This window comes from Uloborus diversus, chromosome 4 (genome assembly GCF_026930045.1).
Source record: "Uloborus diversus isolate 005 chromosome 4, Udiv.v.3.1, whole genome shotgun sequence".
Classification (NCBI taxonomy): Eukaryota; Metazoa; Arthropoda; class Arachnida; order Araneae; family Uloboridae; genus Uloborus; species Uloborus diversus.
In genome coordinates this window covers 87,716,773-87,858,251 of record NC_072734.1, presented here as the reverse complement: position 1 = coordinate 87,858,251, position 141,479 = coordinate 87,716,773, and the positions used below count along the sequence as shown (strand labels likewise).

At 33.7% G+C, this 141,479-nt stretch overlaps 2 protein-coding genes across 4 annotated transcripts; one reads left to right on the top strand and one right to left on the bottom strand.

Annotated features, from left to right (window-relative positions):
- Window positions 1-23,601: 23,601 nt before the first annotated feature.
- Window positions 23,602-51,694, bottom strand: LOC129221112 (inactive peptidyl-prolyl cis-trans isomerase FKBP6-like). Its single transcript, XM_054855559.1, has 4 exons — window positions 51,548-51,694; window positions 30,805-31,015; window positions 28,371-28,502; window positions 23,602-24,609 (listed from the first exon to the last, which is right to left on the bottom strand). The coding sequence occupies exons 2-4, from the start codon at window positions 30,822-30,824 to the stop codon at window positions 23,673-23,675; spliced, it is 1,089 nt and encodes a 362-aa protein (XP_054711534.1). The 5' UTR covers window positions 30,825-31,015; window positions 51,548-51,694; the 3' UTR covers window positions 23,602-23,672.
- A 212-nt stretch (window positions 51,695-51,906) lies between these two features.
- LOC129220077 (DNA repair protein complementing XP-C cells homolog) lies at window positions 51,907-83,520 on the top strand. Of its 3 annotated transcripts, XM_054854414.1 has the most exons (8): window positions 51,907-52,010; window positions 52,463-52,582; window positions 55,375-57,169; window positions 60,294-60,519; window positions 65,818-65,986; window positions 73,157-73,250; window positions 73,388-73,481; window positions 83,337-83,520. In XM_054854414.1, exons 2-8 carry the CDS (start codon window positions 52,504-52,506, stop codon window positions 83,427-83,429), a joined length of 2,550 nt encoding a protein of 849 aa, XP_054710389.1. In that variant the 5' UTR covers window positions 51,907-52,010; window positions 52,463-52,503; the 3' UTR covers window positions 83,430-83,520. The 3 variants fall into 3 exon arrangements, with proteins under 3 accessions (XP_054710389.1, XP_054710390.1, XP_054710391.1); XM_054854415.1 differs by lacking the exon at window positions 52,463-52,582 and having other exon boundaries at window positions 51,921-52,010; XM_054854416.1 differs by lacking the exons at window positions 51,907-52,010; window positions 52,463-52,582 and adding an exon at window positions 52,967-53,120.
- The last annotated feature ends 57,959 nt before the right edge of the window (window positions 83,521-141,479 follow it).

Here is a 141,479-nt window from a genome sequence, read left to right as displayed (position 1 = left end):
GATATTTAATGGGATTTCCAATCCAGCGAAGATTTTTCATGTAAATGCTTCCCAATTTTTGCTGTCCATAAAACGAATATTTTTATAACTATCATCTGAAGCTTAATCACCTTCCTGTATACCTGCAAGAAAAACTTAATATCTCATATGATGAACGGTTTATTTACCATTCAAGAAAACAATAGAGTATTTTTGAGAATGAATTGATATTCTCATTTAAGGTTTCAGTTTTCATACATTCAGCAATTGAAAAAATGCATAAAAATTATAAGCCTTTTTGATAACCATCTCTAAATATTGAAACCCAAACAATTGGGTTTTAGAAGAAATTAGGAAAGTATCACAGAGTGCAAAATCCGCTAGAGTGGCTTGAATGCAATGTCCAAACGCTTCTCCAAACTTAAGGAATAGGCTCAAAACCTTTTACTTACTACTAAAAGAGCACTATATTTTTTCTGAAGAAGAAAGCAATGAAAAACCTGATACTATTATTTTTTTTATACTCTCTATATACAAGCTCTAACATGACCCCCATAAGGAAAAAAAAATCTATTTTAGAAGGTCATCACGCATTTTTTACAAGCCCATTATTTTTTGCGCAAATTTTTTTCCCATCCCATATAAGCAAAACTTTGTTCAAACGCATTTGACTTTTTTGAAGTACACTTTTGTGTTCCAAACAATGGTCGCTAATTGAGCTGTGACAATTGGTGTACGGACTTTGAGATAATGACTAATTCATGTAACCAAAGCAGTCCTTCCTAAAAAGGACAACCTTTTCTATTTGACAAAAAAATATAACTTTTAGAAGATGAACATCGAATTGGCTCCTTAAAATCCTGAAATCCCGCAGGACTGAGATTGGGGCAGGATTGGAAGCCCTAGAATAAGTATTTGTTGCAGACAACAGTTGAATTTATGAGAATATGTTTTTAATTTGATACTTTTTCTTGTGAGAATTATTTAAAATTTACACCACCTCTTACTACATTTAAGAAATCCTGGTGTAGTCTGAAAAAGAAAGGAAGGAAAGAAAGTCTTTTTGTCTTATTTGACTAAGAGGATTCTACTACATCAAGAGAAAAAAATTATATTGGGTAAAGTTTGTCCACAAATGTCATGGTTTGAAGGGAGAAGGGTTTGTGAAGTTGTGACAAGGTGGAGGGAGGGCTAATGAAAAGTGTGAGATCACACAATCTGTTTGAGAAAAAAACATTTTTTTCAACAACATGTTAATGTAATATGAGTGACATATGAGAAAGAGATTGGGGGGGGGGGCAGAGGGAGGTAGGAGGGGGTCATGTTTATTGAAAAAAAGAGTGATATTATTTGTGAAAAGCCCCTTAAGTGAAAGTTAACCAAATTTATTGTAAAACTGTTTTCATACATATACTGTTCGACATTGAAACTGCAAGTTCAGAAATTTATCCAAAATTTTAGAGTAGACTTACATCACTGAGTTATGTAAATGATGTGAAATATGCGGCTCTCCAATGCACGTGAAGTAAAATATAAGGGAAGGAACTTGCAGAATGGGCAATATTTGTGTCGTTATTTCTGACTGGAGAATTATCGAAGAAATTTTGTTTTTGTCTTGGAGGATACGTGTAACATGAGAGAATGCCAGGCGACGTCAACGAAGGCACTTCCAGCAGATAGACGATTTTACGAGGGGTATGGTGATCGGACTGAGAAGGGGAGGTTGGTCCATACGTCAAATCGCAGCTGATACCCACATGGATGCAAGCACGGTGCATTGGCTGTGCCGAAGATGGTTGGAACAACGAAATGTGGCAAGATTGAGGGGTGCAGGAGCAGCCATCCACCGACAAGCTGTAGTAGACCCACAAGTCACTTGGTCCTCGATTCTGGAGCAGGTGCAAGATACCCTGAATGTTCCCGTGTCAACTAGAACCATTACCCGTCGTTTGGTCACATGTGGTCTGCAATCAAGGCGTTCTCAGATGAATCCCGCTACTGCTTATCCAGGAATAGTTGCTGTATACGTGTGTGGCGTCGACGTACAGACAGATCTAATCCGGCAGTAACTGTGGAACGTCCCACCACACGACAACGTGACATAATGGTTTGGGGCACAATTGCGTACAATTCCATATCACCTCTAGTTTGTATTCAGGGCACTATGACGGGTCCGAACGATACTTGGATAATGTGCTACGGCCGGTGGCAATCCATTACCTTCAAGGGCTACCTAATGCAATTTTTCAGCAGGATAACGTCCGACCACACAGTGCTCGCATATGCCAACATGCTCTCCAAGGCACACAGATGCTTCCCTGGCCACCATACTCCCCTAACCTGTCACCAATCGAACATGTGTGGGATGTGATTGGGCGCCATTTGCAGACTCCGTGCCTGCCTCGTTCAGAAGACAAACTGTGGCAAATGGTTGAAAGGGAATGGAGAGCCATCCCTCTGGACACCATCCGCACCCTTATTGACTCTATGCCTGCACGTGTTTCTTCGTGTATCGCTGTCCGCTGCTCCCTACATCCTACTGAGCCGACGCCGTTCTCGCTCTGTATTCTGTCAATCATTTTTAAATTAAGATCATTTATTATTCCTTGCTGTGTCTGTCTTTTTTCTAAATTTCATCACTTTCTGACCACTCCTTCTTGGTGTTGCATTTTCAATGTCGAGCAGTGTATATGTCACATGTCATGTGGTTTTTTACGTATGCATTCCTGAAAACCAATACTTTTCGGGGAAAAAAAGAATTATCTCGTCTTATTGTCTTAGAGTGTCTGTACCAAGCAGGCGCTCAAGGGATCTTGTGCAGCTATCATGTAACAAGGACCCTGACAGTTTTCTGTGTGTTGAAAATCCACTGGCTGAACACTTGAACTTCAGATTCAAACCTGATACTAAAGAAATAATGAGCTTATGCCCAATCACCGCAACACCCAGCTGACAAGCAATCAAAAACTATGAAGTTCTAGCATGTACTCAATTTCGTTATTCTTTTTGAACTGAATATGTGACGCTATATAGCATGATAATGAAAATTTTAATAATAGAAATGAGGTAAATGTAGCTGGCTGGCAGCACCTTTTTGTAATTTTAGTTTTTATTACATTATTACTAATCATATTTTCAAAGTGTTTATATGGAATATGGACTGATAGTAATTAGAAAATGAAAATATCATCTTTAAGGTGACATCTTGGTTTTATTCTTAGGCAGAAGGGTCATGTCAACAGCAGTGGAAAAGTTGTTCTTAGAAAATGGTAATGTACTCATGTCATCGTCATCCCCTTCGTCCTGGATAAATATTTTGATTCCATTTTTGAAACTACTTTTGCAATGCAAGCTTGCGACGGATTAATTTAACAATGATTTTCTACAACTGACCTTCCGGTCACTTGTAGGAAAAAAATTGGTCAAAATCATCTTCAACATTCCGTCAGGAGCAACATCCGATTCCGAAAGTTTTGGCACAAGTTGGTTATTCCTCCTTTCCTAAACCCCCAATTCGATGTTTTACCATTAAGTTCCCAGCTACATGTGTACCTGGTGGTACGGCACAGTTAGATGGTTGCAGCTACGTTGATACATGATCTGTAACGGAACTCCTTGAGGGACTTTTCTGTAGCTAAGAGCACTATACCATAAGAGTTTATATGACCCCAGCAGCCTAATGGATTTAGGGAAAGAAGAACTGTTGATATATACCTTAGATACATGCTGTATGATTTTAGATTTCTGGTACATTTTGACAGCAGAATGTGGTGATCAATTAGGAATTTGGCTATTAAGAGAAAAACCAGGAAGACTTTCTCTCAAATGATAGCTACTGAAGAATTTTGCCATCAGATAGTAGCTGCCTTCGCCATATCAACGTCAACATCACCTAAAGCTCGGAGCGTATTTGTCTCATTTTTCAACAGCTTCATCATTAGCGGATTTGTCAGCTGACTGTTATGAAACTTGGACAGAAACCTTCTTGTTTGACCGTTGTTTCAATTTTCTAACTGACATTGATGTCCATATGGTTTATATAGTCTTCTCCTTTTGCTTAACAGTTTTGTAGACTAGATATCCTCACAAACAACAAATTCAAATTAAATTAAATCAATGTCGTTATCAATTTCCTTTAACAGTATGTATAGTGCAGACTTTCTGCACATCCTCAGTCCGCAGATTGGGGGTGATTAGTTTACTTACTAATCACCCCAAACAATATTCTGAAGTCAAAATATCGCATATTCCATGCACGCTACACTGTATTTATTAGTGATGGGCATAATCGAGATCTTTTGATAATCGAGATCTCGAGAATCGAGTACTTCTGATAATCGAGTGATTGATAATTGAGATCTTTTTAAGTCAATCACTCAAGTGATTGATAATCGAGATCTTTTGAAATCAAGAACTCGAGCGATTGACTTCTCGAGATCTTTTGAATTGAGTACTCGAGCGATTGACTTCTAGAGAGCTTTTGAATCGAGTACTCGAGTAGTTCATTTTCTGAGCTTTTCCAAAATTGAGTTGACTGCTACGGGGGTTCCCACTAAAAGGGGGTGGGGCATAGCGCAGCCTGTACAACTAAAATTTTTAGAGCCGGTTTTTTGAGAGGTTTTTTTTAATCTCATTTTCGGAAGGGGGGAGGGGGTCCATGGCGCAGCCTGCAAAACCGAAAATTTTAGAAGCGGTTTTTTGAGAGTTTTTTTTAAATCTCATTTTGGGAGAGGGGGGGGGGAGAGCTCTTTCTAGACGGATGCTCCGTAACATTTGAGAGGGTGCGCCATCGCCCTGCAAAAAGGGGGAGGTGGACTCCCTTGACTTCAGTTGAATTCCCGAGTTGTTTTGGCAGGGGTGCGCTCGAGATAGGGATGTGACATTTAGCCTACCATTTAGGGGTATAATAAGGGGTGAACCCACCTGGCTTTTAGAAGTTTTAGGTTAAGTTGGGGGGGTTTTGACACCCCCTTTTAGAATGGGGATCAATACCACTCCCCCCAAATTCCATAAAAAATTCTAGTTTTTACATTTAAGTGGGTCTAGTTTTTTGTTGTTTTCCGATAAAATGAGCAGATACACCTTTTGTCCCCTTACCCTCCGATAAAGTTCGAAATGCAAGCTTGTTTTAGGGGGTCGATTTGATAGATTTTAGTCTTCATTTTGGGGTCGCAATCCTTGTGGGTTCGACTAGATTCCCTGTTAGCTTGTCAGAAACTAGGAGCTCGGCATTTGGGCGACTGAGTGACTTATTCGAACGGTTATGCATTTAAACTAATGATTTTCAGTTATCACGTGATTATTTCGAACGGTTTCGGGCTCTCAAACACGAAGTTAATAATGTAAACAACTAGGGGAATAGTTGCTCTGCGCAATAGTTCTCATTCTTTCCTAGTTTATAGCTTTGCTTTTTTTTTGATGTTCTTTTTGAGAGTAGTTAAATATATTTATCTGACTAATACATGAGGAGGGAGGGTAAAATATTTCTGATTGCGTTTTCCAGAGGATTGGGATTCCCAGCGCATTGAAAAGTGTACAAGTGTTGCTTGAAGTGCATTGAAGTTCATGATTATTTTTTTTTCTTTCTTGATCCACTCTTTTTTATTTTTATTTTTCATTCGTCGACTTTAGGAATATGCAATAACAGTGAAAGTGTTGGGAGTGAAGTAGAAATGTTTCTGAGTGCATTAAAAAGAAATATTGAAGTTTGTCGAGTGGGATTAATTTTAGCTTCCACTCTTCGGCCCAATTTTTAAATAAAAATTACATTTTATACAGATTTTTTTTTTTTTTGAAATTCCATATGCAAGATATTTGTGGCTTCTTGTGTGCGTAGCATTTATTTTCGCGTGGGTAGTTAAATTTAAGTATTTTGCTTGTTTTACTCGCTTCTATTTATGTCATATTCCTTATAGTTTCGTAAATGTTGATTAGTATTGTGGTGACCGTCATATAATTGAAGAGGCAATGTTACTGGATAGCACAAATATGATAGAAACACTTAATTTACTTTATTCGAATATACACGTGTTTACAGTATTAAACATGGCGCTGCTCTGCGTTCCGGAAGAACAACATAGAAGTTAGAGTACATAGAGAAGGCGCGACACTAGCGCCGCCGAATAGAGAAGAGGAGAGTCCTCACAAGTATATTATTTACTCAACTTAAAAATTTTCAGTCAATTAATGTGCTGATTTTATGTTTTTTTTTTGTAAAGTTGAGGCAAAACTGCTGAAAATGCTTAGGCTCGCAACGGTCCATTTCGGAACTTAAGGTTTCGTAGCTACGTTTCATTTTCCGTGCGCTGGTCTTCAAAAAGGTTAAAATTGATTGTCAAGTTTCTCTGAAAAGCAGATTACGTATTCGGTTTTGAAATCATCCTAGTTGCTCGATAACCGAGCATTCCACAACAAACAATATATTATACAAGAGAGAGTGCAGAGGAGGGGGGTAAATAGCGCAGACCGCGCCATTGAAGTTTTGAAGAGGAGAGGGTAACTTAAGCGGGCTTTAATTTATTTTAGGGGGTTCAACGTCGCATTTGAGGGATCAGTGTCATCGCCATGGGGGGGGGGGGCACCACTGCATTATAAACACCTTGCGTTTAAACATTTCATAAACGTTTTAACATGGCTGCCACAGCGTTAACAATCGCTTTAAAACGTTTACTTAACGAAGTGTGCTCTCTGAGTAACCTCATTCGAAAAAAAGCAGAAGCAATTATTTGATTCTAAAACCTTATAGAATGACAGGGGTGTCCGTCTGTCCCTGTGAGCAATGGCGCGCTTTTTATGACAATCCTCCCTCCCCCAGGAAACGATAATCCGAAAAAGGTCTAAGACTACATTAAATTTTCAATTACACGGTTTGTACCATACCGGTCAAGGGCGCCCATATGCAAAATTTTAAGGGGGAGGGCTCAGATATTTTCCCCATGGTTTAATAGGATATTTTCCCCATAGAAACCGATTTCAGTACAGATTAGAGTTATTAAAATTTGACATTTTTAATAACTTATTAATTGCTGGAGAAGAAATGATTTTACATTTTTGCCGAGAAGTAACATGAAATAACAAACGTTTTGTATCCCAAATATACAGAGTACTGCAGAAACGTGTTTTGGGAGTTTTAAGGTACCCTTTTTTCAACAAAATAGTAAGCTTTTACATATAAGGGACCATTCCTTTGTTACGTATGGATGATTTTGGCCATTTTTGACCCCTTCCCCCCATGTAAGGGTACGTAAGGTTTTTCAACCCCCCCCCCTATTCTTACGTAAGATTCCATTTCGTTTTTCGAAATATTGAAATAACTAATCTAATATCACTGGAATCGAAATTTAATTCACTATTATCAAATTAAACCTTTTTGTGTGAAGAAATATTTACTAAAAAGTTGGAATCTAGACTGAATGTGTTTTCGACATTTTTTTGTATGTCGAAAAAAGTATGTAGACATTTTTCCCTGTGATAGTAGTTAAAAATAAAACATGCCATACATAGTGCAATTCTTTTATTATGTTTTACATAATTAATTCTTCGTAAAACAAATAAAAAACAGTCATCCTAATACGTTTTTATTTTCCAGACACAAATGAAACATCGGCTTGGAAAATACTGCCAAAGAATGCATTTGAACCCCTCTCCCCCCCCAAAGTATGTAGACATTTTTCCAACCCCACCTCCTCGTGACCCTTACGTAATTAATGAGTGGTCCGTAAAGACATCCAGTAATGTCCTTACATCCACAATCTCACTATTTTGCGTTGAAAAAAGGGTTTCTTGAAACCCCGAAACATGCCTCTGCAGTGATCTGTATATTTGGGTTCTAAAACATTTGTTATTGCCTATTAAACTTGTATCATTACCCAATCGTATAGTCGAAGTCGAACGTAAGGGGGAAGACGTCCCCTCAGGTTTTCAACTTAATAATTAACCCTTTTTACCTGAACTATAATTTTAATGCCTCTCAAGTTAGACCCTTATAAGCGCCTCCAACCTTTACTTCCACCACCGGGACATACAACACATGTCTCCCACAGACCCGTCCATGTGTTCATTTATTAACACCTTTCGCTCAAAACATATCATTAGACTACCAAGCATCCCCAAAGAATCATTTGATAATCAAGCATTCAACAGTATACATCCAATTTTAACACTATTCGAATGAAACATTCGAAAGGCAATTATTTGATTGTAATACCATTTAGATCGCAAGGGTATCTATTCCTCAAGTGTGCTGGCACACTTTTTAAAATTAGGGATCCTCTCTCCCCCTCAAAAAGGACACTCCCTAAAAAAGTCTAACGTCCATTAGGAATTTCAATGGCGCAGTCTGCACAATGACCCACCTCCCCTGTGGGCTCCTCAGCGCAGCCCGTCTTTCTGGGGGAAGGGTTAAAAGGTTTCAATGCAATTTTTTTTGGAAGCCAGAAGAAAACCATGCTCATTCATAAGTAAAATCATTAACTTTTCAAAGCCAGCCCTTTGACCGCCTAAATGACGGATCCGCCCCTGCAACTAAAACACTTCAGAAGCAAGGGTACCCACCCACCCTAAGTTCAAGCCCTCACCACCCTCAATATCGCAGAGACCCCCCCCCCCAACAAATGAGAAAAATATCCCTTAAAACACCCCCCCCTAAAAATGTCAATAGCACAGTCTGCGCCATGACCCCCCACCCCCCTCCATAGGTGGGCACCCTTGTCTGAAGTCAACTATATTGAGAGGTTCATTCGATTATCAAATCGATCGAAGAATACACTGCTCTAGTGATTGACATCTCGAGAACTCAAGATCTCGAGAAGTTCAAAGCCAGAACTCGAGCAGTTGATCGCTCGAGCACTCGGAAAATGACAATCGAGAACTCGAGCAGTTGATCGCTCGAGTTCTCAGAAAGTGATAATCGAGAACTCGAGAAGTTCATCACTCGAGAACTCGAAAAGTGATAATCGAGTACTCGAGAAGTGATAATCGAGAACTCGAGATACGATAATCGAGAACTCGTGGTAATCGAGTTCTCGAATGATCTTAAATAATCGAGTGATTCGATTATGAGAACTCGATTATGCCCATCACTAGCATTTATTAACTGAACTACTCCCACCTGTACACAATATATGTTACCTAATGGAAATATTCTTTATTTTTTTAAAATTAGAACTGGATGATACTACTTATAATCGTCTTTGGACAATGAGGGGTTTTGGTCAAGCTTATCATTTTTGGAAAGAATCTAGGCGTGCAAGTTCTCCTGCTCTGCATGCCTATCTCACATATGTAACACTGCCTTGGCATTCCATTATTTCAGGTAACGTTTGCTACCATCTGTTTATTCAGAAATAGGTGCTAGAACCAATAATTTTGTTAATTTCATAAAGTGCTACAAATTTTAAAATATTTTCACTTTTGTTTTTGTTTTCTTACAGACATAAAATATTAACTGTACATCTTTATACTATTGGACATTAATAAATGCTATCTTATGACAATTCAGTATTAAAAATGTTTAAGTATTAAACTTTTTGCATTCAATATGTATTCTTAATTAATTGTGATTATTGCTTTTTTATATAGATGTTCTAGATTCAAGACAGCAACCAGTATTGACTTTCTAATATTGACTCACTGTTAGAACTTTGTTTTGGAAATTTTTTAAATTTTCACAATTTTTTATGCAATAAATAAATGTTTGTATATATTTTTGTTGATATATATTTCTAGTCAAATGGTTGTAACATCTTGTCAAAATATTTTTTAGAAGTATGTATTAAAAATTTAAATGACAAATAATTCTTATTTTTATATGTTGTACTATAACTTTATAATTTTTTGAAAAAGTGTAATCTCGCTCTAAATTAGGCTTGGAATTAATTACTTAAAGTTTCAAAGTAATTTCCATACATTAGTGTTGATTATGGAAAAAAGCAAAATGCTACATTTTTATTTAAGCACAATTACATGGGAAGGGGGGGGGGGAGAGGGGTGTAATGGCACAGATCGCATCATTGAAATTTTTCTATTGGAGGGTTTTTTGAGTATCTGGGGGCGCACCAATACTATTTAGGTGAATGCCCACTTGATTATTATATTGAAGATCGTTCAGAGTATAGATTTCTATATCAAAAAAAAAAAAAAAAAAAAAGGTGGTGTAAGATATTTTAACACTTAACTTAGAAAATTCTGAGCTGGTGATTTTAACCAGTTATTACTGTCATGTGAAAACTTTTGGACGTGGTTTTTTGGTATAATTTTCAAAAACTTAAATTTCTGTTGGAAACCTGTTTGAAATTAATATTGATAACAACATTATACGCCCCCCCCCCCACTTGATTATTATATTGAAGATCGTTCAGAGTATAGAGTTACATATCTGTCCTCGGAGGGATACAACACTATATCCATTAATTGATAACTGGTTTTGAACATAGTGCCCTATGCCTCTAGGAAATATCAGAAAAGTTGATTTTAACTCCGTAATGTCATTTTGGGAAAAAATGGACATAGAGTATTGTATCCCTCCGCGGTTCATATATATATATATATATATATATATATATATATATATATATATATAAATGGTGGTGTGATGTTTTAAGATATTTCATTTCAACACATAACTTAGAAAATTCTGAACTGGTGATTTTATCCATGTTTATGTTTATCTCGTGTCATAGCTTTTGGCCATGATTTTTGACATAATAGTCAAAAATTTAAATTTCTGTTCAAAACCTGTCTAAAATTAATATTGATTACAACACTATATTAACAACTGTTTACTATACTAACAAAGTTTTTATAATTTTTGATTTCAGACACTAGAGTAAACTTTTGGTGTGTTAAATTTTTTAAATAAAATGCTGTAAAAAATCCCAAACATAAATTTGATTCCAGAAGCTGATAAGTAAGGGGGGAGGAAGATAAATGCAAGAGCTACTATAATAAAACAAAATGTTATCACAAATAGCAGTATATTTAAAAATAAGCTTAATGAGTATGAACCTTAACTCCAAACCTAGGTAATAAGCGTTTTTTATTTGTTAGTAACTTTTCAATTTAGAGCTGATTGTAGGGTTTAAAATTACATTTTTGCATTAGCTGTTTATAGAAACTTTTAAAACAGCCACATTTCCAAGTTTGATTATTATTATTATTTTTTTTTGTGTTTTTGAAACTATATGAGAATTTTTTAAAAAAGAAAAAATTAAATGAACATTTCTCACAGTTATCCCTTCTTAGAGATTAATTCCATTTAATTTAATTGGAAAAAGTATTTGATTTTTTAAACATGGACTGTAATTAATCCAAGCCTACTTAGAGTTTGTTTGACAATGTGATTGTATGTGACAGTGTATAGTTTTATTGTATTAAACTACTTAATTTATTATGTGCCAATAATTTTTATATATTTTTTAGGATGCACACTTTATTTATACGGTTGTATTATATTTAAAGACAGACGTCTTTCCCAATTATATTTATTATGTTGTAAAATCTCAAAAAAAAAAAAAGTAAAAAGGTTCTGGAAAAATGAATCAGCACATTAACTGGTAAACAGCAAATGCTCAAATAACTTTTTGAGGTTTTACTGCCTTTCACAATTTTCAGGTTTATTCCACTATTTCATTTAATGAAGTCTGGGTGCTAAATTACTTTTGTCTGAACTCTATTTTATACACTTAGGAATACTATCAGTATGATATTGTCGAAAACCATCTATTATTTTTGTGATAACTACATATTCAAAAATTAAATACCATGTTGATATTTTAAAGTAGATTAAATGTAAAAAAAGCACGATTTACAAGTTGTTTTATCTCCAGTTTTCAGATGGAAATATTTTTTCTTCAAATAACTAGACAGTAGAGTCTTGAAAATCCGAGTCTTGAAAGTTCGTATTCCGCTTAATTTAAGGTGTTTACTTTCTATATTCAGTGAAAAGTTTTAGTTCCAAAAAAGGTGTTTTCATTAAAACATGAAAGGAGAAATCTTCGTGACTGTCTATTTCATTTTATTACATACAGTAAATAATTTTTAAAAAAATGAATTGAGAGGTTATTTTCAACAATACCCCTTAAGTGACACAAAATATTCATGGACTACTAAGTATTTATTAAGAGATGACCTGGAAATAATAACTTGGTACGTAAAATTGACATTGATTAGCCAAAAAGAACTTGTAAACTTGCCTTTTGGAATCCCGATTGACTAAAAACAGAAGATTCACAAATTGATGCCGCACGAGTCATACATAGGAAATTTTAAACCTTTTACAACTAACCGTTTCTGTATTATGCGACATACATACAAGCTCCCTCAAGATAAAGATGTAATGACAAAACTCATCAAAATGAATTCGGGCACTGCCAAAATGTTTGCCTGGTTGCTTACAAATGTGTGCACATAAATACAAACGCCTACATCGTAAAAAAAAAGAAAAAAATTAAAAATCAAAATTTGTTTATAGGTAATAAAAAGCGAAATTTATGCTGAAATTTCAGTGATATTTTTTTTTTGTAAAGACAATACTTCTTGTTATTTGTGCAAAGAAGTAAAAGGTGCTCATTGAAAAGAGTAAAATTTTTTATCTGTAAAGTTTTTCCGGATAATCCGAGTTTTCAGAAATGTGATGTGGCGAGCCCCAATTGCCTCGGATTTTCGAGACTCTACTGTAATTCTTAGTAATTTTTAAAATGACATATTCATGCCAGTGAGTGAAAATGCAAAAATAGTTTTTGGTTTGAAAATTTTAAGTCAAAGTAACTACAAATTACAAAATTTACTTTTTACATGATGGATCTATTATTATTTAGTTATTCATTTTGAATGTAGTCTACAAAATTGTTGACTTATTAAGAAATATTTACATATTTTATCTTGTTTTGATGAGGGAGGGTAACTTTCACTATTTGGCACTAAAATCTGGAGAAATATAATGGAGAACTGCTAAAGGTTGGACATTTTTTTACCTTGCTAATGGAAAACTGCTAAAGGTTGCACGTTTTTTTTCATGCTATCTTGTACAGTAAACTCCCGATTATTCACAGAATAGGGTGGTACGGTAACCTTGAATAACCTTAGTAAAAATGATGCTAGTGCATACAACAGCTTAGAAATATCAATAATACTTCCTTTTAATTGTAGCTAAAAATTAGAGTGTATGTAAAAGCTGAAATAGGATTGCTAATTATTGCAAATGGATTACACATAAGTGAGCAAATTGTGCAACTAGATTACCTTCAATAGAAAAACTGTTACACTAAAAGCGCACACAAGAGGGGGGTGAATTTTTTCGTGACTGGTCTAGTCACTGGTTTATGCATGTAAGTACCGTGGATTTAAAATTCAGTTAGTGGGGAACATCTAAAAAGTCAGTAAGTAGTGTAGATCAAAAATCAGGTTTCAACTGGTCAGATTCAGTGACCTTGGCAGGTTTGATGACATTGAAAGGGAGGGGGAAGAAAGAAATAGGAATATCAAAGAATAGATTTTGCACTTTGTTGAAATGTGTGAGTTTATCTGCAAGCAATTAATCATCACCAAAAAAAAAAAAAAAGAAATTGAAAGTGTGAAAGGTTGCAGAAAATCGAGAGTTTACTATATAATAATCAGGAACCAGGTTTTAAAAGCGACCATATTAAAATAAAAAGTTATAAGTACGTTTTCAGGTTTGACTTTGAAAATATGAACCTTTTAAAATAGAAATAAATTAATTCCTTGAAACATTTTTACATGCTATTTTGTTCTTCTATTTGGAACCTAATTGAAATGTTCTTGTTTTCAGCAAAAATTGATACCATCTCATTCAAACTGTTTATCAATTGTCTGTAATGTGTGGACAAATATGATTTTTCATCTAAACTTAGCAACATTCCTTCTGTTACACTTAAAAATTGAATTGTAAACGTTATAATGTTTTTGAACGTATAGCATGTATTTGTTTACAGCAACCCCTCACCTCGTTACATTGCACTTTTTTGTTTTCTCCCCAAAATTAAAAGTAAAACTATTGCTTTAACCCTTTCTGCCTCGCAGGGACATCTAAGTCCCACAGATATTTCCAAAACACCTTATGAGATAGATACGCTCGAAATTTAGTGCAGTGCATGTCCCACAGGTTTTCTGGGATTACACTGATACTTTACAGGGTTCGTACGGGTCATGTAAATCCTGGAAAGTCATGGAAAAAAAATAAGCAAATTTCAGACCTGGAAAAGTCATGGGAAATTGAAATTTTTAGTCTAAGTCATGGAAATTTATTTTCAGTCATGGAAAATTTTCTGGGAAAAAGTCACAGTAGCTAAAAAGAGTATTAGAAATCTTGAGTGATTTAGTATTGCACCATGAAAGCTATTTAAACTGGAAAATTGAACGATCTCAAAAAACATTGCATCCAAGTTCGTTTCCATCACTCCTAAATCTATATTTTAAAATTTATCAGACGTTATCTCAATTTGTTGAAGGTTTTGGACAACCTTTAGTCAGGCGATAGAATACAGAAATAGGGGAATTCTAATGCTAAAAAACAGTAGTGCCCAATATACGGCCCGCAAAACTAATCCATGCGACCCACTGGTACGTTCAGTGTCATTATTCAAACATGTTCTGTAATTTCTGAACCTATTAATTTATATGCATTTGAAAATGTACAAATAAGTAAACAAGTACATTTAAATCAAAAGATTTATTTATTATGAAATGGTTTTATTTATATTTTTTTTTAAATAAATATCTGGTTCAGAAACATGAATTTGCTAAAGAATGTGGCTTTATTTTCAAGAAACAAAAAATTGTGAAGTTGACACTAAAAGGCAACTTTTGAAGCAAATTTATTGAAACTTAGTAATGATTTATTCAACCTTTTCCCCAATCATTATCATTCTGCCGATTTATAAAAAAATAGTCGAAATTTAAGCATCATTCACTGTAGTTTTACTTAACTTAAACTTATATGATGATAACAGGTAAGAATTCTTCAGTTTTTTAGGTGTACACTTCAATCAAGTAGTGGCATTCACATAGAAGTTTTGCTAATGCTCATTTCCAAAAAAAAAAAAAAAAAAAAATTAGCAAGTTTGATATTAAATAGTACTATTCTCTTCATGTAACAAGATCATGAAAATTTTCATGAAGTCATGAAAAAGTCCTGGAAAAGTCATGGAATTTTTTCATCCAAATAGAGTATGAACCCTGACTTTAGTGTAACTTTTTACCGATTTTACCTACTTTATTTAACCTGATAGAACACTAATTTAACTGTTTTTTAAAAAAGGAAAAGCTGAAAAGGGTTAAATTTGAGACCACTGAAGTAAAAACATTACATTTCTCAGGAAAAGTAGATTCTTCTTTTTTAAATAAATGAATGAAAAAGCACGCTTTTTTGTTGCCCCTAACAAGCGAGGTGTAATGAGGGGTTACAGTACATCTCATAAAGTGTTAAAAATTTGATTTTAAATTTTCGGATACAGAAGATCAAAAATCAGAAAATTATGTTAATCATGCAATTTAATTTGCTATTCCCAATGTGTAGCAAAAACACCCTGTTTTCTAACATTTCTTACTTTATGGCTGTAGTAAAATCACTTTTTTGATTAGTATATAGCTAAACTTTTTATTTTATTTTTGTAAGCATGCACTACATATAAGTTAAAGGAAATATATATATTTTTTAATTTATGGAAATTGAAGTCACTATCAACCTGCATTTTATTTCAAGTATTTTAACCTTCTATTCATGCAGTTAGTTAACAAATTTCAGTGTATATGGGGTCAAAGGTTCTCTGTTAATTGCTGAAGAATTGTGGTTTACAAAAAGTAATTATTATATATGTGGTAAAATGAGTTAAATGTTTAAGAGTTGCATAAAAAAGAGTTAGCTAAAACGTTCTATCAAGACTGTGAATTACTGTGGAGTAAGTGAAAATTCTGTTACACATAAAAATAAATTAAAATAATAAAAGAAATAAATACATTATCAAAAATTCTTTGATGCTCTTAAACATCCATGTAAAAGAAAAGTAAATGTGCTTGTGAATTTCTATGGTGCTTCACAGTATGATGTATTTGACAAGCTTCATGCTAAAAGTTCATCTGCGATACTTTCTGGTGTGTCGAAGTTGCTTCATAATTTTCTGGTGTGTGATTTCAGTATAGCTTGACCATGAAAAGAAGGCGAATTACCTTGAAGCAAAAACATCATTTGTGATAGGTTTTTTGGTATTTTGGAATAGATAGGATTAGCGAGACCATGCCTCCTACTATTTGGTACTTTCTGGCAAATTCTACCTATTACAAATGAGGTAGTGAGAAACAAAGGGATGCAAGTGGCAAAATTTAAAAAATGGAGATAACCAGTACAAATGGTAGGTGAACCCCTTCTCTGTCTTGGGGCAAGATATAGTACTAGTAGCCCTGGTAGGTGCTGCTGTACAGCATGATTTAGAAAAAAATTCAATGAAAGCCTACCTAGTACGTAATCTTTATACGCGTTTTACTCAAAACTTGAAAATGTCCACTAGCATCCCTTTGCTTCTCACTGCCTCTAATGCTTCGCTTCTAGGTCATCCGCCATCTATCTGTGGTCAAGCTTTAACAGTTGTGTGTGGATTTTTTTTTAGTTTGCAATATTTTTATTTTTTACTGCTATTGGTTTATTTTAGTTTAAAATGTAATTTTTCAATGTGATACAAATTCTTGTTCTTTAATGTTCCTTCCACCTTTTTTTCTAGTTTCTACTGTGAAAACTTTTGTAACAACGAATTATGTTAAGAAAACTTTAATATTAATATGTAATACTTTCTTTAATGTCCTTTCTGGAAGAATATATTGTGGGAGGAAAAACATAATAAAATTTTCTTACAGTAGTTACTGTCTGACCACAAATTTTATGGAAAAACCTTCCCTTCGGTTTACAGGCGGAAATGGACGCATCAATTTGTTTTTAGGGGTGTCAGTATTTGCAGATGTATGATAGTCTCTGAATTAAGCAGTCTCATTCAAATGAGCACATCAAAGTTTTACTTTGCCCCTCATTTGGATAGACTCATCTTAACTGGATGTTTGCCAATTTCATACAATCCGTGTTTGGACAGTATCACATAAATTTTCAGTCACAGAAACTAATTTTACCATTTCATAATACTGTGAATAATTTACCAAATGTGTATTTGAATGTTACCCAGATGGCAGAGTGAATCATTCTTTTAAAAGCCATTTAAAAAAGGTGTTTATATTAATATTTTTAGGTTGAAGCAAAATATATGAATAAATATTGATTAATTAGAAAACCATTAAATTATATTTTTACTAAAAAATGCTGAAAATTGGCTGTAACTGTAATATGAAATAGGATATTTTTTTTTGCAGAAAATCCTGAATTAGAAAAGCGTTCATCATTTGTAAACTTTGTATTATTAATTTAAAAATGGACAGCATTACATATTCTTTTTAAAAATTGCCATCTTTTGTTTACACTTCATCCACTTCTTTTTCTGTCTCTCCCTCAGTTATATGTTGATTTATCTGAAAAAATTCATGAGTCATTCATTATTTCAGCTAGTATACCATTGTTTTTTTTTCTTCTTACAATGTTATAAGTTTCCAATGCAATGCCTTGATCAAAGTTGCAATCAACCGGACAATGAAAATTGAAATTAAACGAAAATAAGTTAAAATACTTCACAAATCAAACAGTTATTTATCAAAAACGGATGTTTTAGTATCATCTAAAATTACTTTTATTACAGTTATGTTATTTCATTTTGTGCAGTAAGTTTTATAAGAATTATTTCTAAAAAAAAGTTGCTTTTGATATATCAGATGAAAGAAAAAGATCTGGATTTTTTACATAACTCCTAAAATTTTATAAATAACTGCAGCATACTGGGTCTTTATCAACTACTTACATTTCTGCTGTTGGAGTCAATTTTGAAATGTTTTTGTATATCAATGTATATAAATAAATGCAATTTTTCTACCAACTTAGAAAATTATGATTTCACACGTTTTATAGCTACACAATATTTTATATTAAAACAAATTCAACTTCCATGTCATTTTCAAACTCGTAAATTTGCAATTCTAAAAATTCAAAGATCATGTTTTGCATTTAGATGACTGTGGCACACACAGCAAAATCTTGAACTGTATATATAGTCAAACCCTGTTGTAGCAAACCTTGAACGTTCTGACTTGAATGATTGCTATACCCAAGGGTTCACTCAGGGGCAGCATTTCATTTGGGGGGTCGAGTTTCTTAAATATGAATTATACCTCAGTATGGAACAAACAGGGTTCGCCGATATATATCCGATATTTATTTTAAAAATATCATGATATTTTCGATATTTATTTTTTTTACTACGGTATTTTCAATGTAAAAATAATATTAATCATAGTAAATCTGTTTATTTGTTATTAAAATAAGCAAAAAGTTATATATTATATTTTCGTGATGCATTAATTCATCACTAATATAACAAAATATAATATTCCTTTTCATTTCATATTCACAAAATTATTAGTAACATAATTTTATTTCATTTATTGAAAGTGTCTAATTAAATATCAAACATTGGTCAGAAAAAAAGAAAATGTCTAGTGACTGTGCATCGAATAATACATTTTAAACTGTAAAAGTAGCTAACATAAGAAAAATGAGTAAAGCAGCTAATGCTAAATTAACTCTTATTAAAGTTGATAAAAATGTAAAATGAAATATTAGATATAAATAATGAAAGAAACCTTAATTTTAAGTCTGCATTATTGTAATAATAATAGTACAGTGAAACATGCACAAGTTGACCACTTGTGGTGCACTACTTTAGTGGTCAACTTAAAGAGGTGGACAACTTCATTTTACTGTATAAAACTAGTATGTTGTGGCCATCACGAAACTTTCTTCTATATTTTTCCTTTTTCTGATACCTCCCCATGCTTGACGAGGAAGCAATATTCCTAACAAAAACAAAATTACACATGCAAAAACTTGACGACCATCCCAATGTCTGAATTATTGCAAAAGCAAAGCAAAGAGCGAAAATTGAAAGTTATTTTAAAAGCCTTGCTTGAATTAATTACAAATATTTTATTTGTTAACAAACATAAGATGGCAACAGTTAAAAATTTTAAATCATTGAGATAATATTTCCTATCATTTCCATACAATTAAAATCACGAGAAATACGCAGACGACAATCTATTACGATTTATCTTTCTTATTGTTGCATTAATAATAATATTTATTCGCAAAAAAAAAAAAAAATCAACACCTCTTGGAGCGATAGGCGTCAAAATTAAAACAGAGCCTGTTTACATATGGATTCACATATATTCCAAATTTCAACCAGAACGTAGCATTATTTCTTGAGATAGGGCACTCAAAATGGAAAAAAAGAACGGGTGATTGCGCTACCCCCTTTTTAGCTGTTGACACAAAAATAAAATCAGTTCTTATACCCACTAAGGGCTACTTGCCGATAAATTTTTCTTTCATTCCGTTCATTATTTCTTGAGATACAGCAGTCACAATTGACGACAAAAAACGTTCTATAGCTCAACCCCCATTTGAGTTATTGACACCAAAATTGAATCAGCACCTGTTCCTGTTAATACCAACATATGGACCAAATTTTGTTTGATTCCGCCAGTTACTTCCCGAGGAATAGCAAGCACGCGTAACTCGAAAAACGTCCCATTGCTCCACCCCCCTTGGAGGAATTCGCGCCAAAAACTAATGGGCACAAGTTCACATAGGGGCACATATGTGTACAAAATTTCGTTCGATTTCATGCGGTAGTTTTTGTTGTAGAGCGGCCACAAAAAACTGGTCACACACAGACGTGACACACAAACACACACAGACAGACAGACATTTTCCAAAAATGGTCGAAATGGACTCAGCGCACCTCAAAACGTACGAATCCGTCAAAATTCGAAAATTTGCACGAATCCAATACTTTCTTCTATATATTAGATATAGAAGAAAGTAAAAATAAAGAGTGATTTAAGAAGGCATTCACTAGTTTGACGTTTTTTTGTTCAGGCTGCTTGAAAATATCAGATATATATCAAAATATCCGATATATATTAAAATATCCTGATATTTTCGAACCCTGGGAACAAAACACATATTGGTTAAAGGCAAGTAATCATGACAAGGAGAAGATTGTATAGTTAAAGAGCCCCAGAAAAGATATTTATTGATGTGAGATATTTTTTTCAAAAATAGTACGTATTTTTAAATTGTATCTATGAAAGCATACAATGCATTGAGCAGTTGAAATGTGCTTCTAAACGAAGAAAGTGATGAACACTCATTAAATAGACGCACTTAAAATATGAGCATGACAATGAACGTAAAATACAGACATGTAACATAAACAGAATGAAAAATACTGAAACTACATGGCTTTGTGAACTAACACAACATTTTTAGCATAATTTACTACACCTGAAAGCTCCCCCATGTACAGCAGACTATTTTAATTAGATGCTTGAAATTAACTAAAATATGTTGAATTTAGCTTCCAATGCCCCTTCTTTTTTTTCTGTGCACAGTATTTTGCTCTCACAAAAAATACTGAATTCAGTAAAAATGCTGAAAAATCACATGTCTGAAAATACCAAGGCATTTTCCTGTGAAAATCATGCACCCACACCACTGCATGGGCCTCTCATATTAACCATCGTTACACAGAGCACACAAGAACTGAGATATTTACCATATATGAGGAAATTATGTCCTTAGTTAAAATTAACCATGATTCTTTATCTATTTTTTCTGATCTGAAAAAGCCGGTAAAGGCTTGATACATCTCTACATAGTATAAAATGAAGTCTCCAAAAAACGTCTGTGTGTTTGAACTCGCAAAACTCGAGAACTAACCCGGCTGATTTTGTTGAAATTTTCAGTTTGTTCCTTTAACCCATTTGGGATGAACGCAAAGACGAACTATGCGTCTTTGCGTCAGAGCTAGGTGGTTCTTCAGAGACGAAAAACGCATCCGTACCTTACGGTAAGTAGCATGCAGCCGGCCTAACAACGCTTTTCTGCGTTTTGGATTTGGAACGAAATGTTTACTATTAGATGGCGTTACTTATCCATATCCATGTTCCATTCAAATAATTGCTCTCCTGCATTAGTATTTCTCTGTCTGATGTCAGAATGGGGTCTGTCAAGTGTCTGTGATTTATTGGATTTTGTGAAAGAAAATATAAACATGTGCTCCCAAGTGAGAAGGGAAACGTATACTCATTTTGAAGTGGCTCTTTTTAGTTTCGGTTCCATTTATAATGGGATTGGAGGGGAGATATTCTAGCAAGGGGGTTTACTTTTATGTTCATTTGGTAGCCATGGTGAACACGTTATCTTTCCGAGGAGGAAATATCTTAATTTATGACTGATCCATCTATGGATCTTTTGGGTCACATTGAAACAACTATAAATTATTTTTATTGGAGTTCTTCATACAGTAGTTACTTTCGAAAATCATAAGCTGAAAAAGAAGGCAAAGAACTTAGGCGGGGATGTCTAATTTGCTCAAAGCAGAATAAAAGACTTAACACTACGTATGAGTGTAAAATGCTCAATGAGCATCTATCTGTGCTTTGAAAATTTTCATGCGGCTTTAAAATATTAATTGTTAAAAATCAATTATTTTCATCCAATTTTTTTGTTATGATTGAAATTTTGATATATTTTATCATATATTAAAAAATGGTTTCATTTCTGCTTCAAGTATACATTTTATCCATTATTATGTATGCGTACTTTCCGAAACTGCGTATTAGGCTTAGCGGGAGAAATTGCCCTGGCCTGTGTGCAGTCCGCGTGTAACAGCTGCCGTCCTGAGGGAGCGCTATCTTCTGCGGGCTGCCGTCCCGAACGGGTTAAGTCCTGAGAAGGTTTGCAGACCAGTTCGAAAACAATTCGATGAATAGTTCTTTTCTTATTCCAATTTAGGCCCAATTTTCACATAAATTTCTGAATATAGGGGTGAAAAATTACTCGTAAATAGTATTATTATATATCGTTGGAAAGGGAAGAATTTTCCGTTCTCTACGCAATTTGTTCCAATGCTCTAACTTAATTGCGGCGGGAGTTTTTTACGTATTTAGTTCGAATTTTTATAGGCTTAGCTGAAATTTAGGCACTACTTTCTTCGTTAAATCCATCAATAAGAAGTGAAGGAATTGTCCCACAGTTTTCTTTCTGACAGCATTGGAAAGAGCTGCTTTTTTTACTCCAGATCTAACTCGACCTAAGGTCGAAAATTTAACCCTCTATCTCCATTAGAAAAAAGTTACAAGCGAATTAAATGAAGTTCAAAAATCTGTTTTCTATTCCAGTTTTTAACCATTTTATTTTGCGTTTCCACGGTAACGCTTTTTGAATCCATTGTTTATTCCCATCTTTCTCATTTTCAATTCTTAAACTTATTTTATTTTGTGTTTCCATCTTTCTCATTTTATTTCAATTTCTGAGTATTTTAGTATCTGTTGTCATTGTTTGGCGAGAAAATTTTGCATGATGGTTTTTTTTTCTTTCATTTAACCCTGGTTATTGAATATACTTCACTTGAAGCAGTATTTTTTCCCCAAGGTAGACTGGGCAAGGCCAGGCAACTAGTATCTAATAATTTAAAAACTGAAAACAATTGCTCATGTCTGGAAATGTGTCGAGTTTCATCAACCATAACGAAGAACCAGCAATATTGTTTTTCTTGAACATTAGTGATTTATGTGAATTTGCTCATTTTTTATTATTCCGCTCAAAAAAAAATTGGGGGTGCAACAGCCTCCTCTCGACTCCCCTATTTCCCGCCCCTGGGTTCACTACGTCTTTTCAAAAAAAAAAAAAAAAAAAAAAAAAAAACCCCAAATTCCTTAAGATACTTTTGTTACCAACATCTTAATTACATATTTCCACTTGTGATTAGAATAATAAAGTCAATTATTAGTACTAACTAGTAATTGCTTGTACTCAATTATAAGCAAACTATAAAATGTTTTTCTTTCGTATGCAAGGTGATAAGAATTAAGATTCTACCAAATAATGGCTAAAGTAGACTCAGAAAGAGTTCTTTCTTCTACCGAAAAAAACTTTTTGGCCCCAGGCTAGCCACGATTACTGCAAAGTTCCCAAGATTATCAGCAATAAAATAGAAAATCAGCAAAAAAAGGCATGAATGACATTGTCATTTGAGCAAAACCGGTTGAAAATTAAGGAAGCTTGAAAAGGGGTCTGTTCCCCTCTTGAACAAACAGCTGCTTTATCAAAGGTATGAAGAACAAAAGGAGAGGAATGTGGCATGAGCCAGTGTATTTCGCCCAAAAGGGGTAAGTGTTTTAGAGGATGGTAATTGCTGAGAGAACAACTGATTAAGTATGTCACTGGGACAAGTGCTAAGCAAAGCTTGAAAATTTATAGCTGTGACTGATTATCTAGTGTTTGTGGAAGTTACAAGTGTTTGAAATTGCACTAATGTCTAAGCTTCAGTTTAAACCATTTAGAAGGTTTGCTACAACCGGAGGGGGGGGGGATCGTTATATCTTGGGTTTGCTAGCAGAGTTCAGCTGTGTAAATATATATAGGGAAGCAATCTGACTACATGAGCTTTATTTGATGATTTACAGCCACAAAAAGATATCTGTAACAAAAATATTTATTTTATACTTATAAAAAACAGTTATTACACTTTTTTAGCAATTTTTATCACTTTGCGATTATCTTGAATTTTGGAAACAAATGCAAGCCCATACTGGTTTGCTAAGTTTTGAACTACTTGTATTTGGCTGTCCGTATAACCAGATGAAAACTTAAGTTCAGTTTCATTGGATTCCATAAACTTTTGTATCTCACTTTCAATGATATTAAGAAATTCTTTGTTTTCTTTTGTTTCCATAACTGGTTTTTTCTCTTCCTCCGACTTCCCAAACATGTTTTTGCAAAACTGTTTCTCCCAGTCTTGGTATTGCCTACGTTTTTTTTCTAACTTTAGCATAATTACATTGATGCTTTTTTCATATGGCTTGTGTTTCTTGGCTTTGTTTAAGTAATATTCAGCTCTTTCGTATTCTTCAGTCTTGTCCAGTGCTACCCCCATCCTATATAGGCCTTTCGGATTTTCTGGATCCAGTTTCAATGCTAAGTCGGAATATATTATAGCTTTATTTGGATTATTCAAATTCAAATAACTTTGAGCAAGATTTAAATATAACTTTAACAAGTAACCATTTCGCTTTTGATCTTCTTCTTCATTACTAACAGAAACGTCTTCCAGTAATTTAACCATATGACGATACCGAGCTATTGCAGGTTTGTATAAACGCCTTCTAAATAAATCATTGCCTGTTTGATTTTCAAAATGATAAATTTCTGCTATTTTTTCGAAAGGAGCTCTTTTTTGATCTTCTGGAGTCATGTCCTCATACTCAATAGCAGCCTTGCTATCAATGAAATGAATAATTTCCACTTCATAAAAAACTTCTGCACCACCAGGAATACGAGGAGGACATCCCATTGGACCATAAGCATAATCAGAATGAACAATAAAGCGAGAAATTTCCTCTTTTTTCATAGATTTGATTGCTAATTCAAGACCAGGAATCAACTGCTCATCTCCCAATCTATTAAAAAAACATTAATTTTAAGAAATAATTCATAAAAAGAAAGAAGAAAACTTAAGAAAAAGCAGCAACAATAATATTTGTGCAGCTAGAAATAACAGCCATCTTGGAACATCACTATCATCGTTATTTTTGAATTGACTATGGGCAATTCCAAGGGTAACTGGTTGACATTTTTAAAGTAAAAGAATAGTTTGCCGAGGAATATTGCATTCTTTAGGCTGAATTCAATGGCATAGTAAAATTCTCAAAATAAATTTTGGACACTTAAAAAAATTGTTAAAAGCATGGTAACTGACTGACATACTTTTTAAAATGTCAATCAGTTACCATGTTTTTAATAAATATTTAAAAATCCTCCAAAATGTATTTCCGGATTCAATTATACCATTAAATTCAGCTTAAAAAATACAATATTCCAGGACAAAAGACAGTTTGTACAACGCATACTTTGTGTTGAATGATACAAAATACGCATTGTTTTGCTTCAAAAATGTCAGTTAGTTACCCGTAGAATTGCCAGGTGAAGTTTATGTTAGCTAATCTACTGTTTCAGATCTGATATGTTATGTTTTAGTATTTGCTTTTATGCTGTACATAATTTATTTTGTGTTTGAGTTAAGTTATTACTAGAAAAAAAAAATCACTTAAATAAAAGATAGGCAACTAGATTGTTAATTTTAATTAAAACTAAGTAGATATGCAACATCAGCTCAGTGGCTTAGTAGTAGGACACTGTCAACTCAGCCCAGGCCAGGGACATTTGTGATATGAAATTCCCAAAAATTTTGGGCTGACAACACATTCTAAAACTGAAAAATTATTTTAAAAAACTTTCAAAATGGTCTTTTTCACTGATTTCAATGATTTTTGTAAGCACATTCAAAGAGCTTTTATGAGAAGGAAGCAGCGGGGGGGGGGGGGGGGGGGGGAGCTTTCTCATAGTTTCGAAAATTTCACTGTCTTCAGAAAATTTTACTTGAGTTCACTATCTCCCTTGACATCATTTCATCCCTCCAGTGGGTTGATAAAATGAGTACCAAATGTGCCTGGGAACTAAACATGGGAGGCTTGCATTCGGCTGACCACCTAACCGAAACATCTGCAGTGCATAAAGTGACACTACACGGTGCAAGGCAGATATTCTTTGGTTAGCCCTTGGTCACCAGAACTGGGATGAGGAAGTAGGCATTGGCCCCCCATGGGCTGTTGCACCACTGAGTTTAGTTTAAGTGTTTATCATCATGTGAATAGGATATGTTACATTCAAATCTCATGTTCTACCAGTAAAAACAACTTAAAGACGTGATATTGAGGGGGAAAAAAAACTCTTACAGCTAATTTTATACAAAAAGAGTTGAGCAATTTCAGTTGCAGAGATTTATTGCAAAGTGGTACTCAAATGGAGCAACAATATAGAGCAACTGAAAAAAAAAAAGTCTGTGGGGCTATTATATCACCAAAGGATTCAAGGCACTCGGTCAATCACTGACAAAATTGGAATGCAAAGTTGCAATGGATTCACCTATGTTTCACACGGAAAGCCTTGCAGTGTTGCCAGATTGGGGGAAATCTGGTGCTCTCTGGGGAAATGAGTTTTGAGGGGAATTCTTTGGGGAAAAAATTTTTTCTTGGGGAAAACCTAGGGAAAGAAAAAACTTCGGGGAAAAAAGAATTCTTTTCGTATTTAGATTCACGACAAGAAGTAGTAGTTACATTCAGTAAATTACCGCCCATTAGCCAGGGCTAAAGCAGAAATACATGAAATACACCGCCAGCTCAGTCATTTTCAGCCGAGGACTGCAGTTTCGTGCTTATTAGCACTCATCAGCCCAGCATAGGAAAGTGACTGAGCTGGAGATGAAAAACCTCTTATGGTCTGTGCTAATTCTACATTAGCTACCAGTTTGTTTGGCCCTCTTGGCTTCCATAAGAAGTTTTCCATCTCCAGCTCAGTCACTTTCCTATGCCGGGCTGATGAGTGCTAATAAGCACGAAACTGCAGTCCTCAGCCGGAAATGGCTGAGCTGGCGGTGTATTTCATGTAGTAGTTACATTGTTTGTATCTAACAGCGTTGGTTTAGCTTTGCTAAACTTTATGGAATTCGCATTAATGTTCTGCGTGAGTAACGTACTAACTTTGATACGTGAAACAGGTAAAAATAAGTGTGATGAAGAATGTTCTTGGATAAATATATACAAAAATCGTAGTTTAAATGTACATACAGAAGCAGAGTAGTAAATGCAAGTAGAAAAAAAAACATTTAGCTATTTCTTATCTCTCGGTCAGGCGCTTGTATTTATGACTAGTGGCACCTGCACGGCTTTGCCCGCAGTAGAAAATTAAAAGGTTTTTGGTTCCCCTGTATACAGTGGAAGACCATTACAACGCGACCTATATAACGCAATTCTCTATAAACCGCATAACTTTTCAGAAGTAAACAATAGGTTTTGGAAGCTTAAAAGATCCCTCTGTTTTGCTTTGCAAACATAAAAATTGTTAGGCAAATTAAATTTTGAAAGTTTTTCATGTTTCCATCTAAATTCAAAGCTTTTAAATTTAAAATTTGTACTCATAGTAAACAAAAAATACCAGATGGCTCTTGAAAATGCAGCTGTTATGCGAACCATGAAGCTAGCAGAAGTGCAGGATAATGCACTTTCTTTTGATAGAGAAACATATTTATTTGTGAATAACTAATTGTAATATTGGTGCTTTAATACTTATTGCAGATAAAACACATTCTGAAGTGCTAATATATAGATGTATTCTGAATGTTAGTTTCAAAATTTCTGAAATGATTTATATAAAGCAAGAACCTGTATAATGCAAAAGCTCTGGTCCCAAGGTGTGCGTTATAACGGTCTTCTACTGTATTTACAAATAATGCATGATGAATTTCTTGCCAATTGGCTTGCCCAGGTTACGGTTCCACATTAAGATAGCTTGGTAATTTACTCGTCCAACTTATGATAATTTTGCTCGGGAAAATGTTCTTAAAATTGGAACAGAAAAAGAACAAAATCCAATTTTCGAAAAATCGCTTTGAGGTGCATACCACTACGCTACAAACTAATTTTGTGCCAAATTTCATGCAAATCGGCGGAACAGTCTAGGCTCTATGCGCGTCACAAAGATCCTGACAGACAGAGAGATATCCAGACAGTCACTTTCAGCTTTATTATTAGTAATAGTAAAGATAATGAAAGATAAAGATAAAGAAGACAAAAAAAAAAAAAAAACGAAAAAGGGAAGAAAAAAAGTTGGGGAATTTTATAAGAAAATTTGGCTGTTTGGGGAAATTTTTTTTTTTTTCAAGAGACAAAAATATTAAAGGAAGTCGATTCATTTTATGAAAATATTAGTGGAAAAATAATTTTTGAATTTGGGGAATTTTGATAGAAAACATCGCTTTTTGGGGAAAAGTTGGAAGGGAATTGGGGAAATCTGGATTTGTCCATCTGGCAACACTGAAGCCTTGTATCAAGAAAGATAAAAATTACTCTAAAAATATCATAAATGAAAATACATAGTAAACTAGTATGCATTTCTGCAGACGATTCCATTACACAGAAAAAAAGATCTAATATATATATGCATATTTTTTGTCCAATGAAATTCTCAAAATTGCACAATTTTTTTAAAACAAAAATAAAAGGACATGGGTTTAACTCCCAATTATTCAGATGTCCAGGCTCACTAATATTAATAATTCATAGAATATTTTACATGTTTAAGAAAAGGAGAAAAATATGCTTACAGAAATTTATAAGGCCTATTTCGTAATCTTGTAGAGTCAAATGGCTGCTTTTCATTTTCGAAGTAGCCTTCATAATGCATCATAACTACAGATTTTTCTGGCAGAACCACACCAGTCCCCCCACTTAACAATCTGAAGTAAAAAATAAATCACGTCACAAGACATTTTCCAATTGAATATCAAAAAACAGTAAAAAAGTTAAGTTTATTTTTAGAACTGTAAGTATAAAGTTTTGTATCGGCAGAAATTAAACTTATGATCACAATTAGTAGTAGGGAACATAATTTTCTATAAAAGTTTCAGTTTATGTAGCAAGACAAAATACAATTTGCATCATATTCATACTTAACAATTAATAGGAAATGGAAAAAATAACAGCTTGGAAAATGGAATTACAATTCTTCAAATTTTCAATAAAAGATTAAAAATCAGCTTTTTATGAATTACATGTGATATTGATTTTAAGAAATCAAAATAAATGCGTAATGAAAATGCACACTTCATGCTGAGTAAAAACTCGGTTTTAGTAAGAAAAAATTGTTTTCTAGTCTGTTTTTTTAGAATAGGCCATGTCAATGAACTACTTTCTCCTTTGTTTGGGTTAATTCCACCCCCCCCCCCCCGATTTTAGAAACACAATGCAATTATACATCATTTATTAAATTTTTTAATCCTTTTTTCCCTATGAAGAGTCCCTTGAGAATGTACCATTGAGTATGTTTCTAAACTCATACTTTTTAGCACAGAGCATTTTTCATGGTTCTAATCATGGCAATCTAATAGACATATTAGAAATACTGTCCATTTCTGTTCCATATGATACAGTACTTGTTTTAAATATGTACTTCAAAACATATATATATTTCAGAAAATTAATAGTGGAGCGCCACCTGAAATCTGCGTTGATTTCATCCAAGACAGATGCAATAAAGTCATTTTTGTGAATGTTAACTCAAATTTTGGGAAACCACATCTTTAAGTATGGAATAGCTCTTAAAATAGTTATTTTGTGCACCTGCCACATAGAAAATGCACAAAAAAGTGATTTGGAAAAAAAAAAGAATTATTTATTGATTACTTTTTTCATTTGTAATGGGGTCATTACCTCCCCATTCGGAGAGGCGGACAACTGCCTCCTCACTTTCAAAAGTAAAGGGGCCTTGCCCCCTTACTTTTCAGAGTTAAAAATTAATGATCAATTAAAAAATGTTTTTTTTATAAGGTAGATTGATTTATTTCACGAAAGTAAAAACTAAAAATTCCAAACAAATGAACTTTTCTTATCTTATTTCATAAAAATGGAACTTTGAATTGGAAGGGGAAAGTCTATGCTGGTTATCTGTTCTGATTTTTGAAGCCAAGAGAGTCTCACATTTTTTTGGGGGTCATTGAATCAGTTATGTAAAAAGTTTTTAATGTAGTCCAATTTTACAAAAACAGCTGAAGGGCCACGCCTTTCCATTCCACACTTTTCTTGTGACGCCCCACTTTTTGAATGCACTAGCTGCCTATGCTCCACTGTTTAACATGAAAAGTTTGTTTTCTGGGACAAATTTTATAAATTCTTTCACAATGTTGTCACAAGCAATTGTAGCCTACAAGCACACAGTGTAGCATAGCTAGTAACAAAGCCAATAAGATACTTGGGTTTATCAACAGATCTATTTCAAACAAATCTAAAGAAGTTCTTCTGCCTTTATATAGAAGTTTGGTAAGACCTCATTTGGAAGCATGCTGTTTAATTTTGGTCTCATCTTAAGAAAGATATTAATGTATTGGAGAGGGTTCAAAGGCGGGCTACAAGGCTAATAAATGGATTTTCTCACTTAGACTATGATTCCAGGCTTAGAAGGCTAAAAATGTACAGTCTTGAGCAAAGAAGAAACCGAGGGAACATGATTCAGTTGTTTAAATTTATTAAAATGAAAGATGTTACAGGGCTGAAGTTTAGCACTGAAAACAGGACAAGGGGTCATTGTTTTAAGCTATTTAAATCTCAGGCTAACATGGATATTAGGAAAAATTAATATTTTAGCAGGGTAGTGGAACCTTGGAACAGCTTACCGGAAGAGGTGGTAATGAGCAAGGGAGTAGATAGTTTTAAGAGAGCATTGATCTTCACTGGGGATTGTAAATTGACTAGGACCAGTCTAGCTTGGCCCAGAGCCTGTTGCTGGTCGTCACTTTTGTATTTGTATAAATTTTTAGCACGAGCAGTCCCAAGCAGATACTGCTAATATAAAAATTAAATCTATGTTCAGAAATTTTTTAAAAACTTTTCATAGAAGGTCTCAAATGTTATAGTCTATTATTTTTATTCTTTTCTGCCTAAAAGGGCAAAGGTTTTATTTGTTTTATTATATTTTTCATCTTTTATGGACAAATCAACTCAATACACAAAGAGTATTAAAAAAAACCAATCATACAAATATACCTTTTTAAGAACTTTGCCATCTTCAGTTAAAGGCTCCATTTTTTCTTTTAACACACTAAAAGGCACACTGCCCGGAGCAGGTTCTCCCGTATCAGCTAAAGCACTTTTAAATTCTTCAAAACGTACATCATCAAATGAGTCATCTTCATCACTATGCTCTGAACCATTTTCATTTGGTTCAACTTCAAATTCAACACCATTTTCCAATTCACTAAAGAAATGAGGGATTTAATACATAAATTGATTTAGTGATGAAAACATGCACAATACTAAGTAATTAAACTATTAACACTCCGCCTAAGGCTCCTGCGGTTTAAGAGGGGTATCAGTTTCATCGCCAACTACGGGTCACCCAAAAATCGCGGGTAAAGAATTTCCTCCCCCCACATTTCAATACAGATCCTGCTATTTCCCCGTGTAGTTTAAAACAACATCATTTGATGCTTACTTTCAATGCTAGATGGCCACTGGAGGGCTTAAGAATTTCTGTTCTCTTGCTTGATTCCCCCCCCCCCGCATATATGTGAGTGCCTTTCGTTCACTTGCTTTTTGTTTGTATTTGTGCAATGAACATTTATGAAAAATATAGATTTGCGAACAGTCAGCGGCGTTATGTGTGGGAATAAGGCACAATGATTTTTTCCCCTCCATATTTATGTATACAGTAGAAGACTGTTATAATGCTGACCTATACAATGCAATTCTCCATAAACCACACAACTTATCAGAAGTAAGCAATAGGTTTTGAAGCTTGAAAAATCCCTCTGTTTTGCTTTGGAAACATAAAAATTGTTCGGCAAATTAAATTTTGAAAGTTTTTCATCTTTCCATCTTAATTCAAAGATTTTAAATTTAAAATTAGAAATCTTAATAAACAGAAAATATCAGATGTCTCTTTAAAATGGAGCTGTTATGCAAACCATGAAGCTAGCAGACGTGCAGGATAATACACTTTCTTTTCATTGTGAAACATATTTCAGGGTGGCGACAGGAACGGCGAAAAAAAGTTCCCTGACTTTTCCCTGATTAAGTTCACTGAATTTCCCTGATTTACATTACCATGGATAATGGTTTTCTTCCTTTACCCTACCTGAAAACCATTGCATATTAAATAAAATGCAGTGTTTAAAATGTTTTAAGCTGTTAATTAAAAATATATTTTGAATATAAGCTTTTTTTTAATAGTAAAAATAGTATATTGAAATATCTACGGGAAAAAATATTATAGGAAATCTAAAACAAACTCTTTACTTCCAGTAACCTGTTAACATAAGATTTCTAAGAAATTATTAAAACAACTCTTAAAGACACATATCTAATTATGATAAAACTAAAAAAGCAAAAAAAAAAAAAAAATCCGTCTTCATTTGATCAATTTTCCCTGAATTTTTATTATTTTTTCAAAATTCCCTGATATTTCCCTGATCAATAAAAGTTCCCTGACTTTTCCCTGATCTCCCTGATCTGTCGCCACCCTGTGAATTTACTGATAGTCGCAAACTAATGCTCATCCTTTTAGAAATAATATAATCTGGCTACAGTACAGGATTTTACTGACATTTATTCAAAATAAAAGCATCAAGTTACAGTAGACCGCCAACTATGCGAAAAGTGTGGAAATCGCTGTATTTGCAAATTTTCCCGATAATCGAGAATTAATGCTCATCCTCTAAAAAATAATATAATCTAGCTACAGCACAGGATTTTATTGACATTTATTCAAAATAAAAGCAACTAGAAAGAGAAATTGTAACAGCAAAATTGAAACCTTTACTAAAATCGCGATCGCAGAAGTGAAACCTTTTTGTGCAATATTTGATTTTTTCCTGATTTTCCTCCTAAAAGTAGGGAGGTCGACTTATACAAATACAAAAGTGACGACCAGCAACAGGCTCTGGGCCCAGCTAGACTGGTCCTGGTCAATTTACAATCCCCAGTGAAGATCAATGGCCCTCTTAAAACTATCTAATCCCTTGCTCATTACCACCTCTTCTGGTAAGCTGTTCCAAGGTTCCACTACCCTGCTAAAATAATAATTTTTCCTAATATCCATGTTAGCCTGAGATTTAAATAGCTTAAAACAATGACCCCTTGTCCTGTTTTCAGTGCTAAACTTCAGCCCCGTAACATCTTTCATTTTAAAAAATTTAAACAACTGAATCATGTCCCCTCGGTCTCTTTCTTTGCTCAAGACTGTACATTTGTAGCCTTCTAAGCCTGGAATCATAATCTAAGTGGGAAAGTCCACTTATTAGCCTTGTAGCCCGACTTTGAACCTTTCCAGTACATTAATATCTTTCTTAAGATAAGGAGACCAAAACTGAACAGCATACTCCAAATGGGGTCTTACCAAACTTCTATATAAGGGCAGAAGAACTTCTTTAGATTTGTTTGAAATAGATCTATTGATAAACCCAAGCATCTTATTGGCTTTGTTGCTAGCAAAGCTGCACTGTTGGCTAAACTTCAAATCCTGATTTATTAAGACCCCCAGATCAGTAACTTTGTCTGCCGTACTAATGACTGAACCTTGCAAATAATAACTTGTACACTTATTTCCATGCCCTAAATGTAGCACTTGACATTTCCCAACATTAAGAGCCATACCCCATTTATCAGCCCACTCCGTAATATGATCTAGATCCTCTTGCAGCTGATTTGCTTGTTCTTCATATTCTACAGTCCCCATAACTTTGACATCATCAGCAAAACAATTCATGTTCCCAGAAATATTTTTGTGAATATCATTCATAAAGACAATGAACAAAACAGGCCCTAACATTGATCCTTGAGGAACCCCACTTAAGACCTCACTCCAATTAGAATAATTTCCCCTTATAACTACCCTTTGTTTCCTTCCGGTCAGCCAGTTTTTTACCCAAATGAAAGTTTTCCCTCCTATTCCTATATCAGCTAATTTGCTAAGTAGAGCAACATGCAGTACCTTATCGAAAGCTTTTTGAAAATCAATGTAAACAACATCTACAGGCTTCTTATTGTCCAAAGCCATGGTAACTTTGTCATAGAAATGTAATAAATTAGTTGCACAAGATTTACCTTTCCTGAAACCATACTGAAAACTAGTCAATAGATTATTAGTCTCTAGAAAATTTACTATCTTAATTTTCATCAATATGATTATTTGGGAGTAACTTTTGACAGCAAGCTTAATTGGAAATCCCACGTTCAGAAGACTGTTGAAAAGGTATGCAGACGTTTAAACGTATTGAAACGCCTAGCGGGCTGCAAATGGGGCTGTAGTCGTAATACCCTTGAAATTACCTATAGGACGTTTGTTCTCCCACTAATGAGCTATTACTGTGAGGTACTGAGCACTGCATCAAAACATGTCCTGAACAGAGTTGAAACTATACATAACCAAGCACACTGCCTAATAACAGGAGCTGTGAAATCAACATCACTGGATGCATTGTTTTTATTTACTAATTTCAGATCAATAAAATCATACATAGAGGAGAAAACTCTACTTTTATTTGAAAAAATGCAAAGAATACCATTTAGAAACGAATGGAAACCGGAGTTGCACCCGAGATCTCTCAAAACGCAAAAGGGGTTTGTGCAGTTTGCGCTTGAGACAAAACGAACGTATGACATCAATTCTAACCTAGTCGCTCCCTTTACCAACAAACCCATGCGAATATGAACCAGTGAATTATGATTTAAATTTGATACAGCCTGTTTTAAAGAGTGAGACCGATCAAGTAGTTCTCAGGGCCATTGCTCTGGAGACGATCTACTCTAAATACCCCGAAAGTGAATGGATACATATCTATACAGATGGGTCAAGAGTAGCAGACCATGTAAATGCAGGTGCAGGCGTCTACAGTGAGCACTTTTCTTTTTCTATTCCTGTTGGTAAATATGTCTCTGCATTCGATGGAGAGGTAAAAGCTATACACCTGGCTCTAGATCAGTTGAAATACCGTGATTTTAAACTTAAGGGATGTGTCGTTCTATCGGATTCTCAGGCGGCTACTGAGGCGATAGCATCGATAAAGAGCTGCAAATCGCAGGAAATTTCTGAATGTTGCAGTTTCATTAACGATCTGGTGAAGCAGAATATAAAAGTGGTGTTGCAGTGGATCCCTGCACACTGTGGGATTAGAGGAAACGAGATAGCTGATGCTCTGGCCAAGAGGTGATCTGCTATTGTTCAACTACCAAATGAGCCAGTCTCATACAATGCAATATATGAGTTATATATGAGTTATAAAGTTATATATGAGGATAAAATCAAGAGTTTTTTTTGGCAAGACCTAAAAGCTAGAAGCATTCACAAAGTTTGGTTTATAAACCGTGATTTTGTCCCTTCAGCACCAAGAGCAGAGTCAGTAGCTTTGTTTCGACTTTTAACTGGCCATGACTGTTTACCAAAACACCTTTACCGCTAGAGGATTGTCAATAGTCCCAATTGTCCCCTTTGCAATTCAAACGAAGAAATGGACATTCGTCACTTGCACACAGCTTTCCAGACGTAGCCTGTGTGATCGTTATTGGGAAGCAAGAGAGCGTATCAGCAGCTAACTATTTCACTCTATTGTTCCTATATTGTTCCTTGTTCTGTGTATTGTGTTTGCTATTTTGTTCTTTGTAACCTTTTCTTGCTGCCAGCCATTGGAAATTTAAAAAAAAAAATTTCATCAATGTTTCAAAAATTTTGCAAACCACCGAAGTTAGACTCACAGGTCTATAATTTCCCGCACTCCCTTTAGACCCTTTCTTGAAGAGCGGTGTAATGTTAGCCAGCTTCTAGTCCTCTGGCACTGTCCCCGAGTTATAAGAAGCATTGAAAATATTTACGATTACATCTGCTAATTCCTCCGCACATTCAACTAAAATTTTTGGATAAATATTATCTGGTCCCGGAGCCTTAGTCTCTTTAATTTTTTTCAAATGAAGTAAAACGTCATCCCTGGAAAATACAAAGTCCTCAAGCTGAACCATAGCTTGTGTCTTGTTGGTGTCAACTGTTGAGATACAGTTATCGTTAAAAACACTCGAAAAAAAGTTAAGAACATTAGCAATATCACTATCGTCCTGTCCTGAATTAAAATTCCGTGCTCATCAACCAGTGGCCCAATATGATTATTTCGAACTTTCCCCGAATTAGCGCATGCAAAAAACCTCTTGGGATTCCTGTTTATGTTATCTGCTAGTCTTTGCTCCAACTCTCTTTTCTGAATCCGTACCAAATACTTAAATTATTACTTGTATTCCCGATCGAACCACATTCTCCTCCCCCTGTTCAGAGGAACCCCCATGTATTTATTTTCCTTACTGCTAGAGGGAGAAATTCAACTGCGGCAGTGTACAGTCATTTGCACTTTGAACCCTGCACATGCCACCTGCCTTGCGATGGCTGCTCAGCAATCAGGTGGTGAAAAGTAAATATTAACTCTCAGGTATGAAAAAATACACTCAGGATCGCAACCTGTTTTTTTTTTTTTTTTTCAAGCTTATATCCTGACTCAAAAAAAAGAGGTAATATTTGATTACGGTATGACAGTAAACACGCTTTTCCGGATTTCGCACCATTTTTTTAAAATCAATATCAATGAAAGTATACTTTTTGGTATGGTAAAAGAATATTAAAAAATAGGAGAATTTGCATCAGCATATGATCTGCTGATGTTGCTTTTCATCACAATGCAAAACGATTTATTGAGCGATACAATTAACTATATTTATATTAAAAATAACTTTGTAGTTTTGATAAATATGCTATTTATTGTTTACTAATGTGTAAAGGATAGTATATATTGATAGCAGAAGGCGGATGCTACATGCTAAAGTTTACTGATCAATTATAGTAAAACAAAAATATTTCGCATTGCACGTGACAGTGACATCGATAAAATGGAAAAGGCTGTAAATACTGCGCATGTGCTTTTTATAACAATGCATTATATGCTTTATTGAGTGATGCAATAAATAAATTATATTTGTACTAAAAATAACTTTGTATTTTTGATAAATATGCTATGTATTGTTGACTAACATGTAAATAAAAAGATTTATTGTTAGCTGAAGGCACATGCTACATGCTAAAGCTCATGAATAGGGCACAGGTTACAGAAAACAATGTTTAATATATCACTCATGCACAAAAAAGTAACAACTCAAAACACATATTTTGTGGTTCATTTAAAAATTATATAACAGTTTGAGATGTTGCTTACAACAGGAAAAACATCATAAAGGTTCATATGGTTCATAAAATGATTTACTAATGCTCTAAAACTGAACTTTTCCTCATTTTGCACTGTTCTAAAAGTTTTTTTTTTAAATCTCTTTTGTAACATTTTATGCTTTTTTGTTGTGTCACCTTTCTTGCGTGTGAGCGATTCTGATAATACTTTTTTTCATTATTAATAAAAATTTGAAACATAGTTGCCGTATTAAAAAGTGGCTACTAACTTTTAAAAGTGGCCACTAATAAAACTGATCTACCGGCCACTGGCTATTAACCAAATTTCTCAGTTTTCAGCTTTAAAGTATAGAAAACTTCTTGTAGAAAATAAACAATATATATAATTTCGGAAATTAATAATGTTTCATTTGTTTGCATTTCATCCCAGCTTTTTTACTACTAATTGTGCTTTTAAGTTTAATGTTGGGTTCAAGGGTACGGCGCCTATACCCAGTGCAGCGCATACGTTAAAAAATCTTTTTCTTTGAGAATAGATTTCGATGCGGTGCTTACACCAGGTGCTGCGCTTTTTTGAGAAAATATGGTACATGCAATAAATTACAATTTTTTGTAGTTACAGAATGTATTATGTACATTCAAAATATGAACTAAAAAAAGAATAGCATAAGTTTTAAAATATAAATGTTCAATCGTGAATTTCTTGTTCTTTAATCTGATTTTAAAAATAATTCTCATCAAAACATCATGTAAATCTTATTTGGAAAACTATTTAAAAAAATCAGCTTTTTTTTGGCTCCTAAATATTGCACATTTAATAACACTCCTTTGAGTTATAAATGAAACTGAAATAAGTTGTCTTGGTAGTGTTATGAATTTCCTTTCATAACTGTACCAACTGTTACACAAAGAAGTTTTTATGTAATAGAGTTATTGGCAATTTGTTTAAAGATATTTTTAAATGAACACTTCGGAGAGAAATATTATCAAATACTCATTACCGTATATACTCGCATATAAGTCGATCTCGCCTATAATATAAGTTTACTGACTTTGTGGCACTTAGGCAGAGTTTGAAAGCAGTTTTTTCTTCTGGATTGGACAATAGCGATGTGAATCTTCAGTGGACAGAGTTTAAGGAAAAGCTAGCGAAAACGGTTGAGGATCATACTTCTTTTAGGAGAAAGGGTGTCGACACTAAAATTTGGCCAATGTGGTTCTCCAGGGAAACTAAAGACGCTCTAAATTACAAGCAAGCTGCTTTTCATAGGTTTAGAGAAACTGGACACAGTGCAGATAGGCTCCAATATTGTAAGGCAAGGCGTAAATTTAAGTATTTGGTACGGATTCAGAAAAGAGAGTTGGAGCAAAGACTGGCAGATAACATAAACAGGAATCCCAAGAGGTTTTTTGCATACGCTAAATCGGGGAAAGTTCGAAATAGTCATATTGGGCCACTGGTTGATGAGCACGGAATTTTAATTGAGGACGATAGTGATATTGCTAATGTTCTTAATAACTTTTTTCACGTGTTTTTAACGATAACTGTATCTCAACAGTTGACACCAACAAAGCACAAGCTATAGTTCAGCTTGAGGACTTTGTATTTTCCAGGGATGACGTTTTACTTCATTTGAAAAAAATTAAAGAGACTAAGGCTCTGAGACCTGATAATATTTATCCAAAAATTTTAGTTGAATGTGCGGAGGAATTAGCAGATGTAATCGTAAATATTTTCAATGCTTCTTATAACTCGGGGACAGTGCCAGAGGACTGGAAGCTGGATAACATTACACCGCTCTTCAAGAAAGGGTCTAAAGGGAGTGCGGGAAATTATAGACCTGTGAGTCTAACTTCGGTGGTTTGCAAAATTTTTGAAACATTGATAAAAATTAAGATAGTAAATTTTCTAGAGACTAATAATCTATTGACTAGATTTCAGTACGGTTTCAGGAAAGGTAAATCTTGTGCAACTAATTTATTACATTTCTATGACAAAGTTACCATGGCTTTGGACAATAAGAAGCCTGTAGATGTTGTTTACATTGATTTTCAAAAAGCTTTCGATAAGGTACCGCATGTTGCTCTACTTAGCAAATTAGCTGATATGGGAATAGGAGGGAAAACTTTCATTTGTGTAAAAAACTGGCTGACCGGAAGGAAACAAAGAGTAGTTTTAAGGGAAAATTATTCTAATTGGAGTGAGGTCTTAAGCGGGGTTCCTCAAGGATCAGTGTTAGGGCCTGTTTTGTTCATTGTCTTTATGAACGATATTCACAAAAATATTTCTGGGAACATGAATTGTTTTGCTGATGATGTCAACGTTATGGGGATTGTAGAAAATGAAGAACAAGCAAATCAGCTGCAAGAGGATCTAGATCATATTACAGAGTGGGCTGATAAATGGGGTATGGCTGTTAATGTTGGGAAATGTCAAGTGCTACATTTAGGGCATGGAAATAAGTGTACAAGTTATTATTTGCAAGGTTCAGTCATTAGTCAGGCAGACAAAGTTACTGATCTGGGGGTCTTAATAAGTCAGGATTTAAAGTTTAGCCAACAGTGCAGCATTGCTAGCAACAAAGCCAATAAGATGCTTGGGTTTATCAATAGATCTATTTCAAATAAATCTAAAGATATTCTTCTGCCCTTATATAGAAGTTTGGTAAGACCCCATTTGGAGTATGCTGTTCAGTTTTGGTCTCCTTATCTTAAGAAAGACAATGTATTGGAAAGGGTTCAAAGTCGGGCTACAAGGCTAATAAGTGGACTTTCCCACTTAGATTATGATTCCAGGCTTAGAAGGCTACAAATGTACAGTCTTGAGCAAAGAAAGAGACCGAGGGGACATGAATCAGCTGTTTAAATTTATTAAAACGAAAGATGTTACAGGGCTAAAGTTTAGCACTGAAAACAGGACAAGGGGTAATTTTTTAAGCTATTTAAATCTCAGGCTAACATGGATATTAGGAAAAATTATTATTTTAGCAGGGTAGTGAAACCTTGGAACAGCTTACCGGAAGAGGTGGTAATGAGCAAAGGAGTAGACAGTTTTAAGAGGGCCATTGATCTTCACAGGGGATTGTAAATTGACTAGGACCAGTCTAGCTGGGCCCAGAGCCTGTTGCTGGTTGTCACTTTTGTATTTGTATTGTATTTGTATAAGTTCTTCTGCCTTTATATAGAAGTTTGGTAAGATCTCATTTGGAGTATGCTGTTCAGTTTTGGTCTCCTTATCTTAAGGGTGCTCTTCACTGAGAGTCTGAAAGCTTCGTATCCAATGCTAACCTACGGGGAAAGTTGAATGTTATTCTACAAAATTCCTTTGAAGTTTTTGGGTCAATTTTTTTCTGAGTATTTTTCAAGCCTTTGTCTGTATCTTTTACTTTTTACTTTTTTGATATGTCCATTTTTCGATTTTTTAAAATTCGAGAAAAAATGAATTTCTTCGAAAACGAGGTACTGTCGGACCTTTCGCTCTGTAAAAAATCTGCAAATCGTGCTATCGAAATTTTACGAACGCCCCAACACTTAAAATATTTCTAGCTCTCCTTTGAGACTAATTTTGAAATGATGCGACCATTGCTAAAAAATATCGGGGCTCCAACCATCTGAAATATTTTCGAAAAAGCTCAATTCTTCTACTAAGCCACGCATCCCACCGGTCCCTCCTTTCTTGGGGGGGAAAAAACTGGTGAGGTGTATAAGATTTACAGTCATTAGTGCAAACGACCGTTTCCATTTACTACTCTCCTCTTTTTTTCGCAGGCATTTTTCAATGAAGGAATGAATGAGTGCTTTTGAAAGCGAATCCACATGCTTGGAAACATCTTCACGATTTGATTTGTGTTTAGAAAGGATATAGTTTTTAAAGAGTGCTTCTGAGATAATTCTTGCGAATTCTTGTGAAAAATGACCTCCTGAATCCAAATATGACAACCTTTTTCCATTCACACGTCCCGCTTTTTCGGAAATGTCGCAGCAATTTTTTTCAGTTTTTGACAGTTTCATAGCCATTATTTTTATTTGGAGGGGAAGGAATCGTTATATTATACATTAATACTTTTCTGAGGGATTAGAGAGGTGCTAAGTTTGTACGCAAGAACACATGGAGGAAATTGGTTAACTCATGGGGGGTATTACCACTTATTAATATTTTTTAAATCGTCAAAACCCATCCTTTTTTCTAAGGGTTTGTTTTACAATTTTTTCCCTTATTTTTTTGGCATAAAACCAGAGTATAGGACTCACATCTATAAGCCCTATATCCGAAAAAATTTCACATTGTAAATTTAAAAAAAAAATGAAGTATCGCATTTTGCGTAAAGTTGCATCGCAGACCTTCAGTGAAGAACCTTTCCGTGTTACTCAAATTAATTCACGGATATAATTAAGATTAAAATGATCTTAAGTATGTTTATAACATAGCATTAATGAATATTTCTATTTCTGGGGATGCACTTCCTCCATTACTTTTCACTACATCAAGAAGGCATAAACAATGGAGCTGGAGCATCCAAAGAAAGATAAATATGTATATTAATGCTACTTTATAAGCAAATTTAAGGGTGCTTTTCAATGAGAGTCTGAAAGCCTACGGATCCAATGTTAACCTACGTAGAAAGTTGGATGAAGGTTTTACAAATTCCTTTGAAGTTTTCATGTAAATTTTTTTCCGAGTATTTTTCAAGCCTCTGTCTGTGTCGCCTACTTTTTGCTTTTTTGAAATATCCATTCTTTGATTGTTTAAAATTAGAGAAAAAATGAATTTCGTTGAAAAAGGTGGTAGGTACTGTTCGACATTTTGCTCCATAAAAAATCTGGCAAAATATTTCCAGCACTCTTTTGAGACTTTGTTCGAAATAATGCGACCAATTCCAAAAAAAAAAAAAAAAACCGGGGTTCCAAAACCGTATTCCAGATACTAGATATTTGGAATCTATTTTTGTCTATATTATACTATGTTACTACAAATGTAAATGCATAAAATGCTTTCCACAGCTCAACAAACATTCTTGAAAATAACTTCTCGAGCCAAACTCGTAAAAAATTCGTTACAAGGTATGTACACATTGATCATGTAATTCATAATATAGTGAAATCCAGTAACAATGAACTTCAAAATCGGGACTGAAAACTTATTTGATTGAAACGGGTATTTCGTTATACTGATATTCTTTGTAACAGGATTCCACTGAATTTTTCTTTTGAAAACTTTTTAAGGAGAAAAATGATACATACCTGCATTTCTTTAAAGCATGAATGAGTATAAAAAAATTGTTTTAAAGCAGGGGTGGGTTCCCAGGGTCGTGTAGCGTTTCTTATTCGGTCGAAACATTATTCCTACCACAGTATAGTTGGGGGTGGATCGAATCTAACATAGCAGTTTTGTAATGTAGGATCTAACGTAGCTTTCACAATGTTGCCAGGTTAGGTCCACACCTAGCGATACTTCACTGACTTGTAGGCTACGGGATCACAGGTCCTTTACTTGGTCAAAAAAGGGTCGCAACGTGCAAAAGATTGAGAACCACTGGTTTAAATTTACAGATAATTAGAGAACTGATGGGAAAATGGGGAGAACACTGACCACTTTGTTTTTAACTGGATGAATACACAATGTTCTAAGAATCTTTCGGTAGTCGTGTTACACTGAAATTTTCATAAGCTCAGACAAATAATTTGTCTGACGTCTAAAACATTTCCCTGAAACCTAAGGTTTTTCAATTTTTTCCGGTCTTTATCAATATATATTTCTGTGTTATGCACTGTGCAGTCATGCCTGTTCATAATGAAGTCTAAGGAACCGAATAACAATTTCGCTTATAGCCTCAATTTTGCTATAAAAAGGTAAACAACAAGAAGGGAACTGAACCATAAATACAATATATACGGCTGGAATATTAGTACAAAAAACCAAATTTCTAGTTGAATTTTAATTCAAAGTGTCAAAAGTCAAAGTTTTTTAATATCCTGGATAAAAAAACAAATACTTAGCCACAAGTTTTCAATCAAGCAATGCATTTTCTACTTATAATTTGTAGTTTTAGATGGGTGGAAAAACTTTTTGTCTATAAATAAATTCAATCCGTTCGTATAGGTATGCATTGGAAAAAAAAATAAATAAAAAATAAATAAATGAATAAAAAATAAATGAATAAAAATCTTGGTATCGAGTTACATTTCGTGTCGAAATGTAAGACAAAGAAGATTCATTTCAGCCTTTCACGGTTTCACATTTACACACTGAGGAAGGAGGTTATTGTCTCCGAAACATGTTTGCATTTTAAACTTATACATCTTTTACTTGTGCTTTTAAGTAGTGTCCACGCTAGGCCGTTTTTGAAGAGCGCAGCGTCCTGCCCTTTTCCATATCAGCAGAATGCGCCCTGCCCTTCTTTTAGATCGCGAAATGCGCCCCGCCCTTTTCAAAAAAAAAAAAAAAAAGAAATTGCACCCTGTGTTTTTAAAAAGATGCCTCAACCGTCGTTTTGACCTGCCGCGATATCGGGGAAATTTTATTTGTCCAGCGATCGTCTGCAAAAACGCTCATGTCTTATCCTTGTTCCCAGAATTTCACCCTGAAAACGGCCCCATAAACAAAAGGGGAAGCAAATAAATAGGCAAAGAGGGGATGAGATTCTCAGAATTCAAACAGGTTTATCAGTAGGAAACAAAGGCATGTTTTTCCTTCTACTGAGGGTGGGTATTTGAAAGGTTGTGGGAAGGAGTAGGGTCCTCTGGGAAGGGAGAGATCTTTGTTTCATTCCTTCCCATCCTTGATCTTCTGAGAATCAACAATGAGAGGGACTAGGACATTTTCCTAACAATTTCAGCCCTTTGTGTCCGTTTTTCGTTTGCACGTGGAAATTAGGCCTAGCTAATTTTAGTGCATTGCTAGTGATTTTGTAGCAATCTTTTCACATCTGTTTCTGGAAAGTTAACTTTCTGATTGTTTCCTAAGAAGAACATAGTACAAAGCTTACTGGGCTAAAATGCAAGGGTATTTTTTTAATATCTTAGATTTTTAACCCCCATCCTCAGCCCCCCCCTAAAAACCGTTTGAAATGGAAAAACATCGCATTGACTGGGCGTTCATTCAATTCTTTCCTTTTTGCTAAGAATTTTTATTATCTTTTTATATGTGTGTGTGATTCATATAACAGATTATTTAAAACACTTATTGACACAATAAAAACCATACTTTTGACATACTTGTGCTTTTTTCTAACTAAAATGATCTTGCACTGTTTCTTTTTCCTTTATAAATTAAAATATTATGCAATTGATTTTTAAAAAAAATCACAAAATTAAAATGCCAATATATTAAATTTTCACAAATTGTCTGAGATAAAAATCTTAGCTTGGCCCAAGCTGCTTATGTATTGCATTTAGGAGCGCATACATCTGCCAACACATTTGTGTTATGAATTTGAACAACTCCATTACAAGGAAATAGAGCTCAAATAAAATCTTTTTAGTTTTGCAACTTGCTACCACTGCATTTTGAAGCACTGCACACAGTATTTTAAGTTAATTATTTCATTTGAAGAGTAGTATATTTAAAAAAGGAGAATTTACACTCATCACGATTTTGATGTCTACTAAAATACTCAATGGCACAATGCACATTACTAGGCAGTTTCTTTGGTAGAAAGGGGAGATCAGTAATTAAACACTGTTCTTCTTAAATTGAAATTCAAAGGGTTTTGAAATGCCTAGAATTTTTTTTTTTTACTCTTACAGGTAGTTAAAATTATGGCCTGAAAAGTGTTAAAAAACACTCAAAGCCAAGTTTCAGTTTTTGCCAAATGTTCCTACGGAGTATGGAAAATGTGCTTAGCTTAGTTGGCATTTTTGTGTGTGTAGGGGGGGGGGGGGGGTGAGCTAACCCTATTCTGCAGACAAGTACGTTTTCTGGATGAAATCATATTTAATACTAAAGTCAGTGGTGACGGCGATCGAGGGGGGGGGGGGTGATCATGGTGCAGACTAGACTGTTTGAATATTTGCAAGGTGTTTTAAGTGTTATTTCTCCTCTTAATTTTTTTTGGGGGAGGAGGGGCGCTCAGTACTTTTTGAGTGGTGCATCATTGGTCTTGGGTGGGGGGGGGGACACTGCGTTGAAACAGTGCCCTTTTTAAAAAAGTGCCCTTTCAAAGGCCAGCACCCTGCCCTTTTTTTTCCTAGAGTGAACACTACTTTTAAGACGTTGTTTTTGACTTTTATCTATTTCTTGCACAAAGCTCATGCTTTTTAAAGTGCATATTTTATTTACAATTCACACATTTAAAAATTGAAGACATTTTGGAACACCCAATTTCAAATGGTGTTAAAGTTTCATTGAAACATTATCATTACTTGATATTATTCATAAATGGGGAGAAAAAATTCAAAAAAAAAAAAAATAATAATACCAAACAGAAAAGAAAAACATTTAGCATCCAGCCCATGGCTTTCATTTGAATTTTGACGTCTTGAATTTAAATTATGTTCTTTGCAATCACGAATTGTGGTAGGACCCTACTTGTTGGATTTCTTATTTCTACAAATGGTTCCTATCCGAATCATATTTGTAAAAGTCATGATTTGAATACAAGACGTCTACATTCAAATGAATTCCAGGGACTGGATGCTGGATGTTGTTGACTGAATGCTGTTTTTGTCTGAAAAGTATTGTGTAAAATCGAGAGTGTCGGGAATAAGTAAAGACGATAGCGGGGGACATGAACTTCACCGCCCAGGAGGAGGGACATGCTCGCGAAGACACATGGAACAGACGAGTTTGCATTGAAAACATAGAAAAATAAAGTCGAAAGAACATCAACTACGGAGAAGTGAAAACAATAAGCAACCGTGGTTGCTCAAAAAAAGAATATATTTGGTCTTGGTCAAGCAATAATAAGGTGTTCGAGAGCAAATTATTGGTATTAGTCTCACGTAACTTTGCGCACATCTCTCAACTTTTGTTGATTTTAAATGTTAACATTTATTAACATAGAAATTACACTATTTTAATGTACAAACGTGCAAATTAAATTACACTTGTTTCGGAGTTACTAAGAACATATTTATCAATAGAGATAGATACATGTGTTTCTGTCTTTTACATCATTCGAAAAGTTTTTATTGGGCCTGACAGATTTCTTTTCCACGTTCTAGAGTTATTTGAGTTACCCTAATTTTGCTAACAGTTTAAAATTTCCCCGGGAAGTCAAGAAGAGATCAAAAAAAAGAAAAATTAAAAAAATTAGAGCAATAAATGTTAGTATACTCAACAATTTATAAATTCTGCTTCATGAATACTTTTATACAAAAAGAGAAAAATTAAATTGAAATATTTTTTAAATTTAAAGGATAGTATACTAATGTGTGTGATTTGCAAATGTCGGATTATATTTTCAATTCTGATATTTTTTTTCTTAACATAAATTATGTATGTAAGACATTGTTCACACTCTTACAAGCAAACAATTGACGTAAGTAGGGAAAAAGCGAATCCGGAACTATTCTGCGTAATTCTTACAATTGTTTGATTCATTGCAATAATTTGCATCGATGAAAGCTTGATTGAGTGCAGCTATCAAGTTTAGGACTTCGTTTGCACGAAGCTCTCAACTTTGTATGGTAGTAAAGAGGTTTCATTTAATTTCGAAATGCGAGCATGAATGAATTTTCTGAAAATTGTGCTTTTAGCCATTGCTTTTCTCACCATAGTATCTGCAGAAAGGAAAGCATTTCTGGTTATTGTTATCATTACTATTTTGAATCGCAGAAAGCAATGCATAACTAATGTAACCAAAAATTGAGAACCATTAGAAAAAAAAAAGACCTGAGAAGAAAAAAAAATCAAAACAGTTTTAAAAAGTTATTCTATTCCTCCTAACATTTTGCATTTGAATAATTCGAAGTACATTGTTCCAAGTGTACTGCAAGTAAACTGCAGCTTGTATTTTTAATTTAAGTAATTGCAAGTAATTCCCTGTTGCTCGTGTAATTCCACCCACGAAATGTATTTTCAAATGTTCTCAAACATCATATAACTGCGTGCTTCGAAAATACACTTCAATGGAAGAAATGTGTAGGATTGACAACTGATGGAGAACGAGCAATGTCAGGCATTCATATTGGTTTGGTCCCCAAAGTTAAGACAGTTGCTCCCTTGGTTCAATGGACGCATTGTAGCATACATAGAGAAGCTCTTGCAGTAAAAGGCTTGAACGCGTCTTTAAAAAAACTCTTGACCACGCAGTGAAAATCGTGAACTTTATCAAAGTAAGGCCTAAAAACTCCAGACTGTTTAGTGTTTTGTGCGACGAAATGGGCGCTGAACACAAGCAACTTTTGCTTCATTGTGAAGTTCGATGGCTCTCGAGAGGAAAAGTTTTGACAAGGTTATTCGAACTCCGCGATGAACTCTTGATTTTCCTAACGGATGGAGTAAATGAGGGAAAAATAGCAAGTTCCCATTTAGACTGCATAACAGATGAAAATTGGTTAAAATGATTGGCCTATTTGGCAGATATTTTCAATTCCCTCAATGTTCTGAATTTAACTCTGCAGGGCAAGAATTGTCATAAGTTTTTTGTGCAAGACAAAATCGAAGCTATGATAATTAAACTTCAGAGATGGGCTCGAAAAGTAGACCAAGATTCTTTTGATGCGTTTCCTACTTTGCATGACTTTATTGAGACCAACGAAATTAAAGTCGATAGAAAAACAGCTGCAACCATAAAAGATCACCTCAACGCTATGGCCTCTAGCCTCAGGTAAGCTGAAAATTTTATTCTCCTTAATTTTTTGCCAGTATTTTAATACGTCTTATTATTAAAGACATTAATTTTCTTAAGAACTTCTTTAAAAATTAAATATTTGAAATAATGCGATTTTAAAACTAATATTAACAAATGATAACTATTTTGTATAATATAGTGTGAGTGAATATTCATTCATATGAATGAGGCTTTTAGTAACTGAAGCAGTATTAAGATTTTTCATATTTCTTAGGCACTTCTTCCCTAAAATTGAGGATGAAATACAGTGGATCAGAAATCCCTTTGAAGAGAACTACCTTTCCAAACTGAAATTATCTTCAAGTGAAGAAGATTCATTAATTGAACTATCATGTGACCAATCTTTAAAATCGCTTTTCAAAACAACACCATTGGTCCCGTTTTGGATAAACGCTCAGCAAGAATATCCAGTTATTGCCAAAATTGCACTCTCACACTTGATGGGGTTTTCTACAACTTATTTTTGTGAACGAGCTTTTTCAACTTTAGTATTTTTGAAGAATAAATACAGAAACAAGCTGAATGTTGAGAGCGATTTAAGATTAAAACTGTCTGGTTTCAATCCAGACATTGAATCGCTGGTGGAAGACAAACAATGTCAAAAATCCCATTAAGAATCTTTTGACTTTTAATACTTGTTTTTGACTTTTTTACAATTTTGTCAGCTACGTGGATTATAATAAAATTATTTTCGTTAAAAAAAAACATCTTAAAATTCTTCTGGTACATTATCTTTTACTTACTGCTGAAAAATGTGCATTATATATATACATACACACAAATACACATGCTGTTTGCCATTACAAATTATACAAAGCAGTTAGTGGGCCTCCAAATTTTTCTGACAAAATTAGTGGGCTGCGCTACTGAAAAGGTTGGGAACCGCTGGGCTAATAAATGGACTTTCTCACTTAGACTATGATTCCAGGCTTAGAAGGCTAAAAATGTACAGTCTTGAGCAAAGAAGAGACCGAGGGGACATGATTCTGTTGTTTAAATTTATCAAAATGAAAGATGTTACGGTGCTGAAGTTTAGCACTGAAAACAGGACAAGGGGTCATTGTTTTAAGCTATATAAATCTCGGGCTAACATGGATGCTAGGAAAAATTATTTTAACAGGGTAGTGGAACCTTGGAACAGTTTACCGGAAGAGGTGGTAATGAGCAAGGGAGTAGATAGTTTTAAGAGTGCCATTGATCTTCACTGGGGATTGAAAATTGACTAGGACCAGTCTAGCTGGGCCCAGAGCCTGTTGCTGGTCGTCACTTTTGTATTTGTATATTACTAAGTGGGCAGATAAGTGGCGTATGGCAGTTAATGTAGGGAAGTGCCAAGTGCTACACTTGGGTCACGGGAATAATCATGTACAAGTTATTACTTATAGGGTTTGGTCATTAGTCATGCAGAAAACGTTATGGATCTAGATATCTTAATAAGTCAGGATTTCAAGTTTAGTCAACAGTACAGCATTGCAAGTAACAAAGCCAACAGAATGCTTCGGTTTATCAATAGATCTAGTTCAAACAAATTTAAGAAGGTTCTTCTGCTGCTATATAGGAATTTAGTAAGACCTCATTTGGAGTATGCTGTTTAGTTTTCATCTTCTTATCTCAGGAAAGATATTTCTGTATTGGAAAGGGTTCAAAGAAGGGTTACTTAGCCAGTAAGAGGACTTTCAGATTTGGACTATGATAAGACTTAAAAGGCTTAATATGTACAGCTTAGAACAAAGGAGAGCCAGAGGGGATACGATTTAGTTGTTTAAATTTACCAAAATGAAAGATGTTAACAGGATAAATTTTCTCACTGAAAGCAAGACAAGGGGACATTGGGGTTTTAAGCTATTCAAATCTCAGGCTAACCTGGAAATTAAGAAAAATTACTTAGTAGGGCTGTGGGCACTTTGAACAGCTTACCGGAAGAGGGGGTAATGAGCAAGGGGGTGGATAGCTTTAAGAGGGCCATTGATCTTCATTGAGGACTAATTGATTGACTAGGATCAGCCTAGCTGGGCTGAAAGCCTGTTGCTGGTCGTCACTTTTGTATTTGTAAATATTAAGTGCAAAAGTTTGATTTTTTCCAGAAGAAAATGTTATTGAAAAGAAGAGATAAGCTATTTGAATGTGATTGCAAAATAGAATGCAATTATATGCATCAGGCCTGTTATTCAGAAATTATGCATTATATCTTTTGCCCCCCCCCCCCTTCCCCAATTTGTTTCGAAAAATTTGAAACTATGAACCTAACATGATAGAGAAGGAATTACCTACTCTATAAATTTTAGTCAGCTGGTGAGTAATCACTAAATACAAATATTCTGGCAGAGAGTGTTCACTGTAGAACTTTTCTCAAAGTGTTGGATAATGGCAGTGGTCAAAAAATGCAGAGATGTAGTTGTGTTTTCATATTGTTTCTCCCATTTAGAAGATATAAATTGGAGGATGTGAAGACTTTTATTCATGAAACCAAGACCTCAAGTCACGTCATTGATTTTAAAGTAAATCATTGGAAGATATCAGATTTATTTCACTTGTTTCTTGTAAAACGTGCCAACCATTTGTCTTTGTTGGCTCACGTGACTTGGGATCTTTTGCTAAGCCAATGATTAGACTTGCTACCTTCATTTTAATTCCTGCTCTAAGATTTCTTTTTGCATTTTTTTGAAGTTGATTCAGTGTTCTCGCTATAAATGGAAAAAAAAAAAAAAGGTTAACAGGATCTTTTTTTATTATTACTTTTTTAGTCTCAACATCTTCTGCAAATATTTTTAGGCCTCCCTAGAAAAAGAGCTGAATGTACCACTGTCTGCATAAATATGCAATGCTCGGCTACAATAATGAAAGATTTGTTTAAACAATTAGAATTTCACGTGTCAGAAAATATATTATAATTTCGTCCAGTGGCGCAGTTAGAGTGGGGCTGAAGGGGCGGTCCGCCCCGGGAGGCATACTTTTGGGAGTGTCAATTCAGCAACTTTGATGAGAAAAAAATTCTAAACAAGGGACTTGTCCTTCAAATCTATTTCTGGAGGCAAAAAAAAAAAAAAAAGTAAGGTTTCAGTATAACTATATAACTGTGCTTCTTATTGTTCAAAGTTGAAATATTTCCTTAGTGAGCCCCTGAACCTTTCTCATTCCCTTAACGTCACCCTGGATACTTTATTGTATTTTTAAAATTTAAAGTTGGGAAAAATATTCTGGAAAAGGCCCCCGACTTTCTAACCTCAACAAAAGCTAAACCAGACTTCAGTTTCAATGAAAATTCGAGAGAGAACCCCCCCCCCCCTCGGCCCTTTTTTTTGTAGGAAGAATACCGAATAAATGTTTTTCCTTCCTCCCTTAAAGAAAAGGCTTCAATTTTAAGTTCAATAATTTTTTACGGTTTAATGATTTAGATATGTCTTAATGAAAAGGCGGAAAATAGATGCAACCATTCCGTGTGGTCGAAACTAGCTACACCACTGATTTTGTCTTGAACCAATTCAATACTGCAAAGTTCGAAAGTGTCAACATGAAGGAAGTGCAAGCAAAACCCTTTTAGGAACAATCATACAACTTTTAAAGTTTTGAACAAAACAATATATTCTTATATGAAAAATATTATTTTCCAAGAAATTCAAATATCATAACAGCACAAAATTTTTGAGCAAGGTCGATTTTCAGACTTGGAATGCCTAAACCATTGAAACCTGTTGCTCGCTTTTGTGCGTTTTCATGTTACACGAGCTACACATTTAAACTATTAAAATTTTGCAGAAAAATAATTTTAATTAGCTTTTACCTTCGAGTAAAACCACGATTAGCAGATACTGAAGCCATAACAAAAAAAAAAAATGAAGAAATTCGCAGGTTAAAAAACAGTTTTTAGCCGCTCATTCACAGGAAAGAAATTTACGACAGCATCGAAAAGCAAAACTCATAAATGAAAGAAGCCGCTCCTTTCTTCCCGTGGAAATTTGTTGCCAAATTCATTGCTATTTTTGCAGCGGCTTTAAAATAAAAAGTTAATTTTTCTGTATAAACTAAAATTTCCTTTTTGAAAGCTAGCTACTGTTAACTTCATAGAAACTGAGAAAAATCGGAAAACAATTGCAAATAAAGGAAGATGCTGTTACTAAACTTGTAACTGAAACCGCAAATAAAAATTAAAAGCCGCGCAAAAAGCCGCGCGTGCATGTGTTTTGTGTTTACATAATAATACCAATACCGCCAAACTTACAATAAATTATACGCAACTTTTAAAGGTAAATAAATGTGTGTAGTTCGTTTATTTATTATAATTTGATGTTTTTAAAGTATGATTAATAAAAATTTGACGTTTAAAGTTTTGTTGACTGTACAAGAGTTTAAAATTCCTTTCTATTATGTAACATTGTTTTGTTTTGCTTTGGAGCACTAAAATAAATAAAAAAATAATTAATGATTTTTTTGACCATGCTTATTCTACAGCAATTCATTATCTGCATGTTCGCTCAGTGTAACATAACTTTGGCTTCTTCAGTGAAATTAAAATACAATCATATTCCATTCTAAAGTTATTGGGAATGCTTTATGATTCGTGGGGAAAAAAAAAACCCCACTCATTTCTTGACTGCAGTTTTAGTTACAACAATATTAGATAAATATGCCTTGTTTATAATCAAAGTCAGCAATCCGTTTCTATTGATTTAGTACCTGGTTTGAATTTTTCTTTTAGATATTCAAAACAAAAACATTACAATTCAACCATTTTCACATATGAGGCAGCGAGAAGCAAAGGGATGCAAGTGGACTATTTTAAGTTTCGAGCAAAACGCGTTTAAAGATAAGATCCTAGGTAGGCTTTTATTGAAATTTTTTTCTAAATCATATTGTACAGCAGCACCTACGAGGGCTACTAGTAGCGCAGCGTATTTCGCCCGGAGAAAGTGGGGTCATCATGATTCTTCCAAGAATCACATGCTCAAGGGACATCATATCTCCTTCTTCTCGGGAAGCAATGACATAACAATGCAAAGCAACATTAAAAGTCTAGGATTGTCTGAAGATATTCACTATACTAATGGGAGAAATCTCTATATGTGTGAATCTGAGATTTTCTAGTGAACGAAGGTTTGATAAATGCAATACTAGTGCTAATCTTATTCAAAAATTTGAAGACTTTCTGACTAACATAAATCTTTCTGTAAAGGCAATTAAAGTTCCTCGCAGAGTCGAAATTTTGAATATTTTAAACAATTTACTGTACATGCAAGCATTATATTTAGTTACTGAAAACAAGTGATGGAAAATTAATTTTAGGATGTCTGCGAAACACTAGATTTTTAGGTTTCATAATTTCTATGAAAACTGTCCTGGGAATATATAAAATGTATGTAAGTGCCTGATTCTAGTTCTAAACTACATAATGACTTATAAGCTTAATCAGGATCACCTTGAAACGTTTTTCAGTGTGACCAGGTTGAGACGGGGATTCAAAAATAATCGTCGGACAATTTTGAAGCGCCAAAAACGAAAAAAAAAAAAAAAAGATTATTAATTTATACTGAAATTGAAGAGTTCAGTTTTTTGAATTGCATTGATTTTGACAACCTTCAGATTTGAAGCGTAAGAAAAATGCTTTGGAAGAATGCAATTTTTCTTCCACAACTTGCACTCTGTTGTGAACTGCTATGACTGTAAAGCAGCCTAAACTACAACAGACCAAAAAACAGGAATAATAAAATTTAAGAATTTTAGGACACTTTCAAGTACTAAAAATAATAGCTTATTGCAACCATCGAAAGATGTATATTTGTGCAGAACAACTAAGCGTGTTAGTCGAGAATGTGAAAAAGTTTTGAGATTAAAACACAAAAATATAGTGGTACTCATGACAACATGAGTTATGGAGAAAATTTTGAATTATGTTTTTCTAAATTTAAGTGAGCATATGTTGGAAACAGAAGCAGCTGATAATCACGTTAACAAGTTTATAAAATTAATCGATTTGAAATATTTAAGCATTAGAATGTATAACGCAGTTAATTCATACAATAAAATTAATTCACAAAGACAATGTGGGAGACTAATAAAATTAATACTGTTTAAGGGACAGTAATCACTAGTTTTCTTTACCCTTGATTTTAAACTGTCAGAACTATCGTTTTGTGGAAAAAAAAAAATTAGGAAAGAGAGAGAGGGGGGGGGGGGGTCAAACAAACATTCATGTAGTTTATAAATGGGTTGAAAAGTATCAAGTGAATTTATTTTCTGAGCACTTAAAAAAAAATAATAAGTTGACTAAAAATCGTGACCAAACCAAAGTTAGTGTTTGATTAATATATTACTGGGGTATAACACATGCAAATACTGTTTAATTAAATTAACTGATACTCGATTCTATTTACATTTGTATTTCTAATTGATTTAGGGTTTTACATATGGTTTTATGAAAAATTTTTGCTCCGACTTCAAAAGTTGTGGAAGAAGTACGCGTTGAATCTATTTAGTATTTATCTGTGTTTGAAAAATTTGATTTAAATAAAATAAAATTTAGAACGTTAATTTTTGTTGAAGATTTTTTTTTCTTTTATATTTAACATTGAAGACGTCTATTTATACTTAGTATTAAGGCACTTGAAAAAAAGTTTAAATAGCTTATGCGTCTGCACATAAGTTATGATGGGAAAATATCTAATAGACCATTCCATGAAAAAACTGCCATTTTTTCCTGCATTTCATTAAAAAGTGATAATTTAAAAAGGTAATGAACAACATTTTTTGCTAAAGTATATGCATACATTTGTGATTTCTTAAGCAAAAAAATTTTGTTCATTCCACCTTTTAGTCATTACTTTTAATGAAACATATGAGCTATAACGTGCGGACAAAGCGTCCACTTTTTCCGGAATTGCGCTTTTATTTCCCTTAATTGTGCAAATGATCGCGTTGTAAAGCAATTTTCTTCGATAAGGGAAAGAGTTTCTTGTGAGGGGTGTCCCATGATCACGTGATGTCTAATGGGGGATGTTGATGCGTGCTCTGAGGAAAAAAGCGGGGAGACGGCACATCTACTCTATTTTAAGATCTATGGCGAGAAAGAGCATCCAAGCTTTGTAAAATAAACAAGGTCTCTAGGTCTGTATCAGTGAATCTTACTGTAAATATTGAGGTTCAATGCGTTGTTGTTAAGAAAAAAAAGTCATAGATAATCCGCGGCAGTGTATAATCTGCACGTCATAAACTTTTTCTTTTTAAACAGATAATCCGCGGATTATACGCAGGAAAACACAGCTTAAAAAATAAAATATCTTTTGGTAGAATTAAAAATATTTTCAAAAATGTAGAAAAAGTCCAAACTTGGGTATAAGCCAAGCTTTTTGTTGGGTAATCTTTATGTTCATAAGCTCATGTCTTTTTGTATTGAAAAAAGGTTTCTTTGCCACTCTGAAGCACATGTCTATAGTTTTTTTTGATAATTTGTGATAGTTAATGTTGTTGTTTTTTTATGTTTGTTATGTATGTATTTTGTTGTATTGTTTTTTATGTTCTGACTAAAAACGGGAATGATCGTGGAAAAACCAGAAATTTTGGGAACAAAACAGTCTTTATTTGAAGATTTTTTATTATACCATTTTTATTTTTCAGGAATGGGCCGTCCAAAGAAAAGGCAGGTCGAAGAACAAGATTGCACCATAAAAGAGAAGAAAAAGAAAATAAATGAGAAGCAAAAAGCTGGAAGTTCTGGTACAAGTGGTTGTAAGTCTAGAAAAAACCAATATGTAAAAAAAGAAGTTGATTCGGACATTGCAAATAGGGATGTACAAAAGCCAAATAAAAGAGGCAAATGCTCTAATGTCAATCAGTGTTCCAAAGATTCAGATGCATGTCGTGTCAGGAAAAAAAGAATTAAATGTGAAAATGAAGATTCCGGTTATGAACCAAGTTCTCTCTCTACTGATAGTGGAGATGTCCTGAGTAATAACACTGAAGCAGTTGTTTTAAAACCTGAAGCCAAATCTTCTAATAATTCTTCAAGCAGTGAGTCTGAATGGGAAGAAGTAGAGGAACAGAGTGAACAAAATCTTGAAGATTACAAGCCAAGTATTCCTGAAGGAGGTGTAGAAATTACAATTGATTGTCCTAATTTAAATATTCGTAAACGTAAAAAGAAGCAATTTGATGAAATGGAGTATATAAGATTATATATTAATAGGGCTCGCAAAGATGCTCAATTATGCAAGCACAAAGTACATTTACTATGCCTTTTGAGTCATGGATTTTATGTGAACAGTGTTTTAAATTCGGCTTTCTTAAAAAGTATGGCCCTTTCTCTCATACCCATTGATGTTTTGAATATTTCATCAGGTAAGAAAGTTGATAAAATTGATGTTGATGGCATTGAAAAAATAGTAACATGGTTTCGTTCAAGTTTTACTTTTGAATCAAATAAAGATGCTTTTATCAATTTGAACAATAGTTTGATTAGTAGTTTTGAAAAAAGATGTAGTTCTAACTCGTCTGAATACAATCTCATGTTTGTTGGTATTGCTCGTGTGTTAGGTTTCAAAGCTAGGTTTTGTCTGCCGTTATATCCCATGACATATAAAGCTCAAAACTTAATGAAAAAATCGGGAAAATTGAAGGAGGAAGATAAAGTATCTGAAACTCTTAGTTCAGAACTCTGTGATTCCAAAGCTTCTTGCTCCTCAAAACCTAAACTTATTGAAAGCTCAAAAAAACTTGAAAGTAAAAGTGATATATCTAAATCAAAAAAGAAAGTGAAAGCACCTTGCAAGAAGAAAAATGAACAATCAGATAAAATGAAAAAGAAAGCAGAATCAGCATCTAGACCCAGACGTTCAGCTGGTAAGAGTTATAAGATTAGTAGTGACGAAAGTGATGATGAGAGTAAAGACAGAAACTTTAATGTGCATGTGGGGGACAATCAAGAAAGTGATGACAACTGTGATAAACCCAGAAAAACCTCTTCTAAAATTAAAAAGAAAGAAGCTAAGACTGATTCAAATAAATCAAATAGAAGAGTTTTATCATCTGATTCTGAATCATCTTCATTGCCTGAACTTTCGTACAAGCCTGATAGTGTTCTCTGTTGGGCTGAAATTTACTCTAAACCTGAAAAACAGTGGATAAGTGTTGAGTGTTCCACAAATTTAGTAAATAAACCATCAGATGTTGAGGCTTTAGTTCCTCATCCAGTTGCATACATTGTTTCTTATGATAATGAATCACATATTAAAGATGTTACACGACGCTATTGTGAAGATTTCCTGACATCAATTAGAAAATTAAGAGCTGATCCTGACTGGTGGGAAGAAACAATTGAACCATTCCTTCCACCAAACTCTAAGTTAGATCAAGAGGAAGAAAAGAAGTTAGATCAGATGTTAATAAATAAGCCGTTGCCCACAACAGTAGCAGCGCAAGTATTTTTAATTATCATTTACAATGACAATTAACCTGAAATAATTGTCTTCACTAGTTGTAGAAATTATGTACAATGGTGTTTTGCAGATCTTGTAATCTACATGCTTTCTCTGTAAATCAAATATTTTGCTTTAAAAGTTGTGGAACTAATGTCATATAGCCCACCCTTGGCGACTTTTTCCTGTTGGCACCAAGAAAGCGTCGCCAAGAAAACAATGTATGATGACGACATATGTTGTGCCTTTTTAGCACAAACAGGAAAAATTCATATAAAAAAATGATCAAAGCACTTCAGAACACTATATATATAAAAACACATAAAACCACAACAAAAAACATCACAAATATACGCTTTAAAAAATACCAGAAACTAGAAAGTTTTTTAACAGAAAAACAAAATTAATAGAAAGTATTTAAAATGCTTAAATTAACAAATTACTATAACAGCTCACCAATGAAACATGTACCAATAGAAATAAAAGCTAATTTCCAACATGCATTTCATTGAACAAAAACTTTTCTTATACTCTGCTAAAAAGAGTGCAAAGGGATTCAAATTGTGATGCTTAAAGTGGAAAACATCCCCAAAATCAATAACTATTTCAGCCAAAAAAGCGCTTAGTTACTCAAATTTCTATGTATGAAAAGTAGAAATATCTGAACAGAACATCCCAAACATAAACTATACAAAAAAACCATACATTAATTTGCTATCCAGACATGCTTTCAAAATACCTATTCGCAACACCAACAAACTATAGGGGGCACTGTAGCCACTTTCTAATAGCGGACAAAAAAGGTAAAATAAACGCATGTGGTAACGAAGAAAATGCTAATAAGCCTAGTAAATTTTGTTCATAGGCATGATTTTTTCACTTTATTCTTTTAAAATTAATTTTCAAAGTGTTGTTGATATTCTGGCCCACGTAAAAAGAAATGAGAATTCAAGAAGCATTAATAAACGTTAGAAATTAATGCAAATTACCTAGTTCAAAGCAGCCAGTTCCAAGATGTTGAATTCGATGTTTATCAATTCTTGATAAAACTAAATAATAATTGTGGCCTGACAAGAATGACAATTAATGCTAGAAAATTTAATTATGTGACATTACGAATTATTATCAAAAGAAGATGATACTTCTTTGCCTTGCTTGGCTAGCGCCAATTGTTTTGCATTTGTAGCCGAGTTATTTTTCTCAAATTGCCGAATCGGTTAATTTTAAATTTTTCTGTTTGGTATGTTTCTAATTTCTGAGTTATGATTTAATTATGTCATGCTATGCGTTATGATTTAATTATGTCATGCTATGCGAATCATCAACAAAATTCTCACAAATGGTGGTAGTTTTCTTTTCTACCATTATTTCTTTTTTACTTATCGAATTCAGTTAATCTTTCTACCATTTTATTCCACTCATGATAAAAAATAAAAATAGTTTAACTAACATGGGCAGAATCTTGCCAAGGGAACTTAGCTAACACAATACTAAAACTACAACCCTAAACAAATTTGGTAAAACATTTCAGCTGAGAATAAAAGCAATAAAATAAATTCTTTCTCGGTTAAACATTTTCCATTTTGTTCTACGATAATATATTCAAGAAAATATTTTGCATACTGTCTATTCCAACTAAATGCTGCTGTAAAATATGGTTAGTTAATTTAAGACTTAAAAAAAAACCCCATATTCTTAGAAATTCACACAAAACAATAAAATTTTTTACCTGGTATAACGTTATTCAAGTTTTCTTAAGTGTTAACGCTTTCACCATTTCTCAATCAACTCACTATTTTGAGAAGCTCGAGAATACTATTAAGGGACAAAAACAATTTCTGTAGCTGAAAGCAATCTAAGACACATCGATTGCGTTAATAAATACTCAGAACAAACTGCCTGAGTTTACGTCAACAGACACACATGGAACGCAATGTGGCAATGTTTTAGTTTTTTGGACAGTTTTGTAAATCACCGCAAGGTAGCGTATTCGAGCGCTGGAGTTGCGAATTATATTTTTCATAAGATAACACCTTCATATTTTTATAAAATGCTAGAATCAACTTATTTTTAGAAATTCAGTACCTAAAGGAGGCATGTTTATAGAATATGTCTAAATAATTCGTGGCATCAATAAGAATTAATATTTAGAATAAGATAACCATACTATTTTTGTAAAATAAATTTACATACAGTAAAAATAATGTTAAAAACTACAAGAAACCCTCAAGATTTTGTAAAAAGAAAGAATTTTGGAAGTGAGAGATTTTTTTTTGAATTCTAAAAAAAAGAACTTACCTTTTTATGTTATAAATCCTTACACTCAGTCTGAAACAAAACACATGACAATGGCACCTTACAGATACACACCAAGTTGGAGTTTACTTTTAATTAACTTTCAAGTTTGAAGAAGCTGGCATTTTCTAATATTTATTCATCAAAAGACAACTACTGAATTTAAACTAACACAAAATAAGCTTTCCTGTAAGGTATATTGCACGAAAAAACATGAATCTCTCCTGCGTGAAAGACAACTACTGAATTTAAACTAACACAAAATAAGCTTTCCTGTAAGGTATATTGCACGAAAAAACATGAATCTCTCCTGCGTGAAATCGATAACAAGTAAACAAAAGTTTGAACAGATCTAAGATTGCTTTCGGGTTGCCAAACACAGGTTAGTTTCGGCAGGATGCCATGGTTAAAAAATTATCGCCTCATTAGCAAGAAAAATATTTCAATTTTGTGCCAAAAATTGGATGTCGCCAAATGGGGGGAGGGGCATCAAAGTTGCTAAAATTAAGTTGGGCAATTCCACGGAAAACGGTCATATTGTCCTGCACATGACCCTTCATATATGTCATTAAAAATAATACTTCAAAATATTACTGACCAAATTTTTTCTGCTTAACAAATTACAAACTTATGTGTGTTCTTTTATGGTTAAATTGTCAATTGAACAATGTTCTCTACAAAAGAAGTTCATATTTTTATGGTTAAATGGTTTTATTTGTTTTAGTTCAATTTTTTTTTCCAACTATTGATAGATGATTTCTAATAATAGCCAAGTAGTGTTTTGTCATTAAAAATAACAGTTCTGTTGATTTCTTTTTCTTCTTGCAGATTTAAAAACCACCCACTTTATGCTTTAAAAAGGCATCTTTTAAAATTTGAAGCCATTTATCCGCCAGATGCTCCACCAGTTGGATTTTTCCGCCAAGAACCAATTTATGCCCGAGATTGCGTTTGTCAGTTGCACTCAAGAGAAACATGGCTTAAAGAGGCTCGTGTAGTACGTATTGGTGAAGAACCTTATAAAATAGTAAAAGCACGACCCAAGTGGGATAAGGTTAGTTTTTAAATATTTGGTTCTGAAAAGTGCATAATTTTAATCTACATTCTATTTTTTTCTTATTTTTGCTCAATTTGAACTTATGTATTTGTATTTAAAACATAAAATGTGCTTTGTAAAAAGTAAAATTAATGTAAAAAAAAAAATGGCAAAGAAGACCTTTTAAGTGTATGATTTGTGTAGCCTAGAACCGCTATATAGATAGGCTGGCGCATCAGCTTAAGTTTAGCCATTTTGGATTAGATTTTTCATTGTTACACTGCTTGGGTTACCACAGCAAAGTTTTGGATTTTGCCAAATTTGCTGAAAATAATATTTTATTTCATGAACAATTCACATGCTACTAATAATTGCTCAAAGTGAATAATCGCCAAACGCGATAACTTGCAAGAAAAGACAACCTCTCAAACACGCGCTCCGATTCAAAATTTCTAATCTTAAGCTGATGCGTCGGCTCATATATATATATATATAGGGGCCTTAGTGTAGCCAAAAGCAGCCACAGATGAAGACCAACTTTTTTTTTACCCCTTTCTAAAAAAAGTCATTAACATTTTCATTAAAAAGAAAAAAGAAAAAAACTAACACTTTGAGTAGATTTAATTGATTACATAGGTAAAGATTTTACAGTAAAGAATATGTTTTCTGACTTTATTTCGCAGTGTTAGATGTCCTTATTTGTTGTGCGAACTTAGGGCAGGAAAAAAATCTTGTTTTTGCATTCAAGATGAACTTGATCTTTTCCCAAAAATCTGAATACCTCAAGGAAAATGAAGAAACTGGTTGGCTGTTTTAGCGCACATTATAAGTTTTAAAATCTTACAAAAATTCTTATTATTGAGTTTAAAAGTTGGGGTGATTGGAACATGATATTGAGTCAGCAGAAAAGCCATTCTGTTGTGCTGCCATCTGCTGTTATTAAAGAGAACAAAATGCTACACCTGCAGTAATTTTTGTGGTTTTTATTAGACAATTTCATGTCATTAATTGTTGGATTGATAATATGTAAGAAAGTGTCAGTGGCACACACAAGGGAGGGGTCTAGGCAAGGGTGGATACAGGATTTCATGCTTGGGGGAGGGGGGGGAGGGCTCATTCTCAAGAATATAGTCTTACGTACGGCAATTTTTCTTGAACATAGGTTCTTTAGGTGTCAACAACAGCACAAAATTGACCATTAGTTGGATGAAAATTTAATTAATTTTAACTATTATAAATTAAACATACTTAAATTATTATTAATTAAACTTAATAATAATTCAATACATTAACATGACCCAGTTCAGTTGTATAATAACCTCTTTTGACCAGTATTCACGCCAGCCAACACAGTACAATAAATAAATACTGCGAAAATCTATTAAAAATTAAATGTTTTATGAACATGATACATTTAGATACAGTAGAAGACCGTTATAACGCACACCTTGGGACCAGAGCTTTTGTGTTATACAGGATTTTGCGTTATATAGATCATTCCACAAATTTTGAAACTAATATTCAGAATATATCTATATATTAGCACTTCAAAAGGAGTTTTATCTGCAACGAATATTAAAGCACCAATATTATAATTAGTTATTCACAAAGAAATATGTTTCACAATCAAGAAAGTGAATTATCCTGCACTTCTGCTAGCTTCATCTTTTGCATAACAGCTGCATTTTCAAGAGCCATCTGCTGGTATTTTCTTTTTACTGTGAACACTAATTTTCATTTTAAAACTTTGAATTAGGATGGAAAGATGAAAAACTGTTTCAAAATTTAATTTTCCTAACCATTTTTATGTTTGCAAGACAAAACAGAGGGAGTTTTTTAACTTCAAAACCTATTGTTTACTTCTGAAAAGTTGTGCGGTTTATAGAGAATTGCTTTACATAGGTCGGCGTTATAACGGTCTTCTACTGTATTGATTAAACATTAGCATAATACTCGGCACAGGACACACATCCATCTTGTATGTAGAAAAATACAATAAACATCACTAAATGATAGTGAAAAATGCGACGGAAATCTTCTTCAAAATTAAATATTTTATGAATATAATTTGGACATTGATGAATGCTCACCAATTCTTTTCAATTGTCGAAAAATCAATGGAGAATACGTTGAAGTCTCAGTCTGATACAAGAAGTCAGGATATATTTCCATCGGTTTTGGGTTCATTACTTTTTTCTCATTACTTTTTCGAAAAAGACAACAAATGTTTTGTCACCCGAAAGCTTCATTAATTTGGTTACAGGTAGTCCTTTTTCTAACAAACGTGGATTTTTTTCAGCACAGTTTCCGTCTTATACGATGGGCTAATAAAGGAAACCCTTGTGTGACAAGGTTACGGGCAAACACAATACTGAAATTTTACATTTCCTGCCCGCCACTAAGTCCAAAACACTGATTTAAACTAACTATTTACAGCTCATTTAAAAATAAACTCAGCACGAACAAGAGACTTTCTACAGACTTTACGTAAAAAATATTGACACATTACAATAATTATCGGCGATTAAATTTGTTCTATAAAAATTAATTGGGCGGCAGACACTTCTTTTCATTATATTGGCCCTTGAAGACAGCTGCCGCGAAGAAGAGACTGTCTCAAGCAAAGCTAATTTACTGCCTACATATAAATAGACTTGTAATACCCCAAAAAAAGGGAATTCAAAATTTATTTACTTTCCCTTGTGGTTTCTGTCAGGTTTTCTTTTCTTTCTTTTTCAAGCAGTCATTTTCACTACTCAAATGCAATGAACCTTATAGCAGATTAAAAAAAATATTGTCACAGATTGAGGGGGGGGGGGGTTTCACGATTCCCATGACCCTCCTTTTCTTTGTATCCATCATTTCATGTAATGCCCGAAAAAATTGAATTCAAAAATATTGTTACGAATTTTGTAAATAGTAGTTTTTATGATTAATTTGTTGTAATCTGGCTAATTTTGGCGTTTGTTCCATTAATTTTCATCTAAAATTATTGCAGTAACTTAACCTGTTGTTTCTTGTAATGAATATACAACCCCCCAACATTTGTGGATGTATATTGTCCCCGAATAACACTTGTGAATGGAATAAAAAGAAAATAGGAAAAATTGGTAGAACGTTGTAGGATTTTCTGGATGTTTCTTCGCTAGGTATATAATGCCGGACCTCTTATGAATGAGAGAGAGAGTCAGTTTGCTTTCTACCTGTTTAGCCTCGTTTTTTCACTGCTGTCTGAATGTATTAGTGCTTACGCTGTGATTTTCGAATTTGTTCTTTTCAGGTATTTTGGATTTAAATGCATGGTGTACTGAGTAATGTACAGTGTTTAACGATATTTGATTCATTGCTGGATGTTTGCAATTGTTACCTGCTCTGTTATTAATATTTGTCAATAGATTCATTGTGTTTTTATCAAGATGGGAATCATCATTTCGAAGAAAGTTTGAAGTTGCACCGGACTCGTGACAATATATTTATTTTTCTCATGATTTCGACATTTTAAAATGTTTTCTCAAGCAAACATTCAAAATTTCCCCTGCGGTTGTGGGGGGGGGGGAGGTCATGACCCCCTCTTGTATCCTACACTAGGTCCTGGGGATCCAGACCCCTCCCATCCACTTGCTTTTTTCCCCCCGATTGATTATGATTCTATGTATTTCATACATAAAATAATTCCAAACAATGATAACAACAATTTCAGTTCTAATGAGTGAAAAATTAAACAGCTAAAAGATTTTTTTAAATATTTCACTTTTCCTATAACAAACTGCACAAGCGAGAATTCTTTCTCGACTTTGAGAAGATTAAAAATATACTTAATGAATGCTATGTATAATGAACGTTTAATGAGTTTTTGCACTTCTAAATTCAAGCAATGTCACCATCAAACATTGATAAATTTACAAATAAAATTTGAAAAATAACTAGAAAAAAAGATTTTATTCTACGATATTTTGTAAGCCTATAGAGGCAGACTGGTGACTATAAAAGAATGTACTGTAATAATCATGCTTTTAGTTTTATATTACAGATTAACTGAGATTGTTCTTGGTCTTCAGATTTGGTGCTTCTTATACCTGAATTTGCTTCGCTGTTTTTATTTTTGAATTATGAGAAAAGTAACGCATAAATTCTTGTGCTTTCTGGTAATTTAATTAAGTGTGTGTTATTAATATTTTTTCATTATATAATACTAATTATTTGTTCAATACTTTCTTTTTTACTGTGTTTTGTTCTCAATGTGTTTTGGTTTCGAAATGGGACTTTTAACTCTAGACCCTCCCCTTGCAAAATTCCTGTGTGTGCCACTGGGAAGTGTAAAAACAATGAATGCTTTGTGTAAAAATTAAGGTAAAGCTAAATTAAAACATTTTATATGAAACAAAGATGTTTCATAGAAAAACTATTCAAAAGCAGCATTCTAATGTGTTCTTGTGCCTGAATGCACCCCTGATTAGGAGATTGAATAGGTGTGTAGAAAAGTACATTTCTACAGTGTTGTGTATGTCTGTATAACATGGGACAAAATAGTTACGCATCTGCCTTTACCCCAGGTATACTTGAAATGATCACTCAGTTCTTGTGAAAGTAAAGAAAATTTATTTGCAAATATTTACAAGAAAGTCATTTGCAATTACTAAAATATCCAACAATAAATGCAAACATCATAAAACATCTTAAGCATAACAGTAAGAATGTAGTCCAAATACCTTGAAACAGTTACAGAATCCAAACATTAGGTTAGCAACAGACCTAAACAACCATAGTCGTGTGAAAACTAGATTAAGAACTTAACTGACTCAGCTGCTACTGGATATGAATTCTATGAAGGTAACAAGGTATGGTTTTGGAATCCGATTGGAACATAAAGGTCTTTCATTTTTTACACAGGTTTTATCCAAGACTACCTGGTGTTGCTTTGCACACACCTCGGGGTTCTGTGTTGTGGTCACAAAACTTAGATTTATATGTTCTTAACTGCATGAATAAAATTTAAAAAAATTCCTAATTTTTATCTGATTTCTTTTTTTAGTGAAAAGGTTAGGTGTTTTGTGAAATAAATTCCAAAAAATAAAACCGTGCACTGAATTTATGTGTGTAGCTTTTCTTTTATGATGATCCTTGGAAATTAGTTAGGTTCTTAAAACTCCTTGATATCCCCCCTCTCTACATTTAGAAGTTAGTAAGTAGTAACACTGAGTAAACATATTTAAAATTAAATTAAACTGTAACTTATTATAGCATTGTTCAATTTTCCTTCATTCCTTTTTTTTAATCATAATCATGAAGAACTACAATCTATTGGATTTTGTGCAGATGGCTGGAGTTATGCGAACTGATTTGCCACTCGAGATATTTGGTTTGTGGCAGACAGAACCTTATGAACCTCCAATTGCTGTAGATGGAAAAGTGCCAAGAAATGAGTATGGCAATGTAGAGTTGTTCAAACCCTGCATGTTACCTAGAGGAACTGTTCACTTGCAAAGTATGTCATAATGTTTTAAATATCTTTATTCAATTTTAATGCTTTTGTTTAGTATTAAAAGACGGCTCTTTCCAATAAATTTTCCCATAAGCAACTTAACCAAATGTCTGTCTTACATTTTTTACTTATATGTTAATTTACGCTGAAGAATATTTATGTTTCTCTGATTTTTTTTTCCCGTGAAAAATGAGATGCAAAAGCAATCAATTAAAATATTTTGAAGCTTAGTTTATTTAGAAAATAAACCAATATATGTTAGCTATTTGCAGACATGCCAAGTGCTCCGTATTCGCCGTAGCTACTCTGAAAAAGTTGAGAAAAGTTGATGCTCCGCGCAACCTGAGATTACTCTGGAAAATTTCAGAATTTTTTTTAAAGTGATGCTTTAAATTTCAGTTAGTAAATTTCTAAATTTCAAATTTATGCCTTATGCCAATTGATCTCAGACCATTAAAGACATGTTTTTTTTTTCTGTTTCAACTTTTTTACGATAGAAATTTTAACCCAATCTTAAACTGATACATTTTTAAACTGATAAGATTTTTTGCAGTTTTGATCTAAAAATCAAAATTGTGCTAGTGATTTGGAAATTTGCAAATAGTTGTGTATAGATATGATCGTCTCAGAACATCGGTATCATATCGGTATCATATGGCTAATAAGAGAAAAGATTTTAACAGTTGGGATTCAAATAATTGCACAGCATTAAATGAAAGTAAAATGGGCTTATTTAAGGTTTTTTATACCAATGCTAATAGTATTAGGAACAAGATGGAAAAGTTGAAAGCATTATAATAGACAAGAGGTTGGATATTATTGGAGTTACAGAAACATGGTGTTCCGAAAATGATACTGATTTATTATCTATTGCTGGGCATAATTTGTTTAGATAAGATAGAGTAGGTAAAAGAGGTGGTGGGGTTTTATTTTATGTCAGAGACACTTTAACTTGCAATGAATTTGTAATTAATGATAAACCTAATGAGTTTGATATGTTTTGGCTGGAGTTGATGAGCAATAAGGGCAAAAAAAAATACGTTTAGGGAACATTTATAGGCCACCCAACTTAAGCCAGGGTCAAGATGAACAGATGTTTAGTATTATTAGTGACATTTCAAGCAAGGGGTCAGTCATCATAATGGGAGATTTTAATTTTCCAGGAATTGATTGGAATAATTTTTACCACAGTAATAGCAGAGAAGAGGAATTTTTGAAAGTAATTGGTGATCGTTTCTTAGACCAAATTGTAAAGACAGGACGTGATTTTGGATCTAGTTTTCTGTGACATGGAAGGTTCTGTTTAAGTGTTATGTGTAGGGGAACACATTGGAGATAGTGACCACAACAGCATTAGGTTTGGGATTAAATTTGATATGCACAAAGTAGAGAATTTTAGGTTTGTGCCCAATTTCAGAAATACTGATTTTGTGGCACTTAGGCAGAGTTTGAAAGCAGTTTTTTCTTCTGGATTGGACAATAGAGCGATGTGAATCTTCAATGAGCAGAGTTTAAGGAAAATCTAGCAAAAAGGATTGGGGATCATGTTCCCTTTAGGAGAAAGGGTGTCAACACAAAGATTTGGCTGATGTGGTTCTCCAGGGAAACTAAAGACGCTCTAAATTACAAGCAAGCCGCTTTTCATAGGTTTAAAGAAACTGGTCACTGTGCAGATAGGCTCCAATATTGTAAGGCAAGGCGTAAATTTAAGTATTTGGTACCGTTTCAGAAAAGAGAGTTGGAGCAAAGACTGGCAGATAACATAGATAGAAATCCTAAGAGGTTTTTTGCGTACATTAGTTCGAGACAAGTTTGAAATAGTCATATTGGGCTACTGGTTGATGAGCACGGGATTTTAATTCAGGACAATAGTGATATTGCTAATGTTTTTAATAACTTTTTTCCGAGTGCTTTTAACGATAACTGTATCTCAACAGTTGACACCAGCAAGACTCAAGCTATAGTGCAGCTTGAGGACTTTGTATTTTCCAGGGATAACGTTTTACTTCATTTGAAAAAAATTAAAGAGACAAAGGCTCCAGGACCAGATAATATTCATTCAAAAATTTTAGCTGAATGTGCAGAAGAATTAGCAGATAAAATTGTAAATATTTTCAATACTTCTCATAACTTGGGGACAGTGCCAGAGGATTGGAAGCTGGCTAACATTACACCGCTCTTCAAGAAAGGGTCTAAAGGGAGTGTGGGAAATTATAGACCTGTGAGTCTAACTTTGGTGGTTTGCAAAATTTTTGAAACATTGATAAATATTAAGATTTTTTAGAGACTAATAATATATTGACTAGTTTTCAGTACAGTTTTAGTAAAGGTAAATCTTGTGCAACTAATTTATTACATTTCTATGACAAAGTTACCATGGCTTTAGACAATAAGAAGCTGGTAGATGTTGTTTACATTGATTTTCAAGAAGCTTTCGATAAGGTACCGCATGTTGCTCTACTTAGCAAATTAGTTGATATAGGAATAGGAGGGAAAACTTTCATTTGAATAAAAAACTGGCTGACCGAAAGGAAACAAAGGGTAGTTGTTTGGAGAAATTATTCTAAATGGAGTGAGGTTTTAAGCGTGATTCCTCAGGGATCAGTGTTAGGGCCTGTTTTGTTCATTGTTTTTTTGAATGATATTCATAAAAATATTTCTGGGAACATAAATTGTTTTGCTGATGATGTCAAAGTTATGGGGATTGTAGAAAATGAACAAGCAAATCAGCTGCAAGAGGATCTAGATCATATTACGGAGTGGGCTGATAAATGAGGTATGGCTGTTAATGTTGGGTAATGTCAAGTGCTACATTTAGGGCATGGAAATAAGTGTACAAGTTATTATTTATAAGGTTCAGTCATTAGTCAGGCAGAAAAGTTACTGATCTGGGCGTCTTAATAAGTCAGGATTTAAAGTTTACCCAACAGTGCAACATTGCTAGCAACAAAGCTAATAAGATGCTTGGGTTTATCAATAGATCTATTTCAAACAAATCTAAAGAAGCTCTTCTGCTCTTATATAGAAGTTTGGTAAGACCCCATTTGGAGTATGCTGTTCAGTTTTGGTCTCCTTATCTTAAAAAAGACATTAATGCATTGGAAAGGGTTCAAAAACGGGCTACAAGGCTAATAAGTGGACATTCCCACTTAGATTATGATTCCAGGCTCAGAAGGCTTAAAATGTACAGTCTTGAGCAAAGAAGCATCCAAGGGGACATGAATCAGCCGTTTAAATTTATTAAAACGAAAGATGTTACGGGGCTAAAGTTTAGCACTGAAAACAGGAGAAGGGATCATTGTTTTAAGCTATTTAAATCTCAGGCTAACATGGATATTAGGAAAAATTATTAATTTAGCAGGGTAGTGGAACCTTGGAACAGCTTACTTGAAGAGGTGGTAATGAGCAAGGGAATAGATAGTTTTAAGAGCGCCATTGATCTTCACTGGGGATTGTAAATTGACTAGGACCAGCCTAGCTGGGCCCAGAGCCTGTTGCTGGTCGCCACATTTGTATTTATTTGTATTTGTATTACTAATATCTCACTTTGTATTGTTGAGTAGATTAACCTTTAGGCTACGGCAACTATACAATTATCTTTTCCCTCTCCCTACGGCTCAAAGCTTTCTTAGTTCCTTCCCCCCCGAATAGGACAGCATAAAGGGGGCGATGTCCACTTCGACCGTTGAGCTCTCCGCAATACAGGGTTACTATAGTGGGACACTATACTTGGCTAGTCATCACTTATTCAATGGTTTGAAAACAATTTTTTTCCCTCCTTGTTCCTTATGGGGTTCTCTAGGTTTAGATTTTCTGTAAGTATATTTGGTTCAGTTTTAAAATTGAAATCACTGAAATAACGCTTCTCATCTAACCTAAGGCTAACGACAACAAAATAATAAATATCAAACTCTATTTGTGAGGTAGACCACTGGATTCAATAAATGCCAGATGTCCTTATCTATGCGCTAAAATGCAGAGGTAAATAGCGTTCAACTGAGACCAAAGCCATTGTAAATACAATGTAGAATACCTTAGATTCAAGGGAGGCAACTTTGCTTTTCAGCTTGGCTATTCAGAAAAATGATGACACTAATACGTGTGTCCAAGAAAGAATCCACAATAATAGAGAACAATTCCTTGCTTTGCTTTTGTGAGCAGGTGCAAGCGGAATATGCTTGAACACCGTATTCATTTACATAAAGAACGTTAGCGCTTATCTATCTTTTAGAGCATGCAAGGCACCCTTTTTTGTATATGAAGATGGCGTTTCAAAGTCAATCACTGTCGAGTGAGATAATATGGAGAGACAGCCTACAAATCCCCTGATATCCCCATTCACTCTTTCTTCTAATTGTGGTTGAAATACCTCTAGTAATTGTTGAAGGATTAAGTTCCGCTCCCTTCACAATGCACAAGAAAAATATCTGGGCAAATTTGTTTTAGATTCCAAGTCTTTCCTATTTTCAACATTTCCTATTTATGTACTATCTTTATAATACATTTTCACTACCCAGTACGTTGTTATTTGTGAGTAAGAGAAGATAAGTAAAAAAAAAATTCGCATGAGTAAACAGAAAACCAACCTCTTTCTTCCATTTTTTACTGGCATAAACAGTTCCAAATGTAAGAATTAATTAACAGAAAAAAAAATATACAGACATTAGACTCTCATTGAAAACTGAGTAAGATATATCAGGTGCTCTTATAAATCTTTTCACTTAACCTCTTTTTTTTTTTGCGCAAGGAAGAAAGAGGAGCAACCGACTTTGACTTAAAAATTAACATTTTAAGCCCCTTAAATACAAACAGGGGGAAAACTGAATGCACAAATTTATACTTTATTAACTGCTTTATAAGGCCATAACGTTTAAGAATTCCTAAGTTGAACCATAAAATTAAAAAATTCAGCGAAAAAAAAAAACCTCGTAAACGTGCCCCGGTGTACCATACTTATTTTGTTTCATTCAGCATATCCTTAGTCCTTTTGACTTTCTACTGAAATAATATTTGCTATAGACAAAATATCAAGGAAATACATTTATATTTTCTAAAATATCAAAATTTAATTTTTATGCTTTTCACTCAATAAGTGAACAATTAGATAGATTTTGAGGCGTAGCGAAGGGGGGGGGGATAAAAACACCCCTCAGAGCCCTTGATTTTAACATTCTTGCCATCCCTAGTGCAATAACTTTTACATATGAAAAGGCTCGTTTTGAACAGAAAACCCCCTCCAGAAGATAATTCTGGCTGTGCTAGTGACTCTTTTTATAAAAAAAAAAAAAAAAAAAAAAATGAGCATTTAGTCTAATTTTCAATTTTTAAACCAAAAGATTCACGACACAGATTCTTAATTGAAGCTCTCTTTCAAATTTATTGATTTTAGAATGTTTTCCATGTTTTGTTGAAACGGTATTACAAATAATTTTCAGTTAAAATGTAAATAAAGAAATAAATGAAACGTGGCAAATCGCAAATTGATAAGTTGTTTCTTATTCAGCATGATATTCATTTTCGAAAAGTTAGCAAAATAAGATATGCTTTTCAAGTGTTTAATTATTTTTATAAAACCATAACAAAAGAAATATTTTGGAGAATGATGTTTCTTGCGCTCTGCTCCCTAAATATCTACACTGCTTAAACTAAATAGGTGTTTTGTACTCAGTAAAATATGCTGTTATTAATTATAGGAAACCTTACTATTGGGTTATTAAACAGAAAAAGGCTATCAAAAATTTTTCTTTCCTTCAAGTATTTTACTTCTGCTTAACTTTCTCCCCTCTTTTTCGAAACTTCGCCACACATTCCTTCACTGGGAACAAAACTATGCCAAACGCCTCTGATTGACAGACCCCCAAAAGGGGTGTAGTGCGTTTCATTCATTTTCTCCCTGCGTAGGCGTGTGTGAAAGGATTATCAACTGCGGGAAGTAACTGGAGGGGGAAGAGAAGGACTGGTACAGACGTTGTACCACAGCCGTAGGAAGAGAGCACTTTTTGTCGGTACAGCATATGTACCGCCGTTGGCTAAAGGTTAAGGTATTTACTTCTCACAGAATCATTTGTTTTAAATGGCAAAATTTTTTTATTTTAAGTCACATCTCTTTTTAAATGTTTGTTTGGTGCTAATTGTTCAATAGAGCATTACATTTTGATTAAATCAATTAAGACGTCTATACTGAGGCCTATCTCGATTTTTTTTTCCTGTCTATCAAGTATCACTAAGCTGGTTAGAAGTTCTTAGAAAATGTAACAGGCTTAGCTGATCCATATGCTCGAAGATTTATTGGTCCACAAACAGAATCACTGATCTACTTAAATCGAAATGTAATTTAACTTCAAATATTTTTCTACATAAACTTATAACCATTTTACTTACATCTTATTTATTTTTCACAAAATCTTCATAATGTAGCTAATTGGTGTTAGTTCAAAAATTAATATGAGAAACATTTATCTAAATTTAATCAAATAAAATTATTGTAAATGTAAAAATAAATTTTTAAAAATGCAAATAATATGAAATTTCTAAATTGATGTTGATCAACCACTGGTCCCACAGACTACTGAACTCTATTTTATGGTGGTCCTAAGAAATTTTCACTGGTCTCAGACCACCAATGATTTTGAATGCTGCTAAAATAAATGGATATAATGTATTGTATAGTGACTATTAATTCATTTCTATAATTTTAAACAATGTTCATCAAGAAGTCTCGCCTCTTTTGTCTTATTATTAACATAGTCAAGATGGAGTTATATATTCTTAGTGTAACTCATTGAATTCGGAAGCTTGAAATCATTTTAGGTTTTTGTTTTTATGACCTGTACGAAAGAACAACTACAAGGATCCAAAAGTGGATACCTAAAATACTGTTTGTTGAAGCTAGAAGTGTATCAAAGTAATAAATTTAAATATATATGCTTTTCTTAATTATCTGTCATCACTTGTTTAGCATGTTCTGATACAACATTGAGTTATGCCGAAGTTTATAAAATTCACTCACGTATATGCTCTGTATATAGAGGTATTTATCAAAATTTTTTATCCCAAAACACGTTAGGATGTAAATTATATTTGAAAAAAAAAGTCTTTATGCAATGTATTTATATTGTTCTTTGAAATAACTTCGTAAAAATTTGCATTTATCAAAATCTTTTTTTCTTTTAGTTCCATGCTTGAACAGAATTGCTCGCAAGTTAGGAATAGACTGCAGCCCAGCTGTTGTTGGATTTGATGGTCATAAAGGAAGTGTGCATCCAGTGTATATATATAGAATTAGATCTTTTAAAAATCCTGATTTTTGTTATGTGCTTAGTATCAATCTTTAAGATTTTTTTTTTAAATATTCGTGCCTGCTAAAATAATGTTTAAGGTTAACTTAAATATATTTCTTTTTAGTTTTGATGGTTTTGTTGTCTGTGAAGAATTTAAAGATACTCTTTTAGCTGCATGGGATGAAGAACAAGAAAATACCCGAAAGAGGGAAGAAGAGGTTAAGCATTTTTCAATATGATTGACAAAATTTTAAGTATAACTGGCCTTAAAGTGTTGTGTAGATATTTGTTTTTAAATGTGAAATTGTTTTTCTAAATTTTGAAAAAAAAAAAAAAAAAAAAGTTGTAGAATTGTAGTAATGCCTTTCAAATGCTGAATAGAAAATGCATGAACTTACACTTGCACATTTTGTAACCAAGCTTTTGTATGGTAATGTGCTAATATTGTTTCATGAGCAGAAAAAAAATTGGTTTTTAAACTTAATTTACGAAGATTTAAAAAAAAAAGTTTATAAAGAATGGAGCAACACCAAAACCGGTTGTATAAAAAATTTAGCAACACCAAAACCGGTTAAATATCTGCAGGACATTATGTGCTACGGTGGGGCTAAAAGGGTTAAAATACTAAGGTATCTCCCAAAAATGCACATCCAAAAAAAAAAAAAAAAAAAGAAAAAAAACCCCAATAGCCATTTTTGATTCCATTTTCCTTTTTTCAAGTTGAATCTGGTGCACCTTAGGGCGGAATGTTTGGTTAATGTATTTCTAAATACTTTTGCACTTTCAGGACCGAATTTTGGATGATCAAGGGGATCAATTGAGCCCCCCTAGAGTGTAGAAACATATTAAAATTAGGCATTTTTGTACTTATTTTGTTGTTTTTCCCTACAAACTGTTCCAAATTCCCCCGAATTTCCCCCCTTTAAGTTTTCCTACTACCTCAAACACAAACTCTTCGCCCTCCCTCTCCCCTGGAAAATTTTGAAAGGACAGGCCTGTGCACTAGTACGACCAGAATTAACTTTTGGGGATGGGTGGGAGACTTCATAAAAGTGCATTATGTATATAAACTACCATACTAGGTTTAGTAATGAGGCTCCAAACCATGTGTTCTGGGGGGTAGACCTCCAACCCTCTCTCACTGTGTGCCTGCAATTATGTAATCTCACTATCAGAATGCAAAGGTGTCCATCCACCTTAGAGCAAGGACACATCCCTCCAAATACCATAGAGACCCCCCAGAGCGAGAGCCCCCCCCCCAAAAAAAAAAGTGATAAGTACTCCTCAAGCCCCCTAAAAACTTCAATGGCACAATCTGCATTTTGACCCCTCCCTGCAGAATGCCAGTTTGTATTTGTCCCAGTAGTGTTGTATCAATACAACTCTTAACAGCCTATTATTTTATTTCAAATCAGTAGTTGATTAGGTTCTATCTTTAGGTGTACTTCATATGCAAGCATTGAAGAGCAAAACCCTTCTTCTACAGCATATTAAAATAAGATCTCTTTGCACATAAACTTTTTGTTATGTTATTGGCTTTAAACTAAAATTTGCCTTAATTAATTACTGAAAGTACAATTTTTCAAATACCTGTTGCATGTAATTAGCATCTAAAATCATAGACTGCAAAGTCAAGGCCGTAGCCAGGATTTTGTTTCGGGGGCGGGGGGGGGGGGGGGGAGTTTGATAAAAACACGAAAACATCACATGTTGCTATGATTTTTGGAGCGTCATTGCACATTGGTTGGACATATGGTAAAAGGGGGAGGGGGGCAGGTCATAGTCAGGTTTTCTTTTTAGGGGTGGGTTCAAAGTAAAAAAAGTTTATCTAAGTAAAGGCATAATTGAAAACAACTTGTTACAAAGCTTTTTGAAGCAATCAAAGCATGGTGGACAGGCTAGATCTATAAATTTTGGGCCCTCCTGTAACAAAATCAGGAGGGCTCCTCCCCAGAGGCCAACAGTGTATATTTGCAACGTTTATGCAGACTTCGTGCTTCAAAAACTGAAAAATAGAAACAATTAGTTTGAATTTTCAGATCTTAAATTCAAACTATGTTTTTCACAATCACGAATTGCAATAGGACCCTACTCGTTAGATTTCTTGTTTCTACTAATGGCTTTCATCGCAACCATAATTTTAATTCAAGACTCTGAAATTCAAATGAATGCCAGGGGCTGAATGCTGCATTCTGTTTTTGCGTAAAAAGGATTGTATAAAGTTGAAAAAGTGGTTTATAAATAATTCGATTTCAAGGCACATGGACTACTTCATTATGAACATAGGAAAGTAAAATCAAGGGATAGACGTCATTCAACGGTAAAGTGAAAACAATAAACAGCTCGTGATTGCTCAAAAGATAATAATAATAATAAGAAGGAATTTCAAGGCTTTATTCTAAACTTTTAATTCTTTAATGAAAATTTAGTCCACGTAAAAGAAAAACACGCAAATATATTTTATTTTTCTTAATAATAATGCTAACAATAAATAATGCTAAATTATAAATACTACACACATCTCAAAATTACATAATATTGCTAAAGTAAAAAAAAGAGATGATTAAATGTAAACAGCATGCATTTTCATTTCCTATTTCCTTTAAGCATCTTCATAAATCTGCAAAGTCCCATAATTAGAATGATGATTATCAAAAAACCTGAAATATAACAATATCACCTATAAATGAAAAATTAAGAAATCTTTGGTTAAAAAATAAAAATTCAAAATGTTCTGGATTCCGAAAGCCTACTTTTTGTTAAATTTTGGAGTAAATTAAAACTAAATTGGAATGTTAAATTGCGCTACTTATATTTGCTTTTCGCTCGGAATTGGAAAGGGTTTTGCAATTTGAATGGCAGTTTCGAATCATGCTTGACATATTTTGACCAACTATTTTCATTCTATGCAAAAGTAAAAAAAAAATATATTTATTGGTGATTTAATTCCTGTACTTTTGAAAAATAAATAAATAAATAAAATAACTATCAACCTTCAAACTTTTTCTGTTAAATATGAAAAAATGCAACATAAGTTTCATTAAAAACCTGAGCTTATTGATTTTAGACATATTAGAGAGGGATACGTAAGCATAGAAAACATCGAAGCTTTGGGGAAGAAATTTTTTATATCTTTGATAAACACTATTTATTCGTCATTGATAAAAAGATAATGTTTTAAACTCTTTGAATTAAAAAATACAAAAATAATAATCAGATCCACTTACTGGATACTCTTAAAAGGTTACAGAATGAAATCCAACCTTCTGTCTTTTTTTGATGCAAAGTTATCTATTACTTCTTCAGTTGCAATCTCTCTATTTTTATGTACAAACATCAACGCTAGCCCAGTAAGTCGGTCCTGGCCACAAGAATTTCTTAAATAGGTTTTCAATCTTCTTAACATGGAAAAGTTTCGTTCAGGAGTACAAGTTATGACTGGTAAGGTAAAGAATGCATTTGAAAGAGTGAATATATATATTTAGGTTAAATTACCTACTGCATTGCACCATCAGTTTTTGTGTATGCCAGCCAAAAAAAAAAAAAAAAAAACAAAAAAAAAAAAAAAAAAACAATTCATCCACTGCCTTTTGAAACCTTAGATTTCTTTTCCCAGTTAATGTTTTAATACAAATACAAATACAAAAGTGACGACCAGCAACAGGCTCTGGGCCCAGCTAGACTGGTCCTAGTCAATTTACAATCCCCAGTGAAGATCAATGGCCCTCTTAAAACTGTCTACTCCCTTGCTCATTACCACCTCTTCCGGTAAGCTGTTCCAAGGTTCTACCACCCTGTTTTCAGTGCTAAACTTCAGCCCCGTAACAACTTTCGTTTTAATAAATTTAAACAGCTGATTCATGTCCCCTCGGTTTCTTCTTTGTTCAAGACTGTACATTTTAAGCCTTCTGAGCCTGGAATCATAATCTAAGTGGGAAAGTCCACTTATTAGCCTTGTCGCCCGTTTTTGAACCCTTTCCAATGCATTAATGTCTTTTTTAAGATAAGGAGACCAAAACTGAACAGCATACTCCAAATGGGATCTTACCAAACTTCTATATAAGAGCAGAAGAACTTCTTTAGATTTGTTTGAAATAGATCTATTGATAAACCCAAGCATCTTATTGGGTTTGTTGCTAGCAATGTTGCACTGTTGGGTAAACTTTAAATCCCGACTTATTAAGACCCCCAGATCAGTAACTTTGTCTGCCTGACTAATGACTGAACCTTGCAAATAACAACTTGTATACTTATTTCCATGCCCTAAATGTAGCACTTGACATTTCCCAACATTAAGAGCCATACCCCATTTATCAACGCACTCCGTAATATGATCTAGATCCTCTTGCAGCTGATTTGCTTGTTCTTCATATTCTACAGTCCCCATAACTTTGACATCATCAGCAAAACAATTCATGTTCCCAGAAATATTTTTGTGAATATCATTCATAAAAACAATGAACAAAACAGGCCCTAACACTGATCCTTGAGGAACCCCGCTTAAGACCTCACTCCAATTAGAATAATTTCCCCTTACAACTACTCTTTGTTTCCTTCTGGTCAGCCAGTTTTTTACACAAATGAAAGTTTTCCCTCCTATTCCTATATCAGCTAATTTGCTAAGTAGAGCAATATGCGGTACCTTATCGAAAGCTTTTTGAAAATCAATGTAAACAACATCTACAGGCTTCTTATTGTCCAAAGCCATGGTAACTTTGTCATAGAAATGTAATAAATTAGTTGCACAAGATTTACCTTTCCTGAAACCGTACTGAAAACTAGTCAATAGATTATTAGTCTCTAGAAAATTTACTATCTTAATTTTCATCAATGTTTCAAAAATTTTGCAAACACTGAAGTTAGACTCACAGGTCTATAATTTCCCGCACTCCCTTTAGACCCTTTCTTGAGGAGCGGTGTAATGTTAGCCAGCTTCCAGTCCTCTGGCACTGTCCCGGAATTATAAGAAACATTGAAAATGTTTGTGATTACATCTGCTAATTCCTCTGCATATTAAACTAAAATTTTTGGATAAATATTATCTGGTCCCGGAGCCTTAGTTTCTTTATTTTTTTTCAAATGAAGTAAAACGTCATCCCTGGAAAATACAAAGTCCTCAAGCTGTACTATAGCTTGTGTCTTGTTGGTGTCAACCGTTGAGATACAGTTATCGTTAAAAACACTCGAAAAAAAGTTATTAAGAACATTAGCAATATCACTGTCATCCTGCATTAAAATCCCGTGCTCATCAACCAGTGGCCCAATATGACTATTTCGAACTTTCCCCGAATTAGCATATGCAAAAAACCTCTTGGGATTCCTGTTTATGTTATCTGCCAGTCTTTGCTCCAACTCTCTTTTCTGAATCCGTACCAAATACTTGAATTTACGCCTTGCCTTACAATATTGGAGCCTATCTGCACTGTGACCTGTTTCTCTAAACCTATGAAAAGCAGCTTGCTTGTAATTTAGAGCCTCTTTAGTTTCCCTGGAGAACCACATTGGCCAAATTTTAGTGTTGACACCCTTTCTCCTAAAAGTAACATGATCCCCAACCGTATTCGCTAGATTTTCCTTAAACTCTGCTCATTTAAGATTCACATCGCTATTGTCCAATCCAGAAGAAAAAACTGCTTTCAAACTCTGCCTAAGTGCCACAAAGTCAGTATTTCTGAAATTGGGCACAAACCTAAAATTTTCTACTTTGTGCATATCAAATTTAATCCCAAACTTAATACTGTTGTGGTCACTATCTCCAATGTGTTCCCCTACACATAACCCCTGAACAGAGCCTTCCATGTCGCAGAAAACTAGATATAAAATCGCGTCCTGTCAAGTACCCTGAGTTACAATTTGATCTAAGAAAGTCACCAATTACTTTCAAAAATTCCTCTTCTCTGCTATTACTATGGTAAAAATTATTCCAATCAATTCCTGGAAAATTAAAATCTCCCACTATGATGACTGACCCCTTGCTAGAAATGTCACTAATAATACTAATTATCTGTTCGTCTTGACCCTGGCTTAAGTTGGGTGGCCTATAAATGTTCCCTAAACGTAGTTTTTTGCCCTTATTACTCATCAACTTCAGCCAAATCATATCAATCTCATTAGGTTTATCATTAATTACCAATTCATTGCAAATTAAAGTGTCTCTGACATAAAATAAAACCCCACCACCTCTTTTACCTACTCTATCTTGTCTAAACCAATTATACCCAGCAATAGTTAATAAATCATCATCACTTTCGGTAGCCCATGTATCGGTAACTCCAATAATATCCAACCTCTCGTCTATAATTATGCTTTTCAGTTCTTCCATCTTGTTCCTAATACTACGAGCATTTGTATAAAAAACCTTAAGTAAGCCCATCTTACTTTTATTTAATGCTGCACGATTATTTGAATCCCAACTGTTAAAATCTTTTCTCTTATTAGCCACCCTATTTCCGTTTCTACCAAAATCCCAATAGTTAGTACCCTTTCGAATTCTGCTCCTTAAACCATGCCCTCCATTCCAACTTAGTTTTTTGATTCTGAAGCCTCTAAAACCAAACCACTAACCATTTTTACCCCTGTAGAGCTCAGATGCAGGCCATCCCTAGCAATCCAATCGCGTTTACATTTACTCCACACATCAATAAACCTGATACTACGCTTAACGCAAATTTCCTTGAGTACCAGGCTCATACACCTAGCCCGTTGGTTTAACCAACTCCTATGCACTCCATACCTGGGAAGCAAACCAACCACTTGGACATTTGCCGAACAGTTGGTTGTTTTGTCCAACAGGGAATCCCATTCCTTTGTAAACTCATCGTTGTTACTATGGCCTACATCGTTAGTTCCCACCCACAAAGTAACTACATCCTCTTTATTAAATACCCCCCTTCTTTTCAGCAACCCTATTTACATCTCTCACCCGAGCCCCTGACAAACAACATCTAGCCTCCTTACGTCTAACTCTGCCTATTGAGTTTCCTACCTCACTCACCATTGAATCTCCCAAAATTATACCCTTTGTTTCCCAGTCAGTTGCCTCAGCAATAACTTTCCCCTTTACCTCAGGAATTTTCCCACTATTTAACATACAGCTAATGCCCACCTCCTTTTGACTAACTTCCTCCTTTTCCTCTGGAATATTCCCACTGTCTAACACAGCTAATGCCAACCTCCTTTTTGCTAACTTCCCCCTTTCCCTCTGGAGTGTTTACCCCATCTACACGCCTACAACCTAATGCTAACTCACCCACCAAAGTAAGCATCCTAACTCTGATTTCTGAGAGTTCAACACAGTTAGTGCAAATGAAATCCTTCTCAGACTCATCCTTCCCCTTAAACAAGCAGAACATCTGACATAGGTCACAAGAAATCCACTTGTCCCCTTTACCACTTTTATCCTCTTTCATTATGCATATAACTCCCATTCTGGCTCAAAATGGTACACTTAAAAAGTCAATACAAAAATTCAAAATTTGAGAAATAATGCTAATTATTAGAATTAGAAAGCTTTGGAAGTAAAAGGTACAAATATTACTAAATCCTAAGACAAGCAGTAAATTAAAATTAACAAGTTACACCCTAAATATAGCACTCAGGTTTAACAACAAGAAATCAGCACAATTTAGGCTTAGCTACAAAGAATAGAAAAACACTTTAAGAAAGCAAGTATATCAAAAATAAGACTTAAAAGCACAAGAATACTTAATTATATGATAAAATACAATACAAATACTGAAACTAAATTAAAATAATCGACAACATCATGCTCTTGATTCTAATATTCTTCTTCATTTGTGGTACAAATGTTTGCTACAATCTCTTCAGGTTTTTTGCATACAGTGTCATTTATTTTTGGAGAGTTTTTTAAGAGAGAGCTGCAATCTTGGACGTTTAGCTATATTTTATCATTTTCTAAAAATAAATAAAGGCAAGTAAAGAATTTAATTCGCAAAAACAAGCTCGTCACTTATCGGATATATATATATATATATATATATATATATATATATATATATATATATATATATATATATATATATATATATATATATATACGTTTTGCAAAAAAATTCAGTTCTAATATTTGAATACAATTTCTAATCTTTTTGCGTGCTTCAGAAAGAAAATTTTGTGATTATTCCTGATAAAAGGACACTTTGTGACTATTTCCTGACGAAAATCATCCCCCCCCCCCGCCCCACTATCTCTCAAAGAAAACAAAACTCCATTTTTTAATGTTTTTTTTTTCTTTTACTGCCTCTTACTGCCATTTTAAAAATTCTTGAGCTTAATAGAAGTAAACAAAATAAGCTAAGTTCAACCAACAAGTCAAACTTACTGGCTGGATTTTCACGAAGAAAGATTTAACAGACTTTATATGTCATTGTTGGAGGACTCCAGGCTTTTATGATAAATGAAAAGATAAAACACCATCAGTCATTAAAATCCAATTTATATATTCATATCACTTTTTAAAATAGATATTAAAATGTATAAATTGAGCAAAACTGACTGTAAAGAAAGTACTTGTGATTTCTTATGTTGCGATTGCTCTTCATCTTTGTCTTAAGCGAGGAACTTGGAAGATAATTGCCTTTTAGAAACACTCGATTCGTTCGTTACCTGGCACCAGACAGCAACGCCCAATTTCCCAATATGCAGAGTATGCAGCTGCCTTAGGCGGCAAATTTTTAGGGGCGGCAAATTTTGCTTCAATCTCATTTTTTATATTGTTCTTGGGAAAAAAAAAAAAAACATCAGTTCTTTTTCAATTTTCCCTTCCCCAAAACAGCAACATAGCTGATCCTAACTTGTCAGCGGACTTGAACGTTGTTAAAACCACAGAAAATGCGGTGTAACAGACTTCCGGTAATAGGTTACTAGTTTCAGTTTTAGCTTGCGGCAGGGACAGAGTACATCTTCTATAGAAAACATGCACTTTGATCTATACATTCCAAGAATTTCTTTCCCTAAACCCAAAAAAGGTACTTCCGGAGTGCATCAAGAAGAGAGCCTCAGGTAAAACGGACATAACATCTGATTTCTCTTAAAAATACTATGTGCAGCGAGTGGAGGGGCTGAGTGACCATTATCTCCTGTGTTTAAAACGAGCATTTTATTCCTTTGTACCCTTAGGAGTGCTCATCACGAAACATTACTTGAATGTTTAAAGAATTGGAAAGTAATTTGGAACTGTACCTTTTACTTCTGCTCAGTAGGTTAGTTAAAACCTACTCCTTTCGGAAAAGCTTAAATACTGTTTTGAATTCTGTTTTTCTCCTTCTTCGGTCATGAGAATCAGCTAGACACTTCCATAAATTTTGTCATCCCGTTAAATGCCATCAGTAGATGTTTCGATTCTTGTGTAAAGAGAGAAGAAAATTTTTTTGACTGGTTTTAACAACAGCATAAAGCTAATAAAAAATCTATTTTAACGACTTAGTCGACAGAACTAGCGCAGCTTTTTACAGATAATTCTCGTTAACTAACTTTTCTTTTACTAATTCTTTCTTTATAGCATCAAAAACTTATTCTCTCTCCCCCCTCGCTAACCACGGGCTGAGCAGAACTAGTAAAAGTTCATACAATTGTTTTTTTTCCTTTTCAAACATTTTCCCCAAACTTTTAAAAACATTGATTTTTTTGGGAGGGGAGGGGGGTTCTTACATCTTGACCCCCCTTCCCTGCTGGCTACGGCCTTGTGCAAAGTTGTTATGTAGCAAACCAAATGTTGTGTATGATGTACATGGTAATAGTTTTGAAACAATTCTTTAGTCAATTATAATAGATTGTTTAGAAATGGTTGAAAAGAAATATGCTGCTGTAATTAAAGCCTAAAACATATTTATGTTGTTTTCACCTACTTTCGTACCATCATACATTGTAATTTTTTTAATGTATGGACATCACTTACTACTTTATGCTCTATTAAATAAAAATGCTAGTAAACTGCATAGTTTGCAAGCAAGTTAAAAATGTTTGTTTATGAAATGCATAATAGTTTTACTTATTAGTCTTAAAGTTATTGAAATGAAAACTTTCTAATTGATATTCTTTTGTACCTTTTGTAGAAAAGAGAAAAGCGTATTTATGGGAATTGGAAGAAACTGATTAAAGGTTTACTAATACGTGAAAGAATAAAGACAAAATATGATGTAAAATGAGAAAGTCTTTGCACGATCTCTTGTTTATATTGTAATATAGAACAAGTAAAATGTATATAGTTGCAAGCTGCGTGGTTTTAAATTACTCAGAAATAAAAGTTTTGTAGTAAATACTATGATTTCTGTGTAATTATTGAGTTTGATAGCATATTTGCTTTATTTTGAATAATATTCTCTTTTGATTTCTTTACATATATTTCCCATCTATAATTGAAATTCATTAGCAGAGTCACTTTATATTAAACTTGATTTAACTAGAAAACATTTCAGGTCTCAATACTGGACAAACTTACAAAATAATAGGTACAAATGTTACTTTTCAGCAAAATAAATTACTTTACTTAAAAATAAGCTTTGTTGTAGTTTTCTCTAAGTGGGGCAATCTTACCTTTTATTAAAAGCTTCAATGCTTATTTCATACTTTCTAGTTAATCAGTGACTAAGCATGAAAAGAGGAATAAATCCAAGGGCAAACAAATGATGTATTTTAAATTAAAAAAATATTATTTCATTTGCTCAATCTTTGCTGCTTGAATAATTTGCTGCCAAATGCGAATGGCCTGTCTTGCCACATCTATGTGTTTACCGTTGCCACTCTGAAAGTGGACAGCTAATTATAATGGTTGCTGTTTACATTTCAGCGACTTAGTCTATAAATACAATTCAAATTTTTTTTTGAAAATTTATTTATTTATTCTAAAGACACTTCTGCATTCTTCAAGATAAAATTGGGAAGAGCTTTGATGGATTTGCCAATGATTTTGGGTAGGGATTTCAACATCAACTTTGCAGGTGATAAGAATCTACCATTAATTGGATTTTTAAATAGAGAATTTAATTTAACGATGTCCAATGATCGCAATCTTAGCACAATGAGATATAAAACTACACCAATTGTATTTTATAGTTTTTTTTAATAAGATGTTTAAATAGATTCATATCAAAATTTGTTTATTTCCTATTTTAGTTATCAGTACCTGGATGACCAAGCATCGCTCGACTTTAAAAGATTTTTTTTCTCTTTCGTAAAATCATGTTTGTCTAAGGTTCAAAGTACTTTTTTAAATATGCTTGAAAAGCAAAACGTTAACGAAATATTTCTGTTCTCGCCAATTGTTGCGTCTGCTTACGAGAAACGAGAGATGTAAGAGATACATATAAACACTTCATCAAAAGTATAATCTTTTCAGCCATTAGAAGCTTACAACTGAATGTAGGACTCCCCTCCCCCACAGGTATCCACCAAGGAAAACTCTGGGCTGGTTGCATATAAACATTTATCGTACGGTATCGCCAAAAAGAGTAGTTTCGTAGACCAAAGATGGTGACAGTAAATGTGAAAAAAAAAACTGCTAGGATCGAAAATGCACCGCGACCTACTTATAACACTAAAGTACCAAATAAAAAAAGATTCTGAATGCAATTAAATCAACATTTCGTTTTAAACTATCTGTTACATATTTGTTTTCACCATAAAGTTTTCCTGTCATTAATTATAAGAATTTAAACTTGGAGTCAATTTTACTATGGTAAATTCGGTTCCTAACCTCATACTTCTTTCCATGCTATGTTGCGATTCACGATTTTATCCCAATTTTAAAAATATATAAAACTGTTTGAAGTGTAAAAAGGAAAATAATACACTCAAACAACAGTTTTGCTAAAATAAAATTAAAAAAAAAAATGCCTAACATCAACGTACATAATGCTCTTGAACTTGTTTTCAACCAAGTGTGATTAAAATTAGTCAAAGTGGCTAATAATCAGCCAAGCCTGACAACCCTAAGCAAGTTTGAAATTGTCAAACGACTAATTTTCATTGCTATGGTTGCAAATCGTCTGCCTTATGTGTCAATTCATAGTTTTTTTCAAGGCTTAACTTAAGCAGACTTCATTTTTAAAAACGATTTTTTTGTAAGAAATCGCGTTTTTACAGAAAAAACACTGATGTAGATGAACTTAGAATGCAAAACTACAATTAAATCCAAAATTTCATCCTAACCGTTAGAGACGTTGCCGTGACAGGAAATATAAATATGTATACATACATACCCACAAGAATTACTTGTTTAATGATATAAGATAAATCTATAGAATCAGTTTTGGAATACTGTTAGCCCTGCTTAATTGGGTGACGGGTAAATGAATACCCCACTTATACGAATAAAATCTCTCAGAACCGAATAATTCCACATAGGTGTAATGTTAGAGATCTCCGCTTAATCGAAGAATAGTGATCAGCTTTCGCATATATTTTTGCGGAGAAAATTTTTTAATACGTTCAAAATAAATTAAACAAGAGCAATTATTGACGTAAAAATTTAAACTAGTAGGGGAGAGTGTTGCATCTTAAGACGTTTGTATCTTGGGACACTGCTAATTTCTAAGAATCTATTTTTATCAGCCATGTTTTTGTAATCTCCAATAGTAATCTTCATCACCAAATAGCGCCATAGCAAAAATCAACATCAAATAAGTAAAATTGACGATTTTATGAGAGAAAGAAAATTTCATGACTCCGAAGTAAATATTTTCTTCATTTTTATTTCATTTTCTGTCTATGTATTTGTAAATTTAATCAACTCAATTTTGTTATATAAAAGAGATGTATTTTAAATATTTTGCTCATGATAAAATAATGATAGTGCATCTAGATTGACTATTATTTTGAATTTTCTTAAACGACGTGGTGATTGTACCTTGGGACAGCGAAGCATTTTGTACCTTAGGACACATTCCAAGGTACAACATATGCATGGTTCTTAATAATTAAGATATGTTTAGGAGCATGGAAGAATGTTCTAATCTTATATAATCTTTTAAACACATTTAAAGTTAGATAATAATTCATAATTTATTATTCATAATTCTTAAATAATTATTCATCATTAAATTCACTAACATGAAAAAAATATATATTTTTGTTTTCTGGTGCAAAATTGGTTCAAGTATATGGCTGTTTCCTGAACCATGAAGACTTTTCCATAGTACAACAGGACGTGTCCCAAGGAACAATAGAATGTTGTACCTTGGGACAGCTTGGAACTTTTACTTTAAATGGCTATCAATATTTTATTTTCAAACCGTCTGAATTAAAAAAAAATATATTGCATAGAAGTATGTTGGGGTATTTTAATGCGATTTTTAGATTTTAAATTCGATTCAAATAATTGACGTTAAAAATTAAAATATGAAAAGTGTCCCAAGGTGCAACACTCTCCCTTATCTTTCTGCAAACAACGGACGAGAAAACCAACCTTCATATTCTATCAAAGCATTTTCACTATTCTATCTAGTTCCTTTTATTGTGTCCATTACCAACAGACAGCCGATAAATAAATTAAAAAACAACAAAATATAAAAATTGCAGATGATAAGAAATTGATAAATATTATTACATAGAACACAGTAATTGAAGTTAGAAAAATATTCTCAAAATACCTTGAGCAAGGAATCCATTATTATGGAATTTCTCCAAAAAATATGAACTGAAAAAAGGTGTCAAAACAAAGATTTAATACCTCAAGTTGTAAATTTCATATTTATAATTTTCATACGTACTTGTATTATATATACTTAATTATTATACTATTTTGTTGATTACCTAGCTTGTTTAAAACGCTGTTTAATCAAAAACATTTTTTCTTCTATTACTACTTAGATATTGATTTATTATTACGTTTTAAGACAAAAGTTGTCAAACAAGAAAGTAAATAAAATTTCCCCGCTTGATCGAATAATATTTCTTGGAACCGACGGTATTCGTTTATGCGGGGCCGACAGTATAATGATAATAATAATATAAAATAATAATTAAGAAAAAAAATATTATTATTAATTTTATTTAAATCAGATTTTTTTTACTTAAATAGGAATTTTCTGATTTTCTGGAAAGACTTTAGAAACTTTCGTAATTGATTAATTTATACTTTTAAATATAATTAAACTTAAAATCAATGCTCTAAAAATTAAAAAAAATTAAACTTCAAATAACGTGTCACCAAAACGTTTTCATATCATCATGCAAAACCAGTTTAATACAGCTGCATATGATTCAAATCAAACTTAAAATAGATTGCATAGTTGTACATATAAATGCATAAAAACAGAGCAAACAAATCAGCATTTAGCTTTTACCAAATGTCTTGTCATCCATAAGCTCACTTTTTTTCTTTCGATATGAACCCCAAATTATCTGGCATGCCTCAAAATTCGAATTTTTCGGCATGCTGAGCAATCTTATGGCATGTAAGCTAAAGAGGTTTAATACAATAAATTGATTACGTGGAAAGTTCAGTACGTGTTTTGTTTCTTATTTTTATGCATGAAAAACTGAGCACCACAAACTAAAAAATTATTTTCAAATATTTCTTAGATTTGCACCATTACTTATTTTATAAACGAACGGAAATACACCATACCAAAATGTATATAATTTATGCTCGGATTTCTGATAAACGTAAAGACTAGACTACATGCTATTTTTAATTTAAAAATTACAAAATTTAATTTTGGATTCAATTGATTTTAAATGAATATTAAACACACCACACACTCACCCGCACCCGCACACGCACACGAAATTTATTTTGTAGTTTTAAATTTCCACTTATATCGGCAGTTCCATTGACTGCCTATTTTTTTTTTTTTTACATTTCAGATGTTTTTGATCATTTAAATTCTGCGTTTGCTTGTTGAAATCTTTTATATATTTTTTGTTTATATGTTTTTCGATGCCACTTCTTTGAGTGCGACCCTAGCACATGATTCTAGTTGTGCAGCGGTTTTTTAACATCTGTTTTCCGTTTATGATATTTCTTATTATTTTCTCAATAGTACTACACAAGGTACATTGAGGAAAAATAGGCAGCTATTTTACAGTAAAGTATAGTTTTTCTTTTAATTTTTTTTGCATTGATTAGTAGGTATACTGCGCATCAATTAGGTGAACCGTACTGTCTGAATCTGGCGACTTTTTAAAAGTTTTGGAAAGTATTGGATTTGATAAATAAATACCTTTGTGCAGAAGAGTAAAGTAAGAAATAACAACGTCAGAAAAGCACAAATTCGCAGACTTGTGCGAATTTGTGCTTTTCTGATGTTGTTATTTCTTACTTTAAGTATTGTATCTTTAATTTCTGTTATCGGCTTTTGTGCGAGTACGGAAGTTTTCCTTGCGATAAAACTAAAGTAGTAGTGAAACGTGTTTTACAGAGACACAGTTCCCTTATTGCGGAGTGCGAAGTCGGAGCGAAACTGACCTTGTCTAAGACTCCTGGGATTTTAGAGCCTTCTGTTATCGGCTTTTGTGCTACAGGGTGGGCCAAAAAAAAAACCTTTTTTTTCTAACTTTGATGATGGATAGTGCGGAAAAGGTGCTATTGGTGAGTGCGCACAGACAATTTGAAATTTTTGGACAATTTCTTGATCTGTCGCGTTTAAGTTGAAGTTATGACCAAATGCTGTTTTTCGATGTTTTTAGCAAAATTAGTGAAAAAAAAAAAAGTACTTTTCTAATTTTGATGTTAGGTAGTGCGAAAAAAATGTCATCAACTAAATACCTAAAAAAATTGAGGTGTGTGGTGTAATTCCTTCCTCTTCCGCAAATACGTAGAAGTTTCGGCAATTTCCTGTTTTTTTTCATAGTTTTTAAATGAATTTTGTCAAAATTTTAAAATACTGTTTTGCCCGTACTTATTTGAAATAATTAGGGTCACCCGGGGTAAAATGGGTATAAAAAACAGCATTTTTCATTTCAGTCACCCATAGCAGAAATATCATGGAATATAATTGTGTTTTTGTTGAATATTCTATACATTGTATATCTTAGGTCTAATTTGGGCATAGTTTGTGTTAACTTTTTGCTTTATATTTAGTGCAAAGGGGTATACCTATTTTACCCCTGTGTATACCCATTTTACCCCGTGCTTCGGGGTAAAATGGGTATACACCGGGGTAAAATGGGTATATGCTGTTTAAAGTTGAACTACACTAACTAATGGAGAATTTTTTTTTTAATTGAGTATAATTGCATTGGAGGATAAAAACTTTAATCCAAAACAACCACAAAAAATGTTTACAGAACCTAATTTATGAACAAAAGGCGCATTGGCAAAGACTTGCGGTTTGGCTGAGGTAGTATTTTTACAAATTTGTGATGTTTGCACAACATCAATGTCATCTATCTTGGGGAGCACATAGGATAATTTGGCAGATGATTTTGTAGCAAACTACTCAGTATATTCACCTTCAGCTGAGATTTCAGTGATTAAACCTATGAATTCCACAAATTTAACAGCGGCCCTGTCGCCAATTGCTGGAATTAACAACTAGGAGAACCACTAGTTTTCACTTCTACTTCATTAGTTATTTTATCAATCATTGTTAATGTTTTTTTAAATTTATTTATGTCATGTGTATTTATTTATTTTTTCTGCTTTTCTTTGTCTTTTGCCTGTTTGTGTACAATCTTGCAGCCACCTGCTCTGTAATTACAACATGTCCCACCTTTGTTTAGACTTTATTTATTTATTTATTTTTGTAAATTTTTCATTTCCTTACCAGTGCTAAAAAATGGCTGTGAACCAAGAAGTATAGAAGGAGGATTTAGTTATTCAGTACAACTTTGCTATGAGGCATAAGGATTCTGTTGTGATTGTATGTGAGGTTGTACTTAGTCTATGTTCTGGGAACGGGGTTGGTGGTTTTAAAAGGAAATTAAAAAGGCAGCATATATTAGCTATCAATACTTACTATGTTTTATAATGTGTACCAATGAACCATATACATAATAAACTTACAGTAAATTACTAACCTACAGTAATCATGAACTATATCGATACTAATCAAAAAATATAATATCTTTAAGTACTAATTGGCATAAGTTATAGTAATTAAAATACAACAAATAAATGAAGAGTAATTATTTATAAAACTTTTTAAAAACATACTTTTAGTTTAAAAGATGAATAATATCTAACATTTGTCTTGCAAAGATAATTAAGTTTTTTAATCTTCATGCATTCAATGTCTTTAACTCGAAAATGTTGGCTATACCCATTTTACCCCGTGCAACTAAAAGTACTACAAAATTTTTGTAAATATTAAAATTCACTTATTTTTTGAGTTTTCTGTTAGAAAAATTCTTTTTCTATCAAATCCAAATAAAAAACTTTCAAAACTCTTCCTGTAAATTTTTCTAGAAAGAAGTTTATCACTCACTATAACTGCATTGCTTTGTGTTCTGAAAAATAAAATTGTTGCTAAGCCTGGTAAATGAGTTGCTAGATTTTTTTTCCTCAAGTCAAAATGTTGCCTGATATGTAAACATTTTCATCATATATTTTTATTTTCAAAAAATGTTGTCCAGTAGAATAAAATCAAGAAAAATACAACTATACCCATTTTACCCCGGCTACCCATTTTACCCCGGGTCCCCCTATTTAGTTTGTCACATATGATACATTTTAGACGTTTGTGTGTTATGAATTAACTAATCATCGCTCGTTAGTTTTAAAATTTCAACTTTGCTATTAGAAAACTTGGTGCACTTTGTTTGCTTTGCTCTCAAAACCAATGCTAATCCTTCCAGAACTCACTAAAGAAGCGTTAGATGTACAGAAAATTTCTGACCGTCTTCCCAACGGAGTGTTTATCCACACTGTTTTCGGCAATAAAAGCCTTTTTCGGGTTGAACTTTCGCATTTCAGCGCTTTTACTTCTTTACAGCTTTGCTATAATGAAATCTTCTCTTCTTTCATAGCCATTTGAAGCTTGTCACTATTTTAGAAGTATTTCTATTCACAGCTGAAGTTGGACTTGTAAAGCAGACTGTAGATTTTAAAACGTTTCGGATACTATGTTTGTGTTAGTTTCTTCTGACGAAAGGCACTTCTTGATTGGAGGTTTGCTGATATTGGTTGAGTACCGAATCGGAACAGATCGTAGTTATACGTAATCCTAAATTTTAATTTTGTAACTTTAAAATTGAATTTGTTGATCCTTATTTCTTCATTGAATTGTGCGATATTTTTTCAGTAAATTTCCATAACAATGTTTTGATATTTTGCTTTTCGTCAGTTGCCATTGCTATGGTTTAACTTTTGTCAATCCTTAAAATGATCGTATTATTACTTGTCAAATCCCTTTGCGTATTCTGGTCGTTTAAATAGGCGAATCATAGGGGCAAATTAGTTCGTATTAAGAACATTGCAAAATATTTTAGGGCTTCTTTAGGTTTCGAGGTACTAAAGTGCAGACAAAGAGTTCTGTAGGCATCTGTAAGTCACCATGACTGCATATTAGGCCCTGGTTTGCTCTCTTGAAACTCTAAAGTGCACGCAGTTTAGTCGAAACAGTTGTACAAATATGAAGTGTACTTATATTTGATCACTTCTCAAATTTTCTTTTCTTTTGCCCATGTAACATAACATAATTCACCTAGAATGGTAGCAAAAGTAGGTTTTCGCTTTCTATCAGCTTTGCTTCGATTGGTCCAGAAAGTCCTTATGTCAAACAGTTCATCTTATTTATCAGGTGTCAGACAGGGAGCTAGCTCATTCATATGAAAAATTCACGCCAGATATTATATTTATTTATTTATTTTTTTTTTTTAAATGCCGGCATGAGTTTTTTTTTCTGTTCTTGTAGGAGTACCGTTTCACCCGACTGCTATTAGTCAAGATATAGCAACTATGTCCTTTTTTTTTAAAAAAAAATCTACCAACTATTAGAAGAAAGTTCTAGGTTGTTTCCGTTTAGTTGGTTTTGAACTTAAAGCAAACAGAGTGCTGCACAAAGTTTTCTAAGTGCATATTCAAAAATTTATAAGCTATAAGTAGTTAATTTATCGCACTCCAAGACTTTTAAAGTGTACCACATGTGACAAACTGTATAATTATTTCGGATAAATACGGCAAAAGCAGAGTTTTAACCTTTCTGCAAAATTTATTAAAAATCGTTTAAAAAACAGAAAATTGCCAAAACTTCTACATGTTTGTGGCAAAGGAAGAAATGACACCACACACCTTAAATTTTTTAAAGGAATTTAGTGCCACCAATGGCACCTTATCCGCTGTACCCATCATCGGAAATAGAAAAATACTTCTTTACACTAATTTTACTAAAAATATCAAAAAACAGTATTTGGTCGAAATACTGTTTTTTGTGTCAACTCAAAAAATTGGCCAAAATGTTTCAAATTTTTTGTCTGCACTTGGCTCCCCCAATACCGCCTTTTCCGCACTACCCATCATCGAAATGAGAAAAAAGTTTTGTTCGGCCCACTCTATTTTTCAAGTGCGGAGGTTTTCCTTGCGATAAAACTACAGTGGTAGTGAAACGTGTTTTACAGAATCACATTTCGTTTATTGCGGGGTACGAAGTCGGAGCGAAAATGACTGACTAAAGCTCCTGGGATTTTAGAGCTTTTGACTCCGAAGCCTTGTCAGAAATGCTCACTCGGAGGGAACCCTACTCATTTTCCATATCACCAGTCAGACTCTGACTCCATGACTTCGACTGTGACTCCGCGGTCATGGTAGAAATACGGATTCGGAGTGAAAATGACTTCGACTCCGACTCTTTGAATTTTAAAGACTTTGGTTCCCGTCTTTTCTCTTTGGGGTCCTTCACCTCAAAATTAGTCAGATTACGACTCCGACGCCACAGCCGTGGTTTATTGGGGTAATTTACATATGAGTAGGGTTATCATAGTTTACATATTGTCGCTTGAAAAGAATAGTGGCACTACCCAAAAAATAACGAAAACGAAAATTTTAATTGATAATACTTCAAAAAAGTTGATCTCTTATATGGGTTAAAGACACGAGTCGTAGATACCAACGTTGCCGGTGGATGGCAACTTTGATTAAAACCTAATTTGATCTAAATTTGATTAAAATTTCTAGGAAACCTAAAAGACGAGCACAAAAACTGCATGAAAGAGACAAAAAGAATAGTATTAACCATTTTTATTTTTAAGGGGCACTACAATAATGAAGAATTGTTATGAATGAAACAACAATAAATTATAAATCGTAACAATTTAAAAAATGGTCTCCTGACAAAGTTGCTTTTTTGAGTTGTGTCACTATTTTTTTTTCAAGCTGCGATATCTGGACACCTTTAATGCGGGGGGGGGAAGGGGGATGTTCCTAATGTTCTGCATACCGATTTTTTGCTGGAAAACATTTAACCATTTTTATCCTTCATAGATCTTTTATAATATTCAAACAACAACGCATACATACTTTGCTGAAAAAAGTAAAAAATCCGTCTGATAATGATAATACGAGTAATAATAATAATAATGCATAATTGTGTTTTGCTCAAAGTGATGTAACAATCTGTAACTTTTTTTAAAACAATTATCTGTTTAATGATATATACTGTTTTTTACTTTGACAACATGTCATGATCGTTGAGCTTTTGATACGGCTATATTATTTCGTCTTCTTTGTAGTCCATACTCGATGCGTTAGAGTTTTGAACATAAACATCTCCTTGAATTTTGGTCGTAAATGTTTGTTTTTCATGTACATTTTTGCATTATATTATTCTTTTTAATGCAGATGGTTCCATAATTAGGACCTAAGAAGCGTATAAAATGTTAGATTTGGTGTTTTTTCACTAAACTTTTTTTCCCGTAAAACTATTAATATCTTAATTCGGGCTGTTCTTATTTATATTTACTTCATGCTTTCTAGATAATCAGTGACTAAACATGAAAAGAAGAATAAATCCGAGGGCAAATAGATGATGTATTTTAAATTTAAAAAATAATATTTATTTGCTCAAACTTTGCCGCTTGAATAAATTGCTGCCAAATGCGGATGGTCCATGTCTATGTGTTCACCGTTGCCACTCTGAAAGTGGACAGCTAATTGTAATGATTGCTGCTTAAATTTCACGGGCTAAGTCTAAAAACGCAATACGGAGAATTTTTGAATGAAAATTTATTTATTTATTCTAAACACGCTTCTGCATTACTTCAAGATAAAATTGGGAAGAGCTTTGAGAATTTGCTAATGATTTTGACTGGCGATTTCAACATCAACTTTGCAGATGATAAAAATCTACCAATAATTGAATTTTCAAATAGAGAATTTAATTTAACGTTGTCCAATGATCGTAATCTTAGCACAACGATACATAAAACTACAATTGATGCAGCATTTATAACATATTTAAAGAGATTCGAAACAAAATTGTTTGTTTCCTATTTTAGTTCGGTTTTGGAACATAATAATAATGATCAGGGTGTAAAAAAGTCCTGATAAAAAAAAATGGAATTTTTTGATTTAAATCAGATTTTTGTTATTTAAATCGGAATTTTTTTGATTTTTTGAAAGGGCTTTAGAAATTTTCGTAATTGATTAATTTATACTTTTAAATGTAATTAAATTTAAAATCGATGCTTTAAAAATTTAAAAACAATTAAATTTCATGTTAACATGCCACCAAAACGTTTTCATACCATCATGCAAAACACATCATGCTTAATACAGCTGCATGTGATACAAATCAAACTTAAAGTAGATTGCATAGCTGTAAAGTGTACACATAAATGCATAAAAACAGGGCAAACAAATCGGCATTTGGCTTTTGCCAAATTTATTTTCATCCATAAGTTCACTTTTTTCTTTCCTTTTTTTTGCTTTTGAAATGAAACCCGAGTTATCTGGCACGCCTCAAAACTCGAATTTCTCGGCATGCTGGTCAATCTCACGGCATGTCGGCTAAAGAGGGGTAATACAGTAAATTGATTACGTGGAAAGTTCAGTACGTGTTTTGTTTCTTATTTTTATGCATGAAAAACTGAGCACCACAAACTAAAAATTTATTTTCAAATATTTCTTAGATTTGCACCATTACTTATTTTATAAACGAACGGAAATAAACCGTACCAAAATGTATATAATTTATGCTCGGATTTCTGATAAACGTAAAGACTAGACTACATGCTATTTCGAGTTTAAAAATTACAAAATTTAAAGCTCAATATGTGTATTGCTTATTATTTTTATGCATGGAAAACTCAGTAACACAAACTAAGAATTTTTTAAAAAATATTTCTTAGATTTTCATTAATATTTACTTTGTAAACGAACTGAAATAGACCTTACCAAAATGTATATAATTGATGCTCGGATTGCTGATAAACATAAAAACTAGACTGTAACTGATATTTGGAATTTAAAAATTATAAAATTTTAATTTTTGAAACTGCAATTAATTTTAAATGAAAATTAAAGACACACCACACACACAAACCCACACACACACGCACACGCACACACAAACACACCAAATTTGTTTTGTAGTTTTAAATTTTCACTTCTTTCGGCAGTCTCATGACAGCCTATTTTTGCTGACCACTGTTGTAACTCGATGTAGCATCTTCGAAATTAACAATTGCGGAAATGTAGGTCGATTAGGTCAAACGTGGTCACCCTGTGTGTGTAGGGGTGGACGGGGTCCTCCAAGAGGGCGTCAGAGGTGACACTCCTAGGGGACACAAGTTCAAGAGCAAAAAAAAAAAAAAAAAAAAAAAAAAAAAAAGAAAAGAAAATAGAAAAAAAAAGCCGAACAGGTTCGACGGGGAAAAAAAAAGAGGTGACGTACAGGTTTGAGGGCGTACAGGTGAGAACCCGCCGAAGGTTCAGTCCACCCTGTGTGTGTGTGTGTGTGTGTGTGTGCGTGTGTATGTATTTATATATCGTTGCCTCAGAGCAAAACTAAGACATCTAATCTCAGGAATAACACTAAGCTATCTTACTGTTGCTCTGAGGCGACGGTATACACTCACGTTTGAGAAAATTGCAACATCAAGAATTAATCATGCAAATGAACCGATGTTCACAGGTAATGCATAGCAGGAAAAGATATGCAAATGATTGGAATTACAGAGACATTGCTCATGCGTGGAACGAGAAACGCCATGTGAACTGCTGCGTAGACTCTATATAAAGGGCTGTAAAGGTTTTTCGAAACCATTGTATGTCTATCTGACAATGGTAGATGTTTCTCTAGTACTCAATATGACTCGACCAAAACGCAGAGAGTCATACGAACGAGTAACGGAGTTCGAATGGGGCCGCATGATCGGCATGCGTGAGTGTGAATTTACGCATAGAAAAATCAGTACCTGCACGGTTAGTAATACTGCAACTCCGATGCGTATTTGTAAAAGACAGACAGAGACGAAGGCGAAGGGCTCGCCCCAGCCCACGCAACCGAACGACGCCACGGGAATACCGACACCCCACCCCTCTAGCTGTGAGGGATCGTATAGCGTCCTCTCATACGCTAGCACAACGTTGGAGTATGGCTGCAGGTGTCACACTTGCTGCATCCGCGGTTTGTCGACGTGTGCTGCGCCAGGGCCTGCATGCAAGGATTCTCCTATGCAGGATTCCTTTCACCTTTAACTGTCGTTACTTCCGGCTTCATTGGGCCCATCAATACGCCCAATGGTGTGCAGACTAGCAACAGGTCGTCTTCTCGGATGAGTCTAGATTTAATCTGCACTATAACGATGGACGTCAAAGCGTCAGACGTTACACATTGGAACGTCACCTCCCAGGGTGTGAAATCCAACGTCATACCGGCCTAAGGCCAAATGTCATGGTCTGGAGTGCTATTGAATATCAATGGCGGTCCTATCTAGGCCGATTTACGGGTAACCTCAATAGCGTGCGCTACTTCAGGGACGATGTGACGCCGGAGGTACTTCCTTTTCTTCAGAGTATTCCTGGTGCAGTGTTTCAGCAGGACAAAGCACGTTCACATGTCGCACGTAACCAAAAGTGGAAAATGTTGAACTTTACCGGTGACTCTACTAAAATATTGTGTTTTTCTCCGATGTCTTTGTTTAGTGAATGTTGATATTCACCAGATATTGTCGGCATTTTTTGGATTTCAAAATGTTACACTAACACACACATAATATACAGCGAATCCCCGTTTAACATACATGACCTCTATTTTTGCAACTGTTAGTCCTAGATGCAGACTTCCTATTGCGAAAATGTTCAAAAAAAAGTTCAGAGCTAAGATATTAAAAGTTTGAAACGAAAAAGATAATTAGTAAAAAAAATACGAAATCTAACTTTTTATACGGACTCTACGTCCCCTGACCTATGTTTAGGGAGACAATCTGTATTGAAAAATAATTCCAACACAAAAATTTTGAAGCATTTGCTATCGAAACTCAAGGAGATATTCGAACTCAAAATTTTGAGGGACCATGGAGAAGATGAGCTTGGAAGAATGACAGGTTGTCAAAGTAAATAAAAAAATAAAAAATAAATTTTTTTTTTATTTTTATTGAAAAAGAAATGTAAATATTATGCTCCGGTACATAAAAACACAGCACAAAAGCTTGTACAATTTGAAAAAACACTTTATGCACACACATAATTTAAAACACTTGTTACGATATATTTCTCCCCGCGAAAGGTGTTATTTATTTTCTATTGAGCAATCACGAATAAATCTCTTTATTATCTTTTTTGACCAAAGTTAATGTTACTGTGATTTTTTAGATTACAATGACAACAAGAATAAGTTTAGCTTATTAGTTTGATATTGATTAAGAGGGCAAATTTTCCTCGCCATGGTTACAAATCGCTTGAGTTCATTCACCCACATCCGCGAGCAGGACCCCTCCTGGGAGGTGGCGTCTTTACCCCTCCACCTACACGTCTACATACACGTACGGCTACACACACAAACACACACACACGCCTACACACACAGGTCTAGACACACATAAACGCCTACACACTTACACACACACACTTGTAGTTGCGAAAAACATTATTTGAATTCAAGATGTCAAATATATTCTTTTATACTTATAATATATATATATTTTTTTCTCAGCATTTTTCTCCTTTTTTGTCAACGGGTTGGATGTGGACCGTGGGCCTTGAGTTCCGACCCCTGTATTAACCGATAGTGCTAAGAATATTTTGGCACCCATAGTATTTACTTACATTTTAAAAATTAGTTTGAAATAAACATTTTCATACTTTTCAGTTAATATGGAAAACGTTTTTTCCTATTGATTTTTGAAAGTGTATTTCACAAAAATTTGTTTCTCCATTTGTCTCTCCTCGGGGTAGAAACAGTGACCCTTTCTTTTACTTTCTATTCCACGGAACGAACGGCATTGAAATAGGATTGAGTTTTGTCTTTAAAAAGCGGTTTTCAAAATCGAAACCCCAGAAAATTCAACACATTTACTTTCTTTATATTTTTTTAAAATAGAACTATTTTACTCATTTCGAATTCCACTTGAAATAGAACTATTATCTAAAGGTTTCTCCCGAACTTTTATTATTTAACACTAAAATCTTACTTCAAGCTTTTTGAAAGTGTTTTTGTCCCTCCAGGGATTTTTCATTTGTAGCAAAGAAATTTATTTTTTCTTTTAGAGCTCTTGAATTTTTCTTTTTTTTTTTTTTTTCTAAAGAAAGGAGGATAAGGATCTTCCGGTTTTTAACTTTCTTTTTGAAGATATTCCAAACTATCTTGTTTGTGAAGTATTTTGTTTTTATTTGCTGCATGTTTTACTTGAAGCGGTATGTTTTACTTTTTTGTTCAGATTATTTACACAAGATGTTCTTAAAGTCTCTACCTCTATGGACCCCACTTGAAAATGTACTTACTTAAGGCCCCCTCCAACGGAAAAAAACCTCTATATGATAGATAAATCTTATTTTTCAATATGTATTTACATATTTTTACATTTATTCGTTTTTATGTGCCTTTTTTCAGAACTTCAGTCAAATTTTCATTACTTGACTTTTTTTATTTTTGGCTGTGGTAGAAAAGATGAATTAAAAAAAAATGAATGTCGAGCAATAATTTTTATCAAATTATTTCTATTAATAATTTGCTAGTGACAACAAACATATAATTAGTAAGGGGTAAACATATAATTAGTAACAATATTTGGGGCGAAGGGGGATACAGACCACCATTTAAGGGAGGGGGGGGCGTCATACTGAAGAATGACCTCCCCCTCGTGAATGAACCTATGGTTTCAGGTGCGAAATTTTTTTGAAACTGCTTGGGTGTCAATAAAAAGCACTAAATTGGCCAAGAATATGGCATCTAACGGGGCATACACCGTTACAAATTAATTTAACAAACAATGAAAAGAATTAGTATTTCAAATATTTACTTTCAAAAATTATTAATGACTTGAAAAACTACAGAAATCGTTTATATTTTATTCATAATGTGTTTGAGTGGAATGGGGACGATTGGAGGGTCGGGGGAGGGGGAGGGGGGGATAATGTCATCCCAGACATTATTAGCCTTGTTTAAATGAGATCGTTCCTCAAATGAGTGGTATAATCTTAAAGTAAGAGGATTTCAGATAAAAATACGGAAATGTACAAATGTGTTTAGTTACACAAAAAGTAAAGCACATTTATAATATTTTTGAGTAATATTCAGTCGGTCTATTTTCACAAATCATTTTTCCAGTGATACACTCATATCTTTAGATTTCACAGATGAATCAATGAGTTGAGCGAAGGTATTTATTGGATTTGATTATATCCGAGTTTTGAGGAGAATAGTTGAAATCTTCAGTCTCGAAGCTGATTTAATATTCTTAAGAGCTAGTTTTTTTAAGCATCAGGCAGGCGGGATAGTTGACATTTTTGATTTTGTTGAAATTTTCAGGATATACCCCTTATTTAAAACTACTAAACAAGTGTTTTTTTATTTTTTCAATAAATAAATAAATAAATAAATAAATAAATAAATAAATAAATAAAATAAATAAATAAAAAAAATAAAAAAAAATAAAATAAATAAAAAATAAATAAATAAATAAATAAATAAATAAATACATAAATGAATAAATTTCTTTAAGTTTTTGGAGGTCAAAATTGATATTGTTCGTTTTTTTAAAAAAATTTACATAGGCCAATACTTTTTATTTTAAGAGTGAATCGTGACACTGGCAATTATTTTGTGTTCCACTATATCCTCGATATCTGTAAGTACATAACTAGTTGTGGTTGACTCTTTACGCAAAGGTCAAAGGTCACTCAAAGTTGTACGAAAAAAAGTTTTTATTTGCAACTTTGACCGTTGAAATCTTCTTGTGCCAACAGTAAACCACAGTAGTTTTTTGTTCAGTAAGTACATACCAAATAGTACTATCTAAAAAGAGAAAGATTGGTGTGGCTGACATTTGACCCACTGAAATATTTGACTCTGAAATTGCAGAAATCACAAAAATTCATGACTTTGAAGGTCATTAATTTCTTGCGCCAAGAGTCAGCAGATATGAAACTACTTGGAGATGAAGCCTTTCTTGTCATAGAAGCACAATCAGTTAACACATCTATGGCTACTGTTTCAATTTTTACATAATTTGTTTCTAAACTTTGTTCAACGAGTGTTTTCTGGAGCCTGTGAAAAAATGCCAATTACCTGCTTTTAAGTATTTATTACTATTATTTTCAGCAATATTATCATAAATTTTCATAGATTAACTAAAATGGTAACAAAAGACAGCGCATACATAGAACTAAATTGGAAATTAAGTCCATAAATTACTCAGTATGCAAATCAGCTCAAATACGGTAAGCAAATCATGCACTTCTTATTTTTCTTTATTGCTGTAAAAAAAGGAAAACTATTTATATAAAACTCATATCTCTATCTGATATAAAATAATATGTCCTGCCACACCAAATTTATAACATTAACTTAATATTCTATAATTGATAATATAGACATGAACTCAAAACAAATTTTTACTTATTCAATTGTGCTCTCTTGCTCAATGTTGTTAACTTCCTTAAAAAATTTCCAGACATGCCCAAAAAAACAAAAAACTTTGGAGGTTTTAATGTGCCGTCCTTTTTTGACCTGTAAAGAGGCTTCTGATTTGTGAAGGAATCAATTAGGAAGATTGAAATATTCTTTTCCATTATGATCTATCTGTTCTCTCATTTCTTTTGATGTGCTTTCTGGAGATGACTTTATACCAGTTTCCTCTCCTTTCATGAAAATATTATAATCGTGCGTCTTTTATTTACATGAGAAAGCCGTGTTTTTCCCTATTATGAAGGGCCTAACCTCCTTGAAATACATTCAAGAGGCATTTTTTAAAAGTTTTTGGTTCAGTTTGGACCGTACTGCACTTAAACAAATTCATAATTCTCAAATGGAATTTCCTGAATCTGAAAAAATTACCGATGGGAAAGGGAAGACAAGGTGTTGCAAGAAAAGTCGCCTGGCCAAGTAGACAAATAGAAAATAAGAAATAACAACGTCTGTAGACACGTGTTTCGGCGTTAACGCCTTTTCCAACGCGAAACGAGCTTATGGATGAAAAAACATCTGACAAAAGCAAATGTCTTTTGTCGGATCCCTTTTCATCCATAAGCTGATTTCTTTTGCATTGAAAAAGCCGTCTCTTGTAACGCCGAAACACGTGTCTGCAGTAATCTGCAATTCGGGCTATTTAACAGTGCTACTTCTTGTTACTTTTCATTCACAAAGATATTTATTTAACTTAGACAAATAGAGTTTTTGTTGCTTACCGAGCATAGTTTATGAACTTAATTTTCAATTTGGTTCCAAGTATATGTTGTCTTTTGTTACCGTTTTAGTTAGTTTATGAAAATTTATGATAATATTGGTGCAAATAATAGTAATACTTAAAAGCAGGTAATTGTCATTTTTTCACAAGCGCCAAAAAACACTCATTGAGCAAAGTTTAGAGTCAAATTATGTAAAAGTTGAAACAGTGGCCATATAGTTAACTGATCGTGTTTCTATGACAAGAAAGGCTTCATCTCCAGGTAGTTTCATATCTGATGACTCTTAGCGCAAGAAATTAATGACCTTCAATCATGAAATTTTGTGATTTCTGCAATTTCAGAGTCAAATATTTCGGTGTCCAATTGTCAGCTACACCAATCTTTTTCCTTCTGGATACTACTAGTTGGTATGTATTTACTGAACAAAAAAGTACTGTGGCACACTGTTGGCACAAAAAGATTTCGACGGTCAAAATCGCAGAAAAAAAAACTTTTTTCGCACAAATTTGAGTGACCCCTGACCATTGCGTAAGAAGTCAACCACAAATAATTATGTACTAACATATATTAAGGATATAGTAAAACACAAAATAATTGACAGTGCCACGATTCACTCTTAAAGTAAAAAGTATTGGCCCATGTACTTCGGTATCTTTTTCTTGAAAAAACGAACAAAGTTCAACTTTAACCAAAATTTTTTTTGTTTTGCAAAAAAAAAAAAAAAAAAAAAACGCGTGTTTTAAATGAGAGACACATCCTGAAAATTTCAGCAAAATCAAAAATTTCAACTATCCAGTCTGCCTGATCCGTAAAAAACTGGCTCTTAAACAAATTTCTTTTTACACTTCTTACAAAGTGTAGAATTTGCTTGCTCACTCAAATAAGTTGAAAATAATTAAGTAAATTGACTTTTTGCGATTAGTAAATATTCTAAAATTCTGAGACAAGCGTGTAATGTAATGTTAAGCCTGACGTATGAAACACTGCAACTTTGTAACGGAAACTGACGGAGAAAAACCTATAATAATTCCTTGGATTCGAGTTTTGTAGTAATCCAATTGTAACTCATTTTTGTATAAATCTGTAACTATCAATCAACACAACTTAGCACACCCTCACTGCTCTAGTAGCATTCACTATAAATAAATCTGATAATGTGTAACTGACGGATTTAAGTACTTTCTTGTATGCGAATTTCGAGATTTGTTGTGGCTTAGGATGAGAGTGGTGAAAGTCACCCAAACATAATTTTGAGTAAGCAAAGATTTTAAGATTTTAGAAACACGTATGCACCCCCTCCCCTCCCCTTAGGAAAAAAAGATTTTGTAACTTTTAACTTTACGAAAGACCAGCAAGATTTGTGTTTAGTGACAGAAACTTATTTTTCATCATGAAACAACTGTTATCAAAAGATACTACCAGGGCCGTCCAAACAGAGGGGGGGGGGGGGGGCGAGCCGGGCAATCGCCCCAGGCGCCCCGAAATAAGGGGGCGCCGTGAGGAGTCCCCTCATTTTGTGTATCATAGATGTACAAACATAAACACACAAAACAGAGAATCATTGCAATAATTCTTTATTTTTTCCTAGTGCAGGAAAATATTCCTCTCTCCCCGTCTCCAAAACATGCGTTTCTTTGTATCATTGAAGTAGATACAAATTCTGGGATTATGATTATAAATGGTTAGAATCAAACAAAAGGCCCCTTTCTCCTTTGTCTAGCTCGCACCAAATTTCTTGGAATTCTGCCTCTGCTTGTAGTGACGTAACCAGAAAAAAAAAAAGGAGGCACATTGAAAAAACAAAAACAAAAAATTTTTTTTTTCGACCTGATAAGAAGGGGGGGGGGGGTTTCCGGTCAAAACTTTGCAACTCTTAGTTTTATAATCGAAATTTTAAGCTCTCTTTGCTGATGCTACGGGGAAAAAAGTGTACTGGTCTCAGCGGAAACTTCTAGAAATTGAAGCTTTAAAAACGCGATTACAGTCCATATTTACTAAGGGGTAGTCCCCGATCGATTAAAAAAGAATAAATAAATAAATTGAAATCGATTTCTCCTGCCCCTGCAAGTTTTTGAAATTGAAGTTTCAGAAACGCAAATTTATAGATAAACTTTGAAGGTTTATGGGAAGGAGAGTCTAACGCCCCACTGAAAAATTTTAGAAAATTATGGTCCAAAAAACAGGGGCTATATTCCACTTTAATTTTTTGTAAGTGTTTCTTGAAAAATCCATTGCTTGTGATACTAAAAGAAGTTGGTATGGGGACTCTTTCCCGAATACTTTCTGTAACTCAAGTCTTAAAAATGCAATTGTGAGGCCATATTTTGTAATACTGGGGCCACTAATTTTTTGAAATTAAAGCTCCAAAAACGCAATTTTAAGCGATTTTCAATATTGCTGAGTATTTAGGGGCTTTCCCCTGAAACTGACGAAAATTTGATGCAAAAAAATGACTTTTTTTTTGCATATATGAAAGTTATTATTAAATTGGTACAAGTAAAACTAAAAACTTTTGAAAGGAACCATTGGATGAGTCCGGATCGATATTTAACTTTAATGTAATAAACTCCAATAAATACATTTTCTATTTATAATCAACAAATTATTTATTCGTGTTCTTAGTTTGATCAATATGAGTAACTAATTCAGTTTTGTTTGTTTTTTAGCTTGTGGGGTAACATTTTACAAATTAAATATTTAGATTTTAAACATTTCCATTTTTCGAAAAGTTTTTTTGGGTGCATAATAAATATTAGAAACATATTCATTGCTTGCGTTTTAATTTGTATTTTCCATACCCCTCCGATTGTTTTGTTTATTAATAGTAAAACGAGCTGATGTGGGCATCACATGACTTTCTTTTACTCCAATTTAATGCATTTTCTCATTATTGACAGTTTTAACGTGATTCAATAGTTTACTCTCTAAATATCACCAACAGAGACCAAATTTAAACCAAATTAAAAAAAAAAAAATCGCAAATTTGTCGCCAAGTTGGCAACAAAACTTTTGTCGCCAAGTTGGCGACAAAACTAGACGACCAAAAGACTTGCGATATATCGCCAAATGTCCGATAAATTATAACACCACTTGAGTTTACATCGAAATTAACAATGATTTCCCCCCAAAAAGGGGCAAAAGACCCCCTTTGGAGCATTCGAATGCAACCAAAAAGAGAGGTGCACAACTAGACCCCACTAAAAATCTAAGTACCAAATTTCAACTTTCTAGGACATTCCGTTCTTGAGTTATGCGACATACATACACACATACACACATACGCACATACATACGTACATACAGATGTCACGAGAAAACTCGTTGTAATTAACTCGGGCATCTTGAAAAAGGATATTTCGGATGTCTGTACGTTCCTAGACATATATCCACGTGTGGTCGGGTTGAAAAATAAACTCAACATTCATTCGGGGGTGAGCAAAATGGAAATTAAGGCCGATTTTTGAATGAAAATTTTTTCGCGAATACAATACTTCCTTTTTTGTAAAAGGAAGTAAAAATGCAAGTATGATGCGTTCACCGGTATGATGCACTGATGTTAATTAACTTCATTTTTCTGTGTGTATGGCGGGTAGGGGGAGGGCGCCAGGAAACTTTTGCCCCTGGCGCCGTCAGCTCTTCGGACGGCCCTGGATACTACTAACTTCTTTTGAAGTAACTTGAAGTGACTTCAAATTATTTCACTATCATTCAACATTTACGATGGATAAACGGAAAAAAAGTCAAATACATGCAAGGACAGATAAAAATTAAAAGATAGCGTAAAATTCTGGTTGCTGGCTCAACAGGCGTTATGGAAATCGATTTAAATCGTTATAATTTTCACTTGAACAGCAGTCTTATCAAGTGGAAATGTTTTTGTACGCCGAGTGATCAACCAATACAATGAAACCCCAATTTTACGTTTCTCAAGACGTCTCGTATCTTAAAAAACGTAAAATACGGGAAGTATATAGAAAGCAAAAAATCATGTAGAAAGAAACTAAAAGTAGTAAAGATGACTCTTTTAAAAGGTATAATATCTATTTTTTAAGAAAAGAGTATACTTATATAAGAGTATACTAAGAGTATACCATTTTAGATCATCCTAGTATATATAATAGTCAATGATCGAGTAACCCGCGAGTTTCAATAATGAAACTCGTGGCATGATAATTTGATAATATGAGACATGTTTTTAAAGTAAGGTCCATCTTGGGGAAAAAAAAAAAAAAAAAAAAAAAAAAAAAAAAGAAGAAGAAGAACGAGTACAGATAGAGGAAAGAAATTTATTGCTCAAAAATCTACCACCCTTACGTTTATGTTCGACATTGCTCCCGTGATTTCCCAAGCATTTGTCCTAGCTTGGTACAGGTTTTTGGTATCAATTCGTACAAAGTAGTCATTACAGTCAACCACGAGGACTTTTACAGGATTTTGGCTGGGACGTTTTTAAACATCCTCTGGTCTGCCTACACCTGGCTCGCAGCAACTTTCATTTGTTTCGGTATCTAAAGTCTTTCCTAGGTGGTCTGACAAATTCTTGGAAAATCACGGGAGCAATGTCAAAATATAGCGTAAGAGTAGTAGATTTTTGTACAATATTTTTTTTTGCTCTATCTGTACTAGTTCTTTTTTAAATTCAAAACGAACCTTACTTTAAAAACATCCCTTATATGTTTTGGTAATGTTTAACATTCAGGGAAAGACTTTATTGAGACAAGGCTGAACGCGATCCGGAAACTTAACTGTTTTACTGGTAAAACTGTCATTTCAGGGGAATGAAGAAACGAAAAAATGATCAACATTGAATGCTACCTACTGGAGTTTAGGGTTAATCCACTGGAGTTAGGGTTACAATTTCAACCATCAAAATATCACCAAACAGGCAATGGCTTCGTTCAAGTGTAGAAGCAATTTTCACTCGTCATACCTTGACGGGTGATTTTCTAGTTTTAACTTAGTGTAGAATCCTGGCGTTTAAGTTAAAAATAGTCCGTTGTAGTGGACTTTTTTAAAGCATCTTTCAGGATTGAAATTCTTGGACCAGACAGGAGTATGTGGAATGCATTTATGTTCTCATAATTAAATTTGAACAACATGGTTAGATTAAAAAACTCAAAAGGCTTTTTTTTTTTGCTATTTCGAACATTTATTTTCTTTCTTGGTTAGCGTTATTATTATACGAAAAACTGGGACCTGATGGGGAAAAAAAAAAAAAACGTAGAATCGGCGAACAAAATCGAAGTTTCACTGTATTTCACTATTTTTTCGTGATTTATATAATTAATTGAGGAACTACAGAGGGACCAATGTTTAAAAACGTTGTTCTTTATTTCTCTTATTTACATAGCACAAAGCTTTAAAAAATCGGCCATGATGCTTGATCATGTTTCGTGATTGACTCAAAATGATAAGTTTTTAAAATTCTTTTTTATAAGAAAGGTAAAGTTAAAGTTTGTGACGATGTCCAATTGGAATATTTGCCATTTTATTCCCTGTTTTGTATAAAACGAGGAGAAGAAGAAGTAAAAGAAAAAGAGGAATCCTTCAAATATTTTTTAGGAAGGCAAATAAAATAACGAAGAAGCTATAAAATTCTATTGGAGAACTACAGACTCTCATTTGGCAACATTCTCTAAAATTATGTTACCGGAATTCTGTGCTCTGTTTGTGTGAACTACCGTACATACCAAGTGATTTTAGATCTTGTTTATCTTTTTCCGAATGCGATTCACTAACCTTTGGTGTGCCTGTTTTAAAAGAAAAAAAATGTTAAAAATCACCCCAGAACTTTGCAATAGTAGTATAAGTAAGTTAAAAAAACTGTGTTTGTACAGTTTCGGCATCAAATTAAGTAAGATAATAGAAAAATATTTTAGAAAACCTTAAATTTGAACCATGGCTGCGTCTATAGTTTTTGTTTTCGAAAAAGAAATAAAGAATGTATTCAATCGCGCTTACCTCTGGTTACAACCGAAAAATTTGAATATTTTAAGTGGCCGCTGCTAATTTTATTAATGACTGCTTTTTTTTACGATTGTTGTAACAGTTATTTTGAGACTGTTACTAACCGTTAATTTACAATATGTTGTTTCTTTTCACATTTACCAACTGTTGTACCAAGCAGAAATATGGATAAAAGTTTTTCATAAATTCGGTTGAAGGACTATGATGGTACAATGTGATTACTGGAATTTAGCAAAAGTACATTGTCAACTGTCAATCATTCACTGTTTAATGAGGATTAATTTTTTTAAGAATAGCATCCATTTTCAAATCGTGCAATACCGCTATAAGTGCAAAATTTTATGATTTGATTTTATGACGGTATTGCAGTGCTAACATATTGGATTTTCAAACAAAATTCCGGCCAAAGTGATTAAGTTTAATATAATAGCTTATTTTCAGATATAGCCCTGTGAAATTCAGTCTAGCATTTATTCAACATTGTTTTAGTTCTTTATTCTATAAAATTGCGTAGTTTGCTTTTATAGCGGTACACAATGGGGTGACCACGACAATTCCAGACTAAGGTTTCATCTCTACTCCAGCCCTGTTAACGGGTGACGTGTGGGACCTCTACAATCCATATAGAAACTGTTCATAAACACTTAAGACTCGATACGCTGTGAATTCAGAGATAAAATCCAGTCCGGTGTGTGTGTGTGTGTGTGTGTGTGTGTGTGTGTGTGGTTGTGTGTGTGTGTGTGTGGTTGTGTGTGTGTGTGGTTGTGTGTGTGTGGTTGTGTGTGTGTGTGGTTGTGTGTGTGTGTGTGTGTGGTTGTGTGTGTGTGTGTGGTTGTGTGTGTGTGTGTGTGTGTGTGTGCGTGTGTGTGTGTGTGATGTCCATTGCCCACATAACTTATTACCAAAAACCCGCTAAACAAAGATCCGATCAAACATCCGTAAGGGGTGAAAGGTGAGGATTTAGTGTTACATAGACCCATTGCGACCCATAAATAAATGCGTTTGTGCTGGTATTGAACTGAATGTACGAAATGTTTTCCCTAGTAGTCCCAAGTTTGATGGAAAGGGGTTACTTGTACTGATTTTGTCGGCATTTTGCCAGAAATATAAACTATTTTTATCTCAAGAAAACAGACATTTTCTGTTCGCTGCATTAGTTTCTCATGGACGCTACCAGGAAAACTGCCAGGACACTACCAGGACTTCGTTCTCCTGTCGGTTGCCTGAAATGTCGGATACTTGAAAAATCCAAATGTGGTGGAAAAAATGAAGGCAATCAAAACTTAAAATGCACAACCATCTCAAGCTTGCGCAATATATTTGGAACTAAATGATGATGGTGTTGTCAACAAACAGTTTTTAGCCACTAGGCAACAGTGTAGGAAAAGTTGTTACAAAAAGTAAATATGGATTTTTTGATAATGTTTTTGAGTATATCAAATGGTGATTTAATATGTTTTCAGATTGCTTTTAAAGTGTTTTTCAACTTCTTAAGGCTTATGGTACTTTTTGGTATTTTGTTTTGTCTTAAACCCTGTGTGAGGTAAGTCTCGCCCCGAGTTTGCCTTATTGAGGCCCCATATTCTTAATAGAGTAAAATTCCCCTTTTATGTTAAAAACTGCTGAAAAACATGATACATTTTCACTCGGAACTACTTTTTTCTTATTATTTGTGAGTTTGCTGATGAATATGCAAAAGTTGGAGGAAATGGAATCATAAATGAGCTCATATAAACCATGAACCATGGGATGGCCTTATTAGACGCACATACCATAGTAATACACTGCAATATTTGGCTTCATCGAATATTAAAAATATGTAATATATTTAAAAATAAGCACGTTTTGATGAAATGAGATGTAATTAGCTAGGCTACACTACAAGTCGTTACTTCCTGCTTTCAAAAGTAGGATTTAGAAATTTATTGAAAGCACATTTTATTTTGTTTAATATCACCTACATTTCAACAGTTATAAGAAGTACTATACCAGGGCTGTCCAACTGCAAAGAGCCCATGGGCCAGAATTCCGGTCACTCATCACCTGGCGGGCCACAGTTCGAAAATGTTGAACAATAACCTCCTACCTCGTATACAATAGCAATTAATAGTTGAATTTTAACTATAAAACAATGAAACAGAAGGATTATAAAACAACTTGCACACATTTTAATGGGAAAACCAGTCAGATCAATATCATCAACGGAGAGTTGACGAGAGCTAGCTCTCCATTTCTTTTCCGAAATCAACGAAGACCGTAGAGTCTTTAAGAAGAGTCTTTATTTTTAACCAATTGCAGGCAGTGTTTGCTTATCTAAAATGTTTCTCTTTTCCCTCGCTTTGTCCCCCCCCCCCCCGCTAACGCAAGGCAATATTATTTCTAGGAATTCGTTTGAACACCATCGTGCAGGGTAGGACTGCTTGACCTTGACCTGTATATGTCCTGTACCTTTTTCTCCTAATACAATGAAAAGAGTAAAAATGCAATCCGGGGAAAATTTCGGGAACCCCGGCTTGACCAAGAATGGAGTCTCTGATGCTTCTTGGTACCATACAATGTCGAAAAAAGAAATATGCTTAGTAAGAAGTTGACGGGCCGCACAATATGTGTAGACGGGGCGCAATGCTGTCCGCGGGCCGCCAGTTGAACATCTCTGTACTATACGATATACGCATATCGAAAAATTAAAGAAAAGCATTATTAGGAAGAATTTCAAAAAATCTGAATTTAGTTAAAATTAAGTTCCAAATTAAGTTATTTTCCATATTTCGTTATAACAGGTCAAGTGCGTAACTTATCTTTGTCATAGGAATTAACCTTTCAAAAATTTTAAACGCAATATTAAGAATGCTTTTGAAAGATTATTAGTTTTATAATTATTCCTTCCTTGAAGTTAAGAAAAGGAAAATAAATGTGTCGGCGTTACATAAGAGTATTTTTATCTATGACTTGATGAAAAGGTATTGTAATTTTGTACATCAACGATGATTTTTCTACTTTACAGCAATGCTTAAAGTTTATTGATCATTGAAAAAACAAGAAACTTGCGAGTTTAATTCCTACTGACAGATTAAATCCCGTAGTTATAATGATTCTTTTTAAAGCCCAAAGACGGATTATTTGTCACTGAAATAAAGGTATTTAATCATTAAATATTATTATTTTTTATCGACAGGATATTCAGGGTGGCTATTTTTAGATATTTTGCGAAAACAGATGAAATAATTGCAGGGTATTTGATGCATTCTGCTGGAACACATGCAGTAACTCACATACGTATGTCAGATGAAAATTTGACAATATAACAGTATTTTTAAAATATGTTAGTATGAATTTTATTTATTAGAAAAAACATGTTACTTGATTGTGATTTTTTCACATTATGAAAGGTTTATAATGTTTGAAAAATAATCGTTTTTGTTCATATAGTGATATTTTCTTAATCATTAGGTGTATACAAGTAGATTGTTTATGTATAAATAGAAAAAACCAAAGAGGTTTTTTCTTCGATATAATAGCCAGGAACAGTATAAATAGTCTTTCGTCACTAAACTGATGACCACATTAATCATCGAGAGGCGGCAGCGGCATCACCAGTCGTTTCCACCTTCTCACTTTGGACATGAGACTGAAAGGGAGAGAAGTTTTCTTCAGCCTCTTGTAACCATGGGAATTACTTAAAATTTGACTACATCATTTTCAGGACCACAGAATTCAGAAGTTTCTATATATACTCGGAAGCTTTTTATAGTCTTGGCCATCGAATCAATAAATACTACGGTTCCTAAGTCCTGATGTCTGCTGCCAGTTATTATGGGGACAGAGTTCTTGGAGATTTTCCCTCTCCTTTAGTACTATGCCTAAAATGTGGAGATAGCGATATATGGTGCTGCTATCTATTGGTCAAAGTCGCCCTTATGTCGTCCTTAGTTTCTTTGAAGTCACCTTCGTTTGCATTAGTTTCTACTCATTTTGAGAAAACACATTTGATTCTTAGTCGTGGATACCAGGTTGAATAAGATGGTCTTGAGAGGAAGAATTAGTAGAGAAGTTATTCCCTTTTTGACCTGCTGGTATTTAGATTTCTCACAGAACGATGATTCATTGGCGATCATTGAATACTATCGGTTTGATTATTTTAACTTGAGTTGTAAAAAGCATTTTTTGCGAAAAAGAGAATAAATAGTGTTCTAGTTCTACTGATCTACTGCGACGTGACGGATATTATATGAAAATCAAATAAATGCCTATTTCTTGTTGGCGGTTGAAAAGCAACTCTGTGCATTTGTGTGCCTGTTTGGTGTTTTCGCTAAGGTTTGGTCTTGAACCATTCGATTGATCATAATTAAAGTACCAATTTCAACTAGACTGAAGTGTAGGATAATTTGAGTGACAGATGGAATGGATGGGAGCTTTCCTCCCCCCCCCACTACAGCCCCAACAGATGTTTGTGGAACATTTAAAAAATGATTTTTTTACCTTTTATTATTTTCTTTTCATTCTTCAAGCTGTAAGTTGTTCCTTGTCATCGACTGGCACTAACTGAAAATGCCTCGAATTTCTATTGTTGTTGTTGCTTTTGACGTGTGCCATCTAGGCTGACAACTTGGGGTGTGCTGCTTTACTTTTCCAACTGTACCGTAATTTAGTGTGAAGTCCAGCTTACACAGTACACACATACCACAAGGACCCGTAGGAAGCCATTCACAGCATAAAATCACACTCACACAAAGGAAGGACAAGGACAGGAGAAAGAAAGTACATCCATGCCCGAGCCGGAATTCGAACCCAGGACCTTCTGATCTGCAATCAAGATTTCTCTGACTATTAGACAAGTCGGCCAGTAGAATTTCTATTGAGATCAAAATTCTAACAAACAAATCTTTTTTACGTAGAAAATATGAATGATTTTTTTTTATTCTAAAACAGAAAGTCAAAAGGTTCTTTGCTCTTTACTATTAATCTGCTGATAACGTAATGATAAGTTCAATTTCTATATTACGATTGGATTGCTATATCCTAATTACGTCTTTCGAGCATTGACACTATTTAAGAATTAGGGTCCTATGTGTGCTATATACGAACAAATAACATTACTTAAGGAACAATTTTAGGACGGTAAGAAGTTTTTTAGCTTAAGTGCCTCCTGTTCCCGGAAATAGAAACTAATCAGCAATTTGTTCCAGTTTTTGCGAAAAGAGTTTGGCAACACGGCTTTGAAAGTTGGTGCGGATTGTTTAAAATGATAGCGGCCATTTAACGAAAATAAAAATTAACCTATTTTGTTATTAAAGTCTTGATGTCGACTGCCGACGTGTGACAGAAAGTAGTAGTTCAGTGAAAATAAAAGTGTCGAACAAGTCATTGGTTATTATATGTGAAACGATGCAGCTTTAAGCTCTCAAGTGAAATTGAAAATGAAAAGAACGTCTGTGCTATTTATGAACGGCAGGACATCGCAGAGGTTCATCCGGTAAGTACTTTTTACTTGTATATTATGCATTGCCAGTGTGTATCTGTGGAATAATAATAATAATAATAATAAAAAAAAAAAAAAAAACCCGTTTGAAACGTATTTACAAGCTTCCAATCACCTCTGCTGTTAGTACTACTCAGTTAGGTTTAGTACTTCTGAATGTATACAAATTTAAAATGATGTATCAAAGGATATAAATCTTTTCGTAACTATTTATCTTAATTAAAAATACTTTAAAGATGGAGCAGTTGAGTTAAATTGAGCGTCTTTATATATCTTTGTGCATTTGCAATTAAATCAAGTGCGGCACTAATTAAAAGTTCAGGTTACCTTAAGCATTCGATTAGTGTAGGACCAGTCCCGTCATTTCTACATCTTCCAGGGAAAGGGGGGGGGGGTCAGAGGGTGTGCACACAAATCGAATTATTCTGAAAAACAGACGAAACCGGGCCCACTTATACGTGAATGCATTAATTTCTTAATGTCAGGGGGGGGGGAGGCAATTGTCTTTTCCTTATCTCTCTAAGGCTGCGTTCGGAAATAATCCACTGGTTACACCGTGTGGTTAGCCTGGTGTGGTTATGACGTATCTGGAATTTCTCTAGGGAGCCCGGTAGAACAGCTGTGTTTCCAAACGCTCGTGGTTACACAGCGGTACGCACAGCATCAGTTTTGTAGCAAAGAGTAGGAAAACGATGCGCTCGAAAAAACGATGCGTTGATATAACATAATAAATAAATTCTGAATTTTCTTTTCTGATAGGTGGAAGGAGCCTCTTATTATAAACTATTTAGAATGGACCTGTCAATATAGCGTTGTTGATTAAAAACACAAACTAGGCAATTTTAATTGCGCTAAAAAGTTCTATTTTCTCTGAAAATTAATTAAAAAACGACTGTTTTCAATCACTTTAAAGCTTTAAAAGGAGCCTATTTAATTTTCGTTATGCAGTTGTCTTTTGATAGGATCATTGTTTTTATACTTAAGAAACCTTTCTTTCAAAGCATCTTATAAGCAGATCAAAAATATTTGTTCATTTACTTTTTAGGTACTTAAGCTATTGAATTAACTTTTTTTGCAGCATTTAATAAAAAAAAAATTTGCTTATAATTTTTATGCCTAATATTAAAAAATAATACAAGCTGCATCAGTTTGAAATTAACGTTTTCAGAAGGCATTCTTAAGAAATTTAACAATGGGAAAAGCAATTAACTTTTAATCAAAGTTCGACGCTTGATAACATAATTAATCTCAATTAACAATTTTGAAATTCATTCATACGAACATAATATAATATTTTTTTTAAATGCATTGTTATTTAATGTTACTTGGAATAAAATTTTAATGAAAATCATTTCAATGGCAAAAAGGAGGAATTTTGGATTTTGAAACCTGTTTACCGTTTGCAGGGCTACTGTTTCATTTTCCTTATTTTCCGATATTGAGTGTAAACCTGAATGCTAATTTGTACAAATAATCGTAAGTCCAGTGTACTTCATTTATACATGAAGTATTGCGCTCAGTTTAAATAATCGATCAATTTGGTGATTCCTTACTACAAGTTTTTACACCGGCTAAATCAACTAGGTAACAGCACCAGACTTAAGACATCGCTCTCAGGTTAACTCAGTTTTCGGAGCCTTTTTATATATTAAGATTTTTAAAACTATTTTTCTTTCACGCAACTACATCTCATCTAACGTTTGGCAGCTTCTGGGTCCTCTGAATTAGTTAATTCTACTTTTTAACCCCAGACACACCAGGGGCAGATCCAGACAGAATTCTCGCAGGGGGCCATTTGGAAAAATAAGATGCTTTGGAAATTTTTTGAATTTTACAAATATTAATGTAGCCCACCTTTAACTAGAGCATTTTTTAAGGAATTTTCACTAGACGATCTCTAGTTTTAGACGATCTTTGATGATGTTAGAATGAGGAGAGATTTGAGGGCCCATCTAAGGAAATTTTTCCGATTTGGAATCTTAGAATTGCAATTTAGCTGTCTTTCGTAACATTAAGGGCTCGGATGCCACCCTTTTCCCCCGCCCATTTTTCGATATCGAAACCTTAAAAATGCAAACATTATCTCCAATAATGTTAAGAAGAAGGAGGTTAATGATTTCTCCGGAGGATTTGTTTTGCCATTGTAGACCCAAAGCGCAGTTTAATACAATCTTTTCGTGATGATACGTGGAGGAGAAATTCGAGAGCCCACACCAAGAAAATTTTCTAATTTGCAGTCTTAAAGATGCATTCTAATTATCTTTGGTAGGGGAGAAGAGGTTTGGAGCTCTCCCTCCGAAATTGCCGCTCTAAAAAGACTGTTTTAGACGATTTTTGGTGATGTTAAGGGGAGGAGAGATTAAAAGGCCTCTCCCAGGAAATGTTACTAATTTATAGACTTAAAAACGCATTCTAGACTATCTTTGGTTTAGTTAGGGGGTTGAAGAGATTCTGAGGTTTACTTCCAAAAATTTTCAAAGTGGAACTCTTTAAATTGCAAATGTAAGCAATCCATAGTTCATGAGTAACTTTTAGAGGACCAGCAATTCTTCGAAATTGAAGCTCCAGAAACGTAATTCTTGAAGACTTTCAATGATGTTAGGGAGGGAAGAGTTCTTTCCCGGAAACATTAAGAAACTCAAGCGCTTAAAACAAAATTTAGACCGATCTTGAACGATGTTGGAGAAAATGAAAGGTGGAGGACCCTCCCCTGGAAACTTTTACAAATTATTTTTTAAAACGTTGTTTGTAGACGATCTTTGGTAATATTAACAAGAGGAAGAGGAATGGTTTGGAGGGTCTCATATTAAGAAAGGGAATGATGAATAATTACATAGCACTGCCTAAAACCAGGTTAAAACTTAAATCTAACTTAATGCGCAATCATTAAATGTATAAGTTTTCATCGGACTCTTACTAACACATATCCCTTTTCTGTCCCCCATGGGGGAGGTAAACACATGTAAGAAGATGAGCCCATTATGCTAAACAAACCCAAATATTTGGTATACACTTGATATTTTTGGGGTGCCATCCCCTGTCTCTGGCATTATTTCCATTCTTGTTAAACTTCACACAAATTACAATGAAGTTTTAACTAAAGAAGAGGGTTTAAAAAACTATACATGAATTTTCCTCAGTGTGGTTTTATGACTCCCGGGCATTGTTTTTATGTTCTTGTTAGGACTTCGAGGAATAATAGGGATTTTTTAATATTTAGCTCTAAAAAAGATTTTTTATTATTTTTGAAACTTTTTCAGGGTGGCCATGGCCCCCCCTCTCATTGTTTTCCTTATTGTTGGACTTTGTATGTATTATAAGGGACATTTTTTGCATTTTGCTCATAACAAAGGGGATTTTTAACTATTCTTGAAATTTTCTCGGAGGGGGCCATGGCCCCCATGCCCCCCCCTGGATCCGCCTATGCAACACACAAAGGAAGGGAGTTGTAAGTTTGACGTGTCTGTGTATCTGTCCGTGGCACACAAGCGCCTAAACAGATGAACCGATTTTGAAAGAAAAAAAAAAAACTGTTTAAAAGAAGAGTTGATCGAGAGTGCTCTTAGCTAGGTTGCATCTTCGGATGACATTAATTGAAGAAGATATTAATTAAAAACCTCTAAGAGGTTTTCACGATTTTTTCTATGAAAATATACTTAAATATTTTGAAATTTAGTACTAAAATGAAGAGTAATTTTTTCTGCGTCTGATAGAATGTGTTTGAAACTTCCATGTTATACAGAATTTGAATTATAACTGTTTTTGCAGCAGATTTTAAAAACGGCTAAGCTTTTATTTAGCTATTAGTAACCGAATTCATTGTTGGGCCTACGAGGAAATTAAAAGCAATGATTTAAAATTTTTATCTGTTACCAGTTTCTATTTGTTAACAAATAAAATACTTGTAATTGATTTTTAATAGTACTAGGGGGCTCTGCCCCTGTTCGCTAACGCTCACCAACCCCCGAAGATTGCTTCGCAATCTTATTTCATTCGCGAAGATGTAAATCTTCAATTAAAAACGCAGATTTAAAACGCATTATGAGTTAGTTCCCTTTGGAACAAAAAGCATTCCTTCCCCGGGTCTCAAAATAATTTGTACTAACTTTCAGAGCTATAAGGGCTAGGAAACTCCTGAGCATTGCAAAACTGCAGTTGTGTGTGTACGCTTGAAAAGTCGCTTTCATATTCGTGGTCTCTAGTAATATATTTTTCTCTTTAGCTCGAAGCTTGAATTGCGTTGAGCCTAAGATTTTTCGTTAAAAACGAAACCCTTAAAATTTGTGAATAAAAAAGAAGAAAATGAATCAAAAGAAGTAACTATGGCAACGCGAAATTAAACATCAATAATTTGAATGAAGATGAAATTTTTCGAACTTGATTAAAACGGTTTGTAACATTGTTTCCTTTGGAGATAGAAGCTATTATATCTGGAGTAAAAAAAGCCGCTCTTTTCAGTGGTGTCAAAAATAAAACTTTGGGACAATTTCTTCACTTTTTGCTGATAGATGTAATGAAGAAAGTAGTGCCTATAGGTATTAGCTAGGCCTTAAAAAGTTCGAGCTAAAAACGCGAATAATTTCCGCCGTATTTAAGTTAGAGCATTCAAATAAATTGCATTGAACGCGGAAATTTCTACTCTTTCCAACGATATTGTAATATTAATATGTGCAACACGAAATTTGAGCATAAAAAATTAATTGCAAAAAAAAAAAAAAAAAAAAAAAAAAAAAAATCGAAACTTAAAAAACAAAATCCCATGTGCAAACCACCGGGACTCGGAAGTAATTTTGTACAAATTTTCAAGGCTGTAGGTGCTATGGGATCTCCAGGACGCAGGCCCGTCACAGACTTCCTTTCAAAATTTTCTTTGACCTTACTTTTTTTTAATATAAAGAGATAAGGCTTTTAAAAAAATTTCATTCAATTTTCCTTCTTAATTCTACATTTGCGACCCAGTCGGGGATTTTAAAAATTTTCAATTTTAGTAACTTACTCAATTTTTCAAAGTATTTAAAATTCAAAGTATTTACTCAATTTCGAAAAAACGTCCGACCGTAACAGATGTAAACGTAACAGACATCGAAAAATCTGATGATAACCAGTAACAGACAGAATGAGGACAGGATGAGTAATAGACAAAATTTCTTTTTTCTCTCCAAAATGTGCAGAAGTTCTCTATTTTTTAACTGAAGTCTTATTAAATTCAAATTAACATGAAACACCAGATAAAGTCGTGGTGGCTGTTCATATATAACTTTGAACCACTGTCTTGTAAATATCAACTTCTTCTTCTTCTTCAAGGATTAGGCATATAGCCTGTTCCGGCTTCTTGGTCGCCCCACCGTTTCCTGGGCGTACCACGGTCTCGTTTGCCCCTTGGTCTGTAATAAAAGGCAGCTCTTGAAAGTCTCCCTCGTGCCATACGTCGAACATGGTTTTTCCAATCGTTGCGATATTCCGTGATTTTTTCATTTAGGCTGAATATCTGTAATTCCCTTCGAATGGATTCGTTCCTTATTTTGTCTAGGATAGTGCAGTTCTTCAGTGATCGAAAATACTTCATCTCTGCTGCTTGAATTCTATTAGTTTTTTGACTGTTCAAAGTCCATGTTTCAGAGCTGCATAGTAAGGTTGGCACCGCCATAACCTTATAGAATTTCAGTTGTGTGTCCTTTCTCGTTTTTCCCTTTAGGATTCTTGTAAGGGTTCCGCATAAGTGTTGAAACATATGTAGTTTGTTTTGGACATCATTGTCGTGGTCAAAGGTGATGTCACATCCTAAGTAGTTGAAGTGCTTCACCTGTTCAATAATTCTATTATCAATAACAATTTTACTTCTAATTGGCTCTTTACCCCTAAATGCCATTGTTTTAGTTTTCGGGATTGAGATCTTCATATTATATTCTTGGCATATCTTGTGGAGTATGTAGGTGGATCTTTGAAGATCTTCTTCATTTGATTGGATAATAATCTGGTCGTCAGCAAAGAGTAATGTATTAACGTAGGTTGACATATATAGGTTAATACCAGCATTAACTAATGCTTTCCAAGTACGCAGGATATCATCAATATAAATATTGAAAAGGGTTGGGGATAAACCAGAACCTTGACGTACTCCTTGATTAGTTTTGATTTTCTCTGTATCAATCAGTATGTCTGTATTTTGATAAAGAGAATGACATTACTGGATTAGATGTCTAGGAATATCAACTATCTCATGTAATTTACTCTAACAACACTGGATGGTTGCACCTTAGTCATGGGCCGCATCAACATCAGTTTTACTCGCCTAATGTTCTTTTTCTGATTAAATCCAAAATTAGGACTGTCTGGACCATTGTCTGTTACTGGTGCTGTTACCCTAGTTAACTTTCTGCAAATCATATAAAAATTGAAAAATTACCAAGTTTACCCAAAGAACTTAAAAATTACAACTGTGAATTGAGTTTCAACGTAAAATGAAAAATAGCTAAAATCTTTGTGTACCTAATTTTCTTTGTTTACTATACTTTTTTTATGTGTGGAAAAGTGATTAAAATGATATTCATTTAAGAAGTATTGCTTCTAATGCGCCTACATGAGTACACTCACCCATTCTCTTGAGTTATTAAAATCATTTGACGATTGAGACGCATAAAGGACATTAGTCAATTTAAAATTATTTTATCTTGAAAAAAACTTTTATTCTTGAATAAAATCTCGATTTTTTTTACCTTTTATGCAAAGATAGGTGGAATAAATTGGCTTATTTCCAGAAGGAATGTTGTGGAGACCTCGCTTTTGAAGATTTTTACATTTGACTTTTCTCACGGTTTTTTATGTTCTTGGAAAATAATATTGCTTTTTAAAGAGTTAATTTGGGGATCTAATTGCGTATTTACAATTGCACGGATTATGTCAGTTTTGTAGTGAAAAGTATGAATTAGAATAATGTACTCGAAAACACGATGATATAACATAGTAAATAAATTTCGATTTTTCTTTTCTGAGAGACGAAAGGATATTTAGATTGCTCTTGTCAATAGATAGCGTTGAGGATAAAAATTGGGGATAAAAATTACATAAGAATTGGAAAATTTCAAAGCTTACTCAATGAAACTTAAAAAACTACTATGGGGTCGTTTCCTAAATTTTGAAAGTATGTTTTTCTGAAAGAGCATGCTTAAAAACATAGGATTTGACCATTTCTTAAATAATTTGACAAAGTTTACTATTTTTTAAAAAAATATTTAGTCTGTGCGCAGACTTAATTTCATTTTCTACGCTTCTGCGCATGACATCACAAATGATGAACTGCCATTCGCTGTTGCCATCCGCGCAAAGAGTAATATTTAACTCACTTCTTTACTCACATGTATGGCAATGATATGGTTGATAACAAGCGTAGAGTGCAATATAAAATTTGCTTCTTGATTATCATAACGTGGAATCGCGGTAGAGAGCAAGAGTAAGCATTCAGTGCGCCAATAGAATACGCGCCTAAGTTCATCATTTATGACGTAATAAAGGCCACGCCTTGTTTGAAAAATCGGACATTTTAAGAAATTAATTAAAAAATAACTGTTGGGAAAATGAAAGTATTTTCTGGGTCCACGCTATATTTTTTGCTCATTCTGTCAACTTCAGTGACTGAAAGTAGTACTTTTGACTGAAGGAAATCACCCCATTGTAACTTGAATTTCAAGAAAGATGTATACTTAAATGCGATTTCAAAGGAGTGATGTGTTCTAATCAACTGAAAATAATATACATTTTTCAAAAAAAAAAATTGAATTCTGAAATTTTGAATTCAAATTATGTTTTTTGCAATCACGAGTCGCGACAGGGCCCTACTCATTGGGGCTATTGTTTCTAGAAACAGCTCCTGTCCCCCTCAAGCCTACCCCTCCTCCTGGGAGGTTACGTGTGTATAGTTGTGTGTGTGTGTGTGCAGGCGTGTGTGTATGTGTAGGCGCGTGCGTGCATGTGTAGGCTTGTGTGTGTGTGTAGACCTGTGTGTATGCACGTAGGCGTGTGTGTATGTATGTGTGTGTGTGTGCATATGTATGAGCGAGCGTGTGTGTAGGACATGGACGCCATCGACCAGGAGAAACGGATTCCAGGAGGAAGTACTCGGAGCCGCGCCTGCAGAGTCCGGTGGGCGGTGGTGCTGGTGTCCCTGGTAGAAGCTGAAAAAGGAACCAAACGCCAAGGACGGTGAAATGAAAGCAATAAGCAATCGTGATTGCTCAAAAAAAAAAAAAAATCTGGGGAATCGGACAGTTTCTTTCGGGTTTAATTTATTTACGAAAAATTTGAAATAATCCATAATTTTGAATTTCGTTCAGTTTTACGAACTTCTACATCGCCAAAACTAACTAGTTGGTTTTGAAGTTTTTGGAAGTGAAACGAAAATTAAAAACTTTCCCTTTAACGAAAAGAAACTTAGCTCAAATTTCAAAGTCAAATAAAAAAAAACAGCTTTGCTCGGTTTTTAAAAACCTTACAGCTGTGTCCTAAACAAATGTAATTAATGCAGCAAAGGAAAAATAAAAGAATTTGAGCGTTTTCAGTTAGCCCTAATTTATTTTTTAAGTAAATTTGAATCATTCGATCAACTTGAATTCGATGTTTTACAAGGAATTTTCACAACGCTAAAATGAATAATACTGCTGAAGTTTTTACATATTTTATAAAAATTTGAAAAGTCTTGAAGTCTACAAAAAAAAAAAAACCTTACTAAAATTATAGCTTATGTTTCACAGTCCAATAGAAATAGCTTTGCTTTGTGTTTTCTACAGCTTACTAGTTAGAGAGCAGATGCATTATAAATAAATAAATTAATGGTTTTAGCGAAGAATCGGAGAAATTAAGCATTTTCATTCAACTTTAATTTATTTTTAAACACATGTGAAGCATTGAATCAACTTGAATTTTATTCGTAATCACGAAAGTTTCACAATGGCAAACTACTTCCTTTAGAAGTTTCTTCCAATCATAAGTAAATTTGAAAACTTTCCTTATTTAAAGAAAAAAATTTTAAAACCGCAATTGTGTGTCGTTTCCGAGATTTTAAAAGTATTTTTTCTGAAAAAGCACGATTAAAACATAGCGTTTGACCATTTTTAAAATAATTTGACAAAGTTTACTATTTAAAAAAAAAATACTTAAATCGGTGCGCAGACAAAAATTCAATTTTTACGCTTCTGCACATGACATCAGAAATGAACTGCCATTCACTGTAGGAATTAACGCAGAGCGCAATATTTAATTCGCTTCTGAATTATAATCTGTAACGCGGTAGGCAGCAAGCGTCAACATTCAGCGCTCCAGTGGAGAAGCGCCCAAGTACATCAATTGTGACGTCATAAAGACCACGCCTTATTTGAAAAATTGGACATTTAAAAAAAAATTAATTAAAGAATAAATGCTGGGAAAATTTAAGTATTTTCTGGGTTCATGTTACTTTTTTTTGCTTATTCTATCAACTTCATCGACTAAAAGTAGTACTTTTGACTAAAGGAAACAACCCCATTCTGAGTTACATTATCATACACAAAATATTCGTCTTATACTTTTGTAATCTTTGGAGGAAAATCTAACACGTGTTCCAATCTAAAAAAGTCTGTAGATTAAACGGACGATCGGTGAAATTGGATATTTTTTCGCAAATGTATCTTATTTTTCCAGAACTAGCAATAAAGAACAAACTCAAATAAAGGGTCTTATTTTCGTAATTTCGTACTCAGACAACACACCATTCGCCATAATCCATAACTATAAAAGAAGTAATAACCTAATACGAATATATTCTAGCAAAAAAAAAAAAAAAAAAAAAAAAAATCCAGATATAAAAGCATTCGTAATCCAGAAATCGATAACGTTCTCCCGTTAATGATATCAAAGACAGTTTATCTGTCCAAAATTCTCTGTCTGTGGATTAACTTTCGGAAATTAAGTATTAAGAGCGAGTCCGATGTGCTCAGGAATTTCGGAAATTATTATTTTCACGTGAGTTGTAATTGAAATCACCTTCTCTGAAAATCAACAGAAACCATAAGAGGGATTACAACGATTGTAGCGTCCTTTTTTGACAGAAATGGGGAACTGTTATGTATGGAACCATTGCTGCGTGAAGAAATGAAACGCTACAGGAAGGTGAAATGTTTCTAACTGTGTTGAAGGGATAATTTTATAGGTTATGCTTATTACAAAATATAATTTAAAATATCTGTTTAAGTAAGTGTTAATTTAGGAACTTGCACCCTTTTACTTTTGGGTGCTACCGTGTGATTTCGTTATGTGAATCTTTATTATTGAGTTGCTTCAGTAACTGCTTTCTTCTGGTGATAAAGCAAAAATTATTGGCTTTTAGTTTTCAGAGCAATCCTATTTATACGTTTTTCATTCTTCCTCTATCTAAAGAGCTTTCATGAAAATGGACTCTTCAGGAGCGAGGCTTGGCCAAGTGCATGCTTCTAAAAGTCAGACTGTACTTGATTTATAAAAACAAACTTCTTAACTTCAATAACAAAAAAATAAATAAATAAATAAATAAAATAAATTTGAATTTTGACCTTTTGAATTCAAATTATGTTTCTTGCAATCACGAGTGTGTGTATGTAGGAGTGTGTGTTTATGTGTGTGTGTAGGGGGTATGTGTTTTTTTGTGTAGGGGGTATGTGTATGTGTGTTTATGTGGGTAGTTGTGTGTATGAGTGTTTGTGTGTGGGGGGGAATGTGTATGTGGGTAGTTGCATGTAGGTGTGTGTGTGTGTATGTGTTTGAGTGTGTGTATGCGTTTGTGTGTGCGTTTGTGTGTGTGTGTGTGTGTGTGTGTGTGTGTGTGTGTGTGTGCGTGCGTGCGTGCGTGCTTGCGTGTATGTATGCATGTAAGTGTAGGATATTGACGCAACCTGGAGATCGTTTTAGTTAGAGGAGCAGCATCGCGAGGCGGCCAGTCGACGGTGATGCTGCAGAGGGTGCTGGCGGGAAAATAAAATGATAGGGCCTCAAAACAGTCAAATGAAAGCAATAAGCAATCGTGATTGCTCAAAAAAAAAAAAAACCCTCCAACTTACAAACACGCATGCACACACACACACATCGTAATATTATCTTATGGTAATCTTATATCCCAACAAAACATAAATGTGGAAAAGAAGCCAAGTGCGGTTGAAATGAGGTGCGGGAAATACGGTGTCACCGACAAAAAAAGTTCAGATCTAAACAGTTACCAAGTTCCATAGCAGTTCCTCATAGAAGTTGGATTTTCCCATGTTCTTCAATTCATTTAGAAAACCATTTTTTACTTGCTTTAATAATGGATTTTAAACTTGCAGCAAGTTTTAGTCATCACTGTTTTTTTTTTTTTTTTTTTTCAAACTTGCCAAGTTTCAAATCCAATATCAAAGAATGTAAAAAATTGTTTTCTAAATGAATTGAAGAACATGGGAAAATTCAACTTCTATGAGGAACTGCTATGGAACTTGGTAACTGTTTAGATCTGAACTTTTTTTGTCGGTGACACCGTATTTCCCGCACCTCATTTCAACCGAACTTGGCTTCTTTTCCACATTTATGTTTTGTTGGGCTATCATTACTTTCTGAAAAGCCAAATCAAAGGTTATATTCTAATTTAGACAGTTATAAATGCAAAAGCGTATATTACATACAGTGGCTCCCAAAAGTCTTCGTACACCTGCGACTTTCAACGAAATAGGCCCCAATCCAATGGTTAGAATTAATATTTCGGAATAGGTATTTAATTATAAGATCTATGATCAATTTTTAACAAAACTACATGAAAAGTTTTTAAAAAATATTAAAACTTAATTTTTAAAAAATCAAAAACCAAAAAGTGCCGGAAATTTTATGTCACAAAAGTCTTCGTACACTTTATAAAATGTCTATATATAATTGAATAATCTAACTTTTTATTAAGTTATTAATTAGTAGAATATTATACAGCATTCGTAACACCTTTTAAACGTCTGGGAATAGATTTCATTCTTTTTCTTTCTTTTTTTTTTGCGTAATTTCTGAGTAAATGTTCAACCAAACTTCGAGTATTACTGTTTCTAGCTCTATTTTCGTTTTAAAGCCGTATTTTCATAATCTAGCCTCCAGATATCTCTAAATACGTTACATTAAGTTCAAATCTGGAGATTGAGGGGATATTTTCTAAATTTTAGGACCATTTTTGAGTCACTAGACGCAAACATTGAAAACCGTGTGCTTCATATCGTTATCTTGATAAAAAACAAAGTTGTTTCCAATAACCAAATTTTTGGCTAAGAGTTCAAAATTGGCTTTTAACATATTTAAAGGAACAGCATGATTCATTATTTCATTAAAAAATTCCAAACTACCAAGTCCTGATGCTGATATGCACCCTAACACTAGAACACCTCCACCGTCGTGATTAACTGATCCAACTGAGTTCTTAAGATTAAGTTCCTAATTTTTTTTTCTACTTACAAATATGCAACAATTTAACCAAAAATGTTGAATTCATTTTTATCTCTAAGTAAGTAAGACGTAATTCTAAAACGTTTTGAACTTATTTATCCTTGATTTTGCGACGAAAAGCGTAAGCTTTCTGTTTTTCGCGCGACCAAGAAAATTTCTGCGGGAAGAGGCCTCATTTAATCCAGCTAATCAAAGAACTTGGCGAAAAAATTTAGGTGAAAATCAAACGTAGAAATTTTCTTTTAACTCTCTAGAAACTTTTACAGCACTCAAATGAGTTTTTTTCATAATTTTTTCAACTTTAAATCTCCGATCACGTTTTGTCAACTTTGCCGGTTGACCTTTTCTTACCTTGTTTTCGGTCCGATTCCTTTCTTTAAAGCATTTTATCAAGCACTTTACCATACAAACAAGTAAATTAACTAATTTAGACTCATTTCAAACCAATTTACCGCTACTCTGGGAAACAAATTCGAATTTTGAATGGTGTTTGCGGTTTTTTACGAATACCAGCGATTTTATAGTAATAAGCACAATATTAAGGAATAAATAAACAAAAAATTAAAGCCAAATGACTTATAAGGGTCAACACAATGCAAAAATATTAATAAAATGGCATCTGATAATTTTAATCATGACTTTATTCGAAAATATTTGAGTGTACGATGACTTTTGTGGCGTGTTATTTCTCAGTCTCTTCGTTTTCTGACCCATTTCAAAAAGAAGATCCGTCAATATTTTGAAAAAAACCAGTGGGTTGTATTTAGAATGACATAGGAATAATGTGAAAAAAATATTGGACTTCATATTTGAATTCAATTTCGATTTATTTTGGTTTTACTAAAAAATTTCAAAGTGTACGAACACTTTTGGGAGCCACTGTATATATGATTTCCCTTTTTTCCCTGCTGTTACGGTGCACTAGTTTGCGGTTTCTTTTTATTAGAAGTTATGAAGATATTTTGATAACTGGGGACTTGGCGCGATCGCCAATTTTGGACAATAATTATCTGTTTTCCCATTTTTCAGCAAGGGAAACGTACATTAGCTCTTGGTCTTTGGCTTCCTCAAATTTGTCGACAATTAAGAAAATTGCTAAAACTCATCTCAAAATCTGTCTGGAGTTTCTTTATTGTTCGGGGGATTATCATAACGTAGATCGTAAAATATGCAGAATTTCCGAAAATATTTGTCAGTTGTTGAAATTATTGCTGCCATTTTTGCTCCTCCTGTAAAATTTTGCATTAAATTGAGATCTAAAGTTTTAAAAAAATTTTGAAGCCGGTTATTTTTAATTTTAAAGGCTTAGATCTAGATTTGCATTTTTAATTATTTGATGGATCATTTTTCATTTTAGCGGAACTTAAAGTATTGTTTCAAGCCCCATTTTGGTTAGAAATTAAATTGTTAATTTAAAACTTCAACTACCTTGTTTGGGCAACGTTTGACGAGTCCATTTGTTTTGATTTATTTGGCGAAATATTTTGCAATCGCACGGTGAAGTGATTACGCCGTGATGCTCATAAAAAAATAGCGTAGTTTTTTGCTATTTTAATGTAGTTTTTTGACTTTTTAAATTTTTCCCTTTATATATGCATGAAAATCTATCTTTATACCAAATTTCAAGTATGAGAAGTTTGGAAGTTCGTAAACATTTTGATGAGTGAGTGAGTGAGTCAGTGTAAAAGATGACACTTTTCAGATAGTAATAATTCCATAACTATAAGAGGTACATTCATGAAATTTAGGATTATAGGTCTGTTAGGCAGCTCTATTAGACATACAAAATTTCAAGCACATAGATTTAATAGTTTTTGAGAAATGAGGGAGTCAAAAGTAGCTTGAAATGGTTCGTGTAAGATACACACTGGCAGATGTGTCGCCTGTTTCCGAACTTGGCTGACACACTGCCGTGTGTCTAAATTTAGTACTATTTTACTAAAAGTCAAGGAACTACTTTGATATACCCCCCCAAATCGGAAATTTGGCGACTTTTTTTGTTTTTGTTGACATAAAACTTTGTTGCCACAAAAATTGTTATCACAAAACTTTAAAAAAAAACTCAAAAAATTGTACAAAATATAAGAAAATACAAAATTTGGCAACAGCAAAAACCTAAAAGCTGAAAAAACCTAAATTGGCAACACCAAAATAAGAAACAGCAACCCTAAAAAGTCCGTAGGAAATGCCAGATTTGGCGCGTAATTTTTGGGGGTGTATATCAAAGTTATACCAAAGTCAAAAAGCAACCTCTGGATATTATGCAGCAGTTGAGTCGTTTACAGCTAATTTTCGATGTCTTTCTTCCGCAATGTTCGTGGTTTACCTCGGCGATATCTTGGCTGATGTTAATTTGAAGGTGTTCCAAAGTTTCAGGTTTGTTGATATTAATGATGCTTTTAGCTCCCTTGGAATTTTTGAACAGTGTTACGAAATGTCTGCTCAGTAGAACGATTAAGTTGACCATAATATTTCCGTAAAATGCAACAGTTCTTATATAATTGTTATTTCTGTAGAACGATTGATTAATTTTCAATCGTTGAGACATAACTTAAACATTTCGCATCGTAATTACGTCGTTTCGAACCAGCAATTGACCTTTGAAACAAGCGCCATTATTCACAGCTGTCTAATTTACTGTGTGTTGCCAACACTTGAGTCTAAAATTGGCTCACCCTTTACTTTAACTGGGCATGGCTGGCTATCTGCGATCGGCTTGTCCTGTGGGCCGCAGATAGCCATAAACTGGGGAATACTGCCGTGCCGTGAGCAAACAAGCGGCAGTATTCGCAGAAATGAATTTTCGAGTTATTTGAAGAAACGCGTTTTGAATTCAATGCTAACGTAGGGAAATGTTGGAATTTCTAAGATATTTCTTTCACTCTTTTTTCAGCGGAAACCAAATAAGCAAGCTTGTACAATAAAGCTAATTGTTTTCAAAAAAATAAATAAAATAAAATAAAAATAAAACAAAAAAAAATATATGAATTTTGACATCTGGAATTCAAATTATGTTTTTCGCAATAACGAGTGTGTATGTGTGTATGTAGGCGTGTGTGTTTGTGTCTTTGTGCAGGCATGAGTGTATGTGTGTGTATTCGTGTGTGTATGTGTGTGTGTGTAGTTGTATATGTATGCGTTCCTGTTGTGTAGGATATGGATGCAACCTGGAGACTTTTCGCTATAGGAGCAGCATCGTGAGGCCGGTCGACGGTGGTGCTGCAGAGGCAGGCAGGGGGAAAATAAAATTATAGGACATCAAAACAGTCAAATGAGAACAATAAGCAATGTGATTGCTCAAAAAATAAAAAAAGTTTTCTTTTTCTTTAGCTGCCCACGGCGGCAGAGCAGAAGAGCTTAAACTATTTTTTTCTGACGGTTCTGTCATTTCAACAAAAAATCCATAGTAAGAAGGTCTTGAGGAATTTAGGAATTTATTGTAGCGAGGGTGTTTGAAAATTAGCGGAGTAATTCAAAGTGAAAACGTTTTAGTTTATTTTAATTTGTAAACTGTATTGGCATTTTTTCTTAGTGATGAACTAAAAAAGTGGACACCCATTTCTATTCATATAATATTTTAAGACGATAATTATAACTCTGACCTATAGAAAACCTAATACAACAGTTTATTTATAGACGACACAGCAGGTTCTAGCTCTGTCGGTAATTTCAATCTGAATATTTCAAAAGATTTAACTAGAGTTTATTTTACAGTGTCGAATATGATTTACGTGACCTTTCCGAATAAATGAAGCCTTAAAATCTGCTCTAATATGCAGATGCTAATGTTTATTTGGAAGAAGACTTGAAAAGGGAATTCATTTTGCATCATTAAAATAGATGATTGATACAGCCGAATAAATTTGTGAGGATTCGCATTTTGAATCATAATTTTATTAAAGTTATAGATTTTGGTAATATATGCAAGGCGTAAAGTTTCGTATTTTTGAACATTGAAAATATCCAGAGATAGTATGCTAAATAGTGTGCACAAATTCTCTTTCTAGCTTTCAATTTCTGTAGTTCGCGTAGGACCAAGACCATTTCTGGCATTTTTATGAAAATTGACATAGTAATACTATAGAATTAGAATACGATGCAGTGTTCAAAGTTTCAATTTCGTAATGAAGATTTTAACATTTCATGAATTTAAAAATATTGCGTGAAAATTTTGTTGCATGAAAACCATCCCCGCATGCACTTGACCAATTTAAAAAAAACAATTAAAGTAAAAATACGTTTAGTATTAAATAAATAAATTCTGTACAAAATGTTTGTAGGCCCAAATTAATATTTAAAATGTTAATGCCTTGAACTTTGTCACTATACATAATAAAAACAATTTTTTGATCAAAAAAAAAAAAAAAAAAAATTACAATATGAGTATCAATTTTTGAAAAGTGCTTGTATTGTCATATGATTTGATCTTCAAAGGAAACTTTTTCCTAAGTCACACAGACTACATGTATTACTACATAGTTAAAATGTTACCGGATAGGTGATGCAAAAAACAAAAAATACTTCTCCGTTTCATTCTGCTCCAAATTCCTCTATAACAGCAAAAAATGTTTTCTTTATTTACGTTTTTACAATGTTTCAGCAATTTGCTGAACATTTCTTAAAAACCTAAACATACTTTTCCGGCCCTGCATTTAATGACAAAATTAACGCATCTGTTCTTCTAACATCTACATAATGAATTTTTTTTCTTCGCGACGCCAAAAAAAAAAAAAAAAAACATGAGGTAGCTTTTCAATTAACGTTTTTTGTTTAAGTCTTCGCAATGAAATCGTACATTAAAAAGAGAAAATAAACTTAACTGCCCTTCAAGAGAAAAATAAAATAAACAGACAACCTAGTCTTTCAAAACGGAAAGGTTTTTGTGCTTAAATTCGTATTTAGGAGATTCAGGCTAAATGTTTAGTGCATAAATTGATGAGATACAATAGTTAGTTTTGCAGTGATTTAATTTCATTTGACACTTTTCTGTAATTTGGTACGTCACTTGGCATGTCGACTTATTTTCTTTCTACCTTGATGAAAATAGAAAAATAAGGTTGAAGATGTAAGTGGCAGATCTAGCCGATCATTTTGAGAGGGGCCATTCGCAATTTTTTTTTAAACAAACTTTCTTTTTATACAGTAAGTTACCGCCCTATAGCCGGGGCTAAGGCAGAAATACATGAAATACACCGCCAGCTCAGTCAATTCCAGCCGAGGACTGCAGTTTCTTGCTTCATAGCACTCATCTGCTCAACATATAGGAGTGACTGAGCTGGAGGTGGAAAACCTCTTAAGGAAGCCAAGAGTGCCAAATAAACTGGTAGCTAATACAGGAATTAGCACAGACCAGACGAGTGACAAGTGTTAAGAAGCACGAAACTGCAGTTCTCGGCTAGAATTGACTGAGCTGGCGGTGTATTTCATGTATTTCTGCCTTAGCCCTGGCTATAGGGCGATAACTTACTGTATATACCAGAGTTGGGCAAATTGTAATTGCATGAACAATTAAAGATTAACAATTGATTAATTGGTAAACGTAACCACAACTAACAATAGATCAATTGTAATTGCGGAAAATCATAATTAACGACTAATTAATTGCAGTTTACTACAGTTAACAATTAATTAATTGTTAACTGTAGCTTGCTACAATTAACAACTGTCAATTGTTTTGTGAATTTTAATTAAAGCTAATTCTTAAGAAAATTACTGGTGTTGTATAATATACTGTACAGGCGACAGGTCTACCTGGGACGTGGTGGACGCTGAACGGTTACACTATACCATTATCTATTTAAATACACATGTTAGCAACTAATAAAAGATCAATGCTCAACAGTAACTTTATTACGAGCAATAAATTATTTACTGCAGCATATGACTTTTCTTAAAAAATCTTACGGCTCCAGCGAAATTTCCTCAGAACAGGTATATTTCAATTAAAAATTCAAAAATATTTTTTTTTCCTTTTTTTTAAACTAATAAAAGTCTAAACAACATCTGGGAGAAATTTCAGAAATGTATCTTAATTATGTACATGATTAAAAAAAAAAAAAAAAAGAAATGAAACAGAGCGGTCTCTGAGACCTCACGTCCGCCGTTATGTCCTTCTTTCTCACCTCCTCTGTTATGGGTTAAACTAAAACAATGATTTACACAAACTTAAAACAGTTAAAACACAAACATTTACGTGTGGAAATAACTTGCCTAGACGAGATTAGTTCACGCGGCGAGCAAGCAATCAGCGCTGAACGAAAATACGAAATTGAATAATACTTTTGACTCAGTACCTTGCGCTGTACCTATTGATATATTAAGTTAATTATTACTTTTAATTGTTTCATAAAACAATTTAAAAAATTAATTGCAATTATTTTAATTGTGAGAAAAGATTAACGTACATTAATCCAAATAAATTAATTGCAAAGTGTAATTAATAGTTTAATTGCAATTAATTTAATTGCAATTGATTTTATTGCAATTACTTTTCTAATCAATTAACAAGGCAATTGAAAAAATAATTGGTTTATGCCCAACACGGTATATACCTGCTTTGCCTTCAATGTTCGAGTTGAACCGAACCATTGCTTCGGTCACTCGTCTGGTCTGTGATAATTCTGTATTAGCTACAGATTGTTTGGCATTCTTGGCTTCATTAAGAGGTTTTCCACCTCCAGCTTAGTCACTCCTCTGCCGGCCTGATGAGTGCTAATAAGCACGAAACTGCAGTCCTCGTCTGAAATTGACTGAACTGGCGGTGTATTTCATGTAAACTTTCTTTGGATGTTTGTCCTAATAGTCACCTTTCAAACAATGCTGGATCATTAATTTTTCAGAAAAACCACCGCCCTTTCCCATTTTCAAGTTTTTATACCAAGTTTGAATTTAAAAATGACAGCAGGATAGGTTGTATTTATAAAATTTAAGATAATGTCAATGTCGCAAAAATTTCATGTGTAATTTATTGCTTTGAAGATATATCGATTTTTTAGATATCTTTCGTGGCATTTGTGAAGAATGAGGGGCTCTCCTACAGAAATGGTCCGGAAATAAAATACAGCCATATTTAGGCTCTCTTTGCTTTCGTGAGCAATAGGTGTACGAAGCAACATTTATAGATCGTCTAAGTGTCTAAAGTTGTCATCAAGAAATGATGCAAACGATGGAGCAAAATTTTAGAAATAAAATAGTTTTTTCGAGGAGAGGGATGTAATTTCTCTCCCAATCAAAACCTAAATTTCTTTTAAAGTAAAACTCATGTGTTAAATTCTCATATTTTCTTGCGCGAAATATACCTATAACGGAAAAGTACTTTTCACTCTGAAATAAATAACTGGGTAGTCACCTTCTCTCGAAAAGTTGAGGAAGTTCATGGAGTAACAACTACTTGCGGGAATTGATTGGAAAAGAATTCGCTTTAAATTTTATCATGACAGAACTTTTGCTCAGTTTAATTTTTTTTCTTGGAAGAATAACATGACCAACGTTTTAGTGTGAATTAGTTTTTAGCGCGGAGATGTTCACCATGTGTGTACTTGATGTGTCGAACTCAAATCGGTTGATAAAGGCTCGGAGGATTGCAGACTACTTGTCGAAAGGCGATTGCATACTACTTGTTGAGAAATGGCGATGAGCACTATTGGGCCATTCCACGGAAAACGGTCATTTTGTCCCGCACGTGACGCCTCTTATATTTCATTAAAAAAATACTTAAAAATATTAATATCTGCCACTCTCCTTAGCTCTCATTCATTTCCGATATCTCCCTATCGTACTTTTTCATGTTCTCCTAGCCTCCCGTCAAAGGTCACCATCATGAGACTGGTGACCTTTGTTACTAAATGCTTAAAGCATTCGACTAAAAAAGCGGCTGTTGAATAGACCATTTACTGGCTATTCAACGATGACGTTACTATGGTGATGGGTTCCTAACAATGTAAAAAATAATATTTAGATTACTACGTCCTGTGAAAAAATACCGTCTGATAGTTACAAGCGATTTTATTTTGGAAAAGATTGACAGGGTTAAATAGCATTATTCTGTTGCCTCACTGTTCTTATTTATCATTTAAGAAATTTATTCTTGTATTATTGTATTTCCTCTTTCTGTAATTATTAAAAATAATTTAACTGTAACTTTTTAAATTGTTGTTTATGACTCGCTTATTTCTAATATCTGTTATAGGTAGTATTTAGAATCATTTAGTTAGCGCTTTGACACCATAGATGTAGTATATAGTAGATACACAACTGGAAACCGGTTCCATGGACAACGAGCTCTTCTAATGGAGACGGGCAAATGTCCGAAAATCGCATGTGCGCACCAACTTCTGCCGTAGCCTGATGGGATTCAAACAGTGTTGCATCTGCGTAGTCTACGCTTTTGCCCGTCTATTTCACGCGTTCCATGGCGACCATTGGCTTTCGCTACGGAGTTGTGCATCTAGTAATACTACATCTATGTTTGACCAGCAATGACGACATTCTCGAAAAGTGCTTCCCTTCCAGATTCTCAGTATTTAAAACTTTAATTGTTTCTAAAGATATATTTAATTATTATTTTTTAAATATAAATTTAGTTTCATTACTTTTCGTGCTCACCCTGCGGGTCAAGCACAAAATTTATTACGGTATTTTTCATCTCTTTGAATTAATATGATTTATAGACTTCATTGGCTAAATTTACTGCTCTTGAATAAATTCAATCACATCTCAAGGAAATAAAACTCAAGTTATTTTCAATATCCGGCATTCGCATCGCTTACAAAACTTTTCGTTTTATTGCCAAAGTTTACTGAATTCATTTTAGTACCGATTTTTGCAAGTAACGGAAGTGTATCGAACACATCATTTGCATTTTAGAGTAATTTTAGATGCATTTCCAAACAAATACTTCTTTGAGAATATTCTTATTTGTTGAGTTAACATGGAATAATTTGGTCTCGAATAAAGTTAACGATTTGGAAAGAATTGTAGTAACATGGTATTTCTTAGTAGTAGAACTTTTGATTTCAGGTACCGTTTCAGTATGTGACGAAGACCATATTTAAATGAAATGAATTTGACATTTTTTAATAGAAAAAGACGCATGGAATTTTAAATGTGTGTTATAAAATTTGGCCTATAACCTGTTCTCTAAAATCAAGCTCTTTATTATTTATCCCTGATAAGTGCTTTTTTACATTCTTTGCGTACATTACTTCTTATTTACAGTCATTTAGGGTATCTTCGATTTACAATTACTCTATTTTTGACTCCTCTATTTTTTTTATATTTTGTTTAAAAGTGTTTTCGTTTTGAAATTTATTTAAGGTGAAACATTTAAAGCACTTTTATTATTCTTGGCATGTTTATCACGGAAATTCTGAGGCCTGCTTTTGCTTATATCTCAGTAACTAGACCACTTAGGCGCTTCGGGAACTAAATGATTTGTTCAATCTTAAGGTACAACTTAACGCTAAAAGGTTAAATTTGAAAATAAAATTATTTTCGGTTAGGATGAAAAACAGTGCATTTCATGTAATTCCCCCATCAAACGATTAAATATAAAACCTATTGTTATAAAAATGCGTTGCCTTACGGAAGTAATATGTGTAGTAATCATGATGAAATTTTTTGACGAAGGTTTCTCTGGGGAAAAGAAACCTCTGTATAAAAATAATTAGCATTAGTATACATAGAGCCCCTCCTAAAAAAACCATTCCAAAATAAAAACACATCGTCCGTTACAGGGACTGTAAATAATCAGAGAAACTATATGCTAGAAAGCAGTTAAAAACAGAAAGTTCTTTGGAAATTTCCCTATCAGCAAAAGTAATTAAAATTTGCACTGTGGGATAAAACGGTATAGCAACAGCACTTTATTTTTTTAAGGTACTTGATCGTTTTTTTTTGTCTTATAACGAAATAATATTTTCACAATCATGTACAGTATACAGCGTAAAAGGAGTACACGCCTTCATTTTAAATCGAAATTGATTCGATTACTAACCTTTTTATAACCAATTCATCCATCACAAACTGTCATAGTTCTGAAAAGGTATTAAAGTTTCCTGAAAATTACCCTTTGAAAATTTTTATTGAATTTCGCAGGCAATCGCAAATTGAATTTAAAGCAAAAGAATAAACTTCACGTGACGGAATACGAATTTCAGTTCTTTCGCAGTTGCTTTTATTTTGATATTGGGGCAGACTTAATCTTCGTGTATAGTTGAAATTTTACTCGAATGCGTTTTAAATTGAAATGGAAAAATCTAAAAGCCTCATGGATTGTCATTCTATTAAAGATTAATAGTTTAGATCTAGTTTAGAGTTTTCTGAAGGGTAACTGAGTAAATGTAATGTATAAAACTAATTATATTTTCGTTTACAGTTCGCAGCACTGATAAGATAATACTTTAATTCTCGGTTCACCTTTGTTTTTTTATTTCAAGTCCTGAGTTACAGATATGTTTTAATATTTGAATCGGGTATGTCCTCATTTTCTAAATCAATACAGCAGTTTAGTTTTGTTTTCGTAGCATATCTGTGTAGTTGGCTCAGTTACAGTAAAATAACTACTAAGTGATTGATTAAAAATTGTTTCATAATTTGATCGCTGTTTAAAAAAATATTTTTTTCTTCCAGTGAACAATTTATTTACTTATGTTTTGGAAAATAATGTTTCAATAAAATATATAGTAAACTCCCGATTATTCGTGGGTGATTTATCCGTGAGACGCATTATCCGTAAAATTTCACTTAAAAAAATTATGATATTTTTAATTCGAATTATGTTTTTCGCAATCACGAGTTGCGACAGGACCCTACTCATTGGAGTTATGTTTCTAGAAACTGCTCTTGTCCCTCTCAACCTGCCCCTTCTCTTGGGCAGTTACGTGTGTATAGTTGTGTGTGTGTGTAGGCGCGCGTGTATGTATAGGCTTGTGTGTGCATAGACTTGTGTATGCTTGTAGGCGTGTGTGTATGTGTATGAGCGTATGTGTGTGCTGGACATGGACGCCACCGATTAGAAGAAGCAGATTCCCGGGGACAGTGCTCGGGACCGGAGGAGCAGTGCCCGCAGAGGACGGTGGGTGGCAGTGCTGCAGAGGGAGGCGGGGGGAAAATAAAATCAGCGTAACGTCAAGGAAAGTCAAGTGAGAACAATAAGCAATCGTGATTGCTCAAAAAAAAAAAAAAAAAACTTCCACAAAATATGGCGATGATTAACAGAAGTAGATAAATGCAGACAATTTCGCTTCTATATATTCATTTTCATTGGAATTTTAGACATTACTGTTTCTTTATTCCCTTCAATGCCATCAAACTTTTTATGGTCACCGAAATCTATTTACGTAGCTAAAGTCTAATTTTTAGATCTATAATTCTTACAGTTTTAGATTTGTGTCACTTACTGATTTTTAGATCTACACTACAAAGTGCATTTTAGTTTTGCAATGCTTGTATGCATAAACGAGTAACCAGACCAGTTTTGCTTGAAAAGAATTCTCTCCGCTCCCCTATACCTATTTTGTCAAGCCAAGCTTGATCTATTTCAGTTTATCTGTTTGCACGTTTTGCTGGAAACTATGTAAACCTTTTATAATAATGTGCGATCCTTTTTTTGTTTTTACATTAAGTTTTTCATACATTGATATCGTTTTTAGCTATAATTTAAATGTATGCTAGTGTTGCTGATATTTTAAAGCTATTCCATGCACTAAAAATGTTTTTGACCTATTTTGAGCATTATCCGCGAAATTTTCTTATCTGCGGTTACCATATCACTCTATTCCACGGGTCGGATAATCGGGAGATTACTGTACTTTGTTTTTATGCCTGACTGTATTCTTGAAGGTAGTAGCTATACTTTTCAATAAGATTTCGTTATTTTTTCAGGTAGTCTATAGCTCATATGCTCTAAACTTTAAAAAAAGAATCAGTAACTTAATATAAAAATGCCTTTATCTAAAAAGAGAAAATAAAAAACAAAATTATCAGCAAACTAATAAAACGAAAATTAAACTGAACTATAGTTTGTAATAGTTTTACTGAGAGAGTTAAGTCGTGCTGCTTTCACTTAACCTCGTAACATTTCTCATAACGTTTTTGTAAATGGCATTTTAAAGATATTTTTGTTTATAGTTAGAAACTCGGTTATCGTTTTCCTTAACTATTTGTGATGAGAAGTGAAATTTTTTTTCGCTTTGGAATGGAAAACTATTTGATAGATCAAAAATTTACAATTTCGACTATGAAATTTCTTACTCTGTCCAAAATCAACGGAGTCAAAATTCCACTTTGCATGGTTCAAGAGTTAAATGTGTTTTTTTTTAAATAGAATGACTAGCTCGTCTAGCACCTACATCAATTTCACTGCAATATGAATTACAAAGTAATCGAAAACTTTGTAACTGAATACGTCAAGTCTTCACTTTAAAAAACACGGGTACATCGAATATGGAGGTTACAATTATAAGTCATGTCTCACGGATCTAGCTATTTTGGAAAGATCACAAAATGACCAACTTCGTCATGAGTCTATGCTAATCAAATTGAAAATGCCTTCAGTTATAACCCGGCAAAGTTATTACTGCGCGATTTCAAAACATAGTTTCCCACTTGAAGCCATTTGGTTCTTATGACTAAAAGTAATCTATTTTTTGGATGGTGGTTTGCTTGTTCAATGAAAAAAAAAAAAAAAAAAAAGCAATTCAGACTGCAATCAAATGACAGTCTTACCAATGCCTCTGATCAACATGTGTTATGATACCTAAGTCTTTTGTACGTATGAATTTTAATGCCAGGTATTTTTAAGGACGAAGGCAAGAAAGACATTCTGTTTTATGCCAAAAATGCCGTCTACCTTTGTCTGTATTTCTTTCACTTCCGAGATACAGACTCGTTTTCCCCTGTTGTGCAGTGTTTCGTTCCGTCAGAATTAGAACATTTAGAGAAAGCCATTCACGGAGTCTCATACGTAGACTTGATCGTGACAGAGATAAATATTAAATTCTATGCAATTTGAATCTGGATTAGCAAATCACAAGACATCTAGAGAGCATACTATAAACATTGTAAAAAAAAGTGCTAACGCTGTGAAAACCGTTTTAAATTGTTTATGAAACGCTTAAACGTTGCTTTGCTACCTGGGGGTACAGTTGAGAGACATCATTTGGGTTATCACTAAATTTGGCGATATATCGTTATTTGATCGTGAACTTTAGCGAGATATTGTACATATAGCTGGTCGTTAACTGCCAATCGGCGAAGAAGACTTGCATCAAGTTTTTTCCTCAGAATTAAAGATAAGTAATTGAAGAAGATGAGGTTGCATAAAACATGTGTATCCTAACATGTATAGTAAGATTTTTGCATAATTATTTATTATTCGTATTTTTTCATTTGAAAATTATTAATTTCCCTGCCTGCAGTCATGTGACATTCATCATGTGTGATTCCGTCACACCTTGATGTGGCCATACGGTATTACGGACAACTTTCTAGTTGAAAAAATTAGTGGATAATGAGACATTTATATTGTTTAGAATGAAGAAACTTACTTACATCAAGTTTCATTTTCACTGCTCGTAGAATCATCGACGGTGGAATTCACGTTAATAATCAGAGAATCAACTGGTTGCTTCAATGGCTTCGTCCAAATCCCACTTTTACTTTTTTTATTTTTTCAGTATGCTCAACACATCTTTTCCATGGTTCAGCTCCAATTTCACCAATACTTCTGCACAATTCTTCGACATCGGCTAATTTAAAGGTTTTATTTTCTTTGGCCACAAATCCTTTCACTTGGGACCACATCAGCTTAATGGGATTAAATTCAGCGTGATAAGGTGGGAATTTTAAAATTGTAATAATATTGTGAGGCAATTGTAATAATATTGTGAGCAAATTTTTCAAATCTGGATAGACCAAGATACTAGACGAGGCTTGACCTACCCTCATCGAGTTTCCAAAAATTGCTACCATAGATGAAGAGTAAAAGATGGAAATAAAACGCCTAAGTGAGGTTGCCTACCTTTTTCGGGTCCCTAATCAGTGTTATCAAGGGCTAAAAGATGCCCAAAGAGGGTGATAGTTTACCGCTCACTATGTTTCCAGAAATTGTTGTCATAAATAAAGAGTAAAAGCTATAAATAAAACGCTAAAGTAGTCTACCTTTTTCTGCGCTCTAAGCTAGCCTTTGATTGCTAGAGGCTAAAAAGTGCACATAAACGAGTACTTTACCATTATGGAGTTTCCAAAAATTGTTATAATAAATAAAGAGTAAAAGTCGTAGACAAAACACTTAGGTAAGGATTCCTACCTGTTGCGTGTGAACTATTCATGGTTGCTAGGGGCTAAAAGGTGCCCAAAGATGAGTAATTTATCCTCATCGAGTTTCCACACAAATTATATAAAAAAAATGTAGGTAAAAATATTACAAAACCAATGGTAGAGGGTTGTCCAAGCAAAAGTGGTTCAATCATAGGGTTGCCGCTATTCGAAGTTTCAATATTGAAACCTAACACAAAGTGCTATTGCGTAGCAGGAAAATAATTATTAAGAAAGAAAATTTTTGTAGCTTATTTTTTCATTTAAATAATAGAGAAAAAAAATTACCGTTCTTTAATGACTATTCAAGTAGTAGTTTCAGGAACAGGTGATTCTAAGAAAGACTGAAATTTAGCAGAGCAGATATCTAAGCTTTCAAATCTATGCAAACTATGAAAATACGCAGATGACATAGTTCTCCTTTTGAAATCAATTTCAACTGAGCTTTGGATGCCTTGATCTTGAAAACATATGACTTAAGACATCCACCAGATATGGTAATTGCTCCCTGTGAAATAAATCTAACTAACCTTAATGGACCAGCAAAAAAAAAAAAAAAAAAAACATAAATATGAGTTCTATAAATTCATTACAATCTCCTCTTACCTTTGTATTTTATTCTATTTTCGATTTCAATTTCGATTCCGAGTCACAACTGACTACAACTGTATTTATGTCGAGGACTGCATACTAAGTGCCTTGCCTCCATTATTTTTTATACCGATAGATGGCGGCACCATCACCGGACCGAACAGTTAATAATAATTTAGAACTAGACCAGGAGCTAATAGCTACCTGGTGCTAGCACCCCCAGAGGTATCGTTTCACTTGGAGGACATTGAGACCACTAGCATATTTAACGTCGCCCAGTCTGCTTTAATGACGACGGTGGGTCTTCGACCATCGAGGTTCGAACTCAGGACCCTCCGGTCCCGAATCCGCCACTCTACCGATCGGGCTACCACGGCCCCTATTTTATTCTAGATATTTGTTTGTAGAGTCGATTGTCTTTAAATTTATTCTTTCTACTAGATTTGTAATAACCTTCAATGACCAAAAGAATCCCAATATTTTTGAAAATGTTTAAACAGCACAGTCTTCAGGAATGAATAATTCCCATGCATACTTTAAAGATTAAACTATCTACTCTATAATTTCTGTACCTCAGAGTCAGAACGAAATAAGTCACATTATGATAATTTTACAGGAGAGGGGAAAAACTTCCTTCCGGTGCATGCGAAGGATGGGACGCGCGCT

Coding starts and splice junctions, on each gene's coding strand:
- LOC129221112 (XM_054855559.1), bottom strand. CDS start 30,824: ATGGCAAAGTTCTTAAAAAG. Junction 28,503..30,804: donor ATGGCAAAGTTCTTAAAAAG/GTATATTTGTAT, acceptor TTTTTACTTCAG/ATTGTTAAGTGGGGGGACTG. Junction 24,610..28,370: donor AATAGGCCTTATAAATTTCT/GTAAGCATATTT, acceptor TTTTTTTAATAG/ATTGGGAGATGAGCAGTTGA.
- LOC129220077 (XM_054854414.1), top strand. CDS start 52,504: ATGAGGCAGCGAGAAGCAAAGGGATGCAAGTGGACTATTTTAAGTTTC. Junction 60,520..65,817: donor CACGACCCAAGTGGGATAAG/GTTAGTTTTTAA, acceptor GATTTTGTGCAG/ATGGCTGGAGTTATGCGAAC. Junction 73,482..83,336: donor CCCGAAAGAGGGAAGAAGAG/GTTAAGCATTTT, acceptor TACCTTTTGTAG/AAAAGAGAAAAGCGTATTTA.